The 109444-nt window shown below is 41.0% G+C and overlaps 4 protein-coding genes across 7 annotated transcripts in view; 2 read left to right on the top strand and 2 right to left on the bottom strand.

Annotated features, from left to right (window-relative positions):
• Positions 1-421: 421 nt before the first annotated feature.
• dek (DEK proto-oncogene) lies at positions 422-7287 on the top strand. 2 transcript variants are annotated; one of them, XM_083909423.1, is made up of 12 exons: positions 422-481; positions 1697-1851; positions 1990-2088; positions 2174-2283; positions 2595-2689; positions 2800-2929; positions 4167-4553; positions 4648-4812; positions 5647-5740; positions 5835-5977; positions 6069-6137; positions 7049-7287. In XM_083909423.1, the coding sequence occupies exons 2-12, from the start codon at positions 1716-1718 to the stop codon at positions 7058-7060; spliced, it is 1440 nt and encodes a 479-aa protein (XP_083765549.1). In that variant the 5' UTR covers positions 422-481; positions 1697-1715; the 3' UTR covers positions 7061-7287. The 2 variants fall into 2 exon arrangements, with proteins under 2 accessions (XP_083765549.1, XP_083765548.1); XM_083909422.1 differs by having other exon boundaries at positions 5832-5977.
• Positions 7288-10108: 2821 nt separating this feature from the next.
• On the bottom strand, positions 10109-59275 carry LOC310944319 (atrial natriuretic peptide receptor 1-like; the record flags this gene model as incomplete). The annotated part of the gene is made up of 21 exons (XM_083910067.1): positions 10109-10254; positions 11529-11627; positions 12725-12899; positions 14540-14608; positions 15897-16020; positions 16120-16266; positions 17207-17375; positions 18440-18595; positions 19726-19888; positions 19959-20030; positions 20116-20220; positions 20357-20434; positions 20779-20853; positions 21924-22041; positions 22161-22245; positions 22956-23088; positions 23211-23305; positions 39757-39892; positions 43057-43170; positions 44950-45137; positions 58513-59275. 21 exons carry the CDS (start codon positions 59273-59275, stop codon positions 10109-10111), a joined length of 3210 nt encoding a protein of 1069 aa, XP_083766193.1.
• Positions 59276-67965: 8690 nt separating this feature from the next.
• Positions 67966-80128, bottom strand: creb3l4 (cAMP responsive element binding protein 3-like 4). 2 transcript variants are annotated; one of them, XM_083903652.1, is made up of 10 exons: positions 79943-80128; positions 76883-77035; positions 76516-76792; positions 75381-75493; positions 73483-73572; positions 73301-73407; positions 72508-72576; positions 72227-72311; positions 72046-72139; positions 67966-70084 (listed from the first exon to the last, which is right to left on the bottom strand). In XM_083903652.1, the coding sequence occupies exons 2-10, from the start codon at positions 77030-77032 to the stop codon at positions 69786-69788; spliced, it is 1284 nt and encodes a 427-aa protein (XP_083759778.1). In that variant the 5' UTR covers positions 77033-77035; positions 79943-80128; the 3' UTR covers positions 67966-69785. The 2 variants fall into 2 exon arrangements, with proteins under 2 accessions (XP_083759778.1, XP_083759779.1); XM_083903653.1 differs by having other exon boundaries at positions 79833-79962.
• Positions 80129-96343: 16215 nt separating this feature from the next.
• LOC310944084 (sodium bicarbonate cotransporter 3-like) overlaps positions 96344-109444 on the top strand; it is a gene marked incomplete at its 5' end in the record, with an annotated part of 37342 nt that continues 24241 nt past the window's right edge. Inside the window, 6 exons of one of the 2 annotated variants that reach the window (XM_083909778.1) lie at positions 96344-96448; positions 105502-105583; positions 106974-107114; positions 107207-107345; positions 108400-108560; positions 108639-108827. In XM_083909778.1, the coding sequence (XP_083765904.1) occupies positions 96404-96448; positions 105502-105583; positions 106974-107114; positions 107207-107345; positions 108400-108560; positions 108639-108827 (757 nt within the window). Of the gene's footprint in view, positions 96449-103535; positions 103593-105501; positions 105584-106973; positions 107115-107206; positions 107346-108399; positions 108561-108638; positions 108828-109444 lie in introns of those variants that run through there. The other variant, XM_083909777.1, reaches the window with a different exon arrangement.

The raw sequence follows: 109444 nt of genomic DNA, 5'->3' as shown, positions 1-109444 counted from the left end.
AACAGTAACGGATTTTCACAGTGCGGCGGTTAGGACCGTGATTATTAGTTTAATTATTAATTATATACTAATTTATATACTAATTATTTTTATTAGGAATAATAACACCGTGTTGAAGTAGTTTTATAACTACAGAGTGTTTCACTCAATATGTTCTCAAGCGGAAGTCTCGAGAGACATTTCATGTTTTTTGCCTTGAATTGCCTTGAATGGTAAGAATGGTGCTATACAAATATACTTGCCTCGCCTCTCGTGTGAGTCTGTGTGATTTCAGCGTATGCCAGCAGGGGGCAGCGGTGTGACATCGAGGCGCTTTCAGTGCAGGCCAGGAAGGGCACGAGCGAGCGTGACGTCATCGGGGCCTCGGCCCAATCAGCGGGGCAGCTGCGGGCCTAGTCCCCGCCCAGCGGAGAAACCGCCATCATGAAATCAAAAACAGGACGCTGACAAGTGGAGTCGCTGTGTCCCGGTTCTTTAGAAGGTAAACTTCAGTTTTTCTCTTCGCCGAACGTGACGCTAACGCCGCGGGCGTTCGGCGACATTACGGCGCAGCTCGTTGTGTCGCTTTGTCGCGTTTTTTCCCCCCTCCCCCGCGAAACACCGCGAGCGTCGCTGACGTTATTATTAGCGCTAACGTCAGAGCTAGCAGGCGGCGGCGGCTAGCTAACCCTCGTATTTACCTGCAGAAACTCCCCGCAAACAGCGGGGAACGGGCGGCTAAACGCTCCGACACGGGACGCGGTGACGGCTGTGACGGGTGCGCGGGTGCACCGCGGTTCCGCTCCGGGTTCACTTTTGCGAAGCGAACGTCTTTGGATTTTTCCTCGAAATGCGCGTTGAGAAGTTGCAGCGCGCCAAACGACGCAGACGTTAAGAAAAAAGCGGTGGAAATAAAAGACAGGAAACAGCGCCACCTTCAACTGCGTGTTGACAAACGGTTAGCCGAAAATTTCCGAGGAACACGAGAAAAGTCCCGCAAACAAAGTTCACCCCCACATACGATTTGGTTTGAACTCGGGGACAAAAAATGTCTTTATTTTTAACGGAATCTGGTTTAGCTGATGGAACACATACGCGTTCTCGTTGCCTCTGCACAGGCTGCCGAACCCCCATTGAAATGTCAGTCGTTTTTATGAACAGAAGCAGCTGTCTGCGAAAATTCAACACAATGATGCTTCATTTTCAACCAAGAAGAGTTTATACGACAACAAACTACAGTTCGGCACCCGTTCAATAAACTTAATTACTACTTTAATACGAGTTTATGACAAATTATAGGTGATTTTCTTACCTTGACTCACCTGCGACACACATTTCCTGTGAGTTTTGACAAAAGAACAGACTGTTGGCGAAAGGAAACTGACATTAACATGATATTGTTTTTGTCACAGCAGACGCAGACGTAGACGTTATCTTTATTGTGTAAAATAATAATAATACAAAAACTGTTTGTTTGTAGTTGTTGATCGTATCAAGGGATCGTGGTGTGATTTATGTTGTGCTGTAGAATGAGGTATTGTCATTTTTAGAATAAAATGTCTACACTTTTTTTATTATTAGATCAATTCAGGCTACAACTGACGATTATTTTCATATTTGATGATTTTCCAGATAAATAAAGTCCTTTTTTTCTTCTTTTTTTTCATGAAACGTTGCTCGTAATGATTTCTTTGTCGACGTCTACGTTCCTCCTCAGGCTGATACTCGGCGCAGACATGAGCGAGGAAGCGATGGACAGCTCGGCCGCGTCGGAGGAGGAAGTGGACGAGCAGCAGCAGCAACAAGAGGAGGAGGAGGAGACGTCGCATGACGACCAGTCGAGTCCAAACAAAAGTCGAACAGAAACATCGGGTAAAGAGACTCGGTAGAAAAGCTTCGTCTGTGCTGGTTTAACCCGTAAAACCACCTGCGACTCGCTCACTAACCACTGAAATACGGTTCATTAGTCGTCGAGGAGCAAAAAATTAAAAACGGTTGATTCATTTTCAGCCGCTGGTGAAATCGTCGAGGGCAAACGGGCGAAAAAGAAGGTGGAGAGGCTGGACTTCCAGGCGCCAAAGCAGAGAGAGAAGCTCAAGATCGGAGATGGTAAATGTGTTTTATAGATAAATACCTGTGTTTTTTTTTAAAGATGGAGTTAACCAGGACCACCCGTTTTGTGTGTGTTTTCCAGGCAGTGGAGATAAGTTAGGAGACATTCCTCGTACAAACTTCCAGATCACCAAAATGAAGCTGGCCGACCTGAAGCCTCTTCACGCCATCCTGTTCGACAGACCGGGAAAGGTACGGACACCTGCGCTGCCCCCTGCAGGTTTAGCCTGAATCTGAGGATGAAAAAAGTTATTGATTAGTAATCAAGTACTAAATTAATTGTTTGTTTTTTTTAGTACTTAAAAACAAGCTCCCTGGAATATTTTCTGGTTGATGAGGTCGCCATTAGTTTATATACATATACATCCTCTCAGTCTGAAGTTACTGAGAGGATCAGTCGCTTTACCGTTGAGCGAGCAGAAGCTCGATTATGAAAGCGGTCGTTGGCCGAAGCCCCAGATTCACATTAGCCGACGCTAATCGATGCCTTTGCCCTCGAGCAGATGTCCAGCATAAAGAAGAACCTGCGTCTGTTTAACGGCTTTGCCTTCGACGCCGACAGCGAACAGTACAACAAGAAGCGAGAAAAGCTCCTCAAGTGAGTTTGCGTCGTAGAAATGCGTTCGCTCAAGTCGCTTCATCGCACTTATTCAGCAAATAATAAGTGCTTTTTTTTGTTTGTTTGTTTTTTTTGTTGTTCCGATGTAGAAATTCACATTTCACCAACATGAAGCTGAAAGAGGTCTGTGGCGTCCTGGACCTGGAGAAGAAAGGAACTCACTCTGATCTGGTCGACAGGATCCTGAACTTCCTCATCCAGCCCAAAAACAGCGGGAAGGTGAGTCACGTTTTTACGAGACGGGGACGTGTTACTATGTCTGAGATATGTGTGTGTGTGTGTGTGTGTGTGTGTGTGTCTATATGTGTGTATATATATATATATATATATATATATATATATATATATATATATATATATATATGGTAGCAGGAGAAAAAGATCTGGACTAGGAGAGGATTAGAGTTTGAGTGTTATTCGGTATCTTCACGTCAAACTGCAGCTAATTTTTCAGCCTGTAACAGATTTAAAACAAAATGACATTAGAATCTCATGAATAGAAACGTGTTTTAGTATCAAATTCCTTTAAAATCTGAAAATAGCCATCAAAAAAAGAATATATGTATATATATGTGTATGTATGCATGTGAATATATGTATATACACATATATTTATGTGTACATACGTGTATGTATATGTGTACGTATTCGTGTATGTATATGTGTGCGTACGTGTGTATAAGTGTACGTGTACGTATGTGTATTAGTGTACGTATGTATACGTGTATGTGTATGTGTACGCATGTGTACGTGTACGCATGTGTACGTGTACGCATGTGTACGTATGTGTATGTGTACGTATGTGTATAAGTGTGTGTATGTGTACGTATGTGTAAGTGTACATATGTATAAGTGTACGTACGTATAAGTGTGTGTACGTGTGTGTGTATATGTATGCGTACGTGTATGTATACGTGTATGTATACGGATGTGTGTGTGTGTGTGTAAATGTATAAACGGTGATATGTGACAATACGGGATTTTGGATGTCGTCAAGTATCTGTGATGACTTTCTGGTTTCAAAGGTTGTTGCGTTTATAATCCGCACATTTATAATATTGATAATAAAATACATGGAATCTAAATTCAACTAAATGATATTACTCTTAAGCCTAATTATTTGTGTTCTAGCAGATTTGTTTGTTACACGTTAAAGGTCCTCCATTTGAAGAAATAAAGCGGGTGTTGTCTGAAATGGAAGGTAACAATAAGTGTGTATTTTAAGATTATGTTTTATTGCAGAGTCCAGATTAGGGCTGAACAGTTGATCTAAATGTCTTAAGTGACTGAGAGGATCAGTCACTTTACTGTTGAGACGGCAGAAGCGCGTGATTCCACGCTTCTCCCCAACGTCATCAAACTCTTTTGTTTTGCTGTGATTGAGAGAAAGAACTATGTGTTTGACATTTGAGATTCAGGCTGAAAATTCTTAAATTCTCACTCTCTTGTTTCCCAGCGCCTTCCCGTGAAGAGGAAGAGGAAATCCAAGAAGAACCTGACGGGCGACGACTCGAAGGCCAAGACCCAGAAGAAGAGCAAGTCCAAACCCAGGAGCTCGTCGTCGTCGTCCAGTCCCAAGAAGTCCAAAGCAGGAAGTAAGTCCAAGGCCATCGTCATGGACTCGAGCAGCGACGAGGAAGACGAGAAGGCCGGCGTGTCCGCCGAGGCCGAGGGGTCAGAGGTCGACGCCGAGGGGTCAGAGGTCGAGGCCGAGGGGTCGGACGCTGAGGCTGAGGGGTCGGACGCTGAGGAGAAGCAGTCGGAGAAAGAGGAGGAGGAGGAGCGGTCGGAGAAGGACTCTGAGGAGTCTGCAGACAAGGAGGAAGAGGAGGAAGACGATGAGGTGAGGAGGCTGCAACTCATCATCATCGACTCACTGATGATGTTCTCAGATGTCAAACGCGTTTTTTTTGTCCAATAAACCACACGTTTCTCAGTTTGCCAAACCAAAGTCAGGCCGAGGGAAGAAATCCGCTCCGGCGAAAAGACGACGGACGCCGTCCAAGAAGGCGGCGGCGGCTCCTCCTCCCCCGAAAAAGAGAGCGAAGAAGGACGTGTCGGACGAGTCGGAGTCGGACGCAGAGAGCGAAGCCGACGAGAAGGTGAGACTTTATCGTTTTTTTTAATAAAACATCGATGCAGTTTTTCAGTTTGATTCAATAGAACATGAAACCACAGCAGTTTACCTATAATTCCAAAATCCACTTAAAGTTCTTAAATCTACTTATAATTCCAGAATTTACTTAAGGTTCTTAAATCCACTTATAGTTTCAAAATCTACTTAAAGTTATTAAATTAAATTAAATTAAATTAAATATAAAATATTTAAATTTTGGAACTTTAGTAGATTTTGGAACTCTACTTATAATTCCAAAAATTACTTAAGGTTCCAAAAACTACTTAAAGTTCCTAAAACTACTTAAAGTTCCATAGTCTACTTAAAGTTACAAAATGTACTTAAAGTTACAAAAACTACTTAAAGTTCCAAAGTCTACCTAAAGTTCCAAAGTCTACCTAAAGTTCCAAAGTCTACCTATAGTTCCAAAGTCTACTTAAAGTTCCAAAATCTACTTAAAGTTACTACTTAGCTACAAAATTTACTTAAAGTGACAAAAACTACTTAAAGTTACAAAGTCTACCTATAGTTCCAAAATGTACTTAAAGTTCCAAAAACTACTTTAAGTTCCAAAGTCTATTTCCAAAAACTACTTTAAGTTCCATAATCTACTTAAAGTTCCAAAGTCTACTTATAGTTCCAAAAACTACCTAAAGTTCCAAAGTCTACTTAAATTTCCAAAATCTACTTAAAGTTACTACTTAAAGTTCCAAAATCTACTAAAACTTCCAAAAACTACTTATAGTTCCAAAAACTTCTTAAAGATCCAAATTCTACTTAAAGTTCCAAAGGTTAATCTTTGAGTTTTGACTTGTTTCAGCCTAAGAAGAAGAAGAAGTCTGCAGCAGTCAAACCTGCGGCTAAGACGAAGAAGGCCGACAGCAGCAGCAACAGCAGAAAGAACTCAAACACAGGTGAGGCCGCTGTGATTGGCTGTTGTTAACCCGGTGGGCGGAGCCTCTCGCCGGAGTACGGCGAAGCTAACGCCTCTGCGTTCTCTGACAGCAGCGGACGACAGCTCTGACGACGACGAGCCGCTCATCAAGATGATCAAGAAGACGCCGAGCGACGAGCAGCTGAAGGAGACGGTGCAGAGTCTGCTGAAGGAGGCCGACCTGCAGGAGATGACCATGAAGAAGATCTGTCAGAGGGTGAGACACGCCCGAGACACGCCCCCTGCACCACAGACACCTCTTTAACAAACATCATCATCATAATAACAACAACAACAACACTTTTCAGGTCTTTGACACGTTCCCAGACCACGACCTGAGCAGCAAGAAAGATTTCATCAAACAGACAGTCAAATCTGTGAGTGCACACACACACACACACACAGACACAGGTCTTATGTCCAAAATTCCGAACTATCCCTTTAATCGATCAATAGAGCTCATGACGTCTGACGCAAGAATCAAAGCCAACAATGCCGAACTGTAGATCAGTTAAAAAGTCTTAAAAATCCTACTTATAGTTCCAAAATCTATTTATTTTTTACAAAAAGTACTTAAAGTTCCAAAACATACTTGCAGTTCCAAAATCTACTTAAAGTTCCAAAATTTACTCAAAGTTCCAAAATCTGATGATAGTTCCAAAATCTATTTTTTTACAAAATGTACTCAAAGTTCCAAATTCTGCTCGAAGTTCCAAAATCTGCTCAAATTCCAAAATCTACTTAATGTTCTAAAATCTACTCAAATTCCAAAATCTACTTAATGTTCTAAAATCTACTCAAATTCCAAAATCTACTCAAAGTTCCAAAATCTACTCAAATTCCAAAATCTACTTAATGTTCTAAAATCTACTCAAATTCCAAAATCTACTTAATGTTCTAAAATCTACTCAAAGTTCCAAAAACTACTCAAAGTTCCAAAATCTACTCAAAATCTACTTAATGTTATAAAAACTACTCAAATTCCAAAATCTACTTAAAGTTCCAAAATCTACTCAAAGTTCTAAAATCTACTCAAATTAAAAAATCTACTTAATCTATTAAAATTCCAAAATCTACTTAATGTTCCAAAAACTACTCAAAGTTCCAAAAACTACTCAAAGTTCCTAAAATCTACTCAAAGTTCCAAAATCTACTCAAATTCCAAAATCTACTCAAATTCCAAAATCTACTTAATGTTCTAAAAACTACTCAAAGTTCCAAAATCTCCGTAAAGTTCCCCTTATTCTATATAATCTAACGACTGAATGTTGTGAACGTTTCCTCGCAGCTCATCACATGAAGAACAGAAGAAGAGGAAGGAAAAGCTTCTTTTCTTGAGTTGAACTTGTTTGCATATGTTTATTTTGTTATTATGGGATGTTTGTGTTTGTAGGTTTTCAGACTAACTCCAGTGTTCATCATCATCATAAGTCTTGTTTTTTCTGTTTGAAATGTTTTTTTTAAGACTAAAATGTTCCTGTAAATAATTTTTTTGGGCTCATTCCCGTATTAAAATGTGTTAGTGATGAACTAAAACTTGTTGTTGATTGTGAAGAAAAGCAGTAGCTTTGTGTTTGTTTGTTTTCTGTCTCAAACATGGAGCGACTCTGATTTAAGCTTTGAGTTACAAACATGTTTTGTTTTTGACGACGACACACTTTTCTATTAAAAACAGACAATTTAAATGAATTTTCCACTTGTTTTTTTCCAATGTTTTCTGCTGCGCCTTTAACTGTGAAGATGTCATTTAAACAAACTTACCACAGCAGGGGGCGCTGCACATCAACCTGGCTTTATGTCAACCAGGAAATAACCAAACGTCGTTCTACGAAGTCGGAACTGTTGGGAAAAGAAACTTAACACGAGTGAGTTAAGTTTTCACACAAAACTTTACAACCAGGTTAATGTTAGCGTTACAGCTAACAAGCTAAGCTAATCGTTTTGATAAACACACGATGCATTATTATTATTATTCTCTGAGGCTGCAAAACAGTTTTAATGTTTTCTTTGTTTTATGGAGCAAAGAAACATGAAAATAGTCACATTTAAGAAGCTGAAAAATGACAGAAACATGAAAATATTCACATTTAAGGAGCTGAAAAATGACAGAAACGAGAAAATATTCACATTTAAGAAGCTGAAAAATGACAGAAACACGAAAATAAATACACATTTAAGAAGCTGAAAAATGACAGAAACGAGAAAATATTCACATTCAAGAAGCTGAAAAATGACAGAAACATGAAAATATTCACATTTAAGAAGCTAAAAAATGACAGAAACGTGAAAATATTCACATTTAAGAAGCTAAAAAATGACAGAAACGTGAAAATATTCACATTTAAGAAGCTGAAAAATGACAAACACGAAAATATTCACATTTAAGAAGCTGAAAAACGACAGAAACATGAAAATATTCACATTTAAGAAGCTGAAAAATGATACTCACTGTTTTGACTTCCAGCGTCGTCGTGAGGAGACTTCAGCCTTCGACCGAGTGCTTTAATGAGGTCAAACGGGTCATAACAAACACACACTCTGACACCAGGGGGCGCTCATCAGGAGTCACAAACACAAAGCAGCAGCAAAATGAAGAGCTTTAATAACCACAAATGTCCCACAAACGATGGAGTACATTTCCTAAAAGCGAACTCGTCCTCGTGTCTAACACACGTCGATGACGCTAGAAAAATATCACGGTCACAAACTAATCCGATAAAAAGTCCTCGTCCGGCTTCACGGCTGCGATGTGTGTTTGAGTCGGGGTCAGAGGTCAGAGGTCAGCGAGGCGTCCAGTAACTGCGACATCACACATTTGACCTGGAGACATTTGTAACGATTTAAGACGTGAAGGTCCTTTTGTACCTGGAGTGATTCTGGATCTTCACGCGAAGATCCGCGAGGTTTCGATGCGTGACGAGCTTCAGGAGAACCACGGCGACGCCATCTTGGCGTCGGGACATCGGCGTCTTCCGTGTCTGTGTCGATAAAGAACGGCGTGGACGGTCGCCGTGAGTCGGGACGACGATGACGATGATGACGAAACACGAGGTCGTCGAGGCGTGCGATCCAACTGTGACGTCGCACGTTTGACCTCCGCCAGACGTCTGCGGCGACGTGCCGAGACGGTCGTCGAATTTTGTGCCTGGAGTGATTCTGGACCTGCAGGTGAACGTCCAGAGTGAAGATTCAGGAGGTTTCTGCTGCGCGAAGAGCTTCAGGAGAACCACGGCGACGCCGTCTTGGCAGGAAAACGACGACCCGGTTCACAAACACGGACACGCAGAACTGGCGAATATGCTGAAAAGGTCGGGGGACGCGCTAACGAGAGGACGTTTGACCAGATCGCCAAAGCTTCACGGATTCACGGTCGTTATGAACCTTAACGGAAACTTACGCATTTTCCTGACGTGAAAGTGTTGTTTCGGTTTGGACACGGTCCTCGTTAAAGTCAAAGCGAGTTTTTATAACGGTGAGAATAAAGAGGTAGACGACGGATGCGGATGTCGTAAAAAGTACGTACTCCCGAACTGTAGGGGGAGCTCTGACGACGTGAAAAAAAAAACCGCGGAGTGGAACGGTTCGGTTTGGTTCAGGACGGTACGCGTTTCAGAACCAAAAATAACCGTTTCCACTCTTTGGCACCCTTCACAGGAGCTCGTAACAGCAAGTACTCCCAAACTGTAGGGGGCGCTCCGTAGAGGAAAAAGACCACCGGATTTCCAAAGTTTCCCCTCAACCGTCATCAACCAGGAAGCCGTGACTCTGGATCGTCTCTATTTTGCGACGTGTAAAGCCTGCGCTATATTTCTGTAGCGCCCCACTTCACCATCGGGTGGCGGTACAAGTTTGGACACATTTCCACCAAAGAAGAAGAAGAGAACGATGCTACAGCGTCGGGCGGTTTGGGGCTCGGATGACGATCCTCGACGACGACTACTTCTGTTGTCAAAATGGTTTTTATGCTAGGTGGGCGGGGCTTAATACTCCACCTACTGGTGGGACGGGGGTTCAGGGCCTTAAGACCCCGACTATGTTACGACCCGACATTTTGGAAAGTAAGCATGTCGTGTGTTTGTCTTTAAACGGAACCCTAAAGTCTAAAGTCGTGCTTGTTTTGAACGATGCTAACCCTAGACGCTCAGACTCTCCCCTGTCGTTAGCGTTAGCCCGTTTAGCCCGCTGTGTTTATGCGTAAATAAGAAAAACAATCAAATGACGCGGCTCCGTTGAGTCCGTGTGAGTCTGAACCTTCACTCGTCTTCGTCCTCCCGCATGGACTTCTGAGGACCACAGTCAGACGAGGACGTGTCCTCACGTCCGTCCTCTCGTCCGTCCATCTGACCTCTCATTGGCCGGTGCTCTCTCCCAGCAGCCAATAGGTCGTCATCTTTCCTTTGCCCTTGACGTCGATGTCTCCTCGCAGCTCCAGCTGGAAGCAGTTGAACTCCTGGAGGACGTCGCGAGACGCCGACGACACGTGGATCTTCAGCGCTGCGGAGAAAACGCGGGAAAAATCATCAGGTCTTTGCGAAGCGTTTTTAACATTTTTATGACTTTATATTAGAATTCAGACAAAAACAAACAAGGATTTCTGCGAACATTTACGACAAAATCAACAAGGTTTTCTGTTAGCATTTACGACAAAATCAACAAGGTTTTGTTTTACTATTTACGACAAAAACAACGGCAAAGTTTTCTGTTAGCATTTATGCCAAAATCAACAAGGTTTCTGTGAACATTTACGACAAAAACAACGAGGTTTTCGGTTAGCATTAACGACAAAAACAACAAGGTTTTCTGTTAGCATTAACGACAAAAACGAGGTTTTCTGTTAGCATTTACGACAAAAACAAGGTTTTCTGTTAGCATTTACGACAAAAAACGAGGTTTTCTGTTAGCATTTACGACTAAAACAACAAGGTTTTCTTTTACTATTTACGACAAAAACGACAAGGTTTTCTGTTAGCATTTACGACAAAAACAACAAGGTTTTCTGTTAGCATTTACAACAAAGACAACAAGGTTTCTGTTAGCATTTACGACAAAATCAACAAGGTTTTCGGTTAGCATTTACGACAAAATCAACAAAATTTTCTGTTAGCATTTACGACAAAATCAACAAGGTTTTCTGTTAGCATTTACGACAAAATCAACAAGGTTTTGTTTTACTATTTACGACAAAAACAACGGCAAAGTTTTCTGTTAGCATTTATGACAAAATCAACAAGGTTTCTGTGAACATTTACGACAAAAACAACAAGGTTTTCTGTTAGCATTTACGACAAAATCAACAAGGTTTTCTGTTAGCATTTACGACAAAATCAACAAGGTTTTCTGTTAGCATTTACGACAAAATCAACAAGGTTTTCTGTTAGCATTTACGACAAAATCAACAAGGTTTTCTGTTAGCATTTACGACAAAATCAACAAGGTTTTCTGTTAGCATTTACGACAAAATCAACAAGGTTTTCTGTTAGCATTTACGACAAAAATGACAAAGTTTTCAGTGAACATTTACGGCAAAAACGACAACGAGGTTTTCTGTGAATATTTACGACAAAAACAACGACAAAGTTTTCTGTTAGCATTTACGACAAAAACAACAAGGTTTTCTGTTAGCATGTGGCGTATAGTTTACAAATATATCCGTGGGGAAAAAGCAGCCTTAAAGGACGTTTTTTGGACGTTAACGTTGCTCGACAGTTAGTTAAATGGTTCAAAAGAGAAACGCTTTAAAGAAGAATTTTGCTTATAAAAGTTCTGACCTTCGCCGCTGGACTCCATACGTGACGACGTGTTGACCGTGTCGCCGAACAGACAGTAACGAGGCATCTTCAGACCGACCACGCCTGCACACACTGGACCTACACACACACACACACACACACACACACACACACACACACACACACACACACAGAGACTTTGATATTTTAGTACAAATAAACAAACTTCAACGTTTCTGCGCCTGGAAATATCGTCATCCGCACGTTTTCATCCTCGTTAAAAACGGTTAAAGGGAAAGTTCAGGCTATTTTAAGTGTGGCTGTATGATTTAGTGGAAGCTGTGAGCGCCCCCTATGTTCCTGAGGGACCGTTCGATAGCATCTACGTCTGCAGAAGTCCCTGCCAACTCACTGCAGGACAAACTGACGTTTGTAAACCACTCACTCTCCTCACACCAAAGCCCATAAAGAAAACCAGTGATTTTAGCTCACAGGGACACAGGAGCTGCTGGTCCTCTGCTGCCTCGTGTGGTCACTTTGTGTCACTGAGTTAAGTCTAAATTAAATATTTTAAAAGCCGAATTCATTAAAATCAGTCATTGTAACTTAGTGATGGAGGCAGCAGTGGATCAGTGTGTGCTGTGATGTTAAAATCACTGGTTTACTCTATGGACTTTGGTGTGGGAGAGTGAGTGGTTTATAAACGTCAGTTTACACAAGGAAAAGTCTGTGTAATATTGAGATAAAGACGTGAACGTGTTCTGTAGATATCGTAGAATTAAACTGACATAGATTTCATTTGATATATTTCTGTTAAGTGGCTAAAAACTGATGTTTGTAAACCACTCACTCTCCCACACCAAAGTCCATAGAGTAAACCAGTGATTTTAACATCACAGCACACAGGAGTTCACAGGAGTTGTTGATCCACTGCTGCCTCCATCACCAACTTACAATGACTGATTTTAGTGAATTCAGCTTTTAAAATATTTCATTTAGACTCAACTCAGTGACACAAAGTGACCACACGAGGCAGCAGAGGACCAGCAGCTCCTGTGTCCCTGTGAGCTAAAATCACTGGTTTTCTCTATGGGCTTTGGTGTGGGAGAGTGAGCGGTTTACAAACTTCAGTTTCCTGTCGTTAAAGTCCGTCTAACAGTTAAAGATAAAGACGTGAACGTGTTCTTAAGACGTCGTAGAGTTAATCTGACGTAGATCACCCCCCCCCCCCTCACCACTGTGGATCCCGATCCTCAGCTTCAGCTGCTGTTCCGCTCGGTGACGGATCCTGAACGTTCTCACGGCGTCCAGCAGAGCGAGCGCCATGCGGGCGATCTCTCTGCCGTGCAGCTTCCCGTTCCTGACCGGCAGGCCGGACACCACCATGTAGGCGTCGCCGATGGTCTCCACCTGAGGGCGCCACAGGACCACAAACACCTGGTGAGTGTCAGCGTTTCACTGTCCGAGGCAGATTATCTTTTTATTAATTGATTGACTTAATTAGTCAGTGTAATTGTGATTTTTCAAATAGTTTTAACCTATTACTTTCTTGATTCATTGATTGATCGTTCATAAAATGACAAAAAGAAAATGCAAATGTCTTAAAAACATGAAAATATTCACATTTAAGAAGCTGAAAAATACCAGAATTGGAAAATATTCACATTTAAGAAGCTGAAAAATGACAGAAACATGAAAATATTCACATTTAAGAAGCTGAAAAATGACAGAAACGTGAAAATATTCACATTTAAGAAGCTGAAAAATGACAGAAACGTGAAAATATTCACATTTAAGAAGCTGAAAAATGACAGAAACGCGAAAATATTCACATTTAAGAAGCTGAAAAATGACAGAAACCTGAAAATATTCAAATTTAAGAAGCTGAAAAATGACAGAAACACGAAAATATTCACATTTAAGAAGCTGAAAAATAATAGAAACACGAAAATATTCACATTTAAGAAGCTGAAAAATGACAGAAACGCGAAAATATTCACATTTAAGAAGCTGAAAAATGACAGAAACGTGAAAATATTCACATTTAAGAAGCTGCAAAATGACAGAAACTTGAAAATATTCACATTTAAGAAGCTGAAAAATGACAGAAACATGAAAATATTCACATTTAAGAAGCTGAAAAATGACAGAAACGTGAAAATATTCACATTTAAGAAGCTGAAAAATGACAGAAACCTGAAAATATTCACATTTAAGAAGCTGAAAAATGACAGAAACGTGAAAATATTCACATTTAAGAAGCTGAAAAATGACAGAAACGCGAAAATATTCACATTTAAGAAGCTGAAAAATGACAGAAACCTGAAAATATTCAAATTTAAGAAGCTGAAAAATGACAGAAACACGAAAATATTCACATTTAAGAAGCTGAAAAATGACAGAAACCTGAAAATATTCAAATTTAAGAAGCTGAAAAATGACAGAAACATGAAAATATTCACATTTAAGAAGCTGAAAAATGACAGAAACGTGAAAATATTCACATTTAAGAAGCTGAAAAATGACAGAAACGTGAAAATATTCACATTTAAGAAGCTGAAAAATGACAGAAACGCGAAAATATTCACATTTAAGAAGCTGAAAAATGACAGAAACCTGAAAATATTCAAATTTAAGAAGCTGAAAAATGACAGAAACACGAAAATATTCACATTTAAGAAGCTGAAAAATAATAGAAACACGAAAATATTCACATTTAAGAAGCTGAAAAATGACAGAAACGCGAAAATATTCACATTTAAGAAGCTGAAAAATGACAGAAACGTGAAAATATTCACATTTAAGAAGCTGCAAAATGACAGAAACTTGAAAATATTCACATTTAAGAAGCTGAAAAATGACAGAAACATGAAAATATTCACATTTAAGAAGCTGAAAAATGACAGAAACGTGAAAATATTCACATTTAAGAAGCTGAAAAATGACAGAAACATGAAAATATTCACATTTAAGAAGCTGAAAAATGACAGAAACGTGTTTTAATTGCTTGAGTAATTGATGAACTTTGACACAAAAACAACGTTCTTCACCTTGTAAACATCAAAGTTGTCGATGATGGCGTCGAAACACGTGTAAAGGTCGTTGAGCAGCGTCACCACCTGCAGAGACACAAAATCTGAACTTAATCTTAAATATTAGTCACACTCACATCCTTAGGGACAAAAATGTGCATTATTTTACTGTAAATTTCTACTTTCTGATCAAATACTCCATCTTTTCATATTTTTAACCTTGGATTTACGTTTCATTTTTTGACCGTTTCGTCCACGTCTCTACGGCTCTGAAGAGTCTGTATTTATGATGTTTTCACGGTAACATTTAAAATGACATTTGTGACATTTAACAGAATAAAAAAGGTCATCGTGTACAAATGTCACGGCGTCTTTAAGACGTTATTGGAAAAACTCAAAATGTCATTCTGACATTTGCGATTACGATGTCTGGTCACATGAAACGAGCGCCGCGATGTTGCGTCACGATGTTGCGTAAGGATGTTACGTCGTGATGTTGCGTAACGATGTTGCATCGACATGTTGCGTCGACATGTTGCGTCGACATGTTGCGTCGACATGTTGCGTCGCCATGTTGCGTCACGATGTTGCGTCGCGATGTTGAGATGTCTGGTCACGTGACACGAGCGTCACGATGTTACGTCGCGATGTTACGTCGCGATGTTGCGTCGCGATGTTGCGTCGCGATGTTGCGTCGCGATGTTGCGTCGCGATGTTGCGTCGCGATGTTACGTCGCCATGTTACGTCACGATGTTGCGTCACGATGTTACGTCACGATGTTACGTCGCCTTGTTACGTCACTATGTTACGTCACGATGTCACGTCACGATGTTAGGTCACGATGTCGCGTCACGATGTTAGGTCACGATGTTACGTCACGATGTTAGGTCACGATGTTAGGTCACGATGTCGCATCACGATGTTAGGTCACGATGTTGCGTCACGATGTCGCGTCGCCATGTCGCATCGCCATGTTGCGTCACGATGCTGCAATGTCTGGTCACGTGACACAAGCGTCACGATGTCGCGTCACGATGTCGCGTCACAATGTCGCGTCACGATGTTAGGTCACGATGCTAGGTCACGATGTTAGGTCACGATGCTAGGTCACGATGTCGCGTCACGATGTCAGGTCACGATGTCAGGTCACGATGCTAGGTCACGATGTTAGGTCACGATGTCGCGTCACAATGTCGCGTCACGATATTAGGTCACGATGCTAGGTCACGATGTTAGGTCACGATGCTAGGTCACGATGCTAGGTCACGATGTCGCGTCACGATGTCAGGTCACGATGTCAGGTCACGATGCTAGGTCACAATGTCGTGTCACGATGTTACGTCATGTGACGGCGGCGGCGGCGGCGGCGCTCACCTCCATGGGCGTGCTCTCTGCTGAGATGGAGGTGAAACCAACGATGTCACTGAAGTAAATGGTGACGGAGTCGAAGGCTTCGGCCTGAACCGTCTCTCCACGCTTCAGCTGCTCTGCTACTGAACTGAGACACACACACACAGAGAGAGGACGTGTACCTGTAGTACTGCAGTAGTATTCACTGTGGTCGTATTTGGTAGTGCAGTACTGCAGTAGTACTCACTGTGGTAGTATTTGGTAGAGCAGAGCCTCGGCCTTGCGTTTCTCTTCGTGATAAGCTTGTGTTCTTTCCTCCACCAGCTCCTCCAGGTTGTTAGCGTATTGTTCCATACGAGACAACAGGTTATCCAGGATGTTTGTCCTCGACTCTCTGTGTATAAATACACACTTTTGTATTAGTAAGTATTTGCATAAAACAAATGTGTCACAAGTGATTTCACAACAGTCAGAGGAAGTAGCAACCCTCTACTTGTATACTGGTGATGATGATCAGCTAACTCTCTGCTGGTGATGATGCTAAGCTAACCCCTCTTTGATGTTTATGCTAAGCTAACCCTCTACCAGTGATGATGCTAAGCTAACCCCTCTTTGATGTTTATGCTAAGCTATCCCTCTACCGGTGTTGATGCTAAATCCACCCTCTTCTGATGTTGTAGTTAAGCTAATCCCTCTTTGGTGTTGATGCTAAGCTAACCCCTCTTTGGTGTTGATGCTAAGGTAACCCTCTACTGGTGATGATGCTAAGCTAACCCTCTACTGGTGATGGTGCTAATCTAACCCCTCTTTGGTGATGCTAAGCTAACCCCTCTTTGGTGATGATGCTAAGGTAACCCTCTACTGGTGATGATGCTAAGCTAATCCTCTACTGGTGATAGTGCTAAACTAACCCCTCTCTGGTGATGCTAAGCTAACCCCTCTTTGGTGTTGATGCTAAGGTAACCCTCTACTGTTGATTATGCTAAGCTAACCCTCTACTGGTGATGGTGCTAAGCTAACCCCTCTTTGGTGATGCTAAGCTAACCCTCTACTGGTGATGGTGCTAAACTAACAACTCTCTGGTAATGCTAAGCTAACCCCTCTTTGGTGATGCTAAGCTAACCCTCTACTGGTGATGATGCTAAGCTAACCCTCTACTGGTGATGGTGCTAAGCTAACCCCTCTTTGGTGATGCTAAGCTAACCCCTCTTTGGTGATGATGCTAAGGTAACCCTCTACTGGTGATGGTGCTAAGCTAACCCTCTCTGGTGATGCTAAGCTAACCCTTCTTTGGTGATGCTAAGCTAACCCCTGTGGCCATGGCTGCTTCTCACTTGTTCTGTTTGCGCAGCAGCAGCTGAATGTGGCTAAACTCGGGTCTCTCCGTGGGTTCCTCGGCCCAGCAGCGCTGCATCAGCTGACCCAGCTCAGGACTGTGAACCTGTGGGTCGACGGTCGGCCTCAGGCACGGCCACTCGCCCAGAATCACCCGGTCCACGATCTCTGTGGCGAGAAGAAGACAACGTTCTTTACCTTTGCTGAAGAGGATATCATCAGATGGAGTCGTCACATGGTCGTAGCTGAATTTTACTTTGCGATAATGTTGCTTCTAAAGTCCAGAAGGAGATGTCAGTCTGAGGTGTGATGTGATTTAAAAACATGAAGCTGTGATGGTTCTGACGCTGCTTCACTCTTTACCTCCTCCTCTAATTACCCTTTTCACTCAAGTCTCATTCTCCTCATTCAGTCGTTGTCACGACTACGACGACACTGTTCCAGAACCATCCATCCATACGTCATCCGTACTTTAATAGAAACTTTATACGAGGGCCCACTTTTTGACTCTTTTACTGAAGTATTTGTAACGTAGTGATTATTTTTACTGTAGTATTTCTAACGTAGTGACTCTTTTACTGAAGGATTCATAACGTAGTGTTTATTTTTACTGAAGTATTTCTAACGTAGTGACTCTTACTGAAGTATTTCTAACGTAATGACTCGTTTACTGAAGTATTTCTAACGTAGTGACTCGTTTACTGAAGTATTTCTAACGTAGTGATTATTTTACTGAAGTATTTCTAACGTAGTGACTCTTTTACTGAAGGATTTCTAACGTAGTGATTATTTTACTGACATAATTTCTAACGTAGTGACTCTTTTACTGAAGTATTTCTAACATTGTGACTCTTTTACTGAAGAATTTCTAACGTATTGACTCTTTTACTGAAGTATTTCTAACGTAGTGACTCTTTTACTGGAGTATTTTTAACATAGTGATTATTTTACTGAAGGATTTCTAACGTAGTGATTATTTTACTGACATATTTCTAACGTAGTGACTCTTTTACTGAAGTATTTCTAATGTAGTGACTCTTACTGAAGTATTTCTAACGTAGTGATCATTTTACTGACAGATTTCTAAAGTAGTGACTTTTTTTACTGAAGTATTTCTAACGTAGTGACTTTTTTACTGACAGATTTCTAACGTAGTGACTCTTTTACTGACAGATTTCTAACGTAGTGACTCGTTTACTGACAGATTTCTAAAAAAACTAAAAGTGTCAAACCTTTGGGGCTGAGGGGGTCTCCCTCCAGGTAGAAGGCTCCTCGACGCAGCGCCACCTCCTGGAGGACGATGCCGAAGCTGTAGACGTCTCCTTTCTGAGTTCCCTGAGGGGGCGGAGCCTCCATCCTGAGCAGCTCAGGAGCCATCCACAGCCTCTCTGCAGGGGGGAGGGGCAGGGGGCAGGGGGCGGAGTCATGTCAGCGACGAGTGTGTGACGACTTTAAACACATGATTTTTCAAAGTGCGATATTTCAAGTTGAAGCGAGTTGCCAGATACTGGACTAGTAAATGGGAAGAAAGTCAAGTTTAGTTTGAGTTTAAGCATGACTAAAACCCTCTTTGGTGTTTATGCTAAGCTAACCCTCTACTGGTGATGATGCTTAGCTAACCCCTATTTGGTGTTTATGCTAAGTTAACCCTCTACTGGTGATGATGCTTAGCTAACCCCTATTTGGTGATGATGCTCAGCTAACCCCCCTGGCTGTGGCTGCTAGCTCAGAGATCTCAAACTTGTCATTTTGCATCACAAATACTTTTCATTAAAACAAAAACAATTTTCTCATTCCATATCAAAACAAACTCCCCTCTTTGGTGTTTATGCTATGCTAACCCCTCTTCTGATGTTGTGGTTACGCTAACCATCCTTTGGTGTTGATGATAAGCTAATCCTCTACTGGTGTTGATGATAAGCTAACCCTCTACTGGTGATGATGCTAAGCTAACCCCTCTTTAGTGATGATACTAAGCTAACCCCTATTTGGTGATGATGCTAAGCTAACCCCTCTTTGGTGTTGATGCTAAGCTAACACTTCTTCGGCGTTGAAGCTAAGCTAACCCCTCTTTGGTGTTGATGCTAAGCTAACCCTCTACTGGTGAAGATGCTAAGCTAACCCCTATTTGGTGTTGATGCTAAACTAACCCTCTACTGGTGATGATGCTAAGCTAACCCCTCTTTAGTGATGATGCTAAGCTAACCCCTATTTGGTGTTGATGCTAAGCTAACCCTCTACTGGTGATGATGCTAAGCTAACCCCTATTTGGTGTTGATTCTAAGCTAACCCTCTACTGGTGATTATGCTAAGCAAACCCCTCTTTAGTGATTATGCTTAGCTTACCCCTATTTGGTGTTGATGCTAAGCTAACCCTCTACTGGTGATGATGCTAAGCTAACTCCTATTTGGTGTTGATGCTATGCTAACCCCTCTGGCTGTGGCTTATAAAAATCTCTCATTCCATATCAAAACAAACTGTCACGGTATTGTCACGGTTTGTGAGGAAGAGACTCACGGGCGTAGTAGGCGTGAGCGTCCTTCCCCGAGTCGCTGTCGTAGCGAAAGCTGGACAAACCGTAGTCGGTGATCTTCAGGACGAAGCGGTTGTCCACGACACAGTTGGACGACTTGAGTTTACCGTGAGACAAGATGACGCTGTTGTGGAGGAAGACCATGCCCTGAAGAGACAAAAGACGAAGATGAGGACATCTGTGCTTCACGTCTTCACGGGGACAGAAGACGATTTACCTTCACGATGTCATTGATGAGAGAATATTTGAACATCCAGTCCAGAGTGATGCTGTCGTTCTCCAAGATGTCCTGAAGGACACAAAATACATATGTGTGTGTGTGGGGTGGGGGGGACAAAGACGAACAGGACGGACAGACGGACAGGAAGTGGTACCTGCAGACTTCCTCTGGGACAGTACTCTGTGATGATGCAGATGTTGGGAGGGTCGACGCAGGCGCCGATGAAGCGCGTCAGGTGTTCGTTCTGAACGTCGCGCATCTTCATTTTTTTTTTTTTTTAAAGAAAAGAAAAGTCGTTTAATCCTAGGTTTTTGTTTGTTTGTTTTGTTTATTAGACATTTAATTCTGTGTCACATGACTTCATCGCCTTTACTTAAACGTGACGAAACACTCACATGTTTGAGTTCAAACAGCACCATCCTGTTCAGCTCGATGCGTTTCCTGTTGGTGTATTTGATGGCGATGATGTTTCCCTGGAAACCAAAGACGAGGTACTATGATAGTACTGTCATGGTACTAGAATGGTACTGTGATGGTACTATAATTGTACTATAATCAATAGTATTATAATGGTATTATAATCATACCATGATGGTACTGTAATCGTACTATAATGGTACTGTGATGTACTATGATCAAACTATACTATGTCATTCAAAATCTGTCAATTTTTTTGGAAAAAAAAGTATGTTTTTAACTTAAGTCTGACGAAAAGTGTCAGAAGTGAATTCTGCAGCGATTAAAAACAAACTGCAGCTTTAAGACGAAAACACGGGTTTGTGAGAGGACAGAGTCGTTCATTCATCAACACACTGACCTTGTAATAACCAGTCTTTGCAAAAACCTGCATGTTTCCGTCTGCGGTCATCAGGGAACCGTAGTTTGAGCCTCGCTGGAGACGAAACAGAGACACGAGGTCGTCCATCAAAACAAAATCATCGTCTCATCAGTCGAAATCTGTGTTTGTCTCTGTGGAATCTCAACAACCTCATTTTATATTCAGTCAAATAGGGGGTGGATGTGGGCGTGTCCCTGTGTGTGGGCGTGTCCCTGAGTGTGTGTAGGCGTTTCCCTGTGTGTGGGCGTGTCCTGTGTGTGTAGGCCTGTGTGGGGGCGGGTCCGCGTGTATGTGGGCGTGTCCCTGTGTGTGGGCGTGTCCGTGTGAGTAGGTGTGGGCATGTTTGTGTGTGGGGGCGTGTCCGAGTGTGTAGGTGTGGGTGTGTTTGTGTGTGGGGTCGGGTCGTTTGGGTGTGTCCCTGTGTGGGGGCGTGTCCGTGTGTGTAGGTGTGGGCGTATCCGTGTATATGGGCGTGTCCCTGTGTGTGGACGTGTCTGTGTGAGTAGGTGTGGGCATGTTTGTGTGTGGGGGCGTGTCCGAGTGTGTAGGTGTGGGCGTGTCCGTGTATATGGACGTGTCCATGTATATGGGCGTGTTAATGTGTGGGGGCTGGTCATTGTGTGTATGTGGGCGTGTCCCTGTGCATAGTTGTGGGTGTGTCCATGTATATGGGCGTGTCCCTATGTGTGGCCGTGGCCGTGTATATGGGCGTGTCCGTGTTTGTGGGCTTGCCCCTATGTGTGGGTGTGTCTGTGTATGTGGGCATGTCCGTGTATGTGGGCATGTCCGTGTGTATGGGCGTGTCCGTGTATGTGGGCGTCCCCCTATGTGTAGGCGTGTTAATGTGGGTGGGCGTATCCATGTGTATGTGGGTGTGTCACTGTGTGTGGACGTGTCCGTGCGTGTAGGTGTCTTCCTGTGTATATGGGCGTGTCCCTATGTGTGAGGCGTGTCCGTGTGTATGGGGGCGTGTCCCTGTGTGTGGGTGTGTAGGTGGACGTATCCCTGAGTGTGGGTGTGTCCCTGTATGTGTGGGCGTGTCACTGGGTGAGTGGGGTGTCCCTGTGTGTGGGCGTGTCCGTGTGTGTGTGGGCGTGACCCTGAGCGTGTGGGCGTGTCCTGACCAGTGACAGTGTGATCCTGCTGCCGCTGCGTAGAACCTTGTCCATGTTGCTCATCTGGATGTCGTCCCAGATGATTCTCCACAGCTGAGCCACCAGCTCCTTCTCCAGCTTCATCCTCCTGATGATGAGGAGCACAGTGAAGGTGAGGAGGAGGAGGAGGAGGAGGAGGAGGACGAAACCCAATTCTCACACACAGATATTGGCTTTAAAACGTTATAAACCTTTTTACTGTCTCACCTGTAGATGAAGACGGCGATGGTGAGCGACATGGTGAAGATGAAGAAGACCACGATGGACACCATCTGATGGATGGTGATGGTTTCTGAAGGAGAGCCAATCATTGACATTTAAATATTCATTTATCATCCAATAATGAACATGGAAATGACATGTTCACATCTGTATCTCAGGATACACTCACTCTCCCACACCAAAGCCCATAGAGAAAACCAGCTCACAGGGACACAGGAGCTGCTGGTCCTCTGCTGCCTCGTGTGGTCAATACTTCTTAGTATCAAATTCTACTTAAAATTCCAAAATTCTACTTAACATTCTAAAAATCACCGTAACATTCTAAAATTCTACTTAAAGTCACAAAATTATACTTAGTTTCAAAATCTACTTAAAATTCCAAAATTCTACTTAGAGTTTCAAAATCTACTTATCTTCACTGTTAGACAGACTTTAACAACAGGAAACTGAAGTTTGTTAATCAACTCACTCTCCCACACCAAAGCCCATAGAGAAAACCAGTGATTTTAGCTCACAGGGACACCTGAGCTGCTGGTCCTCTGCTGCCTCGTGTGGTCACTTTGTGTCACTGAGTTAAGTCTAAATGACATATTTCAAAAGCCGAATTTTACAAAATAAGACGTTTGAACTTAGTGATGGAGGCAGCAGTGGATCAACAACTCCTGTGAACTCCTGTGTGCTGTGATGTTAAAATCACTGGATTTCTCTATGGGCTTTGGTGTGGGAGAGTGAGTGGTTTACAAACTTCAGTTTACACAGGGAAAACTAACGAGGACTAACTTGCGAGACAGATGGGGTTGTCCTTGAAACCACAGACGGGGACGTCGGGAGGACAGACTCCGCCCAGCCAGTGCAGAGACGTCCCGTTAATGGCCGTCAGCTGCTCCTCTGAACTGTTGTAAACCAGAACTATCTGCAATCAGACAAATATGTCATTATGTCTTTTTGCAACCATCAGCGTCGCCCCCTGGTGGCTCGTTGACACAGAACGGGAAGACTTTGCTTTACTTTTGACCTATGTGTGTGTGTGTTTACCTGGAAGGCGCTGCTGTTTGTGTCAATCAGGTCCCACAAAGCAAAGTCCGTCTCTCTGTCTCCGCTCTCGTCCAGGTGGACGAGTCCTGTTACACCTGAGACACACACACACAGTGGCACATTAAAGGGACAGATTCTTTGCATATCAAAATTTTACAATTGTTTTTAAAACACATTTTTGGTCCAAAATTTGACAAAAGTTGTACTGTCGTTGAAAATTTTACAATATTTTTGAAAAAATGTTTTTGCCCAGAATTTGACACAAACCTCATACTATACGATGTCTTTCAAAATTTGACACTTTAAAAAAAAACATGTCAATTGTCAAAATTTGACAATTTTTTTGAAAAAAAAATTTTGGTCCACAATTTGACCATTAAAAAAAAAAAGATTATAATTTTGGTCAAAAATTTGACAAAAACGTCATACGATACTTTGTCGTTCAAAATGTTACAATTTTTTTGAAAACATTTTTTTGGTCTAAAATTTGACAAAAACGTCATATTATACTATGTCGTCCAAAATTTGAAAATAAAAATTTGACCCAAAATTTTTAGTACAAAATTTGACAAAAACGTCATACGATACTATGTCGTTCAAAATCTTTCAAAAAAATTTGAAAACATTTTTTTGGTCCACAATTTGACAAAAATGTCATACTATGCTATGTCGTTAAAATGTGAAAAAAAAATTAAAAAAAATTTTTGGTCCAAAATTTGACAAAAACGTCATACGATACTATGTCGTTCAAAATCTTTTTAAAAAATTTGAAAAAAATGTTTTGGTCCACAATTTGACAAAAATGTCATACGATACTATGTCGTTCAAAATCTTTTTAAAAAATTTCAAAAAAAAATTTGGTCCAAAATTTGACAAAAATGTCATACTATACTATGTCGTTAAAATGTGAAAAAAAAATAAAAAAAAACATTTTGGTCCAAAATTTGACAAAAACGTCATACGATACTTTATCGTTCAAAATTTGAAAAAAAATTTGAAAAAAAAATAGAGCGAATCATTGAAGTAACATTTAAATATTCTTTTATCATCCAATAATGAACATGGAAATGACATGTTCACATTTTTATCTCAGGAAAGTGCGTTTGTAAACCACTCACTCTCCCACACCAAAGCCCATAGAGAAAACCAGTGATTTTAACATCACAGCACACAGGAGTTCACAGGAGTTGTTGATCCACTGCTGCCTCCATCACTAACTTACAATGACTGATTTTAGTGAATTCAGCTTTTAAAATATTTAATTAAGACTTAACTCAGTGACACAAAGTGACCACACGAGGCAGCAGAGGACCAGCAGCTCCTGTGTCCCTGTGAGCTAAAATCACTGGTTTTCTCTATGGGCTTTGGTGTGGGAGAGTGAGTGGTTTACAAACTTCAGTTTCCTGTTGTTAAAGTCTGTCTAACAGTTAAAGATAAAGACGTAGTTATACTCTACAGTAGCAGCCAGGTTTTTTCTTCACTGAGAGCTAGCCTTTGTGTCTCAGGCTGCCAGCAGGGGGCGCTCACATGTCAGTCAGCTCTGCCTATGATTGTGTACGTTGTACAAACGCACTTGAAAAACCCTTAACTGTGCCTTTAATGGTCTCATTTCAGATGGAGAGGAGGTGTGTGTGTGTGTGTGTGTGTGTGTGCACACACCTCTGTTTGGTGGATGGAGCAAATGGAAATAGATCAGAGGTTAATTACAGCCAATTAGCAGTTAGCGCCTGCCTCTGTGTGTGTGTGTGTGTGTTGATACAGACTCGACGACTCGTCGCCATGGAAACAGAGCCGTTAGAGCCGTGCAGAACGTACACCACTAACATAAAAGACGCAAACAAGTCGTAAATAACAACAAGTGTGTTGATGTTGTTGTTTCTATAGAATTCAAACCAAGTATAAAAGAGAGAATAAAACGTTTTAGTTTGTGTTGACTTTTCTTCACGGCCCTAATTATTCAAATTTATGCTAAAACACACACAGAAAAACAACAAACAGCAGTGAATTATAACCAGAGTGAGACTGAGAGGATCAAATCATCATAACATTCAAATTAGGAATAAGTGGAAAGAAAAAACGTTCATGTTTCAGTCATCTTATTATTCAAAAAACATTTGATCCTGAAATTGTCCAAAGAGACAAAAGAGAACTTATTTAACGACTTTGTTTGTTTCACAGGTAAATAGACGTATGCTAATTCGTGTTTCCACGGAAAAACAGAATATATGAAGTCACGGACCAAAACAATCGTGTTTGACGGAATCCAGAAACTATCTACCTGCGTTAGTTAGCTCGCTAGCTATTACTACCCATATTTGCTAGCTAGCAAGTATCTAACCATCTAACGTAGCTAGCTAGATATTATCTACCTGCCTACCTTTACTAGCTACAATCTAACTATATATCAACCATAGCTAGTTAGCTACTATCTATCTACCCAACTTTGCTAGCTAGCAAATATCTAACCCTCTAACTTAGCTAGCTAGATATTATCTACTTACCTACCTACCTTTACTAGCTACAATCTATAAATCATAGCTAGTTAGCTACTATCCCACTATCTACCTACCAACCATAGCTAGTTAGCTACTATCTATCTACCCATCTTTGCTATCTAGAAAATATCTAACCATCTGAATTAGCTAGCTAAATATTATCTACCTACCTACCTTTACTAGCTACAATCTATCTATCAACCATAGCTAGTTAGCTGCTATCCAACTATCTACCTACCAACCGTAGCTAGATAGCTACTATCTATCTACCCATCTTTGCTAGCTGGCAAATATCTAACCATCGACCTTAGCTAGCTAGATATTATCCATCTACCTACCTACCTTTACTAGCTACAATCTAACTATCGACGGTGACGGTGGGAGAGCGAGTCGTCTTTCAACTCTAAAGGTTGTGGGTTCGATTCCCGTCTACAAGCCGATGTGTCCTTGAGCAAGACGCTTAACCCCACGCTGCAGCGTGTGAGTGGGTATGAAATGGAAACGGCTACTATCTACCTACCTTTACTAGCTAGTTAGCTACTATCTATCTAAATTTGCTAGCTACACTCTATCTACTAATCAACCATAGCTAGTTAGCTACTATCTGTTAACAACTTAAGTGAACGTGTATAAAATAATTATACAGATTACATATAATTTGTTGTTTTGATTTCCACATTATGTTAATTCCGGGGAGCTAATCTAGATGCCGCCATTTTAGTTCCTAGCCCACCGTGTCCATTTTAAAGGCCAACTAAGCTATGTTTTGATGCCAATTACAGGCTACACAGACAGATTCAGCTGCAACATGAAACTACACCAGCAGATGTCGCTAAATCTAACGCTGTAACACACACACACACACACACACACACACACACACACACACACACACACACACACACACACACACACACACACAGTCATGTGCTCAATGCGAATAATCAAGGAAGCGTGAGAACTTACATGTTTTTGCTTGTTTTTAAACCATTTTTCTTATATTTTCCGTGGGTCAGTTTTGGTGGAAACATCCATCTCTAAACACTCAATAACATAATAATTTATTAACAAAACAAAAACAACGGTAACAGCTGACAGGAGGGGGGCGGAGTCAGAGGGATGAAATATTAACGACGTTCAACTGTGACAGAAATATGAGAGAACTTATCATAATCAAAACACACACACACAGTTAATATTGACTTATGTGAGTTTTATGTGTTCCTGGTAAGTGAAGCAAGGCTTTCCAGGAATAAATGTGTGTGTGTGTGTGTGTGTGTGTGTGTGTGTTAACAGTAAAAATAATAAAATAGTCGATTCCCACACTGTGTCAGACCCTGAATCAGCTGCGTGATCACATGAGGAGTAAAATTAGCCACGTTAACGGTTTCATTACTGTCATAATGTTCAGTTTAATTATACTAAATTTAATTAAATTTAATTACGGTTGCAACTGATTATTCTCATAATCAGGGCAAGAAACCTGCCCGATATTAAAGAGACTTGAATTACCTGCTCGATATAAATCTATATAAACAAGTCTGTTTTTGTTGACGTTTAAAGCTGCAGTGCGCAATTTTTGTTGTTGTTCTTTATTATTCTGCCTCTGTTTGTCTATCTGACTGAGAGTTCGAGCGCATGCAGTAGTATTAGCAGCACTGTTAGCATTAGTAGCAGTGTTAGCAGCAGCAGCATTAGCAATGTTGGCAGTGTTACCATTAGCAGCAGTGTTCGCGGGAATGTTAGCATTAGCAGCAGCGTCAGCAGTAATGTGAGCATCAGTAGTGTTAGCGTTAACAGCGTTAAAAGCAGCAGTATTAGCATTAGCATCAGTGTGAGCAGCATTAGCAGCAGCAATGGTAACAGTGTTATCAGCAGTGTTCGTGGGAATGTTAGCATTAACAGCAGTGTTAGCAGGAATGTGAGCATCAGTAGTGTTAGCGTTAGCAGCAGCAGTAGCAGCTGTAGCATTAGCAATGATAACAGTGTTATCAGCAGTGTTAGCAGCAGTGCTACCATTAGCATCAGTGTTCATAGGAATGTTAGCATTAGCAGAAGTGTGAGCAGGAATGTGAGCATCAGCAGTGTTAGCGTTAACAGCAGCAGTCTTAGCATTATTAGCAGCTGTAGCATTAGCAGTGATAACAGTGTTAGCAGCAGTGCTACCATTAGCAGCAGTGTTCACGGGAATGTTAGCATTAGCAGCAGTGTGAGCAGGAATGTGAGCATCAGTAGTGTTAGCGTCAACGGCAGCAGTATAAGCATTAGCACCAGTGTTCACGGGAATGTTAGCATTAGCAACAGTGTGAGCAGGAATGTGAGCATCAGTAGTGTTAGCGTTAACAGCAGCAGTATTAGCATTAGCAGAAGTGTTAGCAGCATTAGCAGCTGTAGCATTAGCAATGATAACAGTGTTATCAGCAGTGTTAGCATCAGTAGTGTTAACAGCAGCAGTGTTAGCATTAGCAGCAGTGTTAGCATCAGTAGTGTTAGTGTTAACAGCAGCAGTATTAGCATTAGCAGCAGTGTTAGCATCAGTTGTGTTAGTGTTAACAGCAGCAGTATTAGCATTAGCAGCAGTGTTAGCATCAGTAGTGTTAACAGCAGCAGTATGAGCATTAGCAGCAGTGTTAACAGCAGCAGTATGAGCATTAGCAGCAGTATTAGCATCCGTAGTGTTTATAGCAGCAGCATTAGCATTAACAGCAGCGTTAGCACGTGTTGATAGAATTGTCTCTTTAATCACAACACGATGCTGTTTTTGTGAACCGTTCTCCTGTTTCGAGGTGGGGGGGTTAAGATTCAGCTTAGGGTAGGGCCCCCGTAAATGCTCGGGCCGGCACTGTTGATCCGTATCACAGTGCATTTTTAAGTGATGACACAAACACAGTCCTGTCACGACGTATAAACGCCGTCATGTCTCTGAAAAACAGCTGCAGCAGACGAAGACCGTCTAACGTCTGCGTCGTCTTCTTGTCCCGCGGGTCCACAGTGTGGACACCGGGGGCAGCGGTGGACCTGCTGAGCACAGGTCCAGTGGGAAGTGGACGTCCATTAGTTAATGGAGCGGAAACGTCAGCGAGAGGAAGCTGTAATCTGATCGAGCTTCTATTCAGTCGCTCGGCTTCTTTCCTCCATGTTCTGTTTGTCATGGTTATTATCTCTGATCAAATCTTATTACTCCCCCATCTGTGTCCCTCACCTCCCCCACTTACTTATTCATTGCTTTTCCTTCCCTCCCCACACACACACACACACACACACACACACACACACACACACACACACACACACACGTACGTCTTCTGTTCAATATTAATGTGTGTGTGGATGAAGACGATTTCCTGTTCATCCACAGATTCAGACGCAGGATTTGAAGCTCAAACGTTGATTTGAATAAATGCGAATAAAGTTTCATTCAAAAAAAAAGCATAGCATTATTCACACACGTCTCGCGTTAGCTTTGATTTCACTTACGTCACGCGAATGTCAGTCAGAGAGTTTATACATGTGTGAAAAATGATCACGTTCGTACTAGCAATGCTGCTAACTCTAGCACTGCTGCTAACTCTAGCACTGCTGCTAACTCTAACACTGCTGTTGCAAACACTGCTGCTAACTCTAGCACTGCTTCTGCTAACACTAACACTGCTTCTGCTAACACTGCCAACACTAACGCGAACACTGCTGTTGCTAACACTGCTGCTAACTCTAGCACTGCTCCTGCTAACACTAACACTGCTTCTGCTAACACTGCCAACACTAACTCGAACACTGCTGCTAACTCTAACACTGCTGTTGCTAACACTGCTGCTAACTCTAGCACTGCTGCTCACTCTAACACTGCTGTTGCTAACACTGCTGCTAACTCTAGCACTGCAGCTAACTCTAGCACTGCTGCTGATAACACTGCCAACACTAATGCTTACACTGCTGCTGCTAACGCTCGATGTCCGGCTGACTTCGTCTATGATACAGGAGTGCGTTAGTCCCGGGCAAATCATGTCAACATGTGAGAAAGAAGCTAACTGCTACTTTGGCTGACTGGTTAGCTAAAAATTGCCACTAGATTAGCATTATAGAGGGCAATGAACTGAGAGCTAGCACTTTCAGAATTAGCCGAGTCTCTGTCGCAATTAACTCCAAATATTTAACAGATAAAAACACGATTAACTCATCATAAATACCACACGAACACAAAGAAGAAGACAAATAGCTAAACATGGTAGCAAGAAGCTAACAACTATTATGGCTTCACTAATCTGTAAAAAAAGAATCACAACACACCAAGTCTTTCCTATAAATGTGCGTTATTTGTAAACAAATACAGAGACATTTAAACTTGTTAGCTACGTTGGCTAACAGGCTACCAATTCAGCACTTTAGACTGTGTCATGCCATAAACTCACTATAAATAAAATCCAATTAGTTCATAAGAAGAAAATGTAAAACTTTTCACAAATCTTACTTATAATTAAGCGGTTTCTTCTTCACGATATATTATATCATTATTGTCCTTCATTTATCCGTTCATTTTCATTCCTTCATTTATTTTTAAAAACAAAAAATTTGATGCATTTACTTTGCAACAGCCGCGTCTGTTTCTCTGACAAACAACAACAACAACAACAGGTACACACATCAGCTGCTGACAGCTGCTACCTGTTGCCTAGCAACCGGCAGCACGTCACTCCTGCTGCCACCGGCTTCAGCATCAAAGATCAGAAAACGTTGATAAATCTCATGATTACATTTGAGCGCTTTGATCACACGCTGTGTGTGTGTGTGTGTGAGTGTGTGTGTGTGTTCTTGTACTTGCGGCATACTGAGGACCAGTGAGGGTTTTTAAACAACAAAGTGAGGTCATTTTTACGGAGTGAGGACATTTTGGCCGGTCCTCACTTTGTTTTCCTTGAAATCACTTCCTTAGGTTGCATTAACATGCTATACTCAATTTGTCAAAACAAAAAATCTAATTTTGGACGACATAGTATAGTATGACATTTTTGTCAAATTTTGGACCAAATTTTTTTTTTTCAAATTTTGGACGACATAGTATAGTATGACGTTTTTGTCAAATTTTGGACCAAAAATTTTGGGTCAAATGTTTTTCTTCAAATTTTGGACGACAGTAAAGTATGACATTTTTTGTCTAATTCTGGACAAAAAATGTTGGGTCACATTTTTTTTTCAAATTTTGGACGACATAGTATAATGGGGCTCCACCTGCAGACATTTTATGGTACTGCAACCAGTAGTTCTTTATAGATGTCATCCATGAAGTAGATATTTGTAATTGTGTTGATTTATAAAGTGGAAATGCTGGTCCTCAGTATGCAGCAAGTACAAGAATGTGTGTGTGTGCGTGTCGGCAGGTGTCATCCTGACCTACATGTGTCTGTTTCTGTCGTTTCCAGCAGAGAACGACAGGATCGGGTCGAGAACGATGTTTTTAAAAATGTGTTTTTGACACGAGTGAAAAGACGGAACAGTCGCTTTAGGTCAGAGAGAGAGAGCGAGAATCACGGCTGACGCGTCTGACAGATTCTGACACCTGCGTCTTCTTCTCAGAGCAGCCGCCGATAAAAATATAACCATTACAGACGCTGACACGAGGTGAACTCGCTCTCCCACACCAAAGTCACTCACTCTCTCACACCAAAGTCACTCACTCTCTCACACCAAAGCCCATAGAGAAAACCAGTGATTTTAACATCACAGCACACAGAAGTTGTTGATCCACTGCTGCCTCCATCACTAAGTTGCAATGTCTTATTTTGTAAAATTCGGCTTTTAAAATATTTCATTTAGACTTAAATCGGTGACACAAAGTGACCACACGAGGCAGCAGAGGACCAGCAGCTCCTGTGTCCCTGTGAGCTAAAATCACTGGTTTTCTCTATGGACTTTGGTGTGGTAGAGTGAGTGGTTTAAGGGCCTTGATCGTCAGAAATCAAATATTTTAACTGACGCTAAAAGACAGTAGCTGTAAATACCTTTAATATGACCATTTTCTATATATATATATATATATATTAATACTGCAAAGTCTTAATGTCTTAAGTGTATTATGTTGTGTATAAGTGTAAAAGAATATTTTAACATTTTCATTCATTCATTCACATAATCAAATTGTGAATTATAATGATTTCAGATTTGGATTCCAGGTTCACCATCGGCCTCTTGTGGCCAATATAAGAATTACAAAAAGCCTCCGCCCGATCAGTTGTTGCTCCCAGAAAAATCTCTTTTATCGGACCGTGTCACATGACCCAGTCAAAAATGTACATTTTAAAGTAAAAGAAAGATTTTTGTCTCAGGTTTCCGTCCCACGGCCACATGGTGGCGCTGTCGCTGTGAGCTCAGCTTCATCACGGCGGAGGACAGAGCTGGAGGAGGGTGGGCGGGGCCACCAGGCTCTGGTTTCACACCATTAGATTTACAGGGGCTATTTTTGGGGTCTCCGCCGTCACCTTACAGGGGCTCCTGACAGCGAGACGAGGACAGATCAGACAAGACAAGGACGTCAGGACGGAGCGGTGAAGAAGATGAAGAAGAAGATGAAGACGGAGAGGGTGATGATCGCACGTCCATTTCCCTCTGACGTTGATCTGATATGAAATATTGATCAGAATTTCAGGATTTTCAGTTTAATTACTGTGACGACAGCGTCTCAAATATGACTGTGTTCTGGTTTCTTTGTTCCTCTCACAGTAAAAAGTGAATATCATTCACCAGGAAAATCATAAGGTTTTCTCTCTATGGTATATATTTTAAAAGCGTTGCTGTGGACCATTCATTTTTTTTTTTAAAGTGTGTAAATCCCAGACTGGTGCGTTTGTTTCGGACACCCGGTGAAAGCGCCGGTGTTTCTTTAACCCGAGGTCACAGCGAGCGATGACAGCAGACACTCTGATGAAGGACGAACGGCAAAGTGAGGAAGATGACGGTGTGAAGAAGGACAAATAAGCCACCGAGAGACGTCAGAACTCCTCCAATCGTCTCGTATTCGTCGAAAAAAAAAACCCTGGACTCTGGCCTGAGAATTGTTCTTAGGTTGATCAGAAACACATCAGATGTCCTGGGCCAAACCATTCCACTTAGGGTAGCTCAGGGTTTGGTAGTTTGTCGGATTAAGTCAAGTACGTCAGGTACTTAGGGTTCAGTGGAAGATTCTGGCAGAATAAAGTTTGGTGAGGGTACATTAGGATTGGTGGTGTACAAATGAGGGGTGAAGTAGGACTAAGTACCTAGGATTCAATAGAATACGTGGGGTTTTGTAAGGTTTGGTAAGGTGCATTAGCATTGGTGGGGGACAGAAGTTGGGTAAAGTAGGGTTAAGTGAAGAACGTAGGGTTTGGTAAGAGTCAGTCAAGTTTGGGAGGGTATGGAATGTTGGGTAGATTACTTAGGGTTTGGTAAAGGTAGATTGGGTTTGGTAGGGTCCATTAGAACGGATTGGTTTTGGTGAGGTACGTAGATGATGGTAGAATACATAGGATTTGGTAAAGGTAGGTCAGGTTTGGTAGGGTACATTAGCATTGGTGGGGGACAGAAGTTGGGTAAAGTAGGGTTAAGTGAAGAACGTAGGGTTTGGTAAGAGTCAGTCAAGTTTGGGAGGGTATGTTGGGTCCAATAGACTACGTAGGGTTTTAGTAGAATATGTAGGGTTTGGTAAGAGTCAGTCAAGTTTGGGAGGGTATGGAAAGTTGGGTAGATTACTTAGGGTTTGGTAAAGGTAGATCTGGTTTGGTAGGGTCCATTAGAACGGATTGGTTTTGGTGAGGTACGTAGATGATGGTAGAATACGTAGGATTTGGTAAAGGTAGGTCAGGTTTGGTAGGGTACATTAGCATTGGTGGGGGACAGAAGTTGGGTAAAGTAGGGTTAAGTGAAGAACGTAGGGTTTGGTAAGAGTCAGTCAAGTTTGGGAGGGTATGGAAAGTTGGGTAGATTATTTAGGGTTTGGTAAAGGTAGATCGGGTTTGGTAGGGTACATTAGCATTGGTGGGGGACAGAAGTTGGGTAAAGGGTTAAGTGAAGAACGTAGAGTTTGGTAAGGGTCGGTCAAGTTTGGAAGGGTATGTTGAGTCCAATAGACTACGTAGGATTTTAGTAGAATATGTAGGGTTTGGTAAAGGTACCAAGTATGGAAAATTCGGTAGATTACTTAGAGTTTGGTAAAGGTAGATCGGATTTGGTAGGGTCTATTAGAATTGATTGGGGATGTAGGATTTGGGTAAACTACGGTTAAGTAACGTATGTAGGGTTTTGGTGAGGTACATTGATGATGGTAGAATACGTAGGATTTGGTAAAGGTAGGTCAGGTTTGGTAGAGTCCATTAGAACTGGCTGGGGATGTAGGATTTGAGTAAACTACGGTTAAGTAAAGTATGTAGCCTTTGGTAAGGGTATGTCAAGGCCAGTAGACTATGTAGGGTTTTGGAGAGGTACGTAGATGATGGTAGAATACGTAGGATTTGGTAAAGGTAGATTTGGTAAGGGTATGTCAAGTTTGGGAGGGTATGTTGAGTCCAGTAGACTACGTAGGGTTTTGGTGAGGTAGACTATGTAGGGTTTGGTAAAGGTAGGTCAGGTTTGGTAGGGTCCATTAGAACTGGTTGTGGATGTATGATTTGGGTAAACTAGGGTTAAGTAAAGTATGTAAGGGTTTAGCGAGATACGTTGATGATGGTAGAATACGTAGGATTTGGTAAGGGTAGTTTTGGTAAGGGTTTGATAGGGGTATGTCAACTTTAGGGTATGTTGAGTCCAGTAGACTTCGTAGGGTTTTGGCGAGGTACGTAGGTTATAGTAGGGTTTGGTAAAGGTAGTTCAGGTTTGGTAGGGTCCATTAGAACTGATTTGGGTAAACTAGGGTTAAGTAAAGTATGTAAGGGTTTGGCGAGGTACATTGATGATGGTAGAATACGTAGGATTTGGTAAAGGTAGGTCAGGTTCGGGAGGGTCCATTGGATTCGGTGGGGGTGGCAGGATTTGGTCGAGGACGTAGGGTGGCCTTTGTGACATATTAGGGTTAGGGTTTGGTAAAGTATGGGAGGTGACGTCTTGTCCTTTAACCCTCAACACAAAGTGCAAGAAAGAAAATGAGCTTAAATCTTTGGGACTCGTGAGTGGTTTTGAATTTTCGAGGTAAGGATTTAAACCTCTCTGAAGAGCCACTCCTCAGGTGAAGGCTTGGGGGGGGGGGCGGGGGGGGGGGTTTCACTGGTGACCTCTGACCCTTCAAAGTAAACCACCATCTGAACCCAAACAAAGAGTCTGGGATGATCCATCAGAGCTGAGGCTCAGGTTTGACAGATCAGGTGACGCCGGGTCTGAGACGAAGAGTCGGACAAACGAGTCTGACCTGAATCTGACGACAGAAAAACGCTCGTCCATCAGCTGCGTTTGTGTGTTTTACTGAGGTTTTGTGTCATTGGTTTAAAAAAAAAACTAAAAAGCATCAGAACCGATCGTAAAACAGATCCAGGGACGGAGAAAGGAAGTGTTTTGAGCTGCCAGAGCCGACGAGACCAGGAAACGCTGGCGTTGGACTTTCCTTCAGCGTTTCCTCTTCAGGAATGGAGGGGAAACATCTGTCTCTGCCAGAGGAGGCGGAGCCTCAGACACAGAGTTATGGTCACGATTCATCCTGGTTCTGCTCGTGTTTCGGCTGCTTCGTCACATTCTGCCGAGAAGGAAGATTTCCCTCCAGAAAACAAGACGATAAAAACTCCACGAACCAGCACGGACTGTGAAGTTAGTTTAGAGTTGGATTCGCCTCCCTATCCTCAAACCAACTTCACCGCGATCTCCATGAACGTGAAGCTTCAGTGACGGACTTTTAAATACGTTTTAAAATATGTTTTTAAATATCAATCCGAACCGAGCGAGAAAACAAACAAAAACTATGAAACAAAACGATGTTCATCTAAAACACATTAGCATAATTTAACCCTTAAACGCACTGAGACACATTTTTATTTTTAGAATATTTTATACACATTTTTGAGTGTTTTATACCATTTGTTTCATGTATTTTTATATTATTTTTAGTCGACTGTGAACGACGTCAACTAAAATACTCACACTGACACACCTCGGGGACAAAAACGTCCCACGTTCAAATCACTATTTTTGATGCCAACGCGGCAAAAACTTGGCGATTTAAGGGTTAAAAACTTCGCAAAAATCCATTGATTTTAAATGTGAATCATATCATGTATTATTTTATTAGTATTTTATGAAATGTGACATAATAATAATGGATATAAACAAAAACGTTTCTGCTAATCTTTCACATTTACCAGGCTGCAATAATCAGACCAAGAACATTGAAAATAATTCATTTATTTTGTTGTTTTTGTGGGGCTTTTTGTGTGTGTCTTTTTAAGCCATTAATGGCAATTTAAGGGATAAATACGGTGGCCCTGAGGTGCAAAACACAAACGCAAATCACAAAACAAAACGCAAATCAAAAAACTCGAAAAACATTAACTCAAAATGGAAACACAAATCACACAACGCAAACACAAAAGCAGAAAACACGAAAACGCAACTCAAAAAACAACGACGACACTGGTCGATCACGGGAAACAACGTTTTTCGTTGTTGTTTTTTGAGTTGCGTTTCCGTTTTGACATCCATTTCCATTGTGTTGGGTTAGGGTTAGTGAGTTGTGAGATAATGTTGTTGTGTTAAATGCTGTTGTGTTTGTGTTTTCTGCTTGGGGCGGAATTCAAACTGGGGCTATGTGTAGTGTGCATGTCTACATGGAACGGCAGCTCTACCAAGTGAACTACAGTGAGTCGTTTTTGTTTTCTGCTTTTGTGTTTGCGTTGTGTGATTTGTGTTTGCGTTGTGAGTTAGTTTTCGTGTTTTCTGCTTTTGTGTTTGCGTTGTGTGATTTGTGTTTGCGTTGTGAGTTAATGTTTTCGTGTTTGCGTTGTGTGATTTGTGTTTGCGTTGTGAGTTAATGTTTTCGTGTTTTCTGCTTTTGTTTGCGTTGTGAGTTAGTTTTCGTGTTTTCTGCTTTTGTGTTTGCGTTGTGTGATTGTGTTTGCGTTGTGAGCTAATGTTTTCGTGTTTTCTGCTTTTGTGTTTGCGTTGTGTGATTTGTGTTTGCGTTGTGAGTTAATGTTTTCTGCGTTCGTGTTTGCGTTGTGTGATTTGTGTTTGCGTTGTGAGTTAGTTTTCGTGTTTTCTGCTTTTGTGTTGTGTGATTGTGTTTGCGTTGTGAGTTAATGTTTTCGTGTTTTCTGCTTTTGTGTTTGCGTTGTGTGATTTGTGTTTGCGTTGTGAGTTAATGTTTTCTGCGTTCGTGTTTGCGTTGCGAGTTAATGTTTTCGTGTTTTCTGCTTTTGTGTTTGCGTTGTGTGATTTGTGTTTGCGTTGAGTTAATGTTTTCGTGTTTTCTGCTTTTGTGTTTGCGTTGTGAGTTAATGTTTTCGTGTTTTCTGCTTTTGTATTTGCGTTGTGAGTTAATGTTTTCGTGTTTTCTGCTTTTGTGTTTGCGTTGTGAGTTAATGTTTTCGTGTTTTCTGCTTTTGTGTTTGCGTTGTGAGTTAATGTTTTCGTGTTTTCTGCTTTTGTGTTTGCGTTTTTTGATTTGCGTTTGTGTTTTTGATTTGTGTTGTGATTTGCGTTTTGCACCTCAGGGCCACCGTAGTTAAAGGTGCACTATGTAATAAATCTAACTGAACTCGCCAACAACGCCAAAATATTTGCATTAAAAAAATATTTTGCAGACTGCAAATCATGTTTATATTTTGAAATCATGTTTTGGCGTCATGTGGCGCCACCTACCGCCGTCTACCCATCATTGCAGTCAGAAGAGTCTCAGTTACGTCAAAACGAAACCTGAATGACCTCGGTGATTTGAATTTTTAGTGTAGTAACCGTTTCTGGCCACATTCTTACATATGGCGCCTTTGAATATGAAATAGATGAACACATACGTCATGTGCATGTAAAGGAGCTGATGTTGAACACATGTATGAACACACTTTGGTGCGTTCTGGACGCTTGTTAGCGTAGCGTAAATGTGGGATAAATCACGTTGAAATATTTTCCCTGTGAAGCGACAGCCGAGTTCACGTCTTTTCTGCTGATTCCTCTTTGAGTTGTTTTTTTTTTAAACAGACGTTTCTCAGAGTGGACGTCTGATCTCATCTGGTTTGTGTTTTTTCTTGACGAACGGTTCTGTAATCCAGCTCCAGCTCAGAGAAGATAAACCCTGACGCGGTGAAGTAAGAATGAAACATGGTTCTCTTCAGTCGTAACCAGACGCAGGCCAGCGCCCAAGAATGATTCTGCGCTGATGAAAGATTATTAATAACTCTGATGCTGATGATGATGATGATGAGAGGAAGAAGGAGAAAAATCTGTTTCTAGTGAAGAGAAGTCAAAGATGATTGTTCCTGCTGAGCTGGAACTTTGACTGCACTGTAAAACAAGTACAGTAATAGACAGATGGGGGGGGGGGGGGGCTGTTCAACAACAACGAAGAAGAACGATTATATTCTGTTAGACTTTAAAGAGACGGGAAACTGACGTTTGTAACACCACTCACTCTCCCACACCAAAGTCACTCACTCTCCCACACCAAAGCCGATAGAGAAAATACAGGAGTTCACAGGAGCTGCTGGTCCTCTGCTGCCTCGTGTGGTCACTACTGCTTAGTATCAAAATCTACTTAACATTCCAAATTCTATTTAAAATTCCAAAATTCTACTTAACATTCTAAAAATCTACCTAACATTCTAAAAATCTACTGAACATTCTAAAATTCTACTTAAAGTTTCAAAATCTACTTAAAATTCCAAAATTCTACTTAAAGTTTCAAAATCTACTTAAAATTCTACTTAAAATTTCAAGATTCTACTTAAAATTCCAAAATTCTACTTAAAATTCCAAAATTCTACTTAAAGTTTCAAAATCTACTTAAAATTCTAAAGTTCTACTTAAAGTTTCAAAATCTACTTAAAATTCTAAAATTCTACTTAAAATCCCAAGATTCTACCTTTAAATTCCAAGATTCTACTTAAAATTCCAAAATTCTACTTAAAGTTTCAAAATCTACTTAAAATTCAAAAATTCTACTTAAAATTCTAAAATTCTACTTAAAGTTTCAAAATCTACTTAAAATTAAAGTCTGTGAGACAGACTTTAACAACAGGAAACTGAAGTTTGTAAACCACTCACTCCACCAAACCAAAGTCCACAGAGAAAACCAGTGATTTTAGCTCACAGCGACAGTCCTCTGCTGCCTCGTGTGGTCACTTTGTGTCACTGAGTTAAGTCTAAATTATAAATTATATAAAAAATATTTTAAAAGCCGAATTCACTAAAATGAGACGTTGGAACTTAGTGATGGAGGCAGCAGTGGATCAACAACTCCTGTGAACTCCTGTGTCTCTGTGATGTTAAAATCGCTGGTTTACTCTATGGGCTTTGGTGTGGGAGAGTGAGTGGTTTACAAACATCAGTCTCCTGTTAAGTAATAAAAAGCACATTAATAATAACGACGCTCCCAAACTGAACTCGGGTCTGTGTCGAAATGCTCCTGTGACCCTTGACCTCCGCCTCATTGTGCAGGACTCTTATCTTAAAGCTGGAACAGCGCCACCCTCAGGCCGATGCCAGGTTTCTTTCGCAACCTTTGAAGAATGTACAGTATGTTCTGCTCTGACATCAGAGCTCGGCAGGAAATCATAAGCCAGAGACGCCGCGATGATTCAGAGTTTCACTCAGGAACTCACTCCACTTTCACTCATTCACTCACAGATCTGTTTAAAGTTTCCTTTAAAAAACTCACTCATTGGTTCTTTGCGGCAGAAAATGTCACCTTCACAAAAACTGCTGTAAAAACATGAAATATGAATATTTCTTTAAAAAACTACTTCAGCCTGAAATATACGTATTTCTTTCATTTTAACCCTTTAAAGGCCAGTGTGTAACAACTACACAAAAAAAACAACAACAATCATTTCCATAAAATACATTTCGTGGAGAATTTCAGACGAACAAAAACGGTTCAAATGACTGACCGTGAAACGTTCGATTCCACATCCTCTCCGTGACCACTTTACCCGGAGGTCGACCGCCTGACGCGGACATGCTCTCGTTTAGCGCCTGCGTGTAGAGCATCACACCGTCGTAGAAACCTCCCGCGATGATGTTCATCTGAAAGACACGAGTATAAACAAACCTGTCGAAACGCCAAAAAAAATGCTAGCAGAGCGACGTTAGCATCCACACACGGACGTTTCTTTTTTAATCTCCTCAATCCCGTCCTTGCTCCCCGCTAAGCTAACAGCAGCCAGATGAACACGATGTAATGTAAAGACCGGTGCTAATGCTAGAGCTAACCAGCTCAGGCTAACACCCAGCTAACAATCGTACGGAACAACAACAGCTTGCATCACAAATTGTTTCTCTTTATCTTTAACAGACTTTAACAACAGGAAACTGACGTTTGTAAACCACTCACTCTCCCACACCAAAGCCCATAGAGTAAACCAGTGATTTTAGCTCACAGGGACACAGGAGCTGCTGGTCCTCTGCTGCCTCGTGTGGTCACTTTGTGTCACTAAGTTAAGTCTAAATTAAATATTTTATAAGCCGAATTCACTAAAATCATAAATTATAATTTAGTGATGGAGGCAGCAGTGGATCAACAACTCCTGTGTCTCTGTGATGTTAAAATCACTGGTTTTCTCTATGGACTTTGGTGTGGGAGAGTGAGTGGTTTACAAACTTTAGTTTCCCGTTACTTGAGCCTTTTATACTCAATAAAATCAACATCAAAACGAGTCTACGACGTCTTAAGAACACGTTCACGTCTTCTTCTTCACTGTTAGACAGACTTTTCTTTGTGTAAACTGAAGTTTGTAAACCGCTCACTCTCCCACACCAAAGTCCATAGAGTAAACCAATGATTTTAACATCACAGAGACACAGGAGTTGTTGATCCACTGCTGCCTCCATCAATGACTTACAATGACTGATTTTAGTGAATTCGTCTTTTAAAATATTTAATTTAGACTTAACTCAGTGACACAAAGTGACCACACGAGGCAGCAGAGGACCAGCAGCTCCTGTGTCCCTGTGAGCTAAAATCACTGGTTTTCTCTATGGGCTTTGGTGTGGGAGAGTGAGTGGTTTACAAACTTCAGTTTCCTGTTGTTAAAGTTTGTCTAACAGTGAGACGATGATGATGATGATGATGATGATGATGTCACAGTGTTGTGACTCCTTGTTACTTCAGTAATGAAGAGAAAACAGTCGGACGTCCTCGTTAACGTCTGAAGAAGAAAAAGAAAGTGTAAAAGAGAAGTGACAGAAACTCCTGCTGCTCCTGACGAAGGCTAACGAGACCACGACTTCATCTTCATCATCATCATCATCATCATCATCACTGAGTCTGTTTCTGTTCTGAAATCATTAAAACACCAACACAGGATTTTTCTACTTCTTAAAATACTTTCGTCATCATTTCCACGTCTGAGACACATTTTTTTTGTTACATCAAGACAATAATTAACGTATGAATCACTTAAATAATCATTAGTTTTAATAAACCTTTACTCAGATAACGGAGCAGCTTTAATCAGCTTTAATAAAGACACCAAACGGTCTGTAAATGAAGTGAAAAACAAGAAAATTATTATAATTTGTTTGTTTTTAAAGACTTTGCTAATAAATATATATATAAAAAAAAAACCTAAAAACTCATTTTACACGACTTAAAATCTTATTTCATGCTGCTTTTACACAATAGTCGTCCTCATAAAGACCAAAACCTGGTCCTAATGAGGCAGAACTGGTTCAGATTAGTCAGACTTAGTGGAAATGAATGGACGTCAATGCAGAGTCCTGAGAAGACACAGCAAACAAACCTGTGTGTGTGTCATTCGTCTATTCATTCGTTCATTCATTCATTGATCATTCATTCATCCACCCATCCATCAATTCATTCATCCATTTGTTTATTCATTAATTTGTCCATTCATTCACCCACCCATTCATTTGTCCATTCATTCATTCATACATACATACATCAATTCATTCATTCATTCATTCATCATCCATTATTTTTTTCTTTCATTCATTCATTAATCCATTCAATCATTCATTCATTTATTCATCCATTATTTTTTCATTCATTCATTCATTAATCCATTCATTTGTTAATTCATCCATTATTTTTTCATTCATTAATCCATTCATTTATTCATTCATCCATTATTTTTTTCATTCATTCATTAATCCATTCATTCATTATCCCTTATTTTTTTCATTCATTCATTAATCCATTCATTTATTAATTCATCCATTATTTTTTCATTCATTAATCCATTTATTTATTCATTCATTCATCCATTATTTTTTTCATTCATTCATTAATCCATTCATTCATCATTCTTTATTTTGTTCATTCATTAATCCATTCTTTTATTCATTCATTTATTCATTCATCCATTCTTTTATTCATTCATTCATTCATCCATTATTTTTTCATTCATTAATCCATTTATTCATCCATTCATTAATTCAACCATTCATTCATTTATATATTATTTATACATTAAGGTCAGTGTTTATGTTCCTTGAATGCATTTCCTAACCCTTACCTTAATCTTAATTTAACCCTGACCTTAATCTTAACCGTCACCATCACAGTACACAACAAAACCCTTAATTTTACCCTTAAACTCAATAAAACCTTTCACATTTGACAGAATCAGACAAAAATGTCCTCACTTTTTCCAAAATGTCTTCACTTCTTACGGTGGACACACACACACACACACACACACACACACACACACACACACACACACACACACACACACACACACACACACACACACACACACACACACACACACACACACACACAGATAAGATCAGGACTAAATTGGTTCTCACTCTCACAGCTGCTCTCACTCATTTGCATGATAATAATAATAATAATAAGAAGAAGACGTTGATATGATCACATGAATGATGCTGACACCAGAGGACGTTTGTCTCCAGAGGACGTTTGTCTCCAGAGGACGTTTGTCTCCACAAAAGCAAAAGTGTCCATAAAACATAAAAAAAATGAGTGAACGTATGAAAACACAAAGACAATAAATCTGAATCATCTCAAGTTAAATATAATATTGAATATAACTCGTAAAAATCGGACTTTACGACTTTTTGTGAAGCAACAAAATGTTTTCATTTCCCCTCAGGACCAAGTTCACACACACACACACACACACACACACACACACACACACACACACACACACACACACACACACACACACACACACACACACACACACACACACACTCACCAGTGTGTCCTCTATAGTGTAGTTAAACCTGGTCCTAGCGTCGTCCTTCAGGTTCACGACAAACTCTTTGTACTCTGGATTCTGAGGCTCTCGATACGTCAGGATCTTTACGCTCTGAAAACAAAACAGGAAGAGGAGGAGTTACGTCAGGATCTTCACGCTCTGAAAACAAAACAGGAAGAGGAGGAGTTACGTCAGGGTCTTCACGCTCTGAAAACAAAACAGGAAGAGGAGGAGTTACGTCAGGATCTTTACGCTCTGAAAACAAAACAGGAAGAGGAGGAGTTACGTCAGGATTTTCCCGCTCTGAAAACAAAACAGGAAGAGGAGGAGTTACATCAGGATCTTTACGCTCTGAAAACAAAACAGGAAGAGGAGGAGTTACGTCAGGGTCTTCACGCTCTGAAAACAAAACAGGAAGAGGAGGAGTTACGTCAGGATCTTTACGCTCTGAAAACGAAACAGGAAGAGGAGGAGTTACGTCAGGGTCTTCACGCTCTGAAAACAAAACAGGAAGAGGAGGAGTTACGTCAGGATCTTTACGCTCTGAAAACAAAACAGGAAGAGGAGGAGTTACTTCAGGATTTTCACGCTCTGAAAACAAAACAGGAAGAGGAGGAGTTACGTCAGGATCTTTACGCTCTGAAAACAAAACAGGAAGAGGAGGAGTTACGTCAGGATCTTTACGCTCTGAAAACAAAACAGGAAGAGGAGGAGTTACGTCAGGATCTTTACGCTCTGAAAACAAAACAGGAAGAGGAGGAGTTAGGTCAGGATCTTTACGCTCTGAAAACAAAACAGGAAGAGGAGGAGTTACGTCAGGATTTTCACGCTCTGAAAACAAAACAGGAAGAGGAGGAGTTACGTCAGGATCTTTACGCTCTGAAAATAAAACAGGAAGAGGAGGAGTTACGTCAGGATCTTTACGCTCTGAAAACAAACAGGAAGAGGAGGAGTTACGTCAGGATCTTTACGCTCTGAAAACAAAACAGGAAGAGGAGGAGTTACGTCAGGGTCTTCACACTCTGAAAACAAAACAGGAAGAGGAGGAGTTACGTCAGGATCTTTACGCTCTGAAAACGAAACAGGAAGAGGAGGAGTTACGTCAGGGTCTTCACGCTCTGAAAACAAAACAGGAAGAGGAGGAGTTACGTCAGGATCTTTACGCTCTGAAAACAAAACAGGAAGAGGAGGAGTTACGTCAGGATCTTTACGCTCTGAAAACAAAACAGGAAGAGGAGGAGTTACGTCAGGGTCTTCACGCTCTGAAAACAAAACAGGAAGAGGAGGAGTTACGTCAGGGTCTTCACGCTCGGAAAACAAAACAGGAAGAGGAGGAGTTAAGTCAGGATCTTTACGCTCATGAGTTCACGAGTTCAATATCCTGATATCCTATTGTGATAATAACGTATCGAGTATAATATCGTGATAATATATTGTAAATTCAATATCATGATAATATTGTATTGTGAGTTTAATATCGTATCGTGATAATATTGTATCAAAAGTTTAATATCGTGATATCGTATTGCGATAATATTGTATCGTGATATGGTATTGTGAGTTCAACATCCCAATATCGTATTGTGACATTATATCATGACATCGTATCCTGAGTTCAATATCGTATTGCGATAATATTGTATCGTGATAAAATCGTATCACAAGTTCAATATCGCATCGTAACAATATATCGTGACAATATTATATCATGATAATATCGTATCCCGAGTAAAATATCGTGATAATATCCTATCATGAGTTCAATGTCATGATAATATAATATCGTGAGTGAAGGTCGTTCTTATCACGTTAAGAACGTGAACGTCAGATAAAACACGTTAAAAGTGGGCGTAGACCTGAGGATGATTGACAGCTGTCAGTGGCGTGTACCTGGAAAGCGTCCTTGGCGACGGCGTCATCGTCGTCTCCGCGCGCCCACGGCTGCCTCTGCTCAGAGTTCAGGCTGTCTCCAAACACGTCGATGTAGAAGAAGACGTACTGCTCGTGAGGAAGGTCGGCGCGTCGGAACTGAACCATCAACTTCCTGAAGACGTCGGGCGAGCAGCACACGAACATCACTGCGACGCAGAGGGACGCGGTTAGTCACCACTTTAAAGGCTCACTCTCCCACACCAAAGTCACTCACTCTCCCACACCAAAGCCGATAGAGAAAACCCAGGAGTTCACAGGAGCTGGTGGTCCTCTGCTGCCTCGTGTGGTCACTACTACTTAGTATCAAAATCTACTTAACATTCCAAATTCTATTTAAAATTCCAAAATTCTACTTAACATTCTAAAAATCTACATAACATTCTAAAATTCTACTTAAAGTTTAAAAATCTACTTAGAATTCCAAAATTCGACTTAAAGTTTCAAAATCTACTTAAAATTCCAAAATTCTACTTAAAATTCCAAAATTTGACTTAAAGTTTCAAAATCTACTTAAAATTCCAAAATTCTACTTAAAATTCTAAAATTCTACTTAAAGTTTCAAAATCTACTTAAAATTCTAAAGTTCTACTTAAAGTTTCAAAATCTACTTAAAATTCTAAAATTCTACTTAAAATTCTCAAATTCTACTTAAAATTCCAAGATTCTACTTAAAATTCCAAAATTCTACTTAAAGTTTCAAAATCTACTTAAAATTCAAAAATTCTACTTAAAATTCTAAAATTCTACTTAGAGTTTCAAAATCTACTTATCTTAACTGTGAGACAGACTTTAACGACAGGAAACTGACGTTTGTAAACCACTCACTCTCCCACACCAAAGCCCACAGAGAAAAAACAGTGATTTTAGCTCACAGGGACATAGGAGCTGCTGGTCCTCTGCTGCCTCGTGTGGTCACTTTGTGTCACTGAGTTAAGTCTAAATTAAATATTTTAAAAGCCGAATTCACTAAAATCAGTCATTGTAAGTTAGTGATGGAGGCAGCAGTGGATCAACAACTGTGAACTCACTGGTTTACTCTATGGACTTTGGTGTGGGAGAGTGAGTGGTTTACAAACTTCAGTTTACAGCTGTTTTAACAGTGAAGATAAAGACGTGAACGTGTTCTTAAAGACATCATAGATACAGTTTTATTGATCGTGACTCAGATCATCATCCAATCAGCCGTGTGTTTGTGATGATGATGATGATGATGATGATGATGATGATGATGATGTCAGTGTTGGTGACAGGATGAATGAATGCTGTGTCCGTACACGCCGTGTGCGTGTGTGTGCGTGTGTGTGTGCGTGTGTGTGCGTGTGTGTGTGTGTGTGTGTGTGTGTTTCTGTAGCAACAGTAAAGGGAAAAAAAAATCAATTAAGACTCTTTTTGTGCTAAAAAAGCAATCAATGTTATTGATGGAGGTATTGATTGGCAGATGCCAGGTATTCTCTATGTGTCCAGCAATACACTGTAGTATATGTGTATATATATATATATATATATACACACACATATATATATATGTATATATATACACATATACACACATATATGTATATATATACATATACACACATATGTATATATATACATATACACACATGTATGTACATATACATACGTATATATATATATATATACACGTATATATATACACGTATATATATACATATGTGTGTATATATACACATATATATGTATATATATATATACACACATGTATATGTGTATGTGTCTATACGTATATGTACACATATATACATATATATATACATATATATAAATATATACATATAAACATATATGTGTATATATATACATACGTATATATATATATATATATATATATATATGTATAAATAAAGACTTGTTTTCTACATTCACTGACAATTATTGATCGGCTATATTATCGGATATTTGTCTCCCATGTTGGGACTGATGTGTTTAAAAATAGCTCTATTTTTTGTTCATTTTAGCTCATTTACATAATGAGGTAAAGAGCAAAGATGGAGGGAGCGCGATTGTACACGTTTACGTACAAACGTACACAATTATTTACTCTTTTCTCAAAGACGTCAGACGCGTTCTTTCCCCGTGACCGACGGACGCGTCAGTGTTTTTTTCCTCACATTTCCTCGTCTTCCTCTCTCGCGGCGCTGGATCCTCAGGAAGTGGTGATGACATTCCTCTGCCTCTATTGTGTTTCAGGCCTTAATGACCTCTGAGCAGGAAGTGAGCGTGAAACCGCAGAAACCCAACGGGACTAAAAGCCTCCTCCTCCTCCTCCTCCTCCTCCTCCTCCTCCTCCTCCTCCTCCTCCTCCCTGCAGTTTTATCGTCTGCTGAAACTGAAAACGCTTCACTCTAAAAATACCCTGATGCACTTTGTGACCTCACATCTGCAGCAGAGGTGTTTCACTGTGGGGGCGGAGCCACTGTCCACAACAGACCTCAGCAGGTCAAAGGTCATCTGGTTCTGTCGGTGATATTTAATGTTGTCACATATGATCAGTTTCTTAGCGGTCAAAACCACCAGACTTTTATTTTGTAGACCCCAGGGTCCTGTTTTAGTGTGGACAAACATAAACTAAGACTTTTATTTAGAAAAACGACAGGGTCGTGTTTTAGTGTGGACAAACATAAACTAAGACTTTTATTTTGAAAAAGCAGGGTTGTGTTTTAGTGTGGACAAATAAACTGAGACTTTTATTTTGAAAACTACAAGGGCGCGTTTTAGTGTGGACAAACATGAATTGAGACTTTTATTTTGAAAACGGCAGGGTCACGTTTTAGTGTGGACAAACATAAACTGAGACTTTTATTCTGAAAACTACAGGGGCGTGTTTTAGAGAGGAAAAATAAACTGAGACTTTTATTTTGAAAACTACAAGGGCGCGTTTTAGTGTGGACAAACATGAATTGAGACTTTTATTTTGAAAACGGCAGGGTCACGTTTTAGTGTGGACAAACATGAATTGAGACTTTTATTTTGAAAACTACAGGGGCGTGTTTTAGTGTGGACAAACATGAATTGAGACTTTTATTTTGAAAATGGCAGGGTCGCGTTTTAGTGTGGACAAACAAACTGAGACTTTTATTTTTGAAAAAAGCAGGGGCATGTTTAGTGTGGACAAACAAACTGAGACTTTTATTTTGAAAACTACGGGGGGTGTTTTAGTGTGAACAAACATAAACTAAGACTTTTATTTTGAAAACGGCAGGGTCGCGTTTTAGTGTGGACAAACAAACTGAGACTTTTATTTTGAAAAAAGCAGGGTTGTGTTTTAGTGTGGACAAACATAAACTGAGACTTTTATTTTGAAAACGGCAGGGTCGCGTTTTAGTGTGGACAAACATAAAGTTCGACTTTTATTCTGAAAACTGCAGGGCCGCGTTTTAGTGTGGACAAACAAACTGACACTTTTATTTTGAAAAAAGCAGGGTCGCGTTTTAGTGTGGACAAATAAGCTGATACTTTTATTTTGAAGTATTTTCTGTTACTTGGTGTGGCTCTGACTCCGCCCCCTGACCTCTGACCCTCTGCTCACTTCCTGACTCACAGATGTGAGCAGACACACACACACACCCCCACACACCCCCCCCACACACACACACACACACACACACACACACACACACACACACACACACACACACACACACACACACACACACACACACACACACACACACACACACACACACACACACACACACACACACACACACATTTATTCCAGCTTCTTAAATCTGAATATTCTCTGCTTTCTTTGCTCCGACAGGTTTTCCTCTGATTTAAATTACCCATGAGCGTCTGCTCCGATGACCAAATATGGTCATGATGTTAAAGCAGCGGCAGGCGTCTTTATTTGGTCATGTTACACACAGCAGTGTGACCTCTGACCTCTGAGGTCCACCTGAATCATGTCTGACATAGAGAATAATCCCACTATTAATCTACAGGAGAATCACACAGGCCCTCACAGTAACAGGGGCCATACGGGGGGGGCCTCATAGGGGGAGCCTCACAGTAACTGGGGCCTCGCGGGGGGGGGGGGACCTTACAGTAACAGGGGCCTCACAGGGCCACACAGTAACTGGGGCCTCACAGGGGGGGGGGGGGGCCTTACAGTAAGAGGGGCCACACAGGGCCTCACAGTAACTGGGGCCTCACGGGGGGGGGGGGGGGCCTTACAGTAACAGGGGCCTCACAGGGCCACACAGTAACTGGGGCCTCACAGGGGGGGGGGGGGCCTTACAGTAAGAGGGGCCACACAGGGCCTCACAGTAACTGGGGCCTCACGGGGGGGGGGGGGGCCTTACAGTAACAGGGGCCACACAGGGGCCTCACTGTAACTGGGGCCCTCACAGTAACTGGGGCCTCACAGGGGGGGCCTCACAAATGTTGCAATTTTAAGTAGATTTTGGAATTATAAGCACATTTTGGAACAAGATTTTGGAATTTGAAGTAAATTTTGGAACTTTAAGTAGATTAATGATAGTCAGGACTGAAACATGCTGAGTCATGTCGTGTAGAGTGAGTCTCATGAAGAATATCTAATCTGGGGAATTAAAACGGTCGCTGAGTGAAATCATCAAACTTTGTACACAGTCTTTCTGTCCACCTGTCCTCACGTCTCCTGTCCTGACGTCTTCTGTCCATGTCTCTGTGTCCCTGTGTCTCCATGTCTCTGACATGTCTCTGTGTCTCCATGTCTCCATGTCTCCGTGTCTCCATGTCTCCATGTCTCCGTGTCTCCGTGTCTCTGACATGTCTCCATGTCTCCATGTCTCTATGTCTCTGTGTCTCCATGTCTCCGTGTCCCTGTGTCTCCATGTTTCCATGTCTCCATGTCCCCATGTCTCCGTGTCTCCATGTCTCTGACATGTCTCCATGTCTCCATGTCTCCGTGTCTCCATGTCTCTGACATGTCTCCATGTCTCCATGTCTCTATGTCTCTGTGTCTCCATGTCTCCGTGTCCCTGTGTCTCCATGTTTCCATGTCTCCATGTCCCCATGTCTCCGTGTCTCTGTGTCTCCATGTCTCTGTGTCTCCATGTCTCTGACATGTCTCTGTGTCTCCATGTCTCCATGTCTCCGTGTCTCCATGTCTCCATGTCTCTGTGTCCCCATGTCTCCGTGTCTCCATGTCTCTGACATGTCTCCATGTCTCCGTGTCTCCGTGTCTCTGTGTCTCCATGTCTCTATGTCTCTGTGTCTCCATGTCTCCGTGTCCCTGTGTCTCCATGTTTCCATGTCTCCATGTCCCCATGTCTCCGTGTCTCTGTGTCTCCATGTCTCTGACATGTCTCCATGTCCCTGTGTCTCCGTGTCCCTGTGTCTCCATGTCTCCATGTCCCCATGTCTCCGTGTCCCTGTGTCTCCATGTCTCCATGTCCCCATGTCTCCGTGTCCCTGTGTCTCCGTGTCCCTGTGTCTCCATGTTTCCGTGTCCCTGTGTCTCCATGTCCCCATGTCTCCATGTCTCCATGTCCCCATGTCTCCATGTCTCCATGCCTCCGTGTCTCCATGTCTCCATGTCCCCATGTCCCCATGTCCCCATGTCTCCATGTCTCTGTGTCTCCATGTCTCTGACATGTCTCCGACATGTCCCCATGTCTCCATGTCCCCGTGTCTCCGTGTCTCCATGTCCCTGTGTCTCCATGTCTCCGACATGTCCCCATGTCTCCATGTCCCCGTGTCTCTGTGTCTCCATGTCCCCGTGTCTCCATGTCTCCATGTCCCTGTGTCTCCGTGTCTCCATGTCTCCATGTCCCCATGTCTCCGTGTCTCCGTGTCTCCATGTCTCCGTGTCCCTGTGTCTCCATGTTTCCGTGTCCCTGTGTCTCCATGTCCCTGTGTCTCCATGTCTCCATGTCCCCATGTCTCCGTGTCTCCGTGTCTCCATGTCTCCATGTCCCCGTGTCTCCATGTCTCCATGTCCCTGTGTCTCCGTGTCTCCATGTCTCCATGTCCCCATGTCTCCGTGTCTCCGTGTCTCCATGTCTCCGTGTCCCTGTGTCTCCATGTTTCCGTGTCCCTGTGTCTCCATGTCCCCATGTCTCCATGTCTCCATGTCCCCATGTCTCCATGTCTCCATGTCTCCATGCCTCCGTGTCCCCATGTCTCCATGTCTCCATGTCTCCATGTCTCCATGTCCCCATGTCTCCATGTCTCCATGTCTCCTCCTCAGATTCCTTCATATTAATCTTTAACCACTAACAGATGGACGAGGAAGAGGAAAAGTCGTCTGAGACACGGTCGAGCGTGGACATTTGTTCAGGATGATTGGACGAGCGTTTCGCCGCCACGGCGACGACGGGGGACAAGTTCACAACGCATCATGTCCATGAGTGGACATAAACACTGAGCTGGTCCTCATGGAGACCAAAACCTGGTCCTAATGAGGCAGAACTGAGGAACTGGTCCAAGATCAGGACTCAGATTTGAGCCGTAGTTAAGTTAAGGTTAGTGTGTTTGTGTGTTTGTGTGTGTGTGTGTGTGTGTGTGTGTGTGTGTGTGTGTGTGTGTGTGTGTGTGTGTGTGTGTGTGTGTGTGTGTGTGGAATTGTAAGTAGATTTTGGAATTTTAAGTAGATTTTGGAATTTTAAGTAGATTTTGGAACATTAAGTAGATTTTGGAATCGTAAGTAGATTTTGGAATTGTAAGTAGATTTTGGAATTATAAGTAGATTTTAGAATTTTAAGAAGATTTTGGAATTTTAAGTAAATTTCGGAACTTTAAGTAGATTTTGGAATTTTAAGTAGATTTTGGAACATTAAGTAGATTTTGGAATTTTAAGTAGATTTCAGAACTTTAAGTAGATTTTGGATTATTAGTAGATTTTGGAATTGTAAGTAGATTTTGGAATTTTAAGTAGATTTTGGAATCTAAGTAGATTTCGGAACTTTAAGTAGATTTTGGAATTGTAAGTAGATTTTGGAATTGTAAGTAGATTTTGGAATTTTAAGTAGATTTGCGAATTTTAAGTAGATTTCGGAACTTTAAGTAGATTTTGGAACTTTAAGTAGATTTTGGAATTTTAAGTAGATTTCGGAATTTTAAGTAGATTTCAGAACGTTAAGTAGATTTTGGAATAGGGGACATATGCAGAACCTTTGTAATCATTTTCATACCTATATTTAAGAACCTATGAGTCATCAGTGTGAAAACAGCTGACTCATGTGTTCGTTCACCTCAGTCTAAACACAGGAGATAAAACATCGTTTCAGATGAAGCAGTTTAAAACTCTGCGCTCGTCAGACTAAAGTAATCAAGCCCCGCCCCCTCCTGGTTTAATCAGGCTGTTGTTGTTGACCTGAAAAAACAATCATCAGCTGGAGGGTCGTTCAATCACAGAGCGTCAACATCCATACTCCTCAATCAATGGTTACAGCGCGGCGGCCATTTTGTAAATGATGGATCCATTTAAGAGTCAAAGCTGGTGCACACACACACACACAAACCACTCACTCTCCCACACCAAAGCCCATAGATAAAACCAGTGATTTTAGCTCACAGGGACACAGGAGCTGCTGGTCCTCTGCTGCCTCGTGTGGTCACTTTGTGTCACTGAGTTAAGTCTAGATTAAATATTTTAAAAGCCGAATTTTACAAAATAATACATTGTAAGTTAGTGATGGAGGCAGCAGTGGATCAACAACTCCTGTGAACTCCTGTGAATCACTGGTTTTCTCTATGGGCTTTGGTGTGGGAGAGTGAGTGGTTTACAAACTTCAGTTTCCTGTCGTTAAAGTCTGTCTAACAGTGAAGATAAAGACGTGAACGTGTTCTTCAGACGTCGTAGACTCAAACTGACGTAGATTTTATCAGCTAAGTATTTAGCGAGGTGGCTAAAATCAGTGTTTCCTTGTCTCTCTGCTGGCAGCCATTTTGTTTTCACTCAGAGCGACGTTAAGCTTCTCAGGCTGAAAAGTAGGTGATTTATTTGTATGCTAAAATGCTAATGTGGCGTTAAAAAAACAATGCTGACTGACAGTGAAGGTTGTTGGGCATGGATGCTAACGTTAGCAGCTAGCACCAGAGGTGACACAGCAGCTCCTGTGTCCCTGTGATGCTAAAATCACTAAAATCACTGCCACACCAAAGTTCTCTATGGACTTTGGTGTGGCAGAGTGAGTGGGTTTACAAAGTGACACAAAAACATTGTTTTTCCCGGAATAAAAAGCAAATTAACATTTTTTTTTGAATTTTTTTTTTTTGAATACCACAGACCTTCTACAGGCAGGTATTTAAGGATTAAATAGGATGTAAAGGTTGGTATATGTTTGACAGGAGGAGACTTACGGTAAAATTAGCCCGAGCGTGTTTGTCAGGAAATACCCACACATCTGATAGAGCGACAGCAGCTTCCATATAAGGAGGCGGCGGCGGCTTCTTGACCTCTGTTAATGAATGACGCGTCGGGAGGTTTTCTGCCTCTGTGGGAACCAGAGTGCTGTGTTTGTTTGTGCCGTGGACTTGGTTCACACACCGATACACCTCCGCACAGAGACCAGGATTTACGACCGCGCTACTGAACTCCAGCACAGTGACACGGCGAATCGCTTTATCGCCAAAGCTCCACCCAGGAGAGCGAGGAGCAGCGCTGAGGCCTCCTCACGTCCTCCTCCACGGGCAAAATCCAGTGTTTTAGGTGTAAACGACACTCACTGACGCGAGGTTTATTTGTGCGTCACTGATATTTGCAGTGAACTCACCAACAGTAAACCACTCACTCTCCTCACACCAAAGCCCATAGAGATTATAGATTTGAGTTAAAAATACTTAAAATACTACTTAGAGTTCCAAAAATCTACTTAGTATCAAAATCTACATAACATTCTAAAATTCTACTAAAAGCTTCAAAATCTACTTAAAATTCAAAATCTACTTAAATTTCAAAATCTATTTAAAATTAAAAATTCTACTTAAAGTTTCAAAAATCTACTTAGTTTGAAAATGTACTTAACATTCTAAAATGCTACTTAAAATTCCAAAAATCTACTTAGTTTCAAAATTCTACTTCACATTCTAAAATTCTACTTAAAATTCCAAAATCAACTTAAAATTCAAAATTCTACTTAAAATTCCAAAAATCTACTTAACATTCTAAAATTCTACTTAAAGCTTCAAAATCTATTTAAAATTCAAAATTCTACTCAGTTTGAAAATTTACTTAACATTCTAAAATTCTACTTAAAATTCCAAAATCTACTTAAAATTCAAAATTCTACTTAAAATTCCAAAAATCTACTTAGTTTCAAAATTCTACTTAAAGGCCCAATGTGTAGTATTTCTGGGACGCAGCGACAAAAGCGTCATAAAACCATGTCTAACTTTAACAAACACAGACATGCTGCATACCCACAGAAAGGTCAGAAACTCAGCTAAAAGCTCATATAAATCATTCTTATGTTCACCAAACACAGTTAAAACATGAGGATGATGGATCAAACAGCAGGAGCGGGAAAAAACAGTCACCGCGCACACATTGAAAAGCGGCACCGGAGCTTCAGCGTGATTATGTAAACAAAAAAAACACGTGTCGACTGGACAACGGAGAATCAACAGATTCCAGTGGTAATGTCTGGATTTTTATCACTCTACGACTAAGATTCACAGATCCAGCCCCAAAATAAGAGCAAAACAACAACTGACTTTCACGAAATACAAGCAGAAATGTTGTTTTACCTTTGCCGTTTATCAAAACAAGTTATTTCCACCGGAACAAAACCACTTCTAATGAAGAACTACACTTCCCAGCATGCTTTGGGAACAAATCCCGGTCTGATTGATCATTACAGAGCGACATTAGATCGTTCTGATTAGAGAAGGGCGAATGTCCGCACAAATGCGTCATATGCATTTATGTCCTTTTGACTCGCTAATGAAGTGATTCACACACATTTGGAGACCGAGGTCTGATTCTGTTGGTTTAGACGTTTAAAACGAGCTGTCAATCACCCTAATTGACCAAGGTAAGCCAGAGCTATGGCGCTGAGTAACTGAAGACACTGCAGAGTCACAGAGTTGTTATTACGCACCGCACAGAGAGCATCCATTTAGAGCGAGTTATCATACTTTTTTTTTTTTTTTTCCAAAACAAGTTCTTTTTAGACAAATATTGACATATAAATAAAATTAAATTGGTTTTTAATAATTTGGTACCTAAGAAATCTCAAATGGCACAGATGGTGCCAAACTGTGCCAAAAGTGAGAACGCCCAGACATCTCTTTACCAAAACCGCTGTCATTTCACTCTGCTTCATTTCAGCAGCATCAAACTTCGCACAGCTCATGTGCACATGTTGTTACATGACCTCCATGTGTTTTTAAGCTACTACTGCATATTTTAAAGGTGATATTTGCTTTAAAATGCAATATTTTTTTAGGCGAGAGAAAACAATCCTTCAGTTATGCTGTGTTCCATGTACATTTACTCTGACACAGTGACATCTACAGTGAAACTTTCACCTCTGGTGGAATCTCACAAGTGTTATCTTTATTTTGATACCAAGATAATCCACATAGAGCTTGTAACTGCAGAGATTTACTCTATTTAGTTTGGGCATGTCATTTTCGAGCAGGGACTCCAAAAAGAGGGTCAGGGAGGAAGTGGTTAACAACAGGAAACTGAAGTTTGTAAACCACTCACTCTCCCACACCAAAGCCCAAAGAGAAAACCAGTGATTTTAGCTCACAGGGACACAGGAGCTGCTGGTCCTCTGCTGCCTCGTGTGGTCACTTTGTGTCACTGAGTTAAGTCTAAATTAAATATTTTAAAAGCTGAATTCACTAAAATCAGTCATTGTAAGTTAGTGATGGAGGCAGCAGTGGATCAACAACTCCTGTGAACTCCTGTGTCTCTGTGATGTTAAAATCACTGGTTTTCTCTATGGACTTTGGTGTGGGAGAGTGAAAAACTGATTTTAGTCACTTCACAGCAAACGGATTCTTTTTTTTAAACAGAATTCCATATTAATTGTAAAAGCTGGTGCGTGTGAATGGATGTTTTTGTTTATTCACAGTGGACTGTGACGCGTTTGTGTCTCTCATCTCTGTGTAAATCTGCTGCATCATTCACTGATGCAGACTTTTCCACTGTGTCGGAGGCGTTTACAGCACAGAGCTGTCGTCTGGAGCCGGAACACATCGATCCGGATCATGTTTCTGCTGCTGCTGCTGCTGCAATGATGCCCTGCAGCAAAGATCCTGACCTCATGTGTGGATTAACCACCATCATCTGCCAGGGTTAGTCACACAGAGCAGCAGCGACACGGAAAACATGGAGGACACGGAGGACACGTAGGACACGGAAGACACGGAGGACACAGAGGACATGGAAGACACGGAGGACACGGAAGACACGGAAAACATGGAGGACACGGAGGACATGGAAAACACGGAAGACATGGAAGACACAAAAGACACGGGAGACATGGAAGACACAGAAAACAAAAGACACGGAAAACACAAAAGACACGGAAGACATGGAAAACACAAAAGACACGGAAAACACAAAAGACACAGGAGACACAGAAAACACGGGAGACATGGAAAACACAAAAGACATGGAAAACACAAAAGACATGGAAAACACGGAAGACAGAAAACATGGAAGACACAGAAAACACGGAAGACAGGGAAAACACAAAAGACACAGGAGACAGAAAACAAAGAAGACATGGAAAACACAAAAGACATGGAAGACAGAAAGCACAGAAGACAGAAGACACGGAAAACACAAAAGACGCGGAAAACACGGAAAACACAAAAGACACGGAAGACACAGAAGACACAAAAGACACGGAAATGTGTCTTACTCGTTACTACCACATAAAATGAGAAGAGTTTGTATTATGGTCTGTATTTATACAGAGCTTTATACTACAGACAGTGGAGATTTGTGATCCGATCCGTCTGTGCTTCAATGTTTTTCTAATCGTCTGCTGAAATGTCTCCACAGGTGACTCCCTGACTGCTCTGCTAGCTGGCTGCAAAAAGTGGAATGGATTTGCATCAGCGGAATCGCATCATTACTCGGCGTCTCATTGAGAGACGCCTCCGTGGAGGAAATCCATTCCACAGTTTACAGCCAGCTAGCAGGCCAGCATTATTGAGCAGGAAAATCAGCTCTGCAACCTGCTACAACCGACGTAATCCCAACCGTCACCCTTTTAAACGCACTCCGCCAAGCCAGGGTTTTACGTTAGCCGCTATACGACGGCTAAAAATAGGTCGGTAAGTAACCGCGAAAAACGTTAATAGCCCTGACCGTGGTTGATGCTTGTGTGGAGGGATATAAACAGTTTATCTTCGAGGTCACAGTGACCTTGAGCACCAAAACACAAAAGGAACATCGTTAACGTACGAAGGTTTGTACCAAATCTGAGGAAGTTCGGTAGAATACGACAAACAACAACAACAACAACAACAACAACAGCCTTTGTCGACACAAAAATCATATTTAGCACTTTTTCAAATGAGCCAACATAGAGCGCAGAGTGGTCAGGTGAGACACGGAGGACACAGAAGACACGGAAAACACAGAAGACACGGAAAACACGGAAGACACGGAGGACACGGAAGACACAGAAGACAAGGAAGACACAGAAGACACGGAAGACACAGAAGACACGTAGGACACAGAACACACGGAATACACAGAAGACACGGAAGACACAGAAGACACGGAAAACACGGAAGACATGGAAAACACGGAAGACACGGAGGACACAGAAGACACGGAGGACACAGAAGACACGGAAGACACAGAAGACACGGAAGACACAGAAGACACGGAAGACACAGAAGACAGAAAACACGGAAGACACGGAAAACACAGAAGACACGGAGGACACAGAAGACACAGAAGACACGGAGGACTAAGAAGACACGGAAAACACAGAAGACACGGAAAACACAGAAGACACGGAGGACACAGAAGACACGGAAGACACGGAAGACACAGAAGACACGGAAAACACGGAAGACATGGAAAACACAGAAGACACAGAGGACACAAAAGACACGGAAAACACAGAAGACACGGAGGACACAGAAGACACGGAAGACACGGAAGACACAGAAGACACGGAAAACACGGAAGACATGGAAAACACAGAAGACACAGAGGACACAAAAGACACGGAAAACACAGAAGACACAGAGGACACAGAAGACACGGAAAACACGGAAAACACAGAAGACACGGAGGACACAGAAGACAAGGAAGACACTGAAAACACAGAAGACACGGAAAACACAGAAGACATGGAAGACACAAAACAAAGACACAGAAAACACAAAAGACACAGAAAACACAGAAGACACGGAAAACACAGAAGACATGGAAGACACAAAACAAAGACACAGAAAACACAAAAGACACGGAAAACACGGAAGACATGGAAAACAGAGAAAACACGGAAAACACGAAAGACACGCAAAAATCATATTTAGCAGGATTTTTTCAAACGGGGCCAGCGTTGAGCGCAGCGCGGTCAGGCGACTCACCTCGGCCGTCGCCCTGGATGTCGGCGAGGATCTGCGAGTAGTTGATTGGCGGCTTGTTCTCCTCGAACACTCGGTCCACGATGGTGATGTTGATGCTCTTCAGCTCCGTGTACAAACCCTCCACGGCGAAGTAACACGGCCGATCGTCCACCTTGTTGTCGTTGAACATTAGCATCACGTGCTCGCGCCAGCCAAAGTGCTCGCAGATCCGCAGGGCGAACCTGCCCAGCTTCTTGTGGGTGGGGCCCGTGTTGGTGATGGACGGGTAGACGCCGCCGTAGAAGGCCACCGCCGGAGCGCCCGCCGTGACCATGGGGACGTCCCAGTGGGTGGTGAAGAGGCCGACGGGCGACGAGGTGTAGGAGCACCCGGGCCCGATGAAGGCCCACGGGTCGTACGCCAGCTTGAGGTCCACCGCCATGAGCGGCGCCACCGACTCGGAGCAGATGCCGCCCTTGTCCTCGCTGTTCTTGAAGGCGTAGGTGAGGTGGTGGCCCGGCAGCAGGGCGGGGTCAGCGTTGACGGTCTTGACCGCCCGCTCCAGGGCGGGGCCGATGCGAGGCCACGCCCACGGGTATTCCGTGTTGCTCTGCGGCAGAATGACGGCCAGCGTGATGTTCCGCAGCGGCCGGCGCTCGCCGTGGCCCCGCGGCCGGCGTCTCGGGCTGCGGTGATGGGACGGCCGCGGCGTGACCGGCGGCAGGTCCAGCAGCACCAGCAGCACCAGCACCAGGAAGGTGGCGCTCTCCTTCCAGCAGGCCATCCTCTGTCGGGCAGGCAGTCCAACTTCCACCTCGGGGCGAGTAATTTATCCCTGTGGATGAGACGCGAGGAGACGTTAGCTAAACATTCACCGCCGATGAACGTGGAGTCACTGGAGCGAACGTCGTCTCACCAGAGAAATTTAATAACATGACGCAGACACTGAGACATGGACACGGTCAAATTCACAGGAATGATCTTGTCTTCGTCTGTCCTCAGTGGACTTTGTTAGTCTGGGCTCAGACTGAGGCGTGGGAGAAAAACTCCCCAAAGCTGGACATTCAGAGGACAACTTGTCCCATCTGTCCTGTCTGTCCTCGTCTGTCCCGTCTATCCTGTCTCTCCTCTCCTCTCCTGTCTGTTCCGTCTGTCCTGTCCCCCGTCTGTCCCCGTCTGTCCTGTCTCTCCTCTCCTGTCTGTCCCATCTGTTCCGTCTGTCCTGTCCTCGTCTTTCCCGTCTGTCCTGTCCCCCTCTGTCCTGTCTCTCCCCGTCTGTCCTGTCTATCCTGTCTGTCCCGCCTGTCCTGTCTGTCCTGTCCCCCGTCTGTCCTGTCTGTCCCGCCTTTCCTGTCTGTCCCGTCTGTCCTGTCTGTCCTGTCCCCGTCTGTCCTGTCTGTACCGTCTGTCCCGTCTCTTCTGTCTGTCCCGTCTCTCCGGTCTGTCCTGTCCCTGTCTGTCCCCCATCTGTCCTGTCTGTACCGTCTGTCCTGTCCCCGTCTGTCCCCCGTCTGTCCTGTCTGTCCCATCTGTCCTGTCCCGTCTGTCCCTTCTGTCCTGTCTAAAGTTCCTTTTGAATCTGTTCTATTTTCCTGCAGAACTTGAAAATCACAAACACGACTGAACGCCACCTGACGCCGACTCGACCCGTCAGGTCCCGTCAGGCTCGGCTCAGGATTCCATTGGTGCGCTCCTGTTGCTCGAGGAGGCCCCCTGCAGGTGGGATCCCCCCCCCCCCCCCCCCGGATCGTTTGGATCGGCCTCACCATTATTATTATTTGACTGTTACCTCGAGAATGACACCTGCAATATTTGTGACGATGTTTCGCGCAATTTCAAAATGAAGGTTCACAATAAGAAGTAACTTATGATGCAAAATAAACCTGAAATCAGAAATAAGGTGACAGCAGGGCCGCAGCTGACGGTTGTTCGCTTCAGAAAATGATGATGTTTCTCAAACGATTGAGTTCTTTTAACGATTTCTTTGTTTTACCGAGCAAAGAAACCAGAAAATACAAAATATTCACATTTAAGAAGCGGAAAAAAACATGATCAAAATAGCTGAGGATTCTTTTAGTAATCGAACAACAATCCAATAAACGCACTTAAAGGTGCATTATGTAATAAATCTAAAGCAACTGGCCATAAAATCCTCCTAATATGTCACAGAGACTCAGGAATAATGTTCATATAACAAACTGAACTCACCAACAACAACAGTACAGACAAAATATTTGCATTAAAAATAATATTTTGCAGACTGCAAATCACGTTTATGTTTTGAAATCATGTTTTTGCATGTGGCGCCACCTACCGCCGTCTACCAATCATTGCAGTCAGTAGATTCTCAGCTGCCGAGCAACCAAAAACCAAAAAAACCTAAAAAGACCTTAAAGGTATTTTGAATTTGAATGTAGTAACTGTTTTTGGCCACATTCTTACATATGGTGCCTTTAATGTTAAATAGTGGGTTTTAAAGATGGGGGGGGGTGGCACCCAAAACACTGGCCCTGCGGCCCCCTGACTGATTAGTGCGGCCATGTTGGTACCAGTTATGTGTAATGGACTGATCCGGTGCTAAAAGCTGATTTTCCCTGTGGACTGAACCATGCAGAGCATCTCAAATATAAATCAATATCACGTGTTTGTGTTTCCTCACCTCTGTTCTCCTCATGCTCTCTCTCCCTCTCTCTCTCTCTCTCTCTCTCTCTGGAACTTTAAAGCGGAAGAATCCACTCATCCATGCCCGCGTCCTGCGCTCACCGGCGGGCACCGTCTCCGCCCCGGCTCCGCTCCGCTCCGGTTCTCAGTGGAGACACAACAGTTCGCGTCACTGCGGGACCACCGTGTCCATCATCATCATCATCATCATCATCATCATCACCTGCGCGTGCTCTCTCACCTGCGCCAACACACGCAGCCACGTGCGCCTTTGGCGCGGCTCACACGCGCAAAGTTTGCGTGGAAAGTGCGTTAATCCGCATCGAGAAGAGTGAGTGAGGAGGAGGAGGAGGAGGAGGAGGAGGAGGAGGAGCGGGGTCCGGGTCTGGTTCAGGTTCAGGTTCAGGTTCGGGTTCGGGTTCGGTATCGAACAGGTGAGACGGTTCCTCATTCACGCGCTCACTCTGGATGTTGATGGTGAGAGAGAGCGACTCCTCTGACTGTGTTTGACCGACTGAGAGTGAGCGAGACTGGGCGGAGAGAGACACTGTGAGGCGGGGGGAGGAGGGAGGAGAGAGGAGAGGAAGGGAGGAGGGAGGAGAGGAACAATTAAGGGAGGAGTGAAGAGGGAAAACACTTATTTAATTGTTTTGTTTGCGCTTATATTTCCATTTAATTCTTATAAACTTTGTTTTAATAAATCAATAAAATGATGATGTTGATCTCATGTGAGATTATCAGAGGTATTTGGATGAAATATATATATATATATATATATATATATATATATATATGTATATATGTTATAATTAAACTGTATTTGTGTTTAAACATGTCATCAATTTGTCGTTTCTTTCATAATGAATATGTTAATCATGTGTTTTATTATTACATTATATATTATATTAACATTTACGCACTGAACGATAATACTCGCCAATAACACCAACGTCTGCTTTAGTGAACAACATCTTATCGATCGACAAACCTCACACTCACTCTCCCCACACCAAAGTCACTCACTCTCCCACACCAAAGTCCATAGAGTAACCCAGTGATTTTAACATCACAGAGACACAGGAGTTGTTGATCCACTGCTGCCTCCATCACTAACTTACAATGTCAAATATTTAATTTGGACTTAACTCAGTGACACAAAGTTGACCACACGAGGCAGCAGAGGACCAGCAGCTCCTGTGTCCACCGTGAGCTAAAATCACTGGTTTTCTCTATGGACTTTGGTGTGGGAGAGTGAGTGGTTCAGTGGTCAGTCTAACAGTCAAAGATATTATCATTACTGGTATTTTCTATTTTGGCAAAAGCTTTTTCCCAGATATGAGGCAACTTTTTTTTTTCCTTTTTTTTTTAAAATCAATGTTTTACAGTGTATAAAGGTTATATATACACTGTGTGTGTGTGTGTGTGTGTCTGTGTGTGTGTGTGTGTGTGTGCTGGGACTCTCATGGAGCCCAGCTTGTATTTCACAGTGTGTGTGTGTGTCTGTGTGTTGTAAATTAAACATGAAGCATGAGTTTACCTCGTCTTCCTCTCAGCTCCACACTGTATTTAAAGCCCCGCCCCCTATCCACCCCCCCCCCCCCCCCCCCACACACACACACACACCAGTGTGTTCTTTCTTGCCATTAGATTTTATGGCGGCGTTATCTTCCACCAGTGCAGCTCCAGGATTATCTCGCTCTTCCCTTTACTCCACAGATCAATAAAAGCAAATGCCAACACGCAATCAAAAAAACAAAGAAGAAGAAGGAGGAGGAGGAGGAGGAGGAAGGGGGGGGGGGGGGGGCGGTCACTGAGGTCCACCGTCTGGTTTTAATAAAGTTCAGGATTTGAATCGGAACAATAGACGCTGCTGATTCATGACATCATGTTTAGAAAGAGTCTGAAAAACAACGAATCCACACCTGTGTGTCTGTGTGTGTGTGTGTGTGTGTGTGATTTACTGCCAATAACCCTCAGATATCATCATCATCATCATATGCAGCTACTGCCCCCTAGAGGACACACAGAGACTCTACACTCCAGCTCAAAGAATCACTTGCAGAACTATAAACCCACCGTCCACGTCACAGTTTCACCAAAGTCGCCACGTAACCTCGTCTCAAAGCCGCGGCTCGTGGGCCACGCGCTGCCCGCCGAGCGATTTCACGCGGCCCCGCCGCTAAACGTCAACTCACGATTTATTCCTGTCTGTTTTTTGATATCTTTAACAAATATGCTTTTCTGTGACTTAAATAAAGCAAATAATGTGTCGCTAAACTGTGGTCCTAGTCACCATCTCGAGCTTAGCGACCATTGCTAATAAAGCTAATAATGTGTCACTAAATCTTGGTCCAATTCACCATCTCGAGCTTAGCGACCATTGCTAATAAAGCTAATAATGTGTCACTTAACCTTGGTCCTATTCACCACCTCTAGCTTAGCTACCATCGCTAATAAAGTGTCAGTAAACCTTGGTTCTGTTCATCAGCTCTAGCTTAGCTACCATAGCTAAGAAAGCTACAAATGTGTCACTAAATCTTGGTCCTATTCACCAGCTTTTGCTTAGCTACCATCGCTAATAAAGCTACAAATGTGTCACTAAACCTTGGTCCTATTCACCATCTCTAGCTTAGCTACCATAGCTAATAAAGCTAATAATGTATCACTCAAACTTAGTCCTATTTGCCATCTCTAGCTTAACTATCATCGCTAATAAAGCTACAAATGCTAATGCTAATAACGTTATTTAAGACATAAATCTTGGTCCTGATCACCAGAACTCGTAGCGAACTTAGCTTTTAATGCTAATAACGTTACTTAAGACGGATAAACCTTGCTCCTGATCACCACAGCTCTGACTTAGCTAATTAGCGACACTAGCTTGTAACATGTCGATACTTAGCTGTGTCTGAGGGTTATAACTGTGTTGCTATGGAGACACAGAGCAGAGAACAGATCATGAGGTCGTCTTTTTTCCTTCTTCTTTTTAAACAGGATTTACTTTAAACTCAGCAGAAGGAGCAGTTTGTCTCTGTGATTTGTAGAGTGTGTGTTAGCGTGTGTTAGCGTGTGTTTGCGTGTGTTTGTGTGTGTTCTGTCAGCAGAGGAGACCTGGTGGACTTTAGAGACTGAGGAGAGACATTAGCTTAATACAGCGTGGGAGCCGGTGTCTCCTGTACGTCCTCCATGCTAACCCTCCATGTTAACCCTCCATGTTAACTCTCCATGCTAACCCTCCATGTTAACTCTCCATGCTAACCCTCCATGTTAACCCTCCATGCTAACCCTCTATGCTAACCCTCCATGCTAACCCTCCATGCTGTTAACCCTCCATGCTAACCCTCTATGCTAACCCTCCATGTTAACCCTCCATGTTAACCCTCCATGCTAACCCTCCATGTTAACCCTGCATGTTAACCCTCCATGCTAAGGGATCACTATAATCAGGACTTAATGTTAGCACTATTAATAGCTTTATAAGCTAAGTTATCTTTGTAGCTAAGTGATAACTGGTGATCAGGACTTAATGTTAGCACTATTAAAAGCTTTATAAGCCAAGTTAACTTTGTAGCTAAGTGATAGCCGTGATCAGGACTTAATGTTAGCATTATTAATAGCTTTATAAGCTTAGTTAGCTTTGTAGCTAAGTGATAGCCGTGATCAGGACTTAATGTTAGCATTATTAATAGATTTATAAGCTTAGTTAGCTTTGTAGCTAAGTGATAGCCGTGATCAGGACTTAATGTTAACACTATTAATAGCTTTATAAGCTAAGTTAGCTTTGTAGCTAAGTGATAGCGGGTGATCGGGACCAAGATTTACACATTATTAGCATAACAAGCTAAGGTATACGGTAGCTTACTCTGAGCTTGTTACCCGGACCAATGCTAATGTAACATTGGAGACAAATGATTAGCTTCACATGCTAAGGTCATATACATGATAAGAAGTAACTCCTCCCTCAGCTTCACAGCAAACGAGGCCTAAAATAAGAGGAAACATTTGTGTCATTTTCCACAGACGAACACGGCACTCGCAGATTATTCGGATTATGCGAGACTAACAGGTAACCATGGCAACGCGTCACAGGTCTGACCTGCTATGACGCTGATAAAATCACATGAAACAATATTGGCGTACTTAAAAAATCTGTTGACATAAAGATAGAAAAAAATCTATATATTTTTAACTAATTATCTCCAGGAAACTGGTCACATTTTACTTTGAGTGTAGTTAGCTACAATGCTAGTTAGCTTAGCATTAGCTCCAATGAAAATGATGATACATTTTTTATTTTAAAAAACTAAATAAAAACAGCTTAATTTTCTGTAACAATTTCATAATCAAATTGTAGATTATAAATACATTTTTATTCATAAAATAATTCCATTTAAGGACCAGTGTGTGGGGTTTAGTGACACCAAGTGGTGACGTTGTGTATTGCAACAAATCAGATACTTTTATGCTTCAGGGAGCAACAAAAACATGAGAACCTAGCGTCCGTCTCGTCGTAAACACGGAACATAAATGCAAATTTAATGAATAAAGAGTGTTTTTCGATGCTGTTGAGCGAGTGAACGCAGCCGCGTAAAACACGACCAACATCAATTATAGAGTTTTATTCAGGCTTCGTGTGGAACACGTTTGAAGTCACTGGACGTAAAAGAGTCGATTTCACTTTAAGTGAAAGATAAATTCATAAAAACGTAATGTTTTAAACGTGTATTACATTATCGCAATAGATTTATTTCATGTTTAGTTTTGACAAACGTGTTCAAACGCAGCATAAATAAATAAATAAATGAATGAATGAAGCGTCTGTCGCCTGCTGTCCGTCATCATCCGTTCATCTTTAATCACCTCTGTGGATCGCTGCCATTTCAACAGGAAGAGGAAGTGACCTCGTCAATTATTCAACGCGCTCATCATCAAACACCAGGAAATATTCACAGAGCGCCGCGTGTGCCGAGGAACCAGTGAAAGACGACCGAGTACACACTAAATACACACTAAATACACACTAAATACACATGAAATACATGACAGGTGTCGACACGTCTATATCCTGGATGAATTAGTGAATTAATGGTGCGATGTTGTGATGGAAAAGTCTGGAAAAGTGAGATAAAGTAGTTTCACTGCCTGTTGAGTTTGTTGCATTTTGTGTTCCAGTCAAATTTTGTAGTTTCTTGGTAAAATTGTGTTGTACTTTAGTAAAAAAAAAAAAAGTTTTATTTAATGTTGTGTATTTTAGTAAAATTGTGTTGTGTTTTGGTAAAACTGTGTTGTGCTTTAGTAAAATTTTGTTGTCTTGATAAAATTTAGTTTATTTTAGTAAAATGTTGTTTTGCTTTGGTAAGATTTTGTTGTCTTGGTACAATTTTGTTGTATTTTTGTAAAAATGTGTTGTAGTTTAGTTACATTTTGTTGTATTTTAGCAAAATGTTGTTGTGTTTTGATAAAATGTACTTTAGTAAAAAAAATAATAATTGGGTTTTGGTACAATTTTTTTGTATTTAATGAAATTGTGTTGTATTTTAGTAAAATTTTGTTGTGTTTTGTAACAATTTTTTTGTATTTAAGTGAAATTTTGTATTGTTTTGGTAACATTTTGTTGTAGTTTAGTAACATTTTGTTGCATTTTAGTCAAATTTTGTTGTGTTTTGTAACAATTTAGTTTTGGTAAAATTTAGTCGTACTTTCTTAAAATGTTATTTTTTTGGTAAAATTTTGTTGTATTTTAGTAAAAATGTGTTGTACTTTAGTAAAATTTTGTTGAATTTTAGTAAAATTTTGTTTTGGTAAAATTTTGTTGCACTTTCTTAAAATTTTGTGGCGTTTTGGTAAAATTGTGTTGTAATTTAGTAAAATGTCTTGGTACAATGTTGTATTTTAGTAAAATGTTGTTGTTTTGGTAAAATTGTGTTGTATTTTGGTGTAATGTTGTACTTTAGTAAAAAAATAAAAAATTTGGGTTTGGTACAATTTTGTTGTATTTTAGTAAAAATGTGTTGTAGTTAAGTAAGATTTTGTATTTTAGTAAAAATGTTGTATTTTTAGTTGTAAAATTGGTAAAATGTTGTTGTACTTTAAAATTTTGTTGCGTTTTGGTAAAATTGTGTTGTATTTTAGTAAAATGTTGTATTTTTTAAAATTTTGTATTTTAGTAAAAACTTTGTTGTATTTTTAGTGGTAAAATTGGTAAAATGTTGTATTTTAGTAAGATTTAGTTGCGTCTTGGTCATTTTTGTAAAATGTTTGGCTTTATGTTGTGTTTAAAACCTTGTTTATGTAAATGACGTGTGTGTCGTGCGTGGACTGTGGGAGTGTTTTCTCAAATGTTTTAATGCTTTGGCCTTCAGGGCCACCGTAGATTGAAAAGAATAAACCTCGTTTTGCCAGTTTTTTCTTGCTGTTGTTTTTGTTTTTAAAACATAAATGAGTTTTTCTAAATAAATAAAATGTGTCGTCCGTCTTCAGCCGTGCGATTAAACGTCTGATAATCTGAAAAACGACAAGAGTGAGAAACAAAACAAACGCACCGTCGTCTGCGATAAATCAAAAATATTAAAGTCAACGATGACAAAACAAACGAAATGAACCCGACTCCATTAACACTCACAGCTCGTTAGCAGTAAACACACACACACACACACACACACACACACACACACCGCTAAATGTCACGTCAGAGAAACGAGCGGCAGACGGCGGCGACCTTTAACCTCCGTAAACAAACATAATTCCATCATCGTGTGAATAAGCAGAAGATCGAAGGGAAACAAACACAAGCTTCTATCGTCAACGTACTTATTATTATTTTAATAAAAGCAAAATACAGCGTTTATTTGTATTAAAGAGACATTTAGAGAAAAAAAAGGTCAGAAACCTACGGAAGTCCAAACGTGTCATAATCACCGCGTTTAATCTCAACGTTATGAGTCAATTCCTTCTGATGATTTGCTACAATTATAATAGAAATAAATATTAAATTAACATTTTTTTTTTTTAGATTGAGATGAAAGGATGAACACGGAAGCAGGAGATTAATCAAGCTTGGATTCGTTTAAAGGGATAGTTCTGGTTTTCTGAAGCGTATATTGATAGTCAGCGCGGCCTATGCTGTCGGTGCCCCCTGCTGGAAGGAATCTACAATATCTTCAGAACACGTTCACGTCTTCATCTTCACCGTTTGACGGACGTTTGTAAACCACTCACTCTCCCACACCAAAGTCCATAGAGTAAACCAGTGATTTTAACATCACAGCACACAGGAGTTCACAGGAGTTGTTGATCCACTGCTGCCTCCATCACTAACTTACAATGACTGATTTTAGTGAATTCAGCTTTTAAAATATTTAATTTAGACTTAACTCAGTGACACAAAGTGACCACACGAGGCAGCAGAGGACCAGCAGCTCCTGTGTCCCTGTGAGCTAAAATCACTGGTTTTCTCTATGGGCTTTGGTGTGGGAGAGTGAGTGGTTTACAAACTTCTGTTTCCTGTTGTCAAAGTCTGTCTAACAGTTAAAGATAAGTAGAATTTTGGAATTTTAAGTAGATTTTGGGAATTTTAAGTAGAATTTTAAGTAGATTTTGTAATTTTAAGTAGAATTTTAATTAGAATTTTGGAATTTTAAGTACATTTTGAAACTAAGTAGATTTTGTCATTTTAAGTAAATTTTGAAACAAAGTAGATTTTGTAATTTTAAGTAGAATTTTAGAATGTAAAGTAGATTTCCATACTAAGTGGATTTTTGGAATTTCGAGTAGATTTTGGAACTCTAAGTAGTGTTTTAAGTATTTTTAACCCAAACCTACAGTCTAGAGATAAAGATAAAGACGTGAACATGTTCAACATCACTAACTTACAATGTCTGATTTTAGTGAATTCGGCTTTTAAAATATTTAATTTAGACTTAACTCAGGGACACAAAGTGACCACACGAGGCAGCAGAGGACCAGCAGCTCCTATGTCCCTGTGAGCTAAAATCACTGGTTTTCTCTATGGACTTTGGTGTGGTATCGAATTGAACAAAAACCTTCAACTATCCCTTTAAAGCAGCATGAACCAGTAATAAATCAGATGATAATTTTAAATTTTCTTTTCCCATTTATTAAACGTAAACAAAAATGAAAGCCCCTCCCCCTTTTATCCTTGGTGTAAACTAAATAAATTAAACGTCTAATCCACTTTAGTTCCTTTTCTTCAACATATAAAAACAGATTCCGACATGATTTTGCCCTCCGTACGTCAATGTAACACACGTCAACCGTCACCGTATCCCAGAATGCATTGTGCGCAAGAAAAGGTCGCATAGGCTATTTTCTTTTTCCTTCATAGAATCTTTCCGGAAAAAAAACGTCATACACACGGAAGCGCTGCAGTACCTGTGGCGGACCTGTGTGTGGCGCTGTAACGCCGCCACAGAAAGGCGACGACAGTTTAACGCGCGCCGCGCACAAACTCCGACGACAAAGATTATAAAAGTTTTCCCCAAAGTTAGCTGTTTCGGAGCAATAAAAAAATAGCGTTTGATTTCTCCCAAAATGACGGTTTTCCGTAAGAATAAAAAAAGTCGTAATAAAGCTTTTCGCGAGGACGTCGCAGACCCGCGGCGTCCACAGTTCGTCTACATCTCGTCAGCGTGCGCCGGTTTGACTTTTCCCGCCGCTTCAGTCCGTTTGCTAACGGCAGACGAGACGTTTCCGTCCGGCGCCGAAATCTCCACGATCGACGTTTCCAGGGTTTTTATTGGTTCTTTGGGGACGACAGCGGCGGCGTTAGCGTCAGCGTCCTCTGGTCCGTCTCCTGATTGGCTGAGAGAAGGCGGCGGAGATGGAGCGGGCGGAGACGAGCCGTCCGAGCTCTCGACGCCGTCTGCCGTGGGCTGAGAGGAGGCGGGGTCTGTCAGGATGTTCCTGGACATAACTGGAGAGAAATTTTAAAGACTTTTATTTCCGTCAAAATCGCAAAAGTTTCCGTTTGTCGACCGATTTAGACTCAAACATCAAGCTCAAAATGTGTCTTTTTGTTTTAGGGCTCTCAAAACACTCAAGTTCCCACACCCTGGCTGATATCAAATTCAAGGACTTTACAGGACCAAATTCAAGGACTTTACAGGACCACTTCCCTCAAATTCATGGACTTTCCAGGATCAATTCCCCACAAATTGAACTCAATAACTTTCCAGGACCAGTTCCCCCCAAACTCAAGGACTTTCCAGGACCTAATTCAAGGACTTTCCAGGACCTATTCCCTCAAACTCAAGGACTTTCCAGGACCAGTTCCCTCACATTGAACTCAAGGACTTTCCAGGACCAATTCCTTCAAACTCAAGGACCTTCCAGGACCAGTTCCCTCAAATTGAACTCAAGGACTTTCCAGGACCAGTTCCCTCAAATTGAACTCAATAACTTTCCAGGACAAATTCCCTCAAACTCAAGGACTTCCCATGACCAGTTCCCTCAAATTGAACTCAATGACTTTCCAGGACCAGTTCCCTCAAATTCAAGGACTTTCCAGGACCAGTTCCCTCACATTGAACTCAAGGACTTTCCAGGACCAGTTCCCTCACATTGAACTCAAGGACTTTCCAGGACCAGTTCCCTCACATTGAACTCAAGGACTTTCCAGGACCAGTTCCCTCACATTGAACTCAAGGACTTTCCAGGACCAGTTCCCTCAAACTCAAGGACTTCCCAGGACCAGATTCAAGGACCTTCCAGGACCAATTCCTTCAAATTCAAGGATTTTCCAGGACCAATTCCCTCAAACTCAAGGACCTTCCAGGACCAGTTCCCTCAAATCGAACTCAAGGACTTTCCAGGACCAGATCCCTCAAATTAAACTCAAGGACTTTCCAGGACCAGTTCCCTCACATTGAACTCAAGGACTTTCCAGGACCAATTCCTTCAAACTCAAGGACCTTCCAGGACCAGTTCCCTCAAATTGAACTCAAGGACTTTCCAGGACCAGTTCCCTCAAATTGAACTCAATAACTTTCCAGGACAAATTCCCTCAAACTCAAGGACTTCCCATGACCAGTTCCCTCAAATTGAACTCAATGACTTTCCAGGACCAGTTCCCTCAAATTCAAGGACTTTCCAGGACCAATTCCCTCAAACTCAAGGACTTTCCAGGACCAGTTCCCTCACATTGAACTCAAGGACTTTCCAGGACCAGTTCCCTCAAACTCAAGGACTTCCCAGGACCAGATTCAAGGACCTTCCAGGACCAATTCCTTCAAATTCAAGGATTTTCCAGGACCAATTCCCTCAAACTCAAGGACCTTCCAGGACCAGTTCCCGCAAATCTAACTCAAGCACTTTCCAGGACCAGATCCCTCAAATTGAACTGAAGGACCTTCCAGGACCAATTCCCTCAAATTAAACTCAAGGACTTTCCAGGACCAGTTCCCTCAAATTGAACTCAAGGACTTTCCAGGACCAATTCCCTCAAATTAAACTCAAGGACTTTCCAGGACCAATTCCCTCAAATTTAATTCAAGGACTTTCCAGGACCAATTTCCTCAAATTAAACTCAGGACCTTCCAGGACCAATTCCCTCAAATTAAACTCAAGGACTTTCCAGGACCAGTTCCCTCAAACTCAAGGACCTTCCAGGACCAATTCTCTCAAATTGAACTCAAGAACTTTCCAGGACCAATTCCCTCAAACTCAAGGACTTCCCAGGACCTAATCCCTCAAACTCAAGGACCTTCCAGGACCAATTCTCTCAAATTGAACTCAAGAACTTTCCAGGACCAGTTGCCTCAAACTCAAGGACTTTCCAGGACATATTCCCTCAAATTCAACTCAAATTACTTTTTCCAGACATTTTGTTGTCAAACAAACGTAAAACAACAGGAAGTGATGTCATAAGGGACCGACCTCCGATGGGCCTGTAGTCGTCGTCGGCGATGGCGTCTCGACGGAACGGACTGAAGCTGGGCATGATGATGAGACCCAGAGAGACCAGGATGATCTGAGACGCAGAGACGGAGACGGTTACCGTGGAGACGGAGACTGTTACCATGGAGACAGAGTGTGTGTGTGTGTGTGTGTGTCGTACCAGTAAACACGTGCTGGTCTGCGCTCCTTTACTGACCGTCTGTTTGATCAGAGACTGAAGCTGACGCAGCTGAGTCAGCAGAGACCTGAACACACACACACACACACACACACACACACACACAGCAGCTGAAAACAAAGACAACAGCGCCCTCTGCTGCTCACAGTCCAGCTTTTCACTCCATCATCATTTTCAACACGTGTATAAAAACAGAAAAACCTGGACTTTAAAATCAGATAAAAAACAATATTGTTCTGAAATGTTTAAATTTCATCTCATACATGTTGCGTTTCTCCAGCTGCTCCACCGTCCTCTGCAGCTCCTTGTTCTGTGAGGAGCAAGCTGCGGCCCTGTCACACACACACACACACACACACACACACACACACACACACACACACACACACATTTTTATATTAAAATCACAAAAACAGATTTCGACATGAGAAGCAGAGGAAAGTGCAAAGTATCATTTTGCTATCATTATTTTTCTTTTTCTTCTTTAAAAACATTTTCCATAAACACAAACATTCAATTTCAAGGACTTTCCAGGACCAATTCCCTCAAATCAAGGACTTTCCCGGACAAATTTCCTTTCCTCAAATCAAATTCAAGGACTTTCCAGGACCAATTCCCTCAATTTCAAGGACCTTCCAGGCCCAATTCGCTCAAATTCAAGGACCTTCCAGGACCAATTCCCTCAAATTCAAGGACTTTCCAGGACCAATTCCCTCAAACTCAAGGAATGTCCAGGACCAAATCCCTCAAACTCAAGGACTTTCCAGGACCAATTCCCTAAAATTCAAGGACAAAAATTGGCAAAAGAAATGTCTCTAAATGGTGCAGTACATATGCCAGGTCTGTGAGTGGCACTGTAACACTGCCATAGGAATACACCAACAACAGACAGGAAGTCGTAGAGCGTGCGAACAAAGTCTGCGTAAAACTCAAAACATAAGAAGACAACGACGACAAAGGCGGCAAACGCAGGAGCAAGAGGCGGAGCTATGATGTCATCGTTCTGCCAAATTTGCATATTGCTCGCATCCACAAAAACAGCGTTTCTGCATGTACCTGCTCTCCAGCCCGTCGATGTACTCCTTCCTCCTGCGCCGGCTGTCCTGGGCCGACTGCTTGTTACGGATTTTCCTCCGAACTTTCTTCAGAATTCGCTCCTCGGCCTGAAAAGGAAAACCAAAAGGTTCAGACTCAGAGTCCAGGTCTGGTTCGTAATAAAGACTTCGGAGAGGCCAGACCTTGGTGAGAGGAAGGTTGTTGGGCAGAGAAATTCCCTCCTGAGTCAGAAGCTTCTGTTCCTCCTCCGTCAGCTGAAGCTCTGGAACCAACTGTGACAGCAGGACAACAGTCGTCATCTGGAACACCTTAGGAGACTAACTCTAACCCAGGACAACAGTCACCAAGGAGACTAACCCTAACCCAGGACAACAGTCACCAAGGAGACTAACCCTAACCCAGGACAACATTCACCAAGGAGACTAACCCTAACCCAGGACAACAGTCACCAAGGAGACTAACCCTAACCCAGGACAACATTCACCAAGGAGACTAACCCTAACCCAGGACAACATTCACCAAGGAGACTAACCCTAACCCAGGACAACAGTCACCAAGGAGACTAACCCTAACCCAGGACAACATTCACCAAGGAGACTAACCCTAACCCAGGACAACAGTCACCAAGGAGACTAACCCTAACCCAGGACAACATTCACCAAGGAGACTAACCCTAACCCAGGACAACAGTCACCATCTGGAACACCTTAGGAGACTAACCCTAACCCAGGACAACAGTCACCATCTGGAACACCTTAGGAGACTAACCCTAACCCAGGACAACAGTCGTCATCTGGAACACCTTAGGAGACTAACCCTAACCCAGGACAACAGTCATCATCTGGAACACCTTAGGAGACTAACCCTAACCCAGGACAACAGTCACCAAGGAGACTAACCTTAACCCAGGACAACAGTCATCATCTGGAACACCTTAGGAGACTAACCCTAACCCAGGACAACAGTCACCAAGGAGACTAACCCTAACCCTTACCCTAACCCAGGACAACAGTCACCAAGGAGACTAACCTTAAACCAGGACAACAGTCATCATCTGGAACACCTTAGGAGACTAACCCTAACCCCTAACCCTCACCAAGGAGACTAACCCTAACCCAGGACAACATTCACCAAGGAGACTAACCCTAACCCAGGACAACAGTCACCAAGGAGACTAACCCTAACCCAGGACAACAGTCACCAAGGAGACTAACCCTAACCCAGGACAACATTCACCAAGGAGACTAACTCTAACCCAGGACAACAGTCACCATCTGGAACACCTTAGGAGACTAACTCTAACCCAGGACAACAGTCACCATCTGGAACACCTTAGGAGACTAACCCTAACCCAGGACAACATTCACCAAGGAGACTAACCCTAACCCAGGACAACAGTCACCAAGTAGACTAACTCTAACCCAGGACAACAGTCACCATCTGGAACACCTTAGGAGACTAACCCTAACCCAGGACAACAGTCACCAAGGAGACTAACCCTAACCCAGGACAACAGTCACCAAGGAGACTAACTCTAACCCAGGACAACAGTCACCATCTGGAAAACCTTAGGAGACTAACCCTAACCCAGGACAACAGTCACCAAGGAGACTAACACTAACCCAGGACAACAGTCACCAAGGAGACTATCCCTAACCCAGGACAACAGTCACCATCTGGAACACCTTAGGAGACTAACCCTTTAAAGCAGACTAACCCTTTAAAGCAGACTAACCCTTTAAAGGAGACTAACCCTTTAAAGCAGACTAACCCTTTCAAGGAGACTAACCCTTTAAAGGAGACTAACCCTTTAAAGCAGACTAACCCTTTAAAGCAGACTAACCCTTTAAAGCAGACTAACCCTTTAAAGGAGACTAACCCTTAAAAGCAGACTAACCCTTTAAAGCAGACTAACCCTTTAAAGCAGACTTACCCTTTAAAGCAGACTAACCCTTTAAAGCCGACTAACCCTTTAAAGGAGACTAACCCTTTAAAGCAGACTAACCCTTTAAAGCAGACTAACCCTTTAAAGCAGACTTACCCTTTAAAGCAGACTAACCCTAACCCCGACACTACTCACCAGAGAGTCGTCAGAGCTGGACGGACTGATGACGTCCAGACGAGTCGCAGACGCCACGGGCAACTCGTTAACGATACACGAGTCTGAAAACAACATCTGAGAGCTCCACTCGTCTGTTCACAACAAAGAATGATGGAGACGTTACAATCATACTGAGTGAATTAAGACTGAAGCTAGCTACAATCCATCTATGTACCTACCTACCATAGCTATCCAACTACCATAGCTATCTAACTACCTACCATTGCTATCTAACTACCATAGCTATCTAACTACCTACCATTGCTATCTAACTACCTACCATAGCTATCTAACTACCTACCATACCTACCATAGCTATCCAACTACCTACCATAGCTATCTAACTACCTAACATTCCTACCATTGCTATCTAACTATCTACCATACCTACCATAGCTATCTTACTACCTACCATAGCTATCTAACTACCTACCTATCTAACTTAACCGGCTATCTATCTATCTATCTATCTATCTATCTATCTATCTATCTATCTATCTATCTATCTATCTATCTATCTATCTATCCACCTACCTACTTACCATAGCTATCTAACTACCTATCTTAACTGGCTACCATCTATCCATCTACCTACCTACCCTAGCTAGCCATCTACCTACCCTAGGTAGCTACCATCTATCCACCTCACTTCTATCCATTTACCTTCTTTAGCTAGCCCTAGCTGGCTACCATCGATCTACTTTCCTATCCTAGCTAACTGCCATCTATCCATCTATCTATCTATCTACCTTAACTGGCTACCATCTATCCATCTACCTACCTACCGACCTACCATAGCTAGCTACATAGCTACCCCAGCTAGCTACTTTCCTATCCAAGCTTAATTCCTTCTAACCATCTACCTAATTACCAGACGTAGCTTTTTAACTAACTACCTAACCTAGTTAACTAACATATATTTACCTACTGTCCAATGTGAGCTAGCTGCCTACCTTAGCTAATAATAGTTACAGAGGCCGCTAGCATAGAAATCAAGGAGGTAGCCACCGACAGTTTTAGTCATTAGTGATATTGATGTTAGCACGTTTGCCGACATCTGAAAGCACACTTTAAAGAAAATACCGTCCGATAATAATAAACGTTATGACCTCACCGAGCTCGATGGAGATGACGTTCTCTTGTCCAGGCTCCGCCTTCACACTTCGCAGTCCGCTGATGTCATAAACCACCTGGTACACCGTGGCCGGCGTCGGCCGGACGGCCGCTGCGGTCACCTGCGTCACCATGGTGACGGGATTCTCCGTGGCGACGGGATCCTCGGAGATGCCGCTGTCGCTCTCCGACGACAGGTCTGCTAGCGCTGCGCTGGGGAAAACCTCGTTGGGGTCCACGCCGTGGAGCACGTCCTCCGATTCGCTGTCATGATTCGCCTGAGACAGAGTCGGCGAGTAACAATGACCTCACTTTATTCGCGTTTTTTTGGGGGGGGGGGATTTATCGGAGATGTGAAGGCAACTCACGCATGCGGGGTCCACCACCCAGTCCTGCAGGGGTTTCTCCGAGTTGTGGAAGACCAGCTCGGAGCAGGGGAACGGAGCGTCGAGCTGCCAGCTGTGCGCCGCCACGCCGCCGCCATCGGCGAGAAACAGCTCCCCGCTCTCTGCATCCATCACCTGAGGAAGCGTGACAGGTCAAAGGTCAAAGCTGTCCGTCAAACTGTCAGAGAAACACCATTTTAAAACCTCGACGAGTCAGTGATAGACGATCGTCACAGACGGACACTTCGCACATACGTCACAAGAAAATCTAAAATCAGGTTCTGACCTGCGATGACCTTTGATATTATCTTTAAAGGACACCGTTGACCATGGTACCTTTGATGATGATAGCGTAGCCGTAGCGATGATAGCTAGCGTAGCGATGATAGCATATTGTTAGACAGACTTGAAGAGACGAGAGTGATCGTGTAACTTGCTTGCTACTTCGAGGAGTTTGTAACTAATGTTAGCATTCATGCCCAATAACTTATACTATCATTCATCATTATTTTTTCCATTAGACTTTCCAGGACCAGTTCCCTCAAACTCTAGGACTTTCCAGGACCAATTCAAAGACTTTCCAGGACCAATTCAAAGACTTTCCAGGACCAATTCCCTCAATTTCATGGACTTTCCAGGACCAATTCCCTCAAATTCAAGGACTTTTCGGGACCAATTCCCTCCAATTCAGACTTTCCAGGACCAATTCCCTCAAATTCAAGGACTTTCCAGGACCAATTCATAGACTTTCCAGGACCAATTCCCTCAAATTCAAGGACTTTCCAGGACCAATTCATAGACTTTCCAGGACCAATTCCCTCAAATTCAAGGACTTTCCAGGACCAATTCATAGACTTTCCAGGACCAATTCCCTCAAATTCAAGGACTTTCCAGGACCAATTCCCTCAAATTCAAGGACTTTCCAGGACCAATTCAAAGACTTTCCAGGACCAATTCCCTTAAATTCAAGGACTTTCCAGGACCAATCCCCTCAAATTCAAGGACTTCCCAGGTGAATGCTAATGTTAGCATTCATGCCCAATAACTTATACTATCATTCACCATTATTTTTTTCAGCATTTTTCATATTAGCATGCTAGCATTTAAATGGCCTATCTATTTTGCAGCCCGAGACACTCTCAGTGAAAACAAAAATGGCCGACAGCAGAGACGCAAGAAAGACTTAGCGAATAAACTCTATGTCAGGTTAAGTCTACAATACTGGTTGAGTTTAGTCATTCACTGGTGATAGCTAAGGTTCAGGTTTGGCTGTTCAAATGCATACAAGTCAGTGCTTTGTCCTTACAAGAATAGCTGTGCAGGTGTGTGTGTGTGTGTGTGTGTGTGTGTGTGTGTGTGTGTGTGTGTGTGTGTGTGTGTGTGTGTGTGTGTGTGTGTACCAGGATATCCTCCTCCAGGGCTTGACTGCTGGTCTGTTTGGTTTGTATCATGTTTACTTTCTATAACTATCATATGTGCTCTTCAACACACACACACACACACACACACAAACACACACACACACACACACACACACACACACTTGGTATATTCCCTTACATCTGTGACAGAATGTGAGGACCAGTTGAAATGTCCTCACTTTGCCAAAATGTCCTCACTTCAGTGGTTTGTAATCACACACACACACACATTCTTGCATTGCATACTTAGTGAGGAGACTCAAAGACACAATGCATTACTAAGGCCCTTAGTCTAACCGTAATCCTTAAAACTGGGTCTTAGGCCACACAAAAGCCCTTTAAATTAGTGAGGAGCAGACACACACACATTCTTGTAATTGCTGCATAGTGAGGACCGGGTAAAAGTGCTGACAAAGTGAGGACCAGCATTTCCACTTTAGAAATCAACACAATTACAAATATCTACTTCATGAATGACATCTATAAAGAACTACTGGGTGCAATACCATTAAAATGTCTGCAGGTGGAGCCCCAGAGCAAAACGTGTGTGAAACACCTCTCTTAAAACCAGATTATAGGATGTTTACAACCTCAGGAAGTGATTTCAATGAAAACAAAGTGAGGACCGGCCAAAATGTCCATGTTTCGTAAAAATGTCCTCACTTTGTTGGTTAAAAACCATCACTGGTGCTCAGGATGCCGCAAGTACAAGAACTGAGGACTCAAAGACACAATGCATTACTAAGGCCCTTAGTCTAACCTTAATCCTTAAAACTAGGTCTTAGGCCACAAAAGCCCTTTAAAGTTGTGAGGCGTGCACACACACACACACACACACACACAGACACACAAACACACATGTAATTGCTGCATACTGAGGACCGGGTAAACGTGCTGACAAAGTGAGGACCGGCATTTCCACTTTATAAATCAACACAATTACAAATATCTACTTCATGAATGACATCTTTAAAGAACTAGTGGGTGCAGTACCATAAAATGTCTGCAGGTGGAGCCCCTGAGCAAAACGTGCGTACAACCTCAGGAAGTGATTTCAATGAAAACACTTTTTAACACACTTTGTTGGTTAAAAACCATCACTGGTGCTCAGGATGCCGCAAGTACAAGAACACACACACAAACACACACACTTACTACTGAGTTGTCTAAGTCTATGAGGACCTCAAACTTTGTTGGGACCTGTCATTTTAATGTCCCCACAAGGAAAAATGTCCCCACTCAAATGGTGTTTGTCAGGGGGTGGTCCACACAAACATAGACAGACAGGATCACACACACACACACACCTGTACCTGTCTGAGTGAACAACAGAAACCTGAAAAGCTGCTTTTCGTGTTTCTGTTCAACGAGAAACTAACGAACTTCACACCAAATGACGTCATTTCACGCAACAAATACACGCAAAGTGGTGAAATTAACGTGAAACACACTGATTTGTTTGACTTTGTGTTCGTTACACACAGAAAAAAATAACCGCCCGCGACACTGACTTCAGTGACGGGCTCAGGCTGGACCTGAGGCCCGCTGCTGCTGGACCTGGACCCGGACCCGGATCAACAGATGGAACCGGAACACTTCACGTAAACAGGACTGGACTCACGGTTCGTCCCTGGCTTCACCGGCTCCGCTCCGACATCCCACGGCGGCTCTTTGCGCGGCTGCGCCGCCGACGACACGCTGCTCTGTTCCGGCGCTGAGTGCGGAGAGCTGCCCGTGGAGGAGCGCCCAGGTCCGGCTTGAGCTTCTACGGCGAGTCGGGCGGCGGCAGCTTCTTCTCGCTCCTTCCACCTCAGAGGCTGAAGTGGCAGAGAAAAGGCCCCGCCCCCAGCCCCGTCTCTGATTGGCCACGTGTGAGGATGGAGTGTAGTGATTGGTTGAAAGTAAACAGATCAGAGACGCCCACTTCTTCTTCTTCTGTTGGTGTTGCTGCTGTTTATGCTGCACACCTCTGTTCTACTGCCCTCTACTGTTTGTTTAACCATCATGCAACCTTTCAAAATAATGACGTTCTTCACCTTAGGAGAAAATGTGTGGATATGCAAATGACAGCAATATTTTCCATACTCACCATCAGGGGTCTTCAGCGCTTGTTTTTGTTGACGACGGTGGCCCTGAGGTGCAAAACACAAATCACAGAACACAAACGCAAATCGAAAAACACAAACACAAATCAAAAAAACACAAATGCAAATCAAAAAAATGCAACACAGAAACACAAATTTAAATCAAAAAACACAAACGCAAATCAAAAAACACAATTGCAAAACAAAAACACATGTGCAAATCAAAAAACACAAACGCAAAACAAAAAAAAACACAAACACAAGCGCAAATCAAAAAACACAAACGCAAAACAAAAAACACAAACGTAAATCAAAAACCACACAAATGCAAAACACAAATGCAAAACAAAAACACAAACAAAACCGTAAATCAAAAAACACAAACGCAAATCAGAAAACACAAATGCAAAACAAAAACACAAACGCTATTCGAAAAAAAGCAAAACGCAAAACAAAAAACACAAATGCAAAACAAAATACACAAACACAAAACAATAAACGCAAAACAAAAAACAAATGCTTTTTTCGAAAAACGCAAATCAAAAAACACAAACGCAAATCAAAAAAACGCAAAACAAAAAACGCAAAACAAAAAATGCAAATCAAAAAAACGCAAATCGAAAAAACACAATATAAAAAACGCTAATCAAAAAACACAAACGCAAATCAATAAAACGCAAAACAAAAAATGCAAATCAAAAAAATGCAAATCGAAAAAAACACAATATAAAAAACGCTAATCAAAAAACACAAACGCAAATCAAAAAAACGCAAAACAAATGCAAAACAAAAAACTAACGCAAATCAAAAAAACAAACACATATATCAGAAAACAAAAATCACAAAACGCAAAATCAGCAGTAAGACAAAGGCATGATCAAAATTTTGCTGCAGAATTTTCTCTTAATTTTATCATTATTATTTATTTCTCTATGGTGCTAAACATTTCAAGTATTTATTTAAACTACGATGGCGACAAAAACATAAAACCGACGTTTGACTAGAACTAAAAATGTTACAACTATAAACTATATTAAATAAACTATAAAGTGACCGTTATTATCAGTGAACTGTGGTTTACATTATGAGTGTAAAGATGCACGTGACAAATAAAACTCTTTAACATGAAATCAAAGAGATTAAAGATGTTTGTTTATTTTCCAAAAACTGCAACAAAGTGAGAACAAAAGTGAAATAAATGTAGATAAATATATGTTAAAATTGTCTCTTGTCATGTGTTATTGTGGCTGATATTTTATTCATATTATATATATATATATGTATATATTTATACTTTATTTGAGTGTGTTCTGGACACTCTTACATGAAGGTGATATAATATTACTATAACACAGAGGTAGTGGTAGTACGACTGTGGTTCATTTGAATGATAAGAGAAGCTGAACGTTATCTTATCGTTATCATCGCTCATTATTCACTCATTATTCACTCATTATTCACTCATTATTCACTCATTATTCACTCATTCACTCTCTTATCGCCTCGTATTCAAAGCGACAATAAATTCAAACGACAAACGCGTGAAACCATATTTGTCTCCATCAGCGTGTCACTCTCGACACTCGTCTGTGCGTCTGTTTGAACTGTTTATCGTCTTATTCTTCTACATTGTACGTAAACGTGTGTGGAAATCTCATAAAAACAGAGCACTTTTTAAAAGTGATTTTTGGTGAATGCCAACGCTCCCATAATGAAACTCACTTTCAAATGTCACCATAAAAGTTACAGTTACTTGAAATTAATATATTTGTGTCTCAGACTCAAGTCAAACAAAAATAAAAAATAAAGTTTTTACTAGATTTATAACAGGGTTAGGGTTAGGTTAGATTGTATACATATATATATACATATATATATATGTATATATATATATATATGTATTAGGGATATATTGTATATATATATCCCTATATTAGATATGTTAGATATATTGATATTAGATATATATATATATATATATACATATATATACATATATATAGGCTTAGGGTTAGGGTTAACCAGATACATATATATATATATATAAATATTTTGATATTAGATATATTCCCTACATTAGATATATTGTTTATATATGTATATATATATATATATATATGTTAGGGATATATTGTATATATATATCCCTATATAAGATATGTTAGATATATTGATATTAGATATTTATATATATATTTATTTTTATATATATATATATATATATATATATACATTGATATTGATATGAGATATATTCCCTATATTAGTGGATATATATATACTGTATATATATATAAGGGGTTGGGGTTAGGTTAGATATATTGTTTGTATACATATATATATATATATATATATATATATATACATTAGGGATGTATTGTATATATATCCCTATATTAGATGTATTAGATATTATGATTTTTGATATTATATATATAGAGAGATATTAGATATATTCCCTACATTAGATATATTGTTTATATGTGTGTATATATACATATATATATATTGTAAATATATATATTTATTGTATATATGTATATATATATATATATATATATATATATATATACATATATACAATCCAAATGTATTTCTACAGCACATTTAAAAAGAAGTGAATTGATGACAGTGCTGTGCATCACATGAATACATAAGACAGACAGTATATTAAACACTGTAGCTACAAGCAGTTTAAAAACACAATTTAAAACCACTGAAAAACTAAATGATCAATATATATATTGATCATTTATATATATATATATATATATGTATATATTTGTCTAAAACAGTGAAACTGCCAGCTCTTATTGACGGTCAGGGAGCATCAAGGAGAAGCTGTAGAAACGTGCGTTTTGTTAAGCGTGGGTCATTTGTGTAACTGTGTTTGACAAAGATATGTTTTATAGTAATGTTTGTTCAGACAAATGAAGTTAGGGGACGAACCATGACCACGATGTTCTTCATCTGCAGCGTCTACAGTATATAAGGGGAACCAGAGTCTGCTGCTCTTCACCGTCTCACTGGAGGAAGGTAAGACCTGAGGAAGGTAAGACCTCTGACCTCTGACCTCTGACCTCTGACCTCACTGTACACGTTCAAAGAAATGATGTTAAACCTGTTGTGTTTTTATGTCGAAATGACGTTCAAAACCCTTTTTTGTTATTTCAGGTTGTTTCCTTTGTTTTTAATCCAAAGGTAAGTGCAGATGGAATAATGGAATATATATATATATGTCTATATATGTATATATATATATAAATACACTTTTATTAATATTATTATTATTATCACACAAATGATACCAGGTAAACGTGTATTTTGTTTTATAAGAATAGCTCATGGAATGAAAGATAAGTTTAAATTAAAAACAAGGGAACGTTGGATTTGATTTGAATTCATTGAATTGTTCATCATCATCATCATCATCATCATCATATATGAATCTTCTCTGTTGTCAGACTCTAACTCTCTCTGCAAAGATGAAGAACCTGATCTTCATGGCTCTGATCCTCCAGCTGGGAATCTTCATTTCCCAGAGCAACGGACAGGTGCGTTTTCTTCCCTTCCGATATTTTTTGGAATTTTAGCTATAGTTATTATCACGCTGACGTATGTTCAAGTGTTTGTTTCCTCCTCTAAAGTGGTTTCAATTCGCTATTTGATTCTATAAACACAGCCTGACCTCCTCCAGCTTTTATTTTGGTACTTCCGGTAGAGCAGCAGTGTGAATTTGCATATTAGCTAAATATTAAGTTAAGGCAGGGCCGGCCCAAGCCTCCATGGGGCCCTAAGCAAAAGCTATTCTACTTATTCTACTCTGTCACAAATACAAATACACTTGTAAAACTAAATGAGAGAACTTTTTGTTTGACGCCAGATCTGCAAACTTACAGAAAAATCTTTCAATTAATATTTGGCAAACTCAGCAACTCCCCCTACTGGTGACACAGAGAATCAATACATAAAACCAAACAGTTTATAAACAAAATATTAAGATATTTAGGTCTGAAAATCAAAAAATGTGAACAATCTTTGTAAAAAATACACTCCTGTAATACAAATATTTGACTTTTATATGTAAAAAACACAGCATTAAATAAAATAAACAAATACTATAAATAGGCACCTGGAACAAGGTCATAAAAATGGTTTAAGAATAAAATATAAAGTTAAATAATCACATCTGACAACTATGAAAAAACGTTGGTAAAAATGGGGAGAAAATTCTAAATAAACCACTGCAATCAAAACTTTAATTTATTTATTTTGAGTGAATTGCTCTTGGGGGCCCTCTAGTGGTCACGGGGCCCTAAGCAGCAGCTTCGTTCGCTGATGCCTTGGGCCGGCCCTGAGTTTAACACAATATATATTTATATATATATAGATTTAGATTTAACATTTCTATTTAGATTTAGACTTATATTAAGATTTAGCATTTAGCATTTAGCATTTATATTTAGGTGTAACATTTAACTATTTAATACATTTCTAAGTGAACAAATATTGTTGTAAATGTGCAAAAAAGTGACTTTCAAAAATTCACACCACGTTTTCAAACGTTGTTTGAAGCTAAATGTGACAAAATGTTGCCGTTAACCCGTACTGTCCACGGTGTGACTGAGTCCAGCTAATTTCATGACCAATTCATAAGCCCCACCCACACAAGGCGGGCCTCTGTGTGACTCCTCCCACAGCTCTTCTGATGTCTGATGTCTGTTTCTTGTCTTGCAGTTCAAATTTGGAGATATAATCAAAGTGAACCGTTTATGGTTTCCTTGTGGCGCCATCTACAGTCATTTTGCTGTTTATGTGGGTAAAGAAAAATTTGAAAAAATCAAGGAGAAAAAGGACGACCAGGACATATTCCACTTCACATGTGAGAACTGTTGTGATTACCTTATATCGTTACTTTTAAAAAGTTTTGCAGTTATAAAACAAAGTCTAAACTTCTCAGGTTGAGTTCTTCATGAAGAAGATTAAAGAACAGTCAATAAATAAACGTTCCAACTACTTATTCACCGAGTTAGTTAGCCGATAATTAGCTGAACGTTAACGTCGATGCGGTGGACGCATCGTTCATTTTGTTAGCTCGACTGGCCTCATGGGTGTTGCTGTTAGCAGTGCTAGTACAGACTCCTCCCCCTTTTTGTAACGCCATTAGCTGCTCTCACTGTCGGCCATGACGGCGTTTGTGTGTTTGTATTCATACATTTGTGTCTTTCTTCACAGCAACACCAGATCAAGGTGAAGAGAAAGCAGTCTGTGTTTTTGGAAGTATGGGAACTGACGAGTTTGTGAAGGACAATTATGAGGACGACAAGAGACCAGAGGCAAACAGAACACCTGAACTGATAAAAAGCCGAATAAATGAGATGTATAACAAATGTGGACAATACCATCTCACTGACAACAACTGTGAACACGTGGCTACATATGTGCGCTATGGAGTGCGACTCCTAAAGCAGGTATGGTACAAAAAGTGAACGTTCTTTCATGTTCAGTTGAGAAGATAAAACCTGAAAATCTTATTATTTTATTATTTGGGGGGAAAATTTTTTTTTTTTTTAGATTTGAGATTTCTAATTTGGAACGAACGATGGACTCAATGTTCGGGGAACGTTCCTTCGAAGGGAACTTGAAGTTCAAACTTGTAAAGTCAGAGAAACCTCATACGTGTATCATTCGTTTTTCAAAATAAAATGTCAGCTGAGATAGGCACTGCACCCACCGCGACCCTCTGGTGGAGGATAAAGCGGTAGATAATGGATGGATAACGAACTGTTTATTTGATTATCAGAATAAAATGGAAAAAGTTACATGACCCGAAAGTTGCGTGACCTGTGATAGGGGGAGGAGCTTCACAAATGTCATCTGACTTAAGTTAGAAAGATGTTCACAGATGTGAACTTCTGCGACCAATAACGATTAAAAGACTATGGTGATATACCGTAGTTCAGATAAAGATCAGTTTAAAGAATGAGAGGTAAAAATAAAACGAGGACCAATCAGAGCAAAAGGACACAAACAGAACTTACAGGTGAGTTGAGTTAGGACACGGCAGGTCATGGAAAAAGGGCGGGAAAGTCCAGGAAGTGATGAATGGACAAGAGGTGAGTATTTTTAAGAAACAGGATGTGTCAAAATAAAACAGGAAACACCAGAATCTAAGATAAAAACAAATAAATAAATAAATCAAATCAAATCAAATCAGGAAACTTAAAGTCCAGATAAATGAAAACGCTTCCCGAGACTTTACAGAGACGTGAACTGTGTGTCTGTTGTTGTGTTGTTTTTCAGCCCGGCACATGGGCAGGCCTTCTACTCAGGTGCAAGGCATACGTCGGTCGTAAACGCCGTGACGCAAAAGGTCGTATCCCATCGCAGATGGAGCTGTTTCTAAGGAGGCAGCTTGTGGTGTGACCAAAAAAAGAAAGATGAAGTCTGGCTGATCCTGACACATCCTCTCTCTCTCTTCTGTTCATGAAGTCATAAATAAATTAATTCATACATGAATACATGAATGAGCTTATTTTCCATCCATTATCTACCGCTTTATCCTCCACCAGAGGGCGCGGGGGGTGATGTGTCCATCTCAGCTGACATTGGGCGATAGGCCAGTTCACCACAGGGCCACATATAGAGACTAACAACCATTCACTCACACTCTCACACCTATACATATATATATATATATATACATATATATACATATATATATATATATATATATATTATGGAAATGCAGTTACTTTGGCCCTTGAGCTACTGAGGCTAACAACGAACAATCGCTCCATCCACCATAAAGAAACGCTCCTGTCCTTGTTGTATGAAATTATTTTATTTCCCAGATTCTAAGAAATACTTAGAGAGAAGAGAAACCCAACAGTTCACACAATGAACAAACACTAGGGGTCAGTAGAGAGAAAAACTCCCTTTCAACAGAAAGAAATGACTGTGACTCTGACAGAACCAGACTTCACTGTCAAATAATGAGCTGTTATGTACATCTATCAACAGAATTCACTGCCAAATAATGTGCTGTTTGTACATCTATCAACAGACTCCACTGCCAAATAATATGCTGTTATGTACATCTATCAACAGACTTCACTGCCAAATAATGAGCTGTTATGTACATCTATCAACAGAATTAACTGCCAAATAATGTGCTGTTTGTACATCTATCAACAGACTTCACTGCCAAATAATGAGCTGTTATGTACATCTATCAACAGACTTCACTGCCAAATAATGAGCTGTTATGTACATCTATCAACAGAATTCACTGCCAAATAATGTGCTGTTTGTACATCTATCAATAGACTCCACTGCCAAATAATGTGCTGTTATGTACATCTATCAACAGACTTCACTGCCAAATAATGAGCTGTTATGTACATCTATCAACAGAATTCACTGCCAAATAATCTGCTGTTTGTACATCTATCAACAGACTTCACTGCCAAATAATGAGCTGTTATGTACATCTATCAATAGACTTCACTGCCAAATAATGAGCTGTTATGTACATCTATCAACAGACTCCACTGCCAAATAATGAGCTGGTATGTACATCTATCAACAGACTTCACTGCCAAATAATGAGCTGTTATGTACATCTATCAACAGACTTCACTGCCAAATAATGAGCTGTTATGTACATCTATCAACAGGATTCCCCGCCAAATAATGTGCTGTTTGTACATCTATCAACAGACTCCACTGCCAAATAATGAGCTGTTATGTACATCTATCAACAGACTTCACTGCCAAATAATGACATGTTATGAACATTTATCAACAGAATTCACTGCCAAATAATGAGCTGTTTGTACATCTATCAACAGACTCCACTGCCAAATAATGAGCTGTTATGTACATCTATCAACAGACTTCACTGCCAAATAATGAGCTGTTATGTACATCTATCAACAGAATTCACTGCCAAATAATGTGCTGTTTGTACATCTATCAACAGACTTCACTGCCAAATAATGAGCTGTTATGTACATCTATCAATAGACTTCACTGCCAAATAATGAGCTGTTATGTACATCTATCAACAGACTCCACTGCCAAATAATGAGCTGGTATGTACATCTATCAACAGACTTCACTGCCAAATAATGAGCTGTTATGTACATCTATCAACAGACTTCACTGCCAAATAATGAGCTGTTATGTACATCTATCAACAGGATTCCCCGCCAAATAATGTGCTGTTTGTACATCTATCAACAGACTCCACTGCCAAATAATGAGCTGTTATGTACATCTATCAACAGACTCCACTGCCAAATAATGAGCTGTTATGTACATCTATCAACAGACTTCACTGCCAAATAATGAGCTGCTATGTACATCTATCAACACTTTACTGCCAAATAATGAGCTGTTATGTACATCTACCAACAGGATAACTGCCAAATGGTGAACTGTTCTATACATCAGCCACTAAAGTACCAGATACCAGGGACATAAAACTTTAATGTTTACATGCAAACGTTTAACATCTTTAAAATTAAATCCAATATTTAAATGAAACATTTATATGTTCAAATTAAAACATCAAGTGTTTGGACGTTGAGCTTGAAACGTTGCTGCTGCACTTTCACAGACATTAATCTCTAATCTCTACGTTAAAGTATCTTCTCTCATGAGCAGAAACATTCAAATCAACTCGTGATAAAAACCAGGGACGTGTCACCACAGGGCTCCATATCAGCAGGGGTTATTATTCTAAAGCGTATATAAGGAGACGAGTTTCTCCGTCGTCACCGAACATCGCCGAGGCAGCGAGGAAGGTAAGACCTCTGACCTCTGACCTCTCACCTCTGACCTCACTGAACACGTTCAAAGAAATGATGTTAAACCTGTTGTGTTTTTATGTCGACATGACGTTCAAAACCCTTTTTTGTTATTTCAGGTTGTTTCCTTTGTTTTTAATCCAAAGGTAAGTGCAGATGGAATAATGGAATATATATATATATGGTAACGCTTTCTTTTACAGTCCCCTAATTACCAGGTATTTACCTGGTAAATTCATGGTAACACCAAAGTGTTACTAGGTAATTACCAATGGTAATAAGAAAGTAAATACAGTGAAACTGTTGCCAAAATACTGGGCATTTACCTGGTAACTATATAGTTAATTATAGCGTGTTATTACTGCTGTTAATAAGAAGGTATGTACAGCTAAACTATGGCAAAACTATGGTAAATGTAAGTGTATTATTGGGTTATAAACTGGTAATAAGCAGGTACCTACAGTCCCCTAATTACTAGCTATTTACCCAAGGGGTAATCTAACAAACCTAACCCTAAAAATGTGTGTAATTACATGGAAACAAGCTTGGCTTTCTTTTACAGTACAGTTTTACTTTACTTACCGAGTACATTACCGTGCATTACCCAGTATTTTGGCAACGGTTTCACTGTATTTACTTATCTTATTACCCTTGGTAATTACCTAGCAACACTTTAGTGTTACCATGAATTTACCAGCTAAATACCAGGTAATTAGGGGACTGTAAAAGAAAGCGTTACCATATATATATATATATATATGTCTATATATGTATATATATATATATATAAATACACTTTTATTAATATTATTATTATTATCACACAAATGATACCAGGTAAACGTGTATTTTGTTTTATAAGAATAGCTCATGGAATGAAAGATAAGTTTAATTAAAAACAAGGGAACGTTGGATTTGATTTGAATTCATTGACTTTTTCATCATCATCATCATCATCATCATCATCATCATCATATATGAATCTTCTCTGTTGTCAGACTCTAACTCTCTCTGTAAAGATGAAGAACCTGATCTTCATGGCTCTGATCCTCCAGCTGGGAATCTTCATTTCCCAGAGCAACGGACAGGTGCGTTTTCTTCCCTTCCGATATTTTTGGGAATTTTAGCTATAGTTATTATCACGCTGACGTATGTTCAAGTGTTTGTTTCCTCCTCTAAAGTGGTTTCAATTCGTTATTTGATTCTATAAACACAGCCTGACCTCCTCCAGCTTTTATTTTGGTACTTCCGGTAGAGCAGCAGTGTGAATTTGCATATTAGCTAAATATTAAGTTAAGGCAGGGCCGGCCCAAGCCTCCATGGGGCCCTAAGCAAAAGCTATTCTACTTATTCTACTCTGTCACAAATACAAATACACTTGTAAAACTAAATGAGAGAACTTTTTGTTTGACGCCAGATCTGCAAACTTACAGAAAAATCTTTCAATTAATATTTGGCAAACTCAGCAACTCCCCCTACTGGTGACACAGAGAATCAATACATAAAACCAAACAGTTTATAAACAAAATATTAAGATATTTAGGTCTGAAAATCAAAAAATGTGAACAATCTTTGTAAAAAATACACTCCTGTAATACAAATATTTGACTTTTATATGTAAAAAACACAGCATTAAATAAAATAAACAAATACTATAAATAGGCACCTGGAACAAGGTCATAAAAATGGTTTAAGAATAAAATATAAAGTTAAATAATCACATCTGACAACTATGAAAAAACGTTGGTAAAAATGGGGAGAAAATTCTAAATAAACCACTGCAATCAAAACTTTTATTTATTTATTTTGAGTGAATTGCTCTTGGGGGCCCTCTAGTGGTCACGGGGCCCTAAGCAGCAGCTTCGTTCGCTGATGCCTTGGGCCGGCCCTGAGTTTAACACAATATATATTTATATATATATAGATTTAGATGTAACATTTCTATTTAGATTTAGACTTATATTAAGATTTAGCATTTAGCATTGAGCATTTAGCATTTAGGTGTAACATTTGACTATTTAATACATTTCTAAGTGAACAAATATTGTTGTAAATGTGCAAAAAAGTGACTTTCAAAAATTCACACCACGTTTTCAAACAAAATGTTGCCGTTTTTTTTCCAGCTTTACAAACTTCACCCCGTACTGTCCACGGTGTGACTGAGTCCGGCTGACGGCTAATTTCATGACCAATTCATAAGCCCCACCCACACAAGGCGGGCCTCTGTGTGACTCCTCCCACAGCTCTTCTGACGTCTGATGTCTGTTTCTTGTCTTGCAGTTCAAATTTGGAGATATAATCAAAGTGAACCGTGAATGGTATGGTTGTGCCGACGTCTACAGTCATTATGCTATTTATGTGGGTAAAGAAAAATTTGACAAAATCAAGGAGAAAACGGACGACCAGGACATATTCCACTTCATAGGTGAGAACTGTTGTGATTACCTTATATCGTTACTTTTAAAATGTTTTGCAGTTATAAGTCTACGCTTCTCAGGTTGAGTTCTTCATGAAGAAGATTAAAGAACAGTCAATAAATAAACGTTCCAACTACTTATTCACCGAGTTAGTTAGCCGATAATTAGCTCGTTCATTTCCTCATCCATGTTTCTAGCTTGATTGGCCTCGTGGGTGTTGCTGTTAGCAGTGCTAGCACTACAACTGCTAGTAGCAACAACCCCGGTAGCCATGCTAATAGTAGCGCTGCTAGCGTTGGCAGCTGATGCAGCCGATCTCAGTGGATTCAACCGTTTAGTGTCGAGCATTGAAATTAAAGGAGTATCTGCTGCCCTCTCTGGTAGAACATCAGCTACTGCATTTCCATGACGGCGTTTGTGTGTCTGTATTCATACATTTGTGTCTTTCTTCACAACGACGGCAGGTCCCTACAAATTGAAATCAGAATGTATTTTTCAAAGAATGTCAGACGACCCTGGCACATATGAGAAGTTCAATTACCTGGACGAAGAGAGACCAGAGGGCGAGAGAACACACGATCTGATAAAAGGACGCATTGAGGAGAAATATAAGAACTGTGGACAATACCGTATCACTACCAACAACTGTGAACACGTGGCTACATATGTGCGCTATGGAGTGTCACACCTAAAGCAGGTACGCTACAGTTGAGAAGATAAAACCTGAAAAATGTATTATTGTTCGAGGGTAAAAAATGTTGTTGTTTTAGATTTTAGATTTCTAATTTGGAACGAACGATGGACTCAATGTTTCGGGGAACGTTCCTTCGAAGAGAACCTGAAGTTCAAACTTAGACTCAGAGCAACCTCATACGTGTATCATTCGTTTTTCAAAATAAAATGAAAAAATGAAAAAAAAACGGATAATCGAAAAAGTTATGTGACCCCAAAGTTGCGTGACCTGTGACAGGGGGAGGAGCTTCACAAATATCATCTGACTTAAGTTAGAAAGATATTCACAGATGTGAACTTCTGCGGTCAAATCAACTGTCCTATTTCCGGTTTTCAAAATAAAGTTCTCTGGAAAGTGAGCACAACGTACTGGTTTCACATTTACCCTCTTACTTCCAGCAAAAAGCATATTAATGTCTGTTTTTGTTGATTTGTTATCCTGTGTGAAGCTCCTCCCCCTCACAGGTCACTTTTGGGTCACGTAAATTGCGTTAGATGGAACAAATCAAAACTGGAAGAAATTATTATTATTATTATTTTTTCAGTCATTATCCGTATTTCGATTTGTCATTTTATTCTGAAAAACTAATGAACAAAGTTACACGGATTCAACCTCACCAACTCCGAGATTTGCGTTTTTTGATTTGCATTTGTGTTTTTTGATTTGCGTTTTTTTATTCATGTTTTTTTTTTTTTTTTTTGCGTTTGTGTTCTTTGATTTGCATTTGTGTTTTTTAATTGGCGTTTTTTTATTCATGTTTGTGTTTTTTTTATTTGCGTTTGTGTTATTTGATTTGCATTTGTGTGATTTTGCGTTTGTGTTTTCTGTTTTGCATTTGTGTTTTTTTTTATTTGCGTTTTTTTTTTAAATTTATGTTTGTGTATTTTTTTATTTGCGTTTGTGTTATTTGATTTGCATTTGTGTGATTTTGCGCTTGTGTTTTGCACCTCAGGGCCACCGTAGTACGTTCAGATAAAGATCAGTTTAAAGAATGAGAGGTAAAAATAAAACGAGGACCAATCAGAGCAAAAGGACACAAACAGAACTTACAGGTGAGTTGAGTTAGGACACGGCAGGTCATGGAAAAAGGGCGGGAAAGTCCAGGAAGTGATGAATGGACAAGAGGTGAGTATTTAAAGAAACAGGATGTGTCAAAATAAAACAGGAAACACCAGAAACTAAGATAAAACCAAATAAATAAATAAATCAAATCAAAACAAATCAGGAAACTTAAAGTCCAGATAAATTTAAACTCTAGAGTTCTGAGACTTTACAGAGACGTGAACCGTGTGTCTGTTGTTGTGTTGTTTTTCAGGACGGCACATGGGCAGCCCTTCCAGTCGGGTGCATAAACATGGCGAAAAATATCGGTCGTAAACGCCGTGACGCCAAAAGGTCGTATCCCATCGAAGCCATGGCCGTTTCCTGTGATGAGACCAACAAAAGAAAGATGAAGTCTGGCTGATCCTGACACATCATCTCTCTCTCTCTTCTGTTCATGAAGTCATAAATAAATAAATACATAAATACATGAATACATGAATGAGCTTATTTTGTTTTTAAACCTTTAAAAAGGTTTCATCATTGACGGCCAATCAGAGCGATTCCTCTTTAACTTTTTAACTTTAACTTCGGCTCGATAAAGAACTCTCCCTTTAATGGTCGAACTTCAAAAATCAAAACAAAAGGTGAAAAATGTGACCTGACCCACAGCGGGTCAAAGGTCATTTGATGTTTTAATAATAGAGCTGGACACATGCAGGGCTTCTTAATCTGGTAATGAAACACACACACGCACGCACGCACACACACTTTAAATTCATAGAACATTTTTTAACTTTTACATAATAACAGAAAAAGTAATCCTAACCCTGACGTTTATAAACTCACCCACTCTCCCACATCAAAGCCCATAGAGAAAACCAGTGATTTTAACATCACAGAGACGCAGGAGCTGCTGGTCCTCTGCTGCCTCGTGTGGTCACTTTGTGTCACTGAGTTAAGTCCAAATTAAATATTTTAAAAGCCGAATTCACTACAATAAGACATTTGACGTTAGCGATGGAGGCAGCAGTGGATCAACGACTCCTGTGTGCTGTGATGTTAAAATCTTTTTAAAATCAGTGATTTTCTCTATGGGGTTTGGTGTGGGAGAGTGAGTGAGTTTATTGACGTCAGTTTACACAAGGAAAAGTCTGTGTAACAGTGAAGATAAAGACGTGAACCTGTTCTGTAGATATTGTAGAATTAAACTGACGTAGATTTAATTTGATATATTTCTGTGGCTAAAAACTGAAGTTTGTAAACCACTCACTCTCCCACACCAAACCTCATAGAGTAAACCAGTGATTTTAACATCACAGCACACAAGAGTTCACAGGAGTTGTTGATCCACTGCTGCCTCCATCACTAACTTACAATGACTGATTTTAGTGAATTCGGCTTTTAAAATATTTCATTTAGACTTAACTCAGTGACACAAAGTGACCACACGAGGCAGCAGAGGACCAGCAGCTCCTGTGTCCCTGTGAGCTAAAATCACTGGTTTTCTCTATGGGCTTTGGTGTGAGGAGAGTGAGTGGTTTAACCACTCACAAAGTGACCGTGCGAGTGTGTACGTGACGATGTCATGTCGACCTTTGACCTCCTCGTGTCATGGCTGTCTCCACGGAAACATATTAAAGGTATTTAAGGTATTAAAGGTGTTAGAAGTCTGAATTTAATCAAGTGTGTGTGTGTGTGTGTGTGTGTGTGTGTGTGAAACACTTTAAATAAAGGGCTGTTCTGTGGGAACAACAAAGACCAGAGTGTAATGAAATAATCTGTCAGGAACACACACACACACACACACACACACACACACACACACACACACACTGCTAATCAGCGATGAGCTGCTCCACCGGTGGTAACTTTTGCATTTTCTCACAAAAAAAGTCACATTTTCTCACAATAACTTTTGCGTTACATCGCAATAGCTTTCGCATTTTCTCGCAATAACTTTTGCGTTACATCGCAATTACGTTAGCATTTTATCGCAAAAAAAAAAATTGCATTTTCTCGCAATAACTTTTGCATTTTCTCGCAATAACTTTTGTGTTACATCGCAATTACTTTAGCATTTTCTCGCAAAAAAATTAGCATTTTCTCGCAATAACTTTTGCGGTACATCGCAATAACTATAGCATTTTCTCGCAATAACTTTAGCCTTTTTCTCGCAATAACTATAGCATTTTCTCGCAATAGTTTTTTTCTCGTTACATTGCAATAACTCACATTTTCTCGCATTAACTTTCGCCTTTTCTTGCAATAACTTTTTTGTCCATCGCAACTCCCTCGCTTTAAATGTTGCATTTTCTCGCAATAACTTTTGCATTTTCTCGCAATAACTTTTGCGTTCCATCGCAACTCCCTCGCTATAAATTTTGCATTTTCTCGCAATTACTTCCGTATTTTCTCGCCATAACTTTCACATTTTCTCGCAATAAATTTAGCATTTTCTGTAATAATTTTAGCATTAGAACGCAATACTTTGCAACGCTAAAGTTATTGCGAACACAAAACATCCACACTAAAAATATTCTCCCTCTGTAATAACAACAACAATAATATAACAATAATAATAATAATATAATAATAATAATAATAACAATAATAATAATATCTATAATAAAATAATAAAATAATAATGCAGAACAGTATAATTGTACTTTTATTCATTCTTAATAATCCACAGGTGAAGGAAAATAAGCTCCGTGCTCCGTGACCGTTATGACTCCGCCCACTCCGCTCTCCTGCTCGATGATTGGCCGAGGCAAAACAACTCGTGCTGCGTCTATGGAGGACCGCGCTGTCCGTCAAAGAGGGGGCGGGGCTTATCCGCTGGAGTTTATATAGGGAGGGAGTGGCGGTGAAGAGTGGCGGACGACGTACAGCGGAGTCGCCGGCTGTTGGAGCTCCGTCACCGGGCAGTTTGTTCCTCTTCAGCGGGGACAAACAAAGAGGAAGAACCCTTGAAACCGCGGGTGTCACAAAATGGAGGAAGAGCACAAGGAGCAGATGAAGCCTCTGCTTACGTCGGTAAGTTCCCTCTTTCTTTCTTGACGACCTGTTAGCCGCGGCGCTAGCGTCTCCTCCGCTGCCTCTCATCGACTTCTCTCCCCGGCAAGAAAACTAACATGGAGTCGGTCACGTTCTCCGTCAAAGCTCCGCGGTGACCGTGCCGAGAGAACCGGCCGCCGGTAAAAGGGGCAGAAAGTTTTGAACCCCCCCCCCCCGACCCCCCACCCCGGCCGCCAACCGACGACTTTAGCCCGCCAGAGAGCACCGCTCGTGCCAGGAAGTGAAGTGATGATGCGCCGCCGCCGAGGCGACCTTTGCGGAACCTCGTTGTGAAGTTGACCGATTCTCGCTTTAGCGACGCGCCGTCAAATTTACGGACGCGATAAAGTCGATTTGAAAGATGGATTACGGTCACGGCGGAGTTTCTCTTTCATTCGGCATAAAGCACATCCAGCCACCTGTCATCGCTTCACTAATATCTCTGCCTTTTTGGTTGGCTTTGTTATGCATGTGTGTCACCACAGTAATGTGTGTCAGCCTCAAACACGGTCCTGATGACTGTTGTTTACATGCCGAACATGAGGATGCGTGACGTTTGTCCAGAAGGTGTCTTCATTTTTCTTACGTTACATTAATTACTTTTCTTATAAGCTGTAATGACTTAAACTTGATGATTTAATGAATAGGCTTTGGTTTGGGCTTTTCCTCTTTCATCTCTTAGGAAGTCTGGTCACTTCATGTTAAACATGTAATGAGTTGGAAGGAACACCAGGTGGCGTGTTCACTGGGATGAAATGAAAGATTATATTATATATAGTGTTATATATGATGTTATTGTGCAGAAAGTTCGCAGGAAGAGGCTACGACGGCCCCGCGGCTGACCTTTGACCTGTGGGCCTGTTTCGGTCATGATAGCCTCCTCTTGATGGTCCTGCTGTCGCCGTGGAGACGGGACACGAGTCTGTGTTTGTTGTAAAGCTGTGTTTTATTTGGAAAGTTTGACTTGTGAGTCCAAGACTGTTTGTTTGTCAGATTTCCTCATGGTAAAGTGTACAGAGTTTTTTTTTTTTTACACTTAAATAATGTCTAACCTATTGAAAACTACTTTAGCATTTTCTCGGAATAACTTTCACATTTTCTCGCAAATGTTTTTTGTATTTTCTCGCAATAACTTTTGCATTCCATCGCAACTTCCTCGCAATAACTTTCTAATTTTCTCACAAAAAATCAAATTTTCTCGCATGAACTTTTGCATTTTCTTGCGAAAAAAATCGCATTTTCTCGCAATAACTTTCGCATTTTCTCGCAATAACTTTGCATTTTCTCGCAATAACTTTGCATTTTCTCGCAAAAAATTGCATTTTCTCGCAAAAAATTGCATTTTCTCACAATAACTTTTACATTTTCTCGCGAAAAAAATCGAATTTTCTCGCAATAACTTTTGCGTTCCATCGCAACTCCCTCACAATAATTTTTGCATTTTCTCGCAAAAAATTGCATTTTCTCACAATAATTTTTGCATTTTCTTGCAATAACTTTTGCATTTTCTCGCAAAAAAATTGCATTTTCTCGCAATAACTTTCTCATTTTCTTGCAATAACTTTTGCATTTTCTCGCAATAAAAAATCAAATTTTCTCACAATAACTTTCTCATTTTCTCACAATAACTTTAGCATTTTCTTGCAATAACTTCCGAATTTAAACCAGTGATTTTAGCTCACAGGGACACAGGAGCTGCTGGTCCTCTGCTGCCTCGTGTGGTCACTTTGTGTCACTGAATTATGTCTAAATTAAAGGTCACATAGAGTGGTCCTGTTGCACATATATGTGAGTTATGGAGGTCTACTTGCATATATTAAGTTGTTTTTATGGTCAAAATCCTCCTAGTTGATGTAAAAGAGCCGATTGAAATCTGTCCTTTTGTCTGAAATAGCGATTGTCAGTCGCGCTATTTCAGACATAAATCTCGCCCGAGAAGACAGAGTGTGTTGTGATTGGCCAGCCAGCGTAGAGCCTTCCCACCTGTGTTGTGATTGGCCAGGTATCTGGAAGTGACGTAATCTATCACGTCAGCTCTCAGAAGCGCAGCTCCCCCTCTGGAGCGGTGGATGCATTGCTACTCATTATCAAAACATTGTTTTAACAGTGTTTAAATATAGCTTCTTCACGACTCCCCATCCCTTTATGACTTTAAACCGGAGTCAGACCCAGAGTCAGAAGACACTGTTGCTCGTGAAACACCTCCACAACGGACGTTATTCTTCTTCTGCGGTTCAATGTACGCAACCGGATGTGCCCGGACTACTGCCTGGAGCAGGACAATCGGTTGTTCAGGAGAACCGCTGCTTACGTAACTATTACGGGATTTTCAGTGATCTCGTTGAGCCCCGAGATTACAATAAAACACAACGTTCTCAGCAGTGGCTGAACTGTTTGTTTAGAACCGTCAGGGCTTCATAAACAAGGTAATGACGCAGATACACACCAAAAAAAACAGCGATAATAGGAACTTCCGGTCTAGTTCCGCTTTAAATATTTTAAAAGCCGAATTCACTAAAATCAGTCATTGTAAGTTAGTGATGGAGGCAGCAGTGGATCAACAACTCCTGTGAACTCCTGTGTCTCTGTGATGTTAAAATCACTGGTTTACTCTATGGGCTTTGGTGTGGGAGAGTGAGTGGTTTACTAACATCACTCTCCTGTTGTTAAAGTCTGTCTCACAGTGGAGATAAAGTGATTAAATCCAGCACCGCTCTGACGTCGCTCTTTTGTTTCTTTCTCTGACGTAAACGTCCAGGTGGATTTTTAGCGTCTCTTGTTTCTGTTGTGAACGACTCGGACAAAGATGTCGTTGACTTGTGTTAAATTGTCCGTGTGAACCGACGCTAACGGCGTCGCTTAGTCGGATGAAGTCCAGCGGCTACTTCATCATCTCGTTCGTCCTGTTGACACAAGATAAATCACTGATTTTTGCTTTTAAAGTTAGATTTGAGTTTCAAAACAAAGCGAATAAACTCTGAGCAGATTAAAGCAAACAAACTAAGATCTGGAACAGATTAGAGAAAGTGTTTTTTAATCGTCTGTGAACGTGTGAAATGAGGTGAGGTGACGTGGTGAGAAAAGTGACCTCAGGTCAGCTGTTCCTTTCAAAATAAAATACACGTTTTTATGTTCGCTTTCATTTTAATTAGTTGTTATTCTTTCAAAATAAAATTTGGTTTTTAGCAGTCATTCTTTAAAAATGAAATACACATTTTGTGTTTTGTTTCGTTTTAGTCAGTATTCTTTCAAAATAAAACACACATTTTTATGTTCTCTTTCATTCAGTAGTTATTCTTTCAAAATCAAATACACATGTTATCTTTCATTTTATTTAGTGGTTGTTCTTTCAAAATAAAATGCACATTTTTATGTTACCTTTCATTTTAGCCGTTTTTTCAAAATAAAATACACATGTTTATTGTTTGTTTCCTTTTAGTTGTTGTTCTTTCAAAATAAAATACATGTTTTTATGTAATCTTACATTTTAGTTAGCCGTTATTCTTTCAAAATAAAATAAATTTTTATGTTTTATTTCATTTAGTCGTTATTCTTTCCAAATAAAATGCACATTTTCTTTTCTTTCTTTCATTTTATTTAGTTGTGATTCTGTCAAAATAAAAGGCCCTCAAGTCTGTGATTAGTTTGGAGGAGATGGGATAATAAATAAAATCAAATTGATTGATTACAATAATATTATCTATTATTATATAAATCCAATGTGTAGCTGAGGACGTGAATTTTGACCTCCCTCACCTTTGTCTGATCCCCCCCCGTGTTTGATTGACAGATGGTTCATACCTGTCAAGTCATTTGTGAGGCAGGTGTTTAACGGTGTTTAAGAACACACACACACACACACATACAGGTTAGTGTTGTCGCTGCGTCTCTGAAGGTTTGTGTTTTGACGTCAGCTGACGTCTCTGGAGGACCGATCCACCGGATCCTGTCGCTCTGCGGGGAAACACACGAAGAAGAAGAAGAAGCTGCTGCTGTACTGACTGTTTACTCTGTGTGTGTGTGTGTGTGTGTGTGTGTGTGTGTGTGTGTGTGTGTGTGTGTGTGTGTGTGTGTGTGTGTGTGTGTGTGTGTGTGTGTGTGTGTGTGTGTGTGTGTGTGTGTGTGTGTGTGTGTGTGTGTGTGTGTGTGTGTGTGTGTGTGTGTGTGTGTGTGTGTGTGTGTGTGTGTGTGTGTGTGTGTGTGTGTAGCTGCTCTGCTGTATCTCATGGTCCAGGAACACCTGTGTAAAACATCCTGTTTCGGTCGCCACGGCGACAGAAACTCAAGGATGTGGCCGACAACAGTGAACTCGACAACTCGCTCTGTCTGTCTTGAGATTTAGTCCGTCAGTCTTTATCTTCGCTGTTAGACAGACTTTAACAACAGGAAACTGACGTTTGTAAACAACCACTCACTCTCCCACACCAAAGCCCATAGAGAAAACCAGTGATTTTAGCTCACAGGGACACACTTACTACTGAATGATAAAAATTTGTGTTTTATTTTGAAAGAATAGCGACTAAAAGGAAACAAAACACAAAAATGTGTTTTATTTTGAAAGAACGGCTGAAATGAAAGATAACATAAAACATGTATTTTATTTTGAAAGAATGACAAAGTGGTTTACAGTGTCAGAATGTGTATAATATTATGTATAATATCTTGAAAGAATTACGACTAAATAAAATGAAAGATTGCATAAATGTGCATTTTATTTTGAAAGAATAACTACTTGGTACAATTAAAGTTAACATAAAAAATGTCTTATTTTGAAAGAACGGCTAAAATTAAAGATAACATAAAACATGTATTTTATTTTGAAAGAATGACTACTAAACGAAAGAGAACATAAAAATGTGTTTTATTTTGAAAGAATAGCGACTAAAGTGAAACAAAACACAAAATGTGTATTTTATTTTGAAAGAATGACTACTCAAAACCTTATTTTATTTTGAAAGAATCACAACTAAATAAAATTAAAGATAACATAAAAATGTATTTTATTTTGAAAGAATATCGAGTTAATAAAATGAAAGATAACATAAAAACATGTATTTTATTTTGAAAGAATAACGACTAGGTGGTTTACAGTGTCAGAATGTGTATTACACACAGACAGATTCATCTATGATTTTCACCTGCTGTTTCTCAGCAGCAGGGGGCGCTCACACTGCACCTTGTGCAGCAGCTTGTTTGTTGTTTCTCTGGAGAATTCCTGAGTCGAGTGGAAAAACTCTGTTAATGTGTGAGGAGGAGGAAGAGGATTATCATCATCTTCATCATCATCGTCTCTGCTTCATTTCAGGAGGGATTTGTTATCTGATGCATTCCTAATCTGATTCAATTCTCATCTGAACCCAAAGTAATCGGATTCAACTATAATCTGGACCCACACTAACCTGAGATTAGTTGAGTCAGATTAGTCTGGGTTCGGATTAGCGTTGAATCAGATTACTGTGGGTTCAGATTTGAGTTGAATCAGATAACGGTGGGTTCAGATTACTGTGGAATCAGATTAGAGTTGAATCAGATTACTGTGGGTTCAGATTAGAGTTGAATCAGATCAGTTGAATTATCTGATTCAAACTAGATTAGATTTGAATCAGATTACCGTGGGTCCAGATTAGAGTTGAATCAGATTACTGTTGGTTCAGATTAGAGTTGAATCAGATTACTGTGGGTTCAGATTAGAGTTGAATCAGATCAGTTGAATTTTCTGATTCAAACTAGATTAGATTTGAATCAGATTACTGTGGGTTCAGATTAGAGTTGAATCAGATCAGTTGAATTATCTGATTCAAACTAGATTAGATTTGAATCAGATTACCGTGGGTCCAGATTAGAGTTGAATCAGATTACTGTTGGTTCAGATTAGAGTTGAATCAGATTACTGTGGGTTCAGATTAGAGTTGAATCAGATCAGTTGAATTTTCTGATTCAAACTAGATTAGATTTGAATCAGATTACCGTGGGTCCAGATTAGAGTTGAATCAGATTACTGTTGGTTCAGGTTAGAGTTGAATCAGATTACTGTTGGTTCAGATTAGAGTTGAATCAGATTACTGTGGGTCCAGATTAGAGTTGAATCAGATTACCGTTGGTTCAGATTAGAGTTAAATCAGATTACTGTGGGTCCAGATTAGAGTTGAATCGGATTACTGTTGGTTCAGATTTGAGTTGAATCTGATTACTGTGGGTTCAGATTAGAGTTGAATCAGATTACTGTGGGTTCAGATGAGAGTTGAATCGGATTACATGGGTTCAGATTACCTTGGGTCCATATTAGAGTTGAATCAGATTACTGTGGGTTCAGATTAGAGTTGAATCAGATTACTGTGGGTTCAGATTAGAGTTGAATCAGATTACTGTGGGTTCAGATTTGAGTTGAATCAGATTACAGTGGGTTCAGATTACTGTGGAATCAGATTAGAGTTGAATCAGATTACGGTGGGTTCAGATTACTGTGGAATCAGATTTGAGTTGAATCAGATTACAGTGGGTTTAGATAACTGTGGAATCAGATTACTCTGGGTTCAGATTAGAGTTGAATCAGATTACTGTGGGTTCAGATTAGAGTTGAATCAGATTACTGTGGGTTCAGATTAGAGTTGAATCAGATTACGGTGGGCCCAGATTAGATTTTAATCAGATTACAGTGGGTCCAGATTAGAGTTGAATCAGATTACTGTTGGTTCAGATTAGAGTTGAATCAGATTACTGTGGGTCCAGATTAGGGTTCGGTAGTTTGTGTTGCTTGGCTCTGTTTTTTGTTTTCTGCTCAGAACAGTTTGTGATTGGTTGCCCACAGGCTCCGCCCCCAGGCTCCGCCTGCTGTGTATTTAGTCTTGTTTTGTTAGTTTAGTTTGTTTCATACGTGCTGAGACTCTGACGGACACACAGTGAAGCAGCAGCAGTAGCAGCAGCTATAACAGCTGGTGTGTGTGTGTGTGTGGAGCTGCTTCTCTTCCTCTTCACCACTGGCTCTGCTCCTGCAGACGTTTCCTGTTGTCACTGGTGGTCTTTGTGGACATAATCTGACACAGTGTGTGAATCAGCAGCAGCGACCATGGCAGACTTCTGGAGACACATCGCGCGTCAGAGAGTAGCCAGAGCCACGACACTGGTACGTAATCTGCTGTAATGTGATAGTCAGAGACGACAGCTTCACAACGTCAAACTTGCAGTTTAAGCTGCAACTAACGATTATTTTTGTCATCGATTAATCTGTCGATTAATTTCTCGGTGAATCGGTTGGTCCATAAAATGTCCGAAAATGTTTAAAAAAAAAACGTTGATCAGTGTTCGTCAAACGATGTTCTCCAACGTCTTTGTTTTTGTCCACAAACCAAAATGATTCAGTTTTAATGATTTCTTTGTTTATGTGGAGCAAAGACTGAGAAACTATTCACATTTAAGAAGCTGAAACATGCAGAAATCTGGTTTTAATCATGAAAAAAAGCTTCTAATCGATTATCAAAATAGTTTGCGATTGATTTAGTAAATGATTAATAATCGATTAATCATTTTAGCTCTACTTGCAGCTCACTTTTCGTCCTGTAAAATCAGTTTTTCATTTAAAAACTGCAAATAAATAATTATTTTACAGTGTATTTACAGTTTATTTTATGCTGCATTTACATTGTCTTTATAGTGTATGTACAGTGTTCTTGCAGTGTATTTACAGTGTATTTTACGACGTATTTACAGTCTTTGTACAGTGTATTTTACAGTGTATTTTACGGTTATTAACAGTGTATTTTACAGTGTTCTTGCAGTGTATTTTACGAGTATTTACAGGGTATTTTACAGTGTGCGTACAGTTTATTTACAGTGTATGTACAGTGTTTTTACAATGTATTTTACGGTTATTTACAGTGTGTGTACCCTAACCCTGACGAGGAGCAAACACCAGTCAGGGTCTAAGGATAAAGAGCAAGAAGGGGACGATACAAGTCTTTATCCTTAGACCCTGACTGGTATTTTTTCCTCATCAGGGACGATACTGTGTTTTTTCCCTCACTCCTTTCGGGGTCTAAGGATAAAGAGTTGTATCGTCCCATCCCTGATTTTCATCCTTAGACCCTGACTGGAGTGAGGAAAAAACACCAGTCAGGGTCTAAGGATAAAGAGTTGTATCATCCCATCCCTGATTTTCATCCTTAGACCATGACTGGAGTGAGGAAAAAACACCAGTCAGGGTCTAAGGATAAAGAGTTGTATCATCCCATCCCTGATTTTCATCCTTAGACCATGACTGGAGTGAGGAAAAAACACCAGTCAGGGTCTAAGGATACAGAGTTGTATCGTCCCCTGCTTGCTCTTTATCCTTGACTGGTGTTTTTTATCTCGTCAGGATCTAAGGATAAAGAGTAGGGTTGGTACGATACAACTCTTTATCCTTAGACCCTGACTAGAGTGAGGAAAAAAGATTTGAACTTCATCAAAAAGAACTCCCAGAAACCAGCTGAGACCTGAGCTCAGGGACCGTCTACAAAGTGCAACGCCTGAAAAACGATATTCATAAATATCCAGTCAGTTCTCTATGACACAGTGTGTCCTCGTCCCACTTCCTGTAAACGACCAAACAACAGATTTGCAAATCAAATCCTATTCAAAACAAATGTGAAACATCATCACGATGATAAAGCACTGGGTTCAGCTGCGTGGTTTTGAGGGTAAAGGTCACGGCGGACGTGAAGATCAGCAGCCTCCTTCACTCGTGTGGCATCCACGTCGTCTCTGAAACCTGATCCAGAATCAGAGAGAAGTTTATTTATTTATTTATAGAAACTTCCCTCTGATTTACACTCTCTCCGTCTTCTGTCCTCACTATTTTTATCCTCCGCCGGCGTCTGACAGCTCGTTAAAGCTCGGGATGCATTTAAATCAGATGTCGGGGGTTTCGTAAGGAGCGTAACGCGTCTTCTGAACGTGATATCTGGAGAATGTCCTGAGGGAGTTTCTTCACATTGGTGTGTGTGTGTGTGTGTGTGTGTGTGTGTGTGTGCGCGTGTGTGTGTGTGTGCGTGCAGGGGAACGATGAGGAGGCCGTGTTGGATCAGGGGAAAACGAGCTCCACCCTCAACACCAACTTTGAGAGAGAGGAACTGGAGAGTGAGTCTTCCCTGTGTTTGTGAAATGCTGGGTAGATACAACTCTTTATCCTTAGACCCTGACTGGCATTTTTTTCCTTACTCCACTTAGGGTCTAAGGATAGAGTTGTATCGTCCCAACCCTGTTCTTTATCCTTAGACCTTGACTGGCATTTTTTCCTTACTCCTCTTAGGGTCTAAGGATAGAGTTGTATTGTCCCATTCCTGCTCTATATCCTTAGACCCTGACTCTCGTTTTTTCCCCACTCCATTTAGGGTCTAAGGATAAAGAGTAGTTTTGTGCCATCGCTTCTCTATATCCTTAGACCCTAACTGGAGTTTTTTTCCTTACTCCAGTCAGGGTCTAAGGATAGAGTTGTATCGTCCCATCCTTGCTCTGGATGGGACGAAAAAACTCCAGTCAGTGTCTAAGGATATAGAGCAGCGATGGGACGATACTACTCTTTATCCTTAGGCCCTGACTGGAGTTTTATCCTCTCTCCGGTCAGGGTCTAAGGATAAAGAGTTGTATCTTCCCATCCCCATTTAGACCTTAGACCCTGACTGTAGTGAGGAAAAAACGCCGTCAGGGTTTAAGGATAAAATGTTGTATTGTCCCATTCCTGCTCTATATCCTTAGACCCTGACTCTCGTTTTTTCCCCACTCCATTTAGGGTCTAAGGATAAAGAGTAGTATTGTGCCATCGCTTCTCTATATCCTTAGACCCTAACTGGAGTTTTTTTCCTTGCTCCAGTCAGGGTCTAAGGATAGAGTTGTATCGTCCCATCCTTGCTCTGGATGGGACGAAAAAACTCCAGTCAGTGTCTAAGGATATAGAGCAGCGATGGGACGATACTACTCTTTATCCTTAGGCCCTGACTGGAGTTTTTTTCTCACTCCAGTCAGGGTCTAAGGATAGAGTTGTATCGTCTCATCCTTGCTCTTTATCCTTAGACCCTGACTGGAGCGAGGATAAAACATCAGTCAGGGCCTAAGGATATAGAGTAGTATCGTCCCATCCCTGCTCTTTGTCCTTAGACACTGACTGGAGTTTTTTCCTCACTCCAGTCAGGGTCTAAGGATAAAGAGTCGTATCGTGCCATCGCAGCTCTATATTCTTAGACCCTGACTGGCATTTTTTTCCTCACTCCAGTCAGGGTCTAAGGATAGAGTAGTATCGTGCCATCCCCACTTCGACCTTAGACCCTGACTGAAGTGAGGAAAAAAACACCAGTCAGGGTCTAAGGATATAGAGTAGTATCGTCCCATCCCTGCTCTTTGTCCTTAGACCCTGACTGGAGTGTCGAAAAACGCCAGTCAGGGTCTAAGGATAAAGAGCATGGCTGTGAAGATTCTAAATTGCGACCTAACTGCGTGAAAACACCTAACCTAACTAACTTTTCTGGGTCAGGTCACAGGGCCGTCTACGTGGGCGTCCACGTCCCTCTGGGACGGGAGGGTCGGAGACGCCACCGTCACCGAGGACACCGACATCACCGTAAGAGACGGGATCGCTCCGACCGGGACGACGGACGAGACTCGCCCACAAACGGTATCGTCTCCGCCTGGTTTTTGAGGTGTTGACCTGCGATGTCATGTGATGTCATGTGGTCATGTGACGACGAGCGCGTTGTGCCTCCACAGACACGCCGTCTCAGAGAGTCCAGTTCATCCTCGGGATGGAAGACGACGACGAGGAGCACATTCCGCACGACCTGTTCACCGAGCTGGACGAGCTGGCGTTCAGAAACGGAGATCTGCAGGAGTGGAAGGAGACGGCCAGGTGAGGACACGCCCCCTCCACGTCAGGTTAACTCACATTCACAGGTGAAAAGTATATTCATCGTTTACACAGGCCCTGGAACCAGGATTCTTAAATCTCAGGAGTAAACACAGGAACATGGATTCTTAATGTCAGGATTAAACCAAGGAACATGGATTTTTAATTTTAGGATTAAACTCAGGAGTATGGATTTTTAAGATCAAGATTAAACCCAGGAACATGGATTTTTAAGATCGCAATTAAACCCAGGAACATGGATTTTTTTAAATCTCGGGATTAAACTCAGGAACATGCATTTTTAAGATCAAGATTAAACCAGGAACATGGACTTTTATGATCAAGATTAAACCCAGGAACATGGATTTTTAAGATCAGGATTAAATCAAGGAACATGGATTTTAAAGATCAGGATTAAACCCAGGAACATGGATTTTTTTTTTTTTTAATCTCGGGATTAAACTCAGGAACATGCATTTTTAAGATCAAGATTAAACCAGGAACATGGATTTTTATGATCAAGATTAAACCCAGGAACATGGATTTTTAAGATCAGGATTAAATCAAGGAACATGGATTTTAAAGATCAGGATTAAACCCAGGAACATGGATTTTTTTTTTTTTTAATCTCGGGATTAAACTCAGGAACATGCATTTTTAAGATCAAGATTAAACCAGGAACATGGATTTTTATGATCAAGATTAAATCCAGGAACATGGATTTTTAAGATCAAGATTACACTCAGGAACATGGATTTTTTTATTCTCGCAATTTTTACCCAGGAACATGGATTTTTAAGATTGCGTTTAAACCCAGCAACAATGGATTTTTCAATCTCGGGATTAAACTCAATAACTTTTTTCCTGAGTTCTTCCTGAAACAAAAAAATATTTTCTCCTCTGAAGAGAACGATGTTTTTGTCGTTGAATCCCTGAAACACGGCAGAGTTATTCCACGCGTCGTCGATGCCGTGTATTCCCCGTTTCTTTTACGACGTCGATCGTTCTGCGACAAACGCGTTTCCGCCGGCTAACGTCACCACGTATGTGCTTTCAGGTGGCTGAAGTTCGAGGAGGACGTGGAGGACGGCGGCGAGCGCTGGAGTAAACCGTACGTGGCCACGCTGTCGCTGCACAGTCTGTTCGAGCTGCGCTCCTGCATCCTGAACGGCACCGTGCTGCTCGACATGAGAGCCAACACCCTCGAGGAGATCGCAGGTCGGCCCGTTTCCCCCCCGGCGACGCCGCCGTCGCGAGGACACTTCTGGTTATTGTTGTGGTCTGTCTCCTCTGCAGACATGGTGATTGACAGCATGCTGGCGTCGGGTCAGCTGGAGGTCGGCGTCCAGGAGAAGGTGAGGGAGGCCATGTTGAGGCGTCACCACCACCAGAACGAGAAGAAGCTGAGCAACCGCATCCCGTTGGTGCGATCCATCGCCGACATGGGCAAGAAACACTCGGACCCTCACCTGCTGGAGCGAAACGGTGAGACGCTCACCTGATCACAGCTGTGTTAATATTTACTCTCAGTCTGCTGTTTCCTGACCAGTCTGCACTTACACGACCGATAACCTGCTGCGTCAGCCGACCGATAACCTGCAGAGTCAGCACTTTAATATCCACAGTTTAAAAGCTCTAAAACTGTATTAGACTGAGTTCAGTATCAGTAGATATTTGGGGTTTGTGTTATCGGTATCGTATATACTCGGGTTTGTGTTATCGGTATATACTCAGGTTTGTGTTATCAGTATTGTTAGATACTCGGGTTTGTGTTATCTGTATCAGTAGATACTCGGGTTTGTGTTATCGCTATCATAGATACTCGGTTTGTGTTAACGGTATCTTAGATACTCAGTATCGTATATACTCGGGTTTGTGTTATCGGTATCGTATACTCAGGTTTGTGTTATCGGTATCGTATATACTCAGGTTTGTGTTATCGGTATCAGTAGATACTTGAGTTTGTGTTATCGGTATCAGTAGATACTTGAGTTTGTGTTATCGGTATCTTAGATACTAGAGTTTGTGTTATCGGTATCTTAGATACTTGGGTTTGTGTTATCGGTATCAGTAGATATTCAGGTTTCTGTTATCAGTATCAG

The sequence above is a fragment of the Microchirus variegatus genome (assembly GCF_963457635.1).
Source record: "Microchirus variegatus genome assembly, chromosome: 2".
NCBI classification, from domain to species: Eukaryota; Metazoa; Chordata; class Actinopteri; order Pleuronectiformes; family Soleidae; genus Microchirus; species Microchirus variegatus.
This window is presented reverse-complemented; position numbering and strand designations above follow the sequence as displayed.

Excerpts from the sequence above, each read along its gene's own strand:
- creb3l4 (XM_083903652.1), bottom strand. The coding sequence starts at position 77,032 with ATGGATGCAGAGAGCGGGGAGCTGTTTCTCGCCGATGGCGGCGGCGTG. Across the intron at positions 76,793-76,882 it reads GGGTGGTGGACCCCGCATGC|GCGAATCATGACAGCGAATC; the intron begins GTGAGTTGCCTT and ends ACTCTGTCTCAG. Across the intron at positions 75,494-76,515 it reads CGTCATCTCCATCGAGCTCG|ACGAGTGGAGCTCTCAGATG; the intron begins GTGAGGTCATAA and ends TGTTGTGAACAG.
- dek (XM_083909422.1), top strand. The coding sequence starts at position 1,716 with ATGAGCGAGGAAGCGATGGACAGCTCGGCCGCGTCGGAGGAGGAAGTG. Across the intron at positions 2,089-2,173 it reads GAAGCTCAAGATCGGAGATG|GCAGTGGAGATAAGTTAGGA; the intron begins GTAAATGTGTTT and ends TGTGTTTTCCAG. Across the intron at positions 4,554-4,647 it reads AAGAGGAGGAAGACGATGAG|TTTGCCAAACCAAAGTCAGG; the intron begins GTGAGGAGGCTG and ends CACGTTTCTCAG.